Source organism: Poecilia mexicana, unplaced genomic scaffold (assembly GCF_051168715.1).
Source record: "Poecilia mexicana isolate PSO_F unplaced genomic scaffold, ASM5116871v1 scaffold_21, whole genome shotgun sequence".
Classification (NCBI taxonomy): domain Eukaryota; kingdom Metazoa; phylum Chordata; class Actinopteri; order Cyprinodontiformes; family Poeciliidae; genus Poecilia; species Poecilia mexicana.
Window position 1 is genome coordinate 15,114,507 of NW_028263390.1, and position 144,179 is coordinate 15,258,685.

The 144,179-nt window shown below is 39.6% G+C and overlaps 4 protein-coding genes across 6 annotated transcripts; 3 read left to right on the forward strand and 1 right to left on the reverse strand.

Moving 5' to 3' along the window:
* Positions 1 to 1,318: 1,318 nt before the first annotated feature.
* On the reverse strand, positions 1,319 to 65,382 carry LOC106920692 (pleckstrin homology domain-containing family G member 1). Of its 3 annotated transcripts, none has more exons than XM_014991857.2 (17): positions 65,180 to 65,382; positions 26,000 to 26,541; positions 20,788 to 20,888; positions 18,900 to 18,969; positions 13,475 to 13,521; positions 11,015 to 11,165; positions 10,527 to 10,658; positions 9,212 to 9,394; positions 9,014 to 9,109; positions 8,566 to 8,652; positions 7,764 to 7,797; positions 7,549 to 7,641; positions 7,401 to 7,462; positions 7,128 to 7,319; positions 6,914 to 7,033; positions 4,980 to 6,786; positions 1,319 to 3,949 (listed from the first exon to the last, which is right to left on the reverse strand). In XM_014991857.2, the coding sequence occupies exons 1-17, from the start codon at positions 65,262 to 65,264 to the stop codon at positions 2,970 to 2,972; spliced, it is 4,782 nt and encodes a 1,593-aa protein (XP_014847343.2). In that variant the 5' UTR covers positions 65,265 to 65,382; the 3' UTR covers positions 1,319 to 2,969. The 3 variants fall into 3 exon arrangements, with proteins under 3 accessions (XP_014847343.2, XP_014847345.2, XP_014847344.2); XM_014991859.2 differs by lacking the exon at positions 65,180 to 65,382 and adding an exon at positions 43,801 to 44,040; XM_014991858.2 differs by lacking the exon at positions 65,180 to 65,382 and adding an exon at positions 36,362 to 36,883.
* Positions 65,383 to 77,127: 11,745 nt separating this feature from the next.
* Positions 77,128 to 86,551, forward strand: paplnb (papilin b, proteoglycan-like sulfated glycoprotein). The gene is made up of 18 exons (XM_088001957.1): positions 77,128 to 78,367; positions 79,476 to 79,585; positions 79,714 to 79,774; positions 79,868 to 79,970; positions 80,254 to 80,384; positions 80,585 to 80,905; positions 81,612 to 81,788; positions 81,891 to 82,041; positions 82,121 to 82,198; positions 82,690 to 82,795; positions 82,902 to 82,980; positions 83,300 to 83,539; positions 83,885 to 84,061; positions 84,144 to 84,294; positions 84,370 to 84,447; positions 84,736 to 84,889; positions 84,976 to 85,054; positions 85,673 to 86,551. Exons 1-18 carry the CDS (start codon positions 78,314 to 78,316, stop codon positions 85,973 to 85,975), a joined length of 2,553 nt encoding a protein of 850 aa, XP_087858083.1. The 5' UTR covers positions 77,128 to 78,313; the 3' UTR covers positions 85,976 to 86,551.
* Positions 86,552 to 86,976: 425 nt separating this feature from the next.
* erh (ERH mRNA splicing and mitosis factor) lies at positions 86,977 to 89,489 on the forward strand. Its single transcript, XM_014991852.2, has 4 exons — positions 86,977 to 87,131; positions 87,577 to 87,664; positions 88,627 to 88,747; positions 88,841 to 89,489. Exons 1-4 carry the CDS (start codon positions 87,129 to 87,131, stop codon positions 88,941 to 88,943), a joined length of 315 nt encoding a protein of 104 aa, XP_014847338.1. The 5' UTR covers positions 86,977 to 87,128; the 3' UTR covers positions 88,944 to 89,489.
* Positions 89,490 to 89,862: 373 nt separating this feature from the next.
* Positions 89,863 to 103,785, forward strand: ppp4r3a (protein phosphatase 4 regulatory subunit 3A). The gene is made up of 15 exons (XM_014991851.2): positions 89,863 to 90,959; positions 91,236 to 91,291; positions 91,383 to 91,481; positions 92,282 to 92,899; positions 93,489 to 93,566; positions 93,674 to 93,790; positions 96,444 to 96,560; positions 96,656 to 96,787; positions 97,702 to 97,804; positions 97,898 to 98,056; positions 98,580 to 98,749; positions 99,826 to 99,968; positions 100,503 to 100,693; positions 101,976 to 102,187; positions 102,604 to 103,785. The coding sequence occupies exons 1-15, from the start codon at positions 90,818 to 90,820 to the stop codon at positions 102,721 to 102,723; spliced, it is 2,457 nt and encodes an 818-aa protein (XP_014847337.1). The 5' UTR covers positions 89,863 to 90,817; the 3' UTR covers positions 102,724 to 103,785.
* Positions 103,786 to 144,179: the final 40,394 nt, after the last annotated feature.

The following is a 144,179-nucleotide window of genomic DNA, read 5'->3' on the forward strand; positions in this document are numbered from 1 at the left end:
TGGGTTTTTAGCGCCCTCTGTTGCACAGGTCTAAATTTCTCTAAATTTTTCTAAAACTGTATTAGTTCTTAGAAAAATTTCGAAAACTTAAATAAAAAATCTTCAGTCCTACATTATAAAAATAAATATAAAATTTTGCTGTTTCTCTAAATTATTCTAAAAATATATTAGGGGTAAATTATAAAACATATAGTGCTATTAACATGAGTTTTGTTAGAGGTTTAGATTCGTACTGTTTCTTTGCAGTTGGGCAGGTTTTGCAGGTTTTACCCTGTGTTTAGACTGGAAAATTTCAAATCTGGCAACCCGCATGCTGGATAAAAATATGGCGTAGCTTCTAAGTGAGCGTTTTAAAAAAAACGCAGTCACATAGTTGATGTTACCATCATACAATAACTTGCAAGTAAGTATTGGCAAAGCTCAATGTAATTTTCACAGGTGGAGCATTATTGTCAACAGCTGCTGAAAGTAACTACAAAAGTTACTTTTAATGCAAATTAGTTACATTCCAAATCAAGTCATGAGTAATATGTCACTTTTTCAAGGCATAATCAGTAATCTGATTAAAGTTAATTTTTAAAGTAGCCATGCCATCACTGATATCTACATTAAGTGTAGGGTTAGGGTCAACATAGGGTCAGTGCGTTTAGGCCAGGCACTGCTGCAGAGAGCAGTCCAATACATGAAGATGGAGAAGATGCTGTTGCAAGCCAATCATCATGTCAACCTAAGGGTTGTTATTGGTGATGTCCGGGTCGACCCTCAGTTTCATGATGAAGCGTTAATGTGCTGGTCTGAAATTTATTAAAGTTTGTGGTTTGATATTTGAAAAAATAAATAAATAAAAGTCTTAAATGGTATGAAAACAATGACAAGGAACCATCATTTCCAGTTGTTTATATTTTATCAAAAATAAAATTAGTTCTGATTTGTCAGGTGATTTGTGTAGGTCTGGCTGCAAAGGATGTGTAAATAGTATGACAAATATTCAGTTCATTAAGATCTTCAGATTGATGTCTACTCTTATCTCTAGAAAACAAAATGATTTAATTGAATGTAAATGAGGCATCACTAGCTTGCAATGGCTGAAACGACTTTAGTGAGATTCATCTTGCGGCCTTCAGATGAGACAGAATCTCAATGGGATTCATATCTGGGCATTAAACAGGAAATTCCTGGACTTATTCTTTATGGGTGGATTTACCAGTATGTTTTGGGGTCGTCGTCATGTTGCAGTGTCCAGGTGTCCAGATTCTACTTTGTTTTTAAGTGATGGGTCTCACTTTTTATTTCACTCATCACAAAAAGACACAAAGAGTAGAATAATCTGAATTTATTATGTCAGATACATTGTCCTGTTGAGCAATGATGACTAGCCAGTTACAAAAATACAGTAAACTTAACTTAAACGTCAAAGCATTATAAAGCATATCTATGGCATACAAGAATAACTCCTAAAATGTACATCTTTACAAAGTGTTTACAAATAAGATGTAAAATAAAAAAGTGCAAAAAAAAATTACCACCAAAAAAAACAAGAAAAAAGCAATGTACAAACAAAAACATACTTCATTTTCCTACTTTGGATTTGATGTTTTTATTTAGCCTTTTCTCCATGTGCTTCTTTATTTTATCTGTGATTCAATAGTGCATTAAAATCTACAATTTTCCAAAAATATTCACAGTTTGTTTCAGATTTTTAGTCCTTAAATGAAAGCACAGCTGTTTTTTTTTAAAAATAAATATCTTTAAATCTAATTTACAGTTTGTGGCTCGCGGTACTGGTGAGACAGCAGGAACGCATTTGAACAAATAAGTCGTATATTGTGTTTCTCATCATTTTATCTGAAATCAAACAACTGTGGGGGTAAAACTCTTAAAACAACTGTGAACTTTAAAGTGTCTTTTATTGTAACGTGACTTTCCTTGCGAGTGAGGAAGTGAAATCAGTAGTGCGATAGTGTCCCATAAAGTAAACCGTTTAAATACATTTGCATTTGAATACAGAAGAAACAAAAGACACCAAATACAGTACTGTAGTCTTTAAAACCAATTCACCTGTTTACCCTTGTGGTCCGTCCTCAAACCAAAACTAAAATGAGCAGATTTAAGGAAAATAAAACAGCATCTACTTACATCATCTACTGCATGTAAGAACCATTTCTCACAGATGAGCTCAATTTTAAAAGAAATGTATACTCATTATTTATTAGAGAATATCTCAATTTTCTTTAAGCATGACTCCCTATTGGTGACCAAAGTCGGAGGAAGACTGACTCACTATTTTAAAAATAGACTAAATTTCCAAGTGTATGTACACTTAACCTACTGGATGTTATAATACCCCCAAATATTTGTCTTTATTTCCTGCTTGTTAAAAGATCCTAAAAGTGACTAGCTAGCCTGAGCAGCACATCTCGAGTTGCACAAATATTGTATTGTAAAAGCAGTTTGTTCACAACTGTTCGATATTATATAATAGCACAATTAAGAAGACGAGCGATAACTGTGCTTTCAGCTCTAGTAAAGATGTAAAGATGACGAGAGGTACAGTCATCCTTAAGAGCAAAATTAACAGATATCCTGAACTACTGCATGTGTACAGCACAATCGGTTGCAAATGTTTCTACAAGGCTCAGATGTAAAGCAGTTTAAAAGTTTTAAAATCATAACTCGTCACAATGAATTCCACCTCTCCAAATTTTTTGGAAGGAAGTTCATGTAAAAGCTAATGATGTACTGTTTTGACCTTTACTTGTGACCTATACTGTTTTAATATATCTGTAACAGTTTGCTAAAAATAAAGCTGCAATCCAAGGTTTGCTTTGATAGATGTATTATTTTTGTCTTAATATTTATTTTTCTCATCAGCGAAAGGTGTGGCATATTTGACGCAAAGCAGCACTGTCCCCTTTCAAACTATATGCGGTGTGTTGGTGCCGTTTTTGGTTTTTAGTTTCCGTGTAGCCTTATGCGAAGCTACTGGAGCTCAAACACTGGAACTTCTCCCTCAGAGACTGGACGATCTTGGGTTGGTTCTGCTGCGGCTCGCTCCACAGGTACTTCTCCAAGTGCTCACGCTCCAGCGGCCTCAGCGGGTGGCAGGAGTGGACCGGAGTGCACGGCAAACTCCGGGACTGGACAGCGCTCCGATTCGGAGTTGATCTTGTGGTTCCCTGGTTCAACTTGTCGCGCTCGGCTTCACTGTCATCCTCTGAGCGGATTTCAACGTAGTCATCGTCATCTTCCTCATTGTCCTTAAAGTTGGCCAAGTAGTTCTGAGTGGCGTTGAGGATGCCACTCAGAGCAGAAGCGCGGTTCAGGACCACCACCTGCTGGCCATCGTGTAAGGTGAGGTCCGACTGTCTGAGGGTGGTCTGGTCTGGGAGGCTGCTCTGCCGACCGGCACGCTTCAGACTGGGTCCACGAGGTCTGTCTGAGGAGGGATCCACATCAGGTCCATTACAACTGAGCCCAGACTGCCGGTGGTTGTCTTGCTGGGGGTTTGTCAGAGAACCAGCTGACTGAGATTGACCCGACAGGGAAGACTTCGAGGTGGGAGCATTAAAGGAAGGATTTCTCTTTATGGAACTGTACACATGCTCTTCTTCACTCGGCGCGGAAATGCACGAGCTCCACCTCTGTGACGTACTGGGCGGGGTGGTCTTGAGAGAAGGGACGGAGGTGGTGTGGGTGAGTCTGTGCTGAGACCTGGAGGACGTTTGAGCGTCTGTTCCCCCGCTGGATGAAGACATGAAGTTCACCAGCTCGCCGTTGCTGTAGATGGAGTGGAGCCAGTCATCATCCAGAGAAGTTTCCGGCATTGACGGAGAGGACGGCAGGCCTGGGTGGAAGTGATGCGAGGAGGCGGAGGTCTGACTGGTAGAAAGAGGAGTGTCCTTAAACATCACCTGGTCGTAGAGCTGAGAGTATTCCGCTATCCTTGCACCTGAGAGGGTAGCATAGAAGGGATAAAACATTAAAACCGAAAACTTTATTTTGTTTATATAGGCAAAAATGCAACGTTTTGCAACACTAGAGTCATAGAATAAATCCGATAACATTGACACTTTTATTTCCGTGAAATAAATTGACTAAAAATACAATTTCTCTGTAGAACTTGCTGAGTTAAGAAGCCATTGACACAGATACTGACCTCATTAGAATGTCTTCTCTACTAACCACATGTGACCTACCCCATTTTTGTTTCAATTTAAAAATAAAAGCTATAAAAATCTCCTTCCATCAACATGTTTTTAAGCAGGATGTAATGATGCACCAAGATATCAATCAACCTTCAGCTTTAGCCGTCCTGAATCAAATATGCAATCTATTTTCAATCAGTAGGTGCCGTGTGCCTGAACTCTACCCATTCACGCTAAGCGAGACAAGCTTTAGTAATTTAGTTGGAGTTGATGGATGAATCATGAAAGTTAGCCATTTTCAGCTTTAGTGTGATGAAGGATAATGCCGTAAGAAGCTATTTAAAAGGAAATATTTTCTACCAAATTCATACAGGCTCTTCATTCAGCCTCCTACAGCAAAGAGCTAGCTCATTTCTGCAAACTTGAGCAAATCCCAGGAAGACAGAACAAAATACGACAAAGTTGCTTTGATTTATTCTTTTTAAGCTGAATATGAAACATTTTGTCATATGCGGAAATCTAAAAGTGAGAGTAAGGGCCCATATCCTTAACTAGTGGGACTGTTTACAGTTAGTGACGCTAATCACCAACATAAGATGCTAAATACAGTTAAAAATGTCTCTTTCAAATGGGAAAAGCCCTATTTTGCCATGACAGTAATCTTCTAGTTTATATAATCTTTGACAAACTACTTGCTTATTTTTGAATTCTGCTAATCTGCTAAACAAGAGAAATTGTTTTTAGAACGCACTAGCAAAACTTGGTGTACATGTTTAGAACGATGCAAATTAAACAGAGAAAGCAGCCATTTTGTAGATAAATGTTTCTTCTTACCTATGGCTGCACCCCCTTGTTTTTTCTCCTCCAAGATGGCGGCAAGGTCTTTCTGTTTCCTTTCCACTCTGGCTCGACTGCAGGAATCTCCTGGGTCCATGCTCCTCATTCGCAGCAGCTGGTTGGCTTTCTTGATCTTCTGACTATATTGCCTCGCCATCAAGAACACACGGCTCTTTGTTTTGTCCATGAACTCCAGGGGAAAGTCCACAGACTCAGCCAGCAGGAAAGATGAGTTTGCCAGGGGGGAGTCCAGCCCTGCCAGCTCCCCTGGAAACAAACTTTGGAGGTCCTTCAGGGCGCCCTCTCTCGGAGCAGCGGTCCGTTGCGGCAGCTCCACCAGATCATCGTCTTCAAGGCGGAAGCTGCCGCTGCTGAGGCGCGCCAATCTGTTTCGGATGCTCTTCACTGTGCCTGGAGGGGGATCCGGGGTGGCAGGAAGGGGACGGGATGCAGGGGCAGGACTGTGGATTTCTTCTTCAGTGGTACTTTCATTTTGACAATCAGGAAGGTTGATGAGTGGGATGGTGAAAGATTGTGTGGAGGTGACAGGTGGGGGTTTGGGTTGGTGTGCTGGTTGGCTAGTGCGTGTAGGGCTGGCAGTTTGAACAGCAACCACAGGGCAGCTTTTTGTAGGGCTGGTTTTAGCAGACAAGATCTTCTTAGACGACTCATTGGAATTCACAGGGAATGCAGCAGGAAGTCGTTCAGCTTTCTTGGTGTTCTTCATGTAGTTTTCTAAGTCATTACAAAGCTCATAAACCTCCTCAGACATCCGATCAGCTCTCTTGGAGTCCCGAGGAGAGACTTTAGATGCAGAGGCAGGATAATTTGGCTCCGCAGAGCAGAGGACAGGATTAGATGTGTCAGATTCTTCATTCTTTCTCAAATGGAGGCTGTCCTCAGAAACAAACTCTGCAAGACTTCGAGTCAAATCTTGCTCTGATGATAAACTGCCCCTTTCTTCTTTTTCTTTACTTCCTTCATTGCTTCCCTTGAGCTCCACTGACGGTGGCTCTCTGAAACAGATGGTGTCATATATATTTTCTTCAACTATCTTAAGATCACAGCTCCCATACGGCTTCATGTCTTGTGTGGAGGACCGGTTGCTTTCTGATGAACTGTCTGGTTCAATGAGAGACTCTCTGACCTTTGCAGCACTTTGTTCTCTCGCCGACTCTTTCTGCACCTGGATTTCATCCGCATCCCTCCTGATGAGACCCATGCTCCTCAGGTCCTCGTAGCTGATGTTGTCATACACGTTTTCAATATCGTCCAATGTCAGCTGCTCGGCTGAGGAAGACCCAGATATGTCATTGCTGGACGATTCGGTGTGAATCACTTCCAAATTGCTGTGACAAGTCTCGTCATTCCCTGGTCTCTCTTGAGCCTCTGTGGCTTTCTCTCCTGCACTGCTTGCCCTTCTCAGGACTCTGCTGTTATCAGCGGGAGGGTCAACTTGAACTGTGGGCACCTGTTCAACATGCCAGCTGCAAGGCCGGGCTGTTCTGGGTGACGACGGAGCCTCCAGTCTCTCGGCGGGAAGTTCTGGCTCTGCTGCGCTTGGTTCTGTGGGAACAAACATTTGGTAGATGTCCTCCTCCTCGTCTGGCTGCATCGTTCTCTGTCGGGTGGGAAACATGGCCCTACGAGCCCGGTGATCAGCCCAAATGTTCCTCACTGAATGGTCCGTTTCTGTCACGACTACAGCGGGAATTGGAGAGTCTGGAGGTTCCTCTGTCACACGAGGGGTCCTGAGTAGTGGAGGATGGTGACTTCCATCCCTTACTAGGGATTCCCTGGCTCGCTAAGTTAAAAAAGTAAAGCAGAAGTATAAATGTATATGTGCCGAACTTCATCTGTGGACAAAATGACGTCCTAAGAAATGGATGCTGATGCCAAGTTAACATTTCAACCTTGAATTATTATCCCACCTGCAGGTCTGAGGCACTCATGTTAAAGGATTTCCACTGCTCTATGCTGTCAACAGACGCCTGAGGGTTCAGTCTCTTTCTGCTGCCTTTGCCGGGAACTTTCAGTCTCTTTCCACGACCCTAAACAAAGAAACATTGGGGCACAATAGTTATAATGAATAATTCTTGGGATACAAGCGTCTGCTCAATCTGATTTCATCCGACATAAACTCACAAGAATGCTGTCATCCTCATCGTCAGCATCCTGCTGATGCGACTCGTCCCCTTCCTCCCTGTCGCTGTGCTCGTAGTGATCTCCAGGGTCCAGGGACTCTTGTGATTGGTTGATCAAGCTGCGGCTGCGGCCGATAGTGCCCAGAGCCAGCTGGGACACGGGGGACAGCAGGGTAGCACCTAGACTGGTACGCTGGGGAGGAGAAGAAGCAGCAGCATGTTTAAATATGAGTAAACAATCACAACTGGTCTTAACTGTTTGAATGTAGCTCACCTTTTCACCATCATTGTTTGCAGCATTCTGCTTTGCGTTCTTCAGTAATTTGGAGAGGGGCTCTGGGAAGGTATATTAACTAACATTTAGAATTACCTCCTAAAGTTTCTTTGGATCAGTATCTTTATTCAATCTTTTAATTTATCACCTTTTCTCCGTCCTCGACGAGGAGTGGGGCCTTCCTTGGTTTGAAGAGAATCCTTCTTCTCACCATCAGGGCTGTAGTGAAACCCAGGGTGGTCTAAAAAAACAAAACAACAACAACAAAGATCACAATTAATATTTAAAAAATATGACCACAAGTGTATGGATAAGTACTACAATACAAAAACTGGACATGAATTCCATGGAGGCAGCACTTACGTTTTGCATCCATCTCCAAAATGGCTTGTTTGGCCTGGAATTTGACAACATGAATATAGAAAAAAGGTTACTTCATTATAAGATTAACAAAGGGCTTTCTTACACTAGGTGGCGCCACATTACAGTTTTAATTTGTTTTAGCTTCAGTGGTTAAAAAGCAGTTGGTACAATCAATTGCATAAAATTGTAATAGTATTACACATTCCACTTTTCCAATTATTTGTTAAAAATGGAAAAAAAAAATTATATAGTTTACCTTAAGCTTCCTAGTTATGAATTATGTAGTGTTATATTACATAAAATACATTGAGATTTGAAGATGTAATGTGATAAATGTGAAAATGTTCAAGGGGATTGAATATTTTTGTAAAGATTGCAAATTAACTGTGATAAAGTGCGATATCCAACTTTCTGCCTCTTACTACAACATAATTTCCGTATTTTATTAAGCATAATTGGACACACTGAGTAAGATCTAGATGAATAAGTTCACAGCAATATCAGTCATGCACAGTACAGTATGTTTTGTTATCTTGAAATACTTTTCTAATTGTACTTTGTTATTGTTTTTACTAGACATAAGTAGCATTGCACAACAGTAATGCTCAGTGATTGTAATCAAAGGACATAAATGCCCAATTTTTTTTATAGGCAGAGTATCAGCAAGACAAAAAGGTAATAAATCAATCAACAGAAAGCAAAGAACACAAGAAAATGTAAAGTAATATATGGACAGGATAAAGAGGACATATTGGTGATATTTCCAACAAATTCCACTCAGTCTGCAGTGAGCTCGTCTCACCTTGGCTGGAATTTTCGCTGGATGGTTTTCAAGTATGAGCCTTTTAAGGTGCAAGATCCACATACGCTTGTCTTGCTGGGATTTGGCCTGAGGTTAGAGCACAAAAACAGAGGTAAGAAGATTATGTCATACATGGGCTTCAAATGGGGCAACATGATTCCTTTAAAATACGACTCCTGCACATCACACGTTAGATGGTCCCCCCCTCCCAGATGAATGCCCAAAAAAGAGCGGTTAGGTAACAAATATCACAGCTTTTAGCCATCAGACACTCAACATGTCTGAGCAGCTCATTTTAATGAGTTTTAATGTGCAACAAAACGATAAAGCTGTAAACTATCCTCACTCTTTCTGGCTCTTGCACAATGCTGCCAGTAGCTGCAAAGGGTTTCCTAACATGTAATTACAACCAAAGCAACATTTGCATCTGGACACTGTGTTGCTGTACCTGAACTGTGTGCTGTAGTTTGGGATTCTTGTAGTGAAACACACTGAAACTCAGTGGTTCTTTAGGAATGACCTCCACCAGCATAAGGTTGCAGCACTGGAGGAGACGAGCAGAAAGCCGTCTTAGAATTGCTGCTACAGAGCAGAAAACGTCTGGTACTTGGAGTATCTGTGGGGCACTTCAAGTTACAGCACTGACCAGAATGTGAGCCTTATATGTGTAGGTTTCTTCTCGCTTCTTGGTGATCAGCAGCAGTTTGTCAAACAGGAAGAGGGTTCTTTCATTCTTGGCTCTCTGCAGGCGAAACGTTCCTTCGAGAACCAACTCCCCGTATCCGATCAGATCTGGGCCCTTCCAGTTGGTCAGGAGGCTTTGGATTTCCTGCAGTGAGGATACAGAGAGGAGTTAGACGATCATGTTTATTTTGACACAAAACAGGAAGAGCAATTATGTAATTGCAATGAGCATAGAACATTTCGGGACTGTCCCAGAAAAATAATCACACAATGGAAGTACAATGATTGAGGGTGAGACTTCTTCACTATACATGCTACAAGAAAAACCTTAACCAAAGTTTTTTTTTTTTTTTTTTTTTTTTTTTATCTAAAATGAGTAATTACATTTTCCATCTCACTTAAATGTAAAGGCTGATGTTTGTTTGCGAAATGTTTCAATTTGGATTTTCTGTAATTTCAGTCTTAAGTCATTTGATGCATTCTACTTTTATTGCCCATTTATTAATTTGCTGAAAATTAGCACTTATGGCTACATTAAGCACATTTACATAATGGACAAAAGGTAGAGAAAATAGATTAAATGTCATTAAAGCACAGAAGTCAACATAACATAAAAATTGAGTGGCAAAGAAAAATATATGATGGGGACATAAAAAGGGAGATACACAAGTTTTCTTTGAATAGCTCTGATTGGTAATCAGCATATCAAAAACCAAAAATCTTAATTCTTTACTATTTATTAAGTGTATAAAAAAGGTGACAACACTTTTGGTCTATGCACTTCTGTAAGCTTAAGGCAAAAGAATCCTAAAGTTAGAAAAAGATGCTTTGATACATAAATTCAAATACTCTTTGAAATTCCTTTGTTGGATTCATATCTCCTTCTGTTTTACAAGTAACTGTCCTTAAAATGATTTAAATCAGTCAAAACTTGAATTAGAAAGTCAAACCTCTAAAAAAGACTTAAAATTAGTTTCAGCCAGTGAAAGCCTGATTGATGAATCTCTTGTATAAAGCCCAACAAAAGCTGAAAATACATCTTGTGTCGATAATGTTTTTACACATTCCTGAATTCCTGCAGACCATCCCGTCTCCCGGCAGATAAAAGAAACAAGCATTGCCTTTTATGCCTTCCTTATGCAAGGCCATCATTAGGAGGGCATCTTGCGTAAGATATTAGGAATATCGGGGCTTTGGTGGTGAGTTCACATGACTGCTCAGCAGGATAGGAAAAGAACGGTCCTTTTTAAGCTAAAGAGTGGCCAGAAAGCTTTTACCTGCAGCCTGACAGCGTGTTCGTGTTTCCTCTTCATGTCGTTGATGTGCCAGGCCACTCTCTGCATGGTGTCGATGGCTTCCTGCACCACCTCGTAGGTCTCTGTGTCCTTTTCCATATGGTTGGCTATCTCCTGTACCATCACATAAAAATGAGCTTCAACTTAGCAAATGCACACACACGCGCACATACACACAGGAATGCTCACTTATTTTGTGTATATAAGAAAGGAAATACAACATGGGCATTCACAAGAACAGTCGTACTGAGCGCCATATGTTAGAACATTTGGCTTCTCCAACAGAGTCATGCTTGAAGCCAAGCCAACTTGACATTTGCAATGATATGGATAAAAAAAAAAATAAAATAAAAAAAAAAAATATTAGTTTGTGCTTGCAAGTATGTTCCTGCTCTGACAAAGGTAATTTTTTTTTTGCACGCCATTTTGTGTGTGTATGTGTGAAACTGACAGCTGGCAGACAGACTTACGTGCAGCAAGAGGTGGTACTTAAGGATCCGCTGCACTGGCTTGAGCAGGTAGGAGCCCAGGGGCAGGGAGTGCCTTAGAGATTCCTGGCGCTCGCGGAAGAACTTGGCCAACGCCTTGTTCCTCATGCACTCGGTTAGCACAGCCACTGACCTGTGGAGACAAATCTCAGGGAATAAGATGTCAGAGTTGAGGAAGCTGACGGCAAACTGGACGAAGGAAACTGTGACGTATTCTCTGAGTGACAATTCAGAAAATGACAACTTCTGATGTCTGAAAATAATTTCCTAAAAGCACAATACAAGGAAGATGAACTTAGGAAAATTTGACAAAAACCACAAGAGTTAAGATTTCAAACAATGGGTTAAGCATGGGTTACAATTTACATCATTTAATGATACGCATGGACCCCTAAAGCAACAAGATGATTTAAATTATTGAAATTATTCACATATTTCTATGTTACAACTACAAAACAATTTTGTGGTCGTAACAATGAAGTAGTATATTGTTGTAAAGTTGAAGAAAAGTGTTACATTGCTTTCTAAAAAAAAGTATTTCAGAAAGCATCTTCTGATTTTATTTAAGTGGATCAGTGTAATGAGCAGAAATACATACATACACCGCTTTATAGATGATTAATAGTAAAGAAAATATGAAAATCATTCACCATTGTTATTTCCACTTCATAATTACAAGCAACTTTGTGATGGTTTAGAATATAAATCCCAGTAAATCCATTGAGGTTGGTGGTTTTAATGGGAGAAAGTGGTTAAAAGTTCAAGTAGTGAATGTTTGCAAAACAATTTTAACCTGTCTTGTTTCATAGTACATTGAATCATACCATATATTTCTGTACTTCTCCACTGCATAAAAACTTATTGATCTTGCTGCCATACGTCAGTGTGGGATGTCAGTTTAACTGCGTGACACATGTTGAATGCTTTTAGACTTCACCAACCTAAAACAAATTTTGCAACTCATTCCCCTGAAACTGCAGCCCTTTACAACCTTGTAAGAAGCAGATTTACTGCCTGGCATAGCTTCGTTGCTGTGCAACCTACAGAAGAATAAAAAGCTTTTTCGGCACAGTGGAACAAGACAGAGAAAGACAGTTGTGAACTTGTCTTTTTTTTTTCTTTTTCGTCTCGTGTATGTGTGTGTGTGTGTGTGTGTGTGTGTGTGCATGTCTGCATGTCTAATTCCATTCCAGTGCGGCTCCAACACAGGCCTCACATTGTTCTGGAGGAAACCCGACCTTAGAGATCCCAATGGCCGTGATGCATCCACAGCCTTAGTGAGCGTGCGTTTATGTGCAAAGCGTCTCCTTGTGTGTGACCTCCGCTGGGGTCGCCAGCTGTGGTGTGGATGTGGGAGAAGGCCGACCATAAACAGCTGATGACGGCATACAAATCAGCATTTAATTAGTCAGTAACTTGCAGGCATTGTCCTCTCCTGTGCTTTTCTTGGTAAGAAGATTTGTAGCCTGAGGAGAAGGTGTGTCGGACGGAGCAGTTTGTCAGAGCACAAAAAATAAACTTACGTTTCAGGCCGATTTCATCACTCGCAACGTTCGCAACGACACAAAAATACCCCAGATTATTCCCCCCGGGTGTCCCAAGGCACCGCGGTGCTTGCACAAAGCGGAATAAAACATTAACGCCATTAGGTACGATAAGGTGACAACTTTAATACCCAGTCTGTCAGCATGTGATCTGTCACAATAAGAGAATGGAGGGAGAAAAAAAAAATAGTGAAAGGAGCAGGAAGGAAGGCGGAGAAACCCCGAGGCACATCTGATGGCAGACACTTTGACTCCTGCCGTAGGAGGCCTGCAGAAGAGTGTGTCAGCTTGTCAGAGAGGGGTAAAATGTACTTCACTGAATGGTGCTCACAATAAAGCATGTGTAGATGATGAGGGTGGGATAACATCCATACACAAATCTAAAGAGCAGGACAGATGACAACACTTCCAGGAGGGGAGCTGAAGTTCATAGAAAATAGCTTTACAAATAAGAAATGTAAAAACCCCTTTTGGATGAATAAAGGAGTCCGTTTAAATGGGTTAGGGTACAACTTTCAAAGATTACCGGTCTTTGAACACTTACTGTATAATGCTCACAACGACAACAAAGAAACTCAACTACTTATATTTGCTTAATCATTTTCATGAGAAAAAAAAATATCCTCAACAACAATTTTAAGCAATTTTGAATGGTAGTTACAAATGGCTACTTTTCCAACTTTCTGCAGCAGCCAGCTGTGCTGCATCCCAAACAGCATGCTTTTACCTAAGCAGCAGAAACATGAGATGATGTAGCTTCAGCTAAGATTTTAGGGATTTATTATTTTCTGAGTGTGCAATGATGATACCATTTCTGTTAGCGTCTCTACTTCTTTCTGTACCTGCAGCCGCGAAAGGACTAACGGACATGAACACTCAGAGAAAAGTAACTTCTTACCGTGGATAGTTAGTGCAGTACTGGGTATAAATGTGGAACTCTTCACTCTGTAAAATAAAACATAACAGGAAGAGATGAAGTTTAGGGAATCTGCAGCAAACAGAGTATAACCACAAAATATCCATAGGAAATGTGTTGGTTCAGAACAGAGTTTGTATCATTTGAGCTGGAGAGTCAGCTCATCAATAAACTAAATCTTGGACAAAGGGGAGTCTTGATCAATTTAGTCTCTGGACAAATCAAAGTTTTGACCAAAATAAGTTGCCGTATTGAACACAATACCAACTAACATCCTGAAACACTTGGGACACTTGACACCATGCTATGCTGTTGACCAAACTTAGTTGAAAGACTAATAGTAACCTCAGATATGAAGTCCAATTTGGGTAAATAATTCTAAAAACCTGAATTTTTCTTTATATTGGAGCAAACATCTTAATGCATCATTTGAATTACAAATACTCAGTAAAGTCAAGACTCCTTAGGCAATAAATGCATGCCATCTGGAAATAATGGAGGTCATCGAAAGCATGACTTTCTTCCTTTGAGAAATTCCACAAGCCTGTAGTGGATCAATCTTCATCTAGTAGTAGTTCCTTCCATATTAAATGTTCTCTTCAAAAAACAAAATGTTTCTCTCTTATAAAACAAGATTGATGGAACAGTCTGTTTATTTCTCAAAAAAACATGTTTGTATTTGCAGAATTGCTTTTCACTCCTGTAACCTGAAGATGCCTTATTTTTGTGTGCAGGAAACTCAAAAATGGCTTAAAGTCACTAAATGCCTTCTGAACTGACATTTTATACCTTTTCATATGTTATTTATTTAAAAATGGACTAAACTGTGCAGTCTCTCCAAATACCATTGTGCACGGATTTTACGATGATGATAAAAACTATTTTATTCCTTCTTATCTAGCTGAATAAGTCCTTCGCCATACTCTTGTTTGACTTTGCTGCTGCCATCACAACCTCCAGCACATTCCTCTATATTTTATGCTTCAGATCAGAAGTGTTGTCGAGTCTCTTCTATGCTTATTTTCTCATAGTTAAATTTCACATTCACAATCCTAAAGTTTCCCCAATGGTTTAGACCGTCCACTAAAGCAACTTCTAAATGTGGACACTCCAGATGTTTTTGCTTTCTCTTCTGGAAGTTTATCTTCTATTACAACTTAAGGTGAACTTAAGGCTAATGTATTTTTATAGGTGAAAGTCACAGCTTCAAAATATAAAATGAAATGCTCACAATGATCTCATTTTCTTATGACTGCAGTGACGATGTCTGCGAGTTTTAAGCCTGCAACAACAAACTGTTGAAATGGTGGGGTGAACAGAAGGTTGCATTACTCTGTATTGTTGCCTACTATGCGATATTTAATAGGAAACTGATTTAAGGAAATCGAATACCAGCAATGTTTCTCTGGCAGCATTTAATAGTAATTTAATGCTGTGGTAAGGAGAGAATAAATTACTAACGCATTTTCATACCAAAGACTCGGGTGGGCATAACAACAAACTTCTGAAATATAAGAAAAAAGTGCATCTAGAATAAACACAAGCTAATGGGTTTGCTTAGCTTACCATCTTTATTTAATAACTGTTTAATTTAATCTGTGCTTGGAAGCATTGCTTTTTTCTAGTTGTGTGGTCTGCAATTTTGCTGCCAGGTCTCCCTGACAATCTCTAAAGTTGGTTAAAAACTAGAGATCAGAAATTGGCCACAAGATTCCAATCAGCGTGTCAATTGTCATGTTAAAATGCTTGCCATTTTAAACACTTCTTCCCTATATTATATTAAAAAGTATAGTTATACATACAAGTACACATAGACATCAGCAACAATCCAAGTTATTTAGCTTCTGAACAACTCGTATCTATATAATTTTGTTCCGTTTATCACCAGTTTCACCTTATCTGCAGTTAATTTCAGCTTTGATGACTAGCTCTTTATTTCATGTTTACTGCCCTGCACAATCAGAGCCCACATACAAGGCCTCCACTCTCCTCTGCTCACTCATCCCAACTGAAACTCGTGCTTGTAGCTTATGATTAGCAGAGCTTCCAGCCTTTAATTCGCAGTTTATCCCAACAGCTCTGAGCGGGCGGATTAAATTGCCCCTCATTCCTCATCGCCGCCCCTTTAACTGATACATTTTCCCACCTTGCATACCTCTCTGAACATCAAAAGACATCAAAAGGGGCAGCGTGACTTTATCAAACCTGGAAACAAGGTCTCCTCTTCACATCAGTCAAGATTTCACTTTGTTTCTGTTTATGCAACATCTTTTCCTGAAAGGTCAGTTATGGACATTTTCAATTCTGTCTGTCCATGTTGTCCTTTTAAGTTTTGAGATGAACTCTTTTCTCTTGTGAAACCAGGACTCCCTGTTAACTCTGTTAGTTTTTCTGTGTGTGTGAGATGAGCAGAGGACCAAACAGAATGCAAGATTTCAGGAATAAACACAAACAGAGGGCAGATGACAGAAGCCTGTTCTATCCTTTGTACACATGCAAACATACAAAGCAAACAGACAGTTATGAGCATCTAATCCATAGTAAATTAACATTCTGCAGACACCACATTTATGCAAAAACAAACTTGAGCTTTATCTCCAATTTAATCCGATATATAAAGCAAAGTATATAAACAATGTATTCCACCAAAATATACCAATAGGAACTCAAACTCTTCTGAATTATTAGCCTGAGGTACTTCGTGGGAACCGTCCTAAATTGAAAAGCAAAGCTCCTTCTTCCTCCTCCTCATTGTCTGCAGCATGCTGCCGCCACAGACTGGTCCTAAACACAACCAGATGTGCCACCATCGATTTCTGATGACAAACACTCCCCAATGCACACTCTTAATATCCCTCTGCAGCTAAAACACACAAGACCGCAAAGTACATAAATGGCCCTATGGAAGCAAATTTTGCAACGTTTGCACACACTGAAATGAAAAAGTAGGCACATCTACAGAAACTCTTTGAATCTAACCAGTTCACCAGCAGACCTTGGAATAACTCACATCTGTAATACACTTCCCTTTTTTTAGAAATATATACAAGCCATGGTAAATCATATAATCACCACATGCTGATTCTTCATGTTAGAGTTCTGAACACTTATGTGCAGCTGGTACCCATGCGGAAAAGGAGACATCTTCCTCTGCAGTATAGAGACACAAATTATATGGAAAGAGTTTGACTTGTTGGAGCTGAAGCCAGTAATCACTACAGAGGGAAATAAAAAAAGGTTCATGCTGCTTCACAGCCCACTCATCACTTTAATAACAAAGTAATAAAGCCCAAGGTTTTGCTGCAGCGATGATTTCCCAAGAACAGACCGATCAAAGTGAGTCAGCAAGTAGGCATTGAACATTGTAAATCAAAAAAAAGAAAAAAAAAAGTTTTAGCTTCTTGTGTAATTGTTCTCTTTGTGCTTCAATCAGTACGTAGCAGCCCAGGCAAGACTTTGAAAGGCTTACTCATGGCAAGAAAGGTCAAACAGAAGAGAACATGAGGATAAAATGCCAATTATCTGAGACAGATTGACAATGGAATCCATATCTTCTTCAAAAACTGTGCAGGGTTGTGATTCTTGGTTGTTAAAACTTGAAGATAAATATGCTTATGAGTGGTTTTCTGGGTCTTAGCAATCATCATTAAGTAATAAAAAAAAAGCAAGCTCTGTTACAAGACATCAGTCTGGAAAAATATGAAGTCACACATGCAGAGAAAACAGCAGCTTTAATTACCACGCAAAGTAGGAGACAGTCAGGTGGTGACTAAACACTTGTAGAAGCTGAGACTCATTTCTCCAGACCATAATGACAAATCCATGCAACCAGAGTTAATCATTAGAAGACTAATATAATTTGGTGTTTGAGAATGTGCGTTGTAGCATAATGGTTTCGGCATAATTTTCAGGCATAAATTAAATACTTAAACAGGACATTTCCAGTTTAAATCCAAAAGTTTTTTGTGGCTTTGAAGAAACACCAACTTTAAATAAAACCTGCAAAAAACATCTTAAGAAACGATAGGATGGATAAAAATAAATTAAAGCATAGATAGAATGATACAATAATAAATGTACACATTTATGCTCTGTCCTGTCGCTTAAAAGTTCAGAATTATTTTACCATTCTCTATTTTGATTCTTCCCACTTATCCAGATTTGGAAAATACAAACAAATTCCAAACTTTTCCTGACTCGGCCAAAACACTAAACCATAAACTGCCTCTTCATCATACAATGAAAACAGAATTGGTATGAACCAAACCTTCATTAAAGGTTTATTTGTAGAGAACCTGACAAATAGATGTTAAGCCCCAGTAAAAGAGAAAAAATAAAATATCAGAAAGTTGTGAGGCAAGGAGTTGGTTTTATGCCATCTAAACGCGGTGCAGACATTTAATATGTTTTGTAATATTGTACTACTGCAAAATGGTGGAGGCATTCTTTTATCTCGCCATGATTCAACCTCACTCCTACATTAAGCAACTTTTAACACCGCAAAGATATTTCATTGCCTTAATGATCCACATAACAGCAATTACAAGAAAGAAAAAAAAACAGTCAACATCATATGACTCATATTAGGTCCAGTAAGTAGAGCATTTATCTGGAACCAAAAGATTACCACAGCATTTTCTTTCTCTGACAAAAATTTTGTTTTGAGAGTTCCTACAACATTAATCAGCAAGATACAGGATGTTTGTGTATTTCAACTAATTACCCAAAAAGTCGTGTGGGCTGCAATAAAACAAAACGACAACAAAAAAAAACAAGTGTTTCAACAACAGCTGCTGTATTTTGACAGTAAGTGATGCTGAATGGGTGTTTCTCGTTTTTGTATCTGGTCAGACAGTGGCTGTGTGGTTGTGGGAGTAATTGCAGTATGGCAGGGCGGGAATGTAATATGTTTAGTAGGAAGTGCTGGAATGCAATACATTATCACGGGACATGATCGTGCAATCACTTCTGTGGGACCTAAATGAAGAGTGGGTGTAGAAGATCAGCTGAACCACATGAACAGAGGAATTCTTGAAGTAGAGTTGCTTACAGAAGCACTGCTATTATTCCTACTGTTGAAAAACGATGACTGCATTTTAAATAATGGCTATAAATTCCTGTGAAGCCGTCAATGCCTTCCTGACCACCCCTGCTGCTAGTATCACCTATGAACACCTCGCCTCTTAATGCTTGTAATTTTCTGTGATTTGTATTTCTTAGAGAAGAACGTTGGCATAAAACTAAGGTTGCATGGCAAAAGTTGCCAATCAGACTGCAGAAGGCAGTTGCACAGTTACAGCTAAGTCCTTGAATAAATGAAAGTCATTAGCCTTCACAACTGAAAACTGAGATGTGAACAAAGATAAAAGAGAGAGAAGGGGAATAAAAGACGCAGGATCATATTTACCTTGGATACGAAGCACTCTGCAATGGCCACAGGGTCTGCGTTGCACTTCTCCAGCTCATGAAGAAGATCCCTAAAACAGACGACAGATGTCAGAAGCAAAGTTGGAACTGTGCATGCTGTCATTTTCCTGATTTTATAAACTTTAAACTCCAAAGCAATTCCTCTTAATTTCAGGAGTAGGAGGCAGGTCAAATGGCGACTCGCACTGAGCAAATGAACTTCCATGTATTCACACAACCAGCTCCCATGTGTAAAGTTATATGGGTATATTACTGCACGCTGAGGAAAACGGACTGCTGCTGAGGTTATTGTTCTGTGGCAAGAGCATGAGGTCATCATGACCGCTTGAAACTGCTTTAATTCCTCCTTTGACGGGCCAGCTTGTCTGTGTGCAACTGCCGAGAAATGAATAGGTGGGAGAAAATGGTCGTGTCTCCAGACCACCATGGGCGATGCTCCACTCGCCACATCTTCTGGATTTAGAACTCACAAGCGCACAAAAAGATATTGTAAACACACCTGACTGCTGATCGAAAGCTATACTTAGACATCAGCGAGCACCTCAACCCAAATTGTGGAGCCAGAAAGAGAACAGGGACTCGGGGTGTGTCTTTAAGCTGCAAAAGTCGTTTCCAAACAATATTTCTGTCAGTCTAAATTAGCTCTCTGAATACGTTTTAAAATTATTGTTTTCACACCATAAAGCTACTTCAAACACTGTCAAAATAATGTTACTTGCAGTTAGTTTTGACTGATTTAACATTTATGGTACACATTTTATAGTGAGGCACTTAAAATAGTTCCTCACACTGTGGGCCCAGTAAATATAAGAGTCTGAGGTCTGAAGCCACATGTTGACTAATTTGGCAGCATGCTTAAGTTTATTGTCCATCTGGAAAATATATTTGTGTCCAAGCTTCATCTACCCGGTTGATGTCCTGAGATATTCAAGTATCTTCACATATCGGACTTTTTTCATAGTGCCATCCATTTTCTGAGTGTACCAGTTCCTTCATCCACAAGATGATGCTCCTATACACACGTGTTTCATAGTGAGGATAGTTTTTCAGGCTTGCTTTTTATGTTGCTTTGGCTGGCATGCTTTTGTTTTCCCAAAGATTTCACGTAAGGAAGCAGCGGTTTGGAGGTGATGTCCTTAAATACATCCACAGATCTGTCTCCAATTAATTAAAACATTGTGAATTACAAAGCCATGACTTAATCATCTGGGCTTTTCCAAATTGTTTAAAGTCATTAACAATTGGACTTTGAAGAAAGCAACAAAAAATATAATTATCTCTCTTAATATTTTGACAGTTGGCAAAGAGAAATACATTTGGTAACCTTAAGTGACCTAAATCAGAAAATATGAATCTGTTAAGTAGACACCACACCAATATGACTTAGTAGTAATGAAAAGCACTTCACTGCAATCAGAAATAAAATGTCTGAAATAAAACCTAATGTGGCAATTTAAAGCTTAAAAAAAAAGTCTAAAGAAAATTTTATGAATAACCTTTTATAATGCTACATGAAAGCTTTTCTTTTTTTATCCTTTTTGGAATGCATTGTAATGTAGCTGATGATATTTCAGATCATTAGTTTTTTTTTTTTTTTTTTTTTTTTTGCCAGGTTTTCTTTATAAAAGGTAATCTAATTATTAATTTTTTTTTATTGAAATCCTCACTGCACACTGATATGGGTCCACTCTGGAGAGTTATCAGAAAACAGCCAAGGATGATTTTTTTCCCAGATATCAGAATCTAAAAATGCTGTAGACTTTGTCAACTAGGCTGCCAGGGACATCAACTGGTCTCTGCTGTTACAATTTAATGTCTGACTTATTTCTTGAGGTTGAATCCATTGGGCTCCTGTGTGTGTTCAGTACCTGTTAAAGTGGTAGATGTCCCGGATGTTGCCGAACAGCGAACTTTTATCCTCCGAGCTCAGGGCCAGTCGAGACTGGTTACTGATGCACTCCAAGTAGTCCTGTAGAGACAAAGGCAGAGCAGTCAGGAGAGGGACTATAAACACTAACGTTCACATCTTGATTCACTTAAACTCCGCTGACTTTGTTTCATGTTTTCAGCCTTTCCCTTCCCCCTGATTTTCACTACATCAATCAAAGATTAAAGAATCACATAAAAAATATTTTAAAATCTAAAGTTCTCTTAAAAGTGTGAACTTTAGAACGTCATGGCTATATTAAAGTTAATAAGTCCCCAGTCTGGTGTGAATCTCTTCATTTTTCCACTCATTTTATTTATCTAAAAACTCCCAACCATCTGAGATAGAGATTTGTCTATTCTCAGATTTAATTGTGCAGAAACACTTTAATCCAAAACAACCCTCAGAAAGCTTTCTGAATAGCGTTTTGGCTTCTTTTAAAGTTAAAAGCCTGCTCACTTTCCGTTTTCTGTAAACAGTTTGACGAATAGATGGTGCAGGCTATTATGTTGATACAAATTAGTTAAAGACAGGTTTAACAAGACTTCATTAAAAACAGGTACGTGTCAGCTTGGGAGGATTTCACTCGGCACATCTTATCACTGCCTCAATCGCATCCGTTACTGATGGGTGCTGATACGCGTGTGGATGGTGTTTAGACAAAAGCCTTCAACTTCTCTCTGCCCTACAAGCGGAAAGTGAGACGTGGAGAAACTAGGACGGGTGGAAAGGTTTCCATGCAAGTTGCATTTGGACTTTCTACAGGAGAAACTTGTTGCACAGCACTGACTGAATGTACATGTCACTTTGCACTAAGGTGGCAGTCAAAGAGAGATCACCAATGTAAAAACTTTGTGTAGCGATATCGGATAGGACAGATATATCCAGAGTAAACATCCATTATGAAGTGTCTGATATGTCGGTCTCAGTCGGAGCTCTGGTAGTATCTGTTCCTGCAGGTCTGAGTTCATTCCAAAAAACAAGCGTTGGCAACTGGCAACCACTCCCCACCAGTCAAAAACCTACGCACACTTTGGTAATACAAACGATGCGCTGGATGAACATGAGATACAAACTCAACACTATTTCTGTAACCAGACCCTGCAAAGATGTTACAACACTGAGAAAATAAGAAAAACAAGACTGTCCTGAACCTGCAGAAACACCCAGTAATCATTTCATCACATAAAGCTGCCTTTATAAGATACAAAGAAGAGGGAAGGTTTAGGGAGTTTCCCCATTCGTTTTCTTCAATTTGTTGACTGTTTTTTTTTTTTATTTCTATTCTGATGGTTAACTCAAGTTCCTGTTGTTGTTTTGTTTGTTCTTTAGTAATAAGAACAGCCGAACCCTGGACATCAGTCCTTTCATCTGCTTTTGTTGAGGTCAAAGGATGAAAAGCTACCTTGAATCAGTGTGTAGACCTTAAATGGGCTTCACAACTTTTTATTAGGTTGACGGTCTCCATTTTATTTTACATTGATGCACAGAAGATTTCATGCTTCACCACCGCAAACAAGGATTAATTAATTAAGTATGACTTTGATTTGCCTTGGAAATCTGAGATAACTAGTTGTGTCTAGTTCCAACTTGGAATAGACAAATTAGCTTAACAACAACTATGTTTATTGTTTTTAGAGTGTTATTTAGATTATTAAATTATCAGGTTGGCACAATGTGCTTTCGAGTGCTTCAGGAACCCAGGGTTACTCATGCAACTTCTTTGAAGAAATACTTCTTTAAAAATGTGGACACTGACATTAGCACTGGGGACGTTTGTACTTGCTGCAACATGTTTTGCACCGAGATGTTATTTTAGATTTGAATAGATTCAGTGGCAGGCTAACTCTTTTTTTGAACAACTTGCACACAACAATAGCCTTTTCCAACATCCCATCAGATTGTTTTTTGAAGCAAATCTTAACGCCCGGATGGGCGAAGTCGTCATTGATCCCCGTAGAAGAGTTTGCGTGTCAGATTTACGGGTGTATCAGAAACATGCATACAGAAGATTCTGGTTTGAAATCTTTGTGGGAAAAAAAAAAAAAAAAAGAAACGAGAAGCAATATATTGCATTAAAATTTTTTAGCACATTACAATCTATGTAATTAATCAAAAATAGTCTCAACCCTAATTCATTAACAAAATCATATAGATTGTGTCCATTATGGTTAATAACATACAAAATATTAAAAGTGCAAGACATTTTATTGCTGCAGCTCTGACTCCTTGTGGGAGCCATATTGGATATTGAGCTTAGGATGATAGGAGGGACATCCAATTTTCAGAGTTATATTACAACTTTGGCAGCCAATCTTTTATTTTATGACTTTTAATCTACAAGAGAAAAAAAAAAGTTGACATACAAGTTGAACTAAAAGGCATAATAAGAAATCGCTGATCATGGCTTAAGACAGGAAAAAGTTTGGTGGGAAAGCACAATCAACCTCTAATATTAATTGATAGATCCAAACATTTGAACAACTTACTAGACTTCAACCTACTGTCTTAAAGGTTCCAGAGCATCACAAGTTAAAGTCAGCTTGATTAGTTCTGCATTAATTAGGAGAATCGATCAATTGGATTGTGGGATGGAGATTCATCAAGTCTGTCCATCCTGACAAAATGGACACTGTCAGGATCAAAGGGTTTGAGGCATAGACTGGGATTTTGGAAATCCACTACGGACAGGCTGGTGGTTATGCTGAGGGCTGTGTTAGCAGGTCATGTTTAGGATTTGTTGACTTTCAGCAGCAATATGTAAGGTGATGCTTTATTAGCCACAGGGTTAGGGATCTGACCCGGCGTGACCTGCTCATATCAACATGCTCCGCCTCAGTGAGCTCAACAAAGGTTAGCGTTCAGACCAACACATGCACACACCTGAAGGTTGACTCCCTCCTCTGAGCATCAGACATAACAAGTACAAACCTGATTCTTTCATGTGTTAACCATTAACCTCGAGCAAGTCTTTCCCCAAACATAACCCTAACACTGCGCCACAGTAGGAAGTGATTACTCCACACAATGCAGAGTGCAAACATCTCAATCTTCACGCTCGAGTATTTTCATAGGCCAGGAAATGTCTGCAGACTATTTCGAAAGTGATGGACAACTTTAAATGCCCCAGGTCAGGAGGGAGTTTGGAAAAGTAGGAAGGGGGAAAAAAAGATCCAAACAATTTCTAAAACTTTAAACTTAGCCGACTGGTGATGGATTGGTCTGGTTGCACATATTAGTTGAGGGAAGAAATTACTGATCATGCACCAAATACACAGCATAGTTGGTTAAACCCCTGCCACAACTTCACAAAAGATGAAAAAATGCACACACAAATATTTAAAATCATTAGACACATCACTAAGAAGAAAAAAAAAAAAAGGAAAAACGGGCAAGAATAACTCGCAACGGCAGTCCTGCTGACAGATGATACACAGGTGAACGCAGGGGAGCCTGGGTAAATATTTGTGCTGAGGCTGTCACACCCTCTTCCTTTGCAGGAAGCATTTTGGGCAGAGGGATTTACTGCAACACAGACTGCGGGACAACTCACACTGGGCAGTTTGCTGTGTGTGTTGTGTGTGTCTTTGTTTTTCTTTTTTTTGCTACAAGAAAGAAGAAACCTCAGGTGCAGAATTTGCTGCCATTGGTCTGTGAATCGAAAGCAAGTTATTTTGTCACAAGTCAGCACTTTGAAGGAAAATAAGTAGAAGGAAAATAATAGATGGTTTTAGAAAAACTTAAACAAAAACTCTAAAAAGTGTGGAGTGTATAGACTTCACCTCACACACCAAAGTAAGATCCAATAGAACCAGCTATCGAATTGGAAAGTCTGCCTGTGTGTAATTTAATCCAGTAAAAGATAGCTGTTTAGTGTTGGAGAATATTAATAACTTAATGTCATGTGCTTCACAAATCTGGACTTTATGGAAGAGGAGCAAGGAGAACACTGACAACAAAGCTATGAGAACAATTAAAGATTTTGTCATTTTGGAGTAGAAATAACCACACAATGCTTAAAGCAGAAAAGCAGTGCATGTGTTTGAAGTCCACAACAAAGAAACTGAACATAAGCACAACATTCAGAAAGGAATGGGAGGTAATGGGAAAGAGTGCTAGCTTTGATGCAAGCCACTACACCCAGTCCTCAACAAAGCCAGTTGAGCTCAGTCTTCAGGCGATGTGTATTCTTGCAGTTCAAAGCCAACAACACTAAATGAGCCCATTTGCTTGAGTGTGTATGCATACAACCGATGTGTGCCAGCGAATGCAGGACAAAGGTACAGGGTGTCGTATGACTGGACCCATCCCCGCCCACACAGGTGACCTTACAGATTTCCTGCAGGCAACAAGCTGATGAGCTCAAGTGTGTGAAAACCCCCCCCATAAAATCGAAAGGATGGGTTAAACTTCAACACACTGCTTGACACACAAAAAAATATTAAAAGGTTTTTCTTTTAAGCGAATTTATTCTTACTATTTAAAGGAAACCTACCATATTTTATCTTGTAAACATTAAAAGTATAAAACGTGAATAAATCATCGGCCTTCTCATTTAGTTTCAAAGTAGATCATTTTAAAAACACCATATCTCTTACAATGCTGATGACATACAACTTTAGAGTTCTATGGCAACTTGAGCTTTATCTACTAAAATTACTGAAACCTGGATCATATTTCAACAGGCCACAAATCCCTCCCCTGGCTCCCTGTTTGTAAAAGGACAGATTCAAGGTCTTGTTGATGGTCTACAGCTCTGAATTGTGTTGGGTCTCGGTACGGAGTCAGAATTTCTAGCCATGTATGTACCATGTAGGCTCCTCAGAGAGGCATCATCTTTTTCTATGCTGATCGGGTCTGGTACCAGCTTCCTCAAATGCTTAAGAGTCCAGAAACGTTCAGTTTCATTAAATCAAAACTCAAAATGTGATATTTACTGTAATTTTTCTGGATAGATCAAAGATAACTTAATCATTTCCATCATGTCTTTAACTTGCATTTTAGGGTTCGTCTTTATGTGATGTCTATTTGTTTTTCCTTATTCTTCTGATGTATTTCATATTCTGAATGCGTCATATCTCTGTCCTTTTGTTTTTTCCATAAAGAACTTAGAATTAATTTGTGTATGATGTTACAAATAAACACTAGTTTACCTCTACGATGCTGCGCAGGTCCTGAACATAGGTTCTCTCTGTGTCCAGAATCTCCTGCACCACCCGGTCCACATACGTCCTGGGTCCCTGCACCTGGCTCATCTTCTCTTGTACTTCTGGACTCAACTTGGGCTGTAAATGTTCTGTAGCAGTCTGTCTGCTGCCGTCTCCATTGTTTCCCTCATATTCCTCTTCGCATCCCAGCTGCCTGGCCGGGACCAGTTCCAATCGAATCGCCCCGGAGTCCTGGTCAGGGGTGACGGGGTTACATTGAGGGGCCGCGACAAGGGTCGAACGGCTGCCCAAAGAGCAGTGACTGTCCCTGGAGGAGGCGGAGGAGGACGTGGAGCTGTAGCTGATGGGTCGTTCGGCGCTGTCAGGAGAGGAGTCCATGCTGATGGCAGAGAAATAACGCGAGGAGGCGTGGCGGAAGGCCGGGTTGCGGAGGCAGCGTGCTGGGATGTCAACGGAGCTCAGGTCTGAGCCAGAGTCCGGGACTTCGGGAAGAGGAGGCAGCACATCAGGCAGGTAGCTATAATCGTCTAAAGAGAAAAAACAGAGAGGAAAAAAAAAGAACATTAGATTTAAGTCCAAAGGCCAAGCATTTTTCTTATTTATCCAGTTGCAGGCTTTGGTGAAACCTTTGCGGACTGTGCAGACTGAAAAATGGCAACTGTGCAACATCACAGATCAATGTTGCTGTTCATATTATATGGATTAGGATAAATCTGGGAATTATCACAAAAGCAGCAGTTATATTCCTGTCACTGTTTTGAAGTTTAAGCCAGCTTAGCAACCAAGAGGATGTGATGTCACACAACCATGTGATATAGGACCAAATGTCTAGTTCAGGTTTTACAGAAAGAAACCTGTGTAAGTTGCATTGTTTAACTTTTTAGTTTTGAGGTTAGAATTTTGGTTTCATATATTTGCCCTTTAAACAGCAAAGCAAGAGGTAGGTTTTAGTTGTCAAGGACGACTAAAAACCCCTATTTTTTTTTCTTAATTCTAGGAATAGAACACCAGGATTAGAAAAAAATATATAAAACTATTGTTTTGATACAGAGGGTAGTGATCAGATTATTCTTTATGAAAATTTAGTTAACTCATTGTGAATTTACCAGTGGGGAGGCTCTATAAATACATTGGTTACAACATCAGAGCTCCTTCATGAGGAGGGTATTATTGCACGTTAAGTCTAAAATTTTATTGGACAAAAACCTCTCAAAAAAATCTAAAAAAACCAAATATTTAGGCCCAACAAACACATTTAATATTCAAATTAAACAAAAACCAGTACCAGTGCTAATATGAATCCCTCTCTGTAATTGCAAGTGCTACTTAAACATCATTACAGGGCCTCCCTTTAGTAGCATCCTCATTCCTGACCACAGTTAACAGACGTTTACACTGACCACCCACCATATGTGGGCCACTTGGAGATCTACCATAAATCTCTCCAAAAGTGTTTTTCTTTTACAAAAAACAAAAACAAAAAGCCCAACAGTCGTCACACCACCTAGAAAATAAACATGAAGGGGACCAAACATTTCTGAATTCTAATTTGTTTGACCAAACAAGTGTATGGGTGATGATTTGCTTGAACACTGCACGCTAAGAGCAACCCATGTTATGAATGAAAGCTCTATTTCAAAGTTATGTGCACCTACAGTACTCTCTCTGGCATCTAGCCTGTGTCAATCTGGTTCACAACAGAGTCCGTTTGCAGAAATTCGTTAAAATACTGTTTTACCAACCTCCAATGGCCATTACATTCGGTCTAACTGAAGTAAACTTTAACATCCAATGTTTCAAAGCAGAAATCACTTCTCAAAAAGGCCGTTACTGGTGTACCAGCAGCTGCTGTGTTGTGCCAACAGCGACATCCAGGAAGATCATCAATGCCAGCAGCAACAGCTCAACCTTTCTCACTTCAAAGCATTTGAGATCACAGGTTCAGGTTCAAAACATGAAACTGAGGACCAGCTCAAAGAATCCAGCTCCATATCCGCGCTCTCCCTTTTCAAAACAGCCCGTCATTTTGCCACAGCAATGCCTGTTTTCTACTTGGGCTGGTCTCTGATAAGCAGATCACGGACTGGACTCAACACGAATATTAAGAAGCTGAACCCAAATCCATTATGACGCTACGAGAGACTGTCTAGTAAAAACCTGAACTATTTTACAGATGATGATTAAGGCTGCGACAGACTGGCGACCTGTCCAGGGTGTACCCTGCTTCTCGACCGAAACGTTTGCTGGCGATGGGCACCAGCACCTCTCCCGACACCCCACTAAGGGACAAGGGTGTACAGAAAATGGATGGATGGATAATGATTCAGGATTCTTTATAGTTCTATTCCCCTGCCAAGAAAAGCAGGAAGGAACTCCAGTGTCTCAAGACTTAAGTGGGATGAAGTGTTAGTTTCCCTCTGACAAGTTTGGAAAGGATTTACTGCTTGTTTTTGTGTCCTCCAAATGTTTAAACCCCAGCCCTGACCCACTTTCTAACAATTAAAGATCAGAAAGAACAACAAATCTGTGGAGTGAATCAACAACGCACATAAACACAAACAGACGTGGCTTTTCAGTAAGCCACACTCTGCTTTCATGCACACAATGCACAAAGAGACAGATTAAGTTGCACTCTGTGACTTTAATGGGCAAATACCCATTTCCTTTGTCGTTTGACAAATCTTTCAGTGCACGTTTCACAAGAAATTATTTACTCCACAATCCATACCAAAGCTGATTATTTGATGGTTCCATCACCAATGGTTCTACGTTCAACTAGGTAGAGCGTACAAATCTGTGAATCCTGCACATGCAGACTGAAGTGTGAGCACACAAAAAACCCAAACACCACAGAGATGTTGCCCCATCTTATGTTTGCCCTGCTCCTCATTCCCACCTTTCAGCTTCATGTTTGGGGCACACCCTGTCCGTTTCCTGGGTGAACAGGCTATTTTCCCCTCTCACACATCAACCAGTCTGACCTCAACGCACACATACACAAGCACAGAATAAAGATGACCAGGATTTAGTTACCTGCTATCCAGATTATTTTCAACTTGATCCATGTAAATTATCTCTAATTATGGTCCTAAGTATGCAGGCTGGGACTGTTTCTGCTCTGTGCGTGTGTGTGTGTGTGCGCGCGTCGTTGGTCTCTGAATGTGCACGTGAGGATTAAAGATTGTGTGCGAGGTCGGCGTCTCCTGCCAAAGGAGGGAGTGAATACAGCGAGTGTCTGAGCAACCTGGCATCAATCTCTGGCTTTCATTGAACTCAAACAAAGAGCGAGGATTTCATATGTTCGACATTAGGCCCTTATGAAAGGCAAACACCGACAGCCAGAAAGAAACAGACGGAAGACTGGCAAACGGTAAACAGAGTACAAAAGGCGGAAGCATTTATTTTGATTATAATAATGTGTACAAATGGATTAAGAGAAATGTTTTATGAGAAGCCACGAGGAAATTATGTTGGTCAAGTATGTGGACTTTTCTCTAGAGTTTATTTAACTTAAATATAGTAAGTGACAGTGACAGAAGTAAATAATCTTTCCACTCCATATACTTAAAAAGGTTACTGCATTAAACAAACTGATTTAGAAGAAAGTTTGTGCATGAGAAGATAGAAGCCATATTTAGTATGAAAAAATATCAAATTTAGAAATGGCTTGTATAAGATGACGTCTTTAAACTATTTCTGTATTTTTAGTCAATCCATTTAACATTTTAGCACAATGCTGACATTACAGTTCTAATAAATGGCCATAGGCCTCTGTCAGATTGGAGTTTTGCTGTTATTTTTAGAATGTTAATCAAATATGAAAAATAATACAAACATCAGAAAACTGAAGGTCAGGGGTTGCTAAAAATAAGAAGTCTAACTCTCGTTGACAACTTTTAAATCTGGCATCATATTAAAACTGCATTTAACATTTCTTTGTTTTTTATGGTGTAGTGAGTCTGAGAAGCATACTGTAGTTTGTAGAGGACTATATTTATCCTGTTGGCAACCACCCAGCCAACCAACCTGGGGGAGAGACGATGTTACCAACACAACACAGCATGAGGAGGGATGTGGCCAGACTTGTTAAGCAGGGCTTGCACCCCTTTTTTTTAACTGCTTGCGATTCTAGTTTGTTTTTGTTATGCAAATAATTCAGTGTGACATCACTAAAAAACAAAACTATTACTTCTTCAACAGACATTAAGAGGGGCATGTAGAAACTGATTTTGATTATATCACATTAAGGAGTTTTGCTGAAAACAATTACATGCGTGACTGCAGCGGTGCTGAACGATGAAACAGTTTTACACAAAACAGTCTCAGTTTCTTGCCATCAATATCTGATGATCACGAGAAAACATGGTTTTCTCTGTATAAAAAGGCTGTCGCTTTGACTAAACATGAGACTGATGTCTCCAGATAAAGAGATAAACATCTTGGTTGTCGTTATATAACAGCAGGGTTAACTCTTGATCTTAAGGGAAACATCAGAGTTCACACCTGCAGGCGCCGTTACTGTTGACGTGTGCAAGTTCGCCCTGTTAAGCTGTAGTCATGAATTTTTAAAGCGTGCACCTAATTAAAGTTCAAAGCTCCCAAACAGTCAGTCTATTGACATTTCTATGATAGAAAATCTTCTTGCTTATAAAAGTCACTTTGTCATTTTCATCATCATTGTTAGCAATTCTCATCAAGACTGGTCAACGTATGCAACAAAAACACACAGACTCGCAAAACTAATCAGTTGTAGATCTGTGAACAGAGGTGCAGTGATTTCCCTTCCACTGGTGCAAGTCAGCCGGACAAGCCTCCCTACCAGTCCAGCTAAGTTTAATGACTCATGCCAAATTTAACTGGTTCACTTCAGTCATACTCTTTACAGCCACCTGAAGTGCTCTTTGTTGTGAAGTGGTAAGCAAACAGCTGAGAGCACTGCTCTCTGTTTACGGCCCCGGGGGCCTCACAAGTAGCTCAGAAAAGCTCTAAGAGTGCTTTGTAATACCCATCTCATGCAGTCTTTTAAACTGCGAAGTTGTTCCGCAAAAACATTACTTTATACACAAAATGTCACTGAGCAAAAACTGTTCCCAGTGCTTATTTGAAGTCAAGTGGCTTCCTTAATCACCGGGTTCCAGCAGGAAAAACACACCGACAATCTGTAGCATGGTGGCTCTAGCAACAAATCCAACACGTGATTCCCAGGGAGGATCCCTTGGCAAGAAAACACAGTCCATAGAATATCAAAGAAGGGAACTTCATCCTGTAAGGGTTGCCACTTGAGAAGATACCCACTTGGTTTGGCTACATCAGGAGACTCAAATGAAAGGGCAAGAGAGGAAACATTTTAGAGGCAGACAAATGCATTACAGAGACAGATGTGGAGCAAATGAAGTAACATGTCCTGAACTTGTATGCACAAAGGTCTGTGCTGAATTTGCATTGTAAATGCCCAAAGAACCATTGGGTTAGAAATGTATGGAAATGATCCACAGGAGACATTTAGGCACAAGATGAAACTGTGAGGAGCTTTATGATAACCTGCTTGTGCATTGTGCAGCTGAGAGCTCTCATCACTACTTTGGTCTGCAATTTAGGATTAAAATTACTATTGCACAAATCAGTGGCTAAGTGCTAGACGTATTAAAACAATGAATTCGCCTAATTTGTCAGAATAGAAAAAATGAATGCACCAGACCCTTGTTTTAAAGATAATCTGGATCGTTCAAAGATCAGCCATCTTTACTACATTTTATGTATCCACAGCCTGCATTAAAAATAAAACTAGTGGGTGCTTTTTAAACCCAGACTTTTTCCAATTCAAGTTTCAACTTCAGTGCACATCCTCAAAGCATCATAACTGTTATAAAAACAGAGAAATTTACAGAAATTATTTTGTGTCAAAGTCAAAAAATGACTAAAGATAAGCTTTTAATATAATTTAAGCTAAAAATGTCCATTCCACACACAACAGCATTTGGCACCTTTATGAGAACTAAATGCAGTAATTAGATCCCCATTTCTCTCTGGCTACACTGCAAGAAAACTAAGAGTGAAACTGATTTTCTATAAACAAAGGATAACAATATGGAAGAAAAACATTTCAGATGCAACAACCCTGATCTTCTCATGAACCTTCAAGCTGCTCACAATTTTCTTGCCATTTCAGGAAGCAAAACGCTAGAAGACACTCAATTCCTGATTTGAAATGCTGGGACTTTACCATTGTACAAGCGTTTTGATCTAGATTTTATTGCGAGAACATTTTAAATTATTTGGATTCTGATTTGAGCTTCTATGACAGTCATGGAAACGATCAAAAGCTTTATAGTGAAATTCTTGTAGCCGTTTTCAGATGTTGCAGCGACTTCAAACAACAATCACTTAAATGAAATTCTTCAAAGAAACAGGCAGTTTCCAAAAACCTTTCAGCTTGCAGGAAAATCCCAGTCACTACTTATAGATGGTGGTTTTTCTGAATGACTGAAAAATGTTCCTCTTTGCTGTAGTTGCATTCACAAAACAGAATAGAAACATATGACAAAACCTCTATTAGTCTAATTAAACATCTGACAGTCAAAGCTAGCCAAAGACTGAAGTAATCTAACAGCTTTTTATGAAGATTAATTTACACATGCAACCGAGTGTAATGCATCAGAGAAAACAAAACCATAGTTCTGAGCTGCATCTTAGTGGAGAGAGGTCAAGACATTAACCACACCAACAAACTAAATGACTTTCCCTCACAGTTATTTCCATAAATTATCCCGTTTTGCTCACTCACACCTTTATAATACGCTCACATACCACTCATAAACTGACTTCCGATCCTTTTCTCCCTCCCTTCCCGTCATTCTTTTTCTCCATCAACATATTTTGTTATGAAACTTAAAACACATCTGGCATTTCTCGACAGGAACCTTGCCAACTTCACAATTCAGCTTCCACCAGACATTCCTTTCAGTCAGACCATGCCTGTTCTTTTCTATTTAGGAAAATAACCATAGGCCAACCTGTACATAATGTGGGTACTGACCACCACGGCCCATGTTCACATTTAGGTGCAGTCATTTTATTTATTTTTTTTTCCTTTTTCTCTCCTCGGGCTCTTTTTGCTTTAGGGTTAGGTTATTCGGTAAATAATGACACTTTTAATGCAAAGTTGCTCTAAAAGTTCATTAAAAGTAACAACTTTGCATTAAATTATCATAATTTACAAAATCATGCAAAGTTGGCACTTTTAATGCAACTTTTAGAGCAACTTTGCCAAATGACACTTCATGACAACTGTCATAAACATTCATAAAGACTTCTTTATGTTCATGACAGATGTGTCATGTTTATGACACTGTCATGTCAGTCTTATGCACAACCCTTCAAATAAAGTCTTACCAAAGGAAGCAAACAATAAGATTTCCATTTTTATTTCTTCCAGTGATGGTTGCGACTTGGTTGCTTTTGCACACTGTGATTGGCCGAGCTTCCCATTATGAGCAGTTCCCGACAGCGACTTTCTGACAGCAGCTTAAACACCAAATGGATTTACTGTTAAGTACAGGAACATCCTTAAATTTCCAACCAGCCTTTGCAAGAAAAGGAGGGATCCCAACAAAAAAACGAAAAGTGTGAGCACGAGACAGGATTTTACTGACATTACTCAAAGTTGCTTGCAAGATTTTGTTTATTATACGGTATGCCTTCCAGATGGCAACTCAATCTTTGACAGTCCTGTGTACTTCTTGCTAGAAACTCAAGAACTTTGAACGGATAACCGAAACCAGTTGCAATGCCGTCGCCTTTGTTTTCACTTTGGCAGCGTCTTTAACCCCGGGGACATGAGTAGCTGTGAGTAAGAGAGAGGAATGAGGGGTAGATGTCCCATAGGAATGAAAGTAGGAAGAAAAGATGAGAAAGAAGGCCGAAGGTCAAACACCACCCACTCCCATATTTTTTCCTTTCCTCCATTTCCCACTCAACATTTTTTTTTCTGAATTCTGCCTTTTGCTTCAGCCCAACCAATCTACCCAGTCAAGCACTAACTTTATAACAGTACATCCTAAAAATTTTACTTAATAGCACAAGAATTTTACGCTTTGAAACCTTGTCAATCTTCAACTTCCCATTTTCCTCATATTCCACTTCAGATCTGTCCCCATTTCTAATAGAGACATAGCCTTGATCGCAACTGACGCTAAAGACCTTAAAGTGTCGCTCTGGATTTCACACTGCAGCCCAATTAATGCAGCGAGGAGAGGCAGACGAACGCAGGGCCCAGAGGTTAGACACATACAGACAGAGGGGGAAACATAGGAGGCGGGGTTTCCACTGAACTTACTGCTAGACCAACAAAGAAATGCGCGGGTTTGGGGAATATACTCAAATGCGAATGTTGCATGAATTGCTGGAGCAAAGCAAGAGGAGGTAGAAGAGAAAACATGCTTAAAAAGGCTCTAATATAAACCAAAGTAAACACAGTGGACACCTGGTGCACCAATTAACAACTGCATTTGTCTCCTGAAGTATAAACACTCATCATAACCACAAGATGTTTACAGTAAATATGCGCACGGGTTAAACGGATCGCTTGGGATGTTTAAAGCTAGTTTCTATTTATAAACAGTTTAATTATCTGCAGTGTATTGCTCTCCTTGCATTTTCATTTATTTTAAATCCAGATTAACTGCAGCAAAGGGCTAGTCCAAGAGGGGCTAAGACCAACTCAGACGCCTAATGTCTTAACTCCAATTTCAAAACTGCAAAGTTATGAAAACATCGCCTTGTGACCTTTTAAATCTTTATTTACACAGAAGTTGGTGATTATTTACACTGAGGTTGGAGGCGGTGTGCCACCAATGAGCGTCCTGCGTGAAACCGATTGAGATTGGAACATGTAAAGTATCACAGAAAATGTCCGATGTAAAAGGAAAAATTAAAATAAACAATGCTCAAGCATATTTTTTTATTTTTACACTTTACTATTTATGTCAAACTTGACACGTTATATGCATCATTCTCAGAACATGTTTTACACAGGAAGATTATTGGTGGCGTACCGCATCCCAACCATTTCCTGTGTAAATATTAGCTTGTTTTTAACTCGCCCTCCATTGCAAATCAAAGGTTTAATGGTTCATAGTGTTAGCATAAAATAATTGGATGTTTCTGAAATTCAGGGTTCTTTAAAATAATAGAAGTCCCCTTGGTCTTTGCAACTGAGACTACTTGTCAATTTCAGCTTTCTGATCCAAAGAATATGAATTTACATTAAAGTCATTATGAGAGTCATCCACTGTAGGTAAGATACTAACTGATTGTTACAGTTTAACACAACTCCATCTCACTGCGCTATCCCTTTAACATAAATCTGGGCTTTCATTGCCTCATAAAACCTAAGCAAACACATGCTTGCAGCTAGTGGACTAATTAACAACAACATTTTCACATAATAAAGAGAACACACTCAACAAAGCTGCAAAACATTTCAAATATAAACCCCCCCTATGAAAAATAAAGCGTCCAAAGATTTCTTTGCGTTTTTGACACCACAGAGACAACACTCAGGAATGTGCAGTGTAGTTATAGTCGAGTAGCTGTGGGAGAAGAATCCTCCCGCATGCTGTCCCTATTTTCAGACACCCACAGTCCTGTACTCGCCCATGAGACACCCATGTTCACACCCTTCAGTCTTGCTTGAGACTGTGGCATGCTAGCCTAAATTTCTGAATGGAAAAAAACAACAACAAAAAAGTCTTATACAGCTGGAGCTGCAGGGTGTCATCCGTGGCCCCTCAGGTGAGAGACTCTAAAAGTAGGAACTTTTAAGGGATCTCATCACCACCCGCCTCCCCCCCCCTCCCCCTGAGCCATGTGCACTTATGTGTTTTGGATGGGCACCCTTCCCTCCCCGCGGACATGCAGAGTGGGAGGAGAAATACGGAGTACTCCATTGTCTCCAGCACCTCGAAACCAAAGACTTTGCGCTAAAAAGTAATTATTCCCCCTCCTCTTCTTTTCTGCTTCATACCCATTTGCAGCCTGCTGCCAGCTGCTGCCCTTTGAGGCTCTAAATTAGGTCACAGGCTGCCGAATGGCATCTCAACATGCAGCAAGAGGGAAGCAACATGTTTAAGATTTGTTAAAAAAATAAACCAAGTAGTTCACAGAAATTATGCACTTAGGGCGATTTTGTGATAGCAAAATTTAATATAGTGTAGAAATTTACAACTAGTGTATAATGTTAAAGCAAACCGTCAGGCATAGAAATCAAGTCTCATCACAATAGAAACATGTTGATACCCATTTAAGAAAATAAATATATATTTTATAGCTGGACATTTCCGTTCTTACCAGTAGGCATTGTGGCTTGGCCCTTCTTCAGATGAAATGATGACAAAATGTTTCTCAAAAGTGATGGCGAGAAAGTTCAGAAGGAAACAGGATTTCCACAGAAGGTCACATATCCAGATTTTTACAAAAAAGTATTCCTAGCAGTTCCAGGGGGGAAAAAAATCCTTAGATTTTCTTAACTCTCCAAAGCATTGTGATTTTCTTTAATTTTCTTTTCTAGAAGTTAGAGTGCGGTCTGGTCCTAAATAGAAAAGTTTTCTTCTGAACTGACTCCTCCAGGTCTTTTCTTTCGCTCTCTTTAGCTTGCCAAGGATCTCCTCTGCCTGCTTCTGTCTCTAAAAGCTTCCCTCCCTTCCTCTCTCTCTCCTGCATCCACGGCGTGCATGTGTGTGTCTCAAAGTGTTCATGTGTTTGCATTGGAGTGCGTGCATGTGTGTGTCATAGTGAATGGCCTCTGCTCTCTCATGCTCCCCTCCCTGCTGTGTATTCCCCTCCCCCTTGCTCCTCCTCTCGCTCTCCAGCAGCAATTTACAAGAAGACGGGAGTCCCACAATTTGTGCGTTCTTCGCTCCTTATTTGAGTTCATTTGTCTTTTTGAGATTTTGCCGTTTCATTTGAAGTCAGATCAGGCTTAAGGTGAATTTTTAGATTTCTGCCTAAAAGTTTGTGCAGCAAGAAAAAGTTTTTAGGTGCATTTTTTGCACACTCGGAGAGCAGCTGAACCCTTGCTGCTGCTGCACAACTGCATGGGCTGCACACTGATCCACACTTCACAAAAAGGAGAGGGGGTTATGAGTGATCAATAGGCTGCGAGTCGGCTTGGACAAAAGCTCCTCATCCACTGAGAGAAACCGGACTGCTTTTTGTGTTGCAGATTAGAGAAACACCAGCACAGAATGATCACAAAACATTCCCAAAAAGAAGAAGGCCAAAGAAAAAAAGTTTTTTTTCTTTTTAAATGATTAAACTTAATAAAGCTGTAGCTCAAAAACCTTGTAGGATTTAAAGATGAGCTAATGTCGATATATTACTCAAAATGATGTTAATAAAGCATTAGCTGCTTTGATGAGAATGTCCTTTATGCGTTTCTTTAGCGTTGAGCCTTGCTTCAATTTTAGTCCAACTTACAAAACAACCAAAAGGTTACAGAAAGCAAAATGGAATTGCACTCGCATTGCAAGAATTCAGAAAAGGTAAAAGTTTACCGTTTGGAGAAATCGGGGTTTCCTCCAGTGTTTTATAAGTCTGGCGGGCCACCAGGCTTTACTTGTGCCCCCACCAGGAAAATCATTATTCAAGTATTTTTAAAATGTTTGCATTTTTTGAGATTTTATAGCTGGTGTTCAGGTATTAATCATCCAATCTTTCAATAGCATATGATTATCAAGTGATATTTTAAAATTTCCTGTCAACTTTAAACATTTCTTAACTCAAAAGCACAACGGGCTTGACTGACTGCCCTAGCCGGCCAACCACCGGGCTTAGCAAGTTTTCTAGGAGAAACCTTGAAAATAATAAAAAGTAATAACAGAAAACAGACTTATTCTTTGACATCATTCTAACACAGAAAAAAGGAGTTAATATAAAATATTTGCTGTGAAAAATAGTCTGACTATTTGTTTTATCTACATTCACCATTTTGATTTGTGCTGATGACTGATCCATCCTCTTAAATAGTCGCATAGTTAACAGGAAAAGGCTACAATAAATCAGGACAGACAGAGTGTCATCAAAATGACACATGCCAGACACCCAATCCTCAGTCTCGTACACCAAAGCAAATGTGTTGACTATTTGTTTATCCCACCCCATAAAGACGAGGACTGGTCACAGCAGGAAAGGGTCCTGACAGTCTTCTTTTTTTTCCTAACTAGTGCCATTACATAGATCCCCCCTGGACGACCATCACGACCTCCCTCTCAAACGGTCAGAGGATCCATTGACCCACGAAGGACCTCAGTCTGAATCCAAACGGTTCACCTGCAACCCCCTCTCTTCTGAAATACACACACACACACACACGCAGGCCTTCTATAATGAGTACCACAAGCTTAGCAAACACACACACGGATCTTCAAAACTCCTCAGCTCGCCCAAGCGTGAACTGTTGAGGACATAAGGCTACAGCAGAAACCCCTTATCTGATGACCTGTGGCTGCTCTCAAAGCCTCAACTCCTTGATTATTGAAATGATACTAAACTCATTTCATAGGAAGAAACTAAGAACTTTGATGCATTTTCTGGTGTAAAAAGGGAATTAATTCAGAGTGATAAATTTAAAAAAAAAGGTGAAAAAAAATGTAGAATTTGATAAATGTTTTCTTTATGTATAGCAAGGGTTGGGCATTTATTGTATCGTTTATCGTGATATATTTCTTGAATTGCCATGATAAATTCCAATTAATGACGTTTAACCTCCACATAACTGTATTGTTATGTACAATACAGGGACTGTTAATTTTACTATTTTCACCACTGTTTGTTCAATGAGAGCATCAGTAAATATCAATAAGTTTGAACATATGACTAAATAGGAATTACAAATAGGAATATTTTTCAAGAGCAGTCTTTGTGTTTGTAGGACTATGAAAGTCACAGTTTCTTCAAAAAAGTACAAAAGTTTGTATTATCATTGTTGTTATCTCAACATACCACAAAATACTGTGATAAAACCATATTAAACGGTTGACACCAAATTATTTCTACCTCTGGTACCTTATTTATTTCCCTAAACAATACTAACATTGCACCATTTTCTACAGCTCAACACCAGAGTTGCGTTCCTTCAGCTTCTCATCCTTCACCACTCGGTAATTTCCTCAACAGGATCTCAAACACTGCCAACAAGCGAAAACAAGGCAGTTGGATCCTTTGAAGGAGGCAAACATCCTTAAACTGGGTTTCCTCATCCAGAGGAAGAGCTGAGGTTTTTATAGTGTATAGAAATTTTAACTGCATGTTGTCAGATTGTCATGATTACAAAACAAAGACATTCACTTCCCCACTCACAAAATTTGTTTTTCCAAAAGTATTTCAGCCCCTTGTATGGTCAAAACCAACTCTGTTTCCTTTCCATTTTTACTTGTACACTGAACAGAGAAGGACTTTAAACCCACAGAGAGGCGGAGAGCTAATTTAAAGCTCATTACTGCAGTTGACAGTATGTGTGAGTGACCGTGTTTGCATTCGAGTGTGAAATCAGGACCCAACCGCAGCGCGCAGTCAGACAGCTTCTTCAAATTTTCAGTTTATAAAGGGAGGTTAAGTGTTTCTGTGGTAACAAGAGAAGTGTGAATATTAAGAAAAAAAGCATCCGGAAAGCGAGGGAGACTGTGACTAATGGCAGGGATTTGTGGGTGGAGGGGTCATTTATATATGGTTTCCCCCTCCCTCTGTGATGCTGTCATTACTAAGATGGATCATCTGAAAAAAAATACACAGTCCGTCTTTATCTTCACTGATTCTTTTAAGTGTTGCCATCACTCACAGCTTTTCTTTTTGCAACCTGACATCTGAATTAATCAACTGTTTAATCTGTTTGAGATTGAAAAAGCATTCCTTAGTTTGTATTACTGTAGACAACAAACCAAACACACAGTCAGTAAAGGTAAAAGATAAAGCAAAAATTAAAACAGAACCATAGGTACATTTTAATCACGTTTTATAGGCTTGTGTAAAATCACCAGAAAAGACATGTTATTTGTCTTAATGTGAGCAAACTTCCCCTTGCTGCTAAGTGCCAAGTCCACTAAATGTAAACAAACAGCATTTTGCAGAACTTAAGTTTTCAGCTGCTCAAAACAAACATGCAATTTCTTCTTTTAATTCTTATTTATTCAACATCACACCATGACAACCTGTCCAGGGTGTATCCTGCCTAACTGAGGAATGACTGCCGGAGATGGGCACCAACTCAACGACCATGCAACAATAAGCAAGCACCCATAAAGTAATACTTCCAAGTAGACCTTGAGATTTAGTCAAAACTGTTTCTTTTTTTTGTCAATGTATGTTTTCAAGTGCTTTAAATGGTTCAAATTTAATGAGAAAATGTACCAACACATCACCCCTGAATACATCAACATAAGCTCAGCAGACATGAAGTTCCAACAGGTGTTTGTTAACAGCATACCTGTCAAGTCTCCCATTTTGGCTGGGAAACTACCATATTTTACTCCTGCTTCCATATTAGTATTTTCCTGTAAATTTCCCATATTATGCAGATAACCTCTGAGCTTAGGCACCCCCTGAATGGTCGCCATGGTTTATCCAAAGATTTCTCAAGAATGCAATAAAGTTTTGGTGAGGGAATAACATTACAATATGAAATGAAGTTTAAAATATATATATATATGATTATGTAATAACACACATTTTCTCTTTTTTGTTCCTATTAGGGCCACCTCGGGATTTTAGCTTCATTATTTGCAGCTAACGTAACATGATGCTAACTAGCTTCTAATTATGTATTACTTAGAGCTGTGAAGTCAGAACCTGGATCTAGGATCATACCTGACCTAATTCTGACTTTACATTGTGTAAGTCATAAAACCAGTTTGATTTGACAATTCCTGTGCATAGTGACCAAGCCAACTATTAGCCATCCAAACTGATATGAATTCTCTTTTGTCATCTTTCTTTTCAATGCTTGCCAAAAGTGGTGGTCAGAAGAAGGATTCAGTTGATTATTTTTGTAAACGTGATTGATCACAGATCTGCGTCCACTAAAGTGCAGTTGCAAGACTTTTGCAAAACTGCCCAGCGTTGGAGTGGATGGATGAAGAGCAGGTTTAGCTCATACAAATTATATTTCTTATTTCTGTGAACTCTACATTTCACAACTTGCTTTAATACTAATTTCCTTTCATTTCCATATTTATGAGCATTCCAGACTCCTGGACGGCATTCATTCTGGCTTCAGCTGTCCACTTTCAATGCCAGGACAAGTCCAGGAATTTCTAAGTTCTACAGGCCAAAACAACCTGACTGCAGTTAAAGCTTATGTAAGAGGAGGAGTACCTCCAACTTTGCAGGACAAGCAGCCAGGAACACAAAAAAATTATTTCCCATTCTAGCAGACTAAACATCAATAGCGACAAAGACAAACACTTTAGCAGCTACGCCAACAAAGTAACAGGAGGAACAGCTGTAGCTAATGACAGAGCAGGGTGGTACCACGGCTAATGCAGAACCTGGGAAAAGTATTTAAGATACAAGTTAAAAGTCTACAGCAAGGTAGGTGTGAAGTGTGGAAGATAAATAATGAGCAATGGACAAAGAAGCAGAAACACATATGGGCTACCATTAGACCTGTTGCACAATACACAAATCATGTAATAAATTAAAATTAGCTTAATTTCATTTGTACAACTTGCAGTTTTTAGCTTCTCACTCTACTAAAAACAGGATGATAGTGCTAGCTCTTTTGCTGAAGGACAGTTTTGTTTACAGAGATTTCATAATTCATTTTATTTGTTGTTTCTGTCATTCATTTTGTGCATTTAAAATGTCTTCAAGTTCCAGTGTCAAATGTTAGAATTTAAAGTTTTTTGATATTTCAGGAAAATTTGTTATTGTAACAGGAGTATCTGCCATGTTTTCTGTAATTGTTTCATGAGGTTTAATGTCCTCTTCATTAAAAGAAGAGGGCATTAAAAAAAAAAACAAACAAAAAAAAAACAGCAAATTATTGCATTAAGCCACTAAAACAATAGTGTATTAGGGCGGAGGGTAACAACCTGCATGAGTATACACAGTCATTGTGTGCAGGAGCATGTGTGGCGGATATATGGAGGAAGCTGTGTTTGGCCTCAGATTAGAATACAGGACTGGGGTCCCACTCCAGGAAAAGAGACCAAAGAGGGGGAATTTTTTCTCCATTAGGGACATACACTCACTGGCCATCTTATTAGGTACAACTTTTCAAATACGAACAGAAAGTGAGCCAGTTGCATTTCAACAATTCAGTGCATTACTTGCTGAAGTTTTAGCACTGGATTTGCAAAGAGAAGGGATTTAAGTAATGTTGAACAAGGCACAGTTGTTGCCAGACAACATTCTTTTTTTTTTTTTCTAGAAACAGACAATCTAGTGGGATTTTCATGCATTACCACTGCAGAGAAAGGTTGGAAAATGAGAAAATATCTTGTGAAAGGCAAAAATACTTTGTTGGTATCTGAGATCAGAAGAGGATAGACAGAATGGTTCCAGAAAAGGCAACAGAAGCTTAAACAACTCGTTTCAAACAAGGCACCGCTAATATGATCAATGAATGCACTCCTGTCAGGTAACAACACACCCAATTAGAGTTCATTTTAGCTGGGACATTTAGACAGGGTCAGATGTAGAACAAACATGAAATCATAAATGTAGCCTGCCTTGTAGCAGTAACTGAGCACAATTAAAGATGCCACAACCTACCCAATTATTGTTGACGACCCTTTTATAAACAGTATTCCCACCAGTCAATGCACCGTGCTAGAAAGCTTGCATCGTCTTCAATCTGACACCATTTGGTTGCCCAAAAGTAGATGTAAACATGCATTTCTTAAATTGCTTGTGTTTTTAAGTGCAAGCCACACATTACGTTCAAAGAAAAAAAAAATCTAAATGCAGGTTAGATAAGAACAATGTTATCTCTTAAGAGCATCTCATCTCTTCAAGAATGAGTTTCCTTTTATTTATAAAGAACTTTTCAAAACCTGTCAAACAAGTAAGCATCATTGCACCACTGTGTTGGGGTGATAAAGCAGTCTCTACGATATTGTATCTAAATTTATGACCCTCAGAAAGCTGGGTGCTCCACTTAGGACTTTCTCAAATGAGGACACCCCACACAGGAGAACACACACATTTGTGCACTCCTACACAAAACACTGCAGGCAAGAGTATAGTGTCATTGCAGTAACCTTAAAAATGAAACGATTCATCAACCAGGTATATAATAATCTCACCTAATCAAACTTTACCTGTGTGGATAAGTCTTATTGGTTAATGCTGGGACTCATTGCACGTTCAAGTAATATCTTAAACGTTAATATATTTTTTACAACCAAAACATTTTAAGTTTGTTTAAATTAGAACTTCTACTACAAGACCAACATTGATCCAACATCATTTTAATTGCCTGGTCCTCAACTCTTCAAACACATTTTAACAAGTTTTCCAGGCTTAAAAACAGACTGCAGAAGTTGCCAAGTACGCAAAGGTGCCATTAGACTTTTGCAAAATTGAAACTTTAGGGTGTGTAATTGCTGGTCAGACTTGGTTTGGCAGGGACAACATCTGCAATTATGATTAAGTAAAGACCTGGGCTCTTTTAGCAAGGAAAAAGCTTGCATGTATGAGCTAATATCCCAGCGTACAACCTATTTTACAGTTTAACATTTACTGATGACTCTACAATTCCCTGCAAGACAGAGACACAACCTGCCACTCACCTCTGAGAGACCATTCTCACAGGTAGCCTTTTTTCAGTTGCTTGTATCCCAGTATCCTTTCGCATGTTAGATCCATGTCCGACAACCTGAAAAGTTTCAGTATAAGGCCAAATGATTTAAAGAGGTAGTAGTCGCTGTTGTCGTCCCAGACCTCTACAATATGAGGTCAGCTCAAAGAGAAAGAGACACTGAAAGGAAAGCAAAGGGGGGACAGATGGAAACAACGCAACAGAACTGACTGCCCACTGGGAGAGGAGGGGGAGTGAAGAGCTTGCACATCCAAGCAGCCCACTTCCTGACCAATTAGTGCTGCAAAACTAGTCTCTCCCTCTCCCTCTCTCCACTTTTCCAAATGGCCAGTTGCTCTATCCGTCCTCCCTCACTTTGCCGAGCGCAATCGCTTCAAGTACCTGGAGAGCTGCCAGCACTGCAGGTGACACAAGTGACACTGGAAAGCGCAAGAGGAGCTGTCACTGAAACTGTGACAACCTGCTGAGAGGCTAAACGGCAGATGAGCAGCGGTGACGAACTGTTAATGTGAAATAACAGTGATTAGCAGTAAAGAGGAGGGTGACGGGTGAGGGAAAAAAAGTGACATTTATGCAAAAGAGGACTACACACAGATGAGCTGTCTCGTCTAACCCCAAAAATACACCAACAAGTGGGTCGCACTGCCTGCAGTTGTCTAACCAACTTTCATATCCACATGCCTCCGATGCAGACATTTGTTTCTGGGGGAGAGGTTAACTTGACTACAAACAACAAAAGTACACATTTCATGAACCCATACGTAGCAAATGGCCATGAACGTATAACTTATTTGGTCATTGTTCTGCATCCTAGTGGGGCAGGAAAAAGGAAAGTCCCTTCTCCTGGAGCCAATGGCAGTTCCTGCCCTCTGGTAGCAAGGCTTCCTGAGATTGATAAAGCGACTCCTGGCCCTGTCAGCACAACTTTCTCACTTGAACGTTTTCACCGTCTTTTCCAGGGAAAACAAAACTGCAAGTGCCCCTGGAGCAAAAACAGATGGTGGGAAACACTGGCTTTGATAAGAAAACTACACAGCTTGCTCTAATGCCCTAATTACTTTTTGAGTGGTCAATCTTTTCGAGGGAACTCACTCAAATGAGGGGTGACTATGAAAACAAAATGTATGTGGGTTAGAAACTGACTGCAAATGTCATTCCCTGGAATATTTCCAATAGTAATGGATCTTTTAATGCAGGATTGTAGTCTGCCTGATATTGTGTTAACCATGAAGTCTGTGTGAATTATTAATTTTCATCATGGTCAGACAGACTGAAATTGAGCCCCAGCTATAGATTATATTTGTGCGAATAAAAGGCCAAACAGCTCCTACAGCACTTTGACAGGTCAATTTTGACAATGAAATAAAGTATTAATGGCTGACACCTTTCACAACTTGTATTTAGCTTTTATTCTGTGAAACTTAACCTAGCTAACTGGGCTAGTTTTCTAAAATATATATATTCTTCAAGAGGCTTGCTTTGATATACAGAATAATCATTACCTTTACAGCAACTTTATTTGGTTGGGTAAATATTTAGAATCAACTTATCTACAAAATGTTTAGGGTGAATATTTGTTTTTAGTCTGGGGATTTATCTTTGTTGTTAATGTACAACATTTTAATTAACTTTTAAGTAGCGAGCTGAATTCAGTAAAGTGCAGTTACAGTTTCGTGTCATTTTTCAATCCATGAAAGGGACAAAGTTTAATGATGTCTTTCCGGTGAAAGTTTAATCTGCATCCTTTTCAAATGCTTTAAGAACAAATATTAAGCACATGATGTCACATGGTAAATCTAACTGGGTGACTACTAAAGGAAACAAGTCATATCCTATTTAGCGAGGTGGTTCTGTCCATACCAGTGAACTAATCCACAAAACATTTGTATTTAGTCGAAAAGAATCGTTGATCTATTTTTTTTCTGTATTAGCTTTCGGACGCCAAGGTGTCATTGAAAGGATGACAGGTTTTATCCAAAAGGAGCAGAAAGCACAGAGAAAAAAAAAAAATAAAAATCCCAAAACAACAGGAAGGGTCCCTCCTCCTCCCATTTCCCGCCTATCTTCAGTGACTTGTTTACAAACGAGGACCAAACAGGACGTGACATAATTAAGCAGGTGAATCATGCTCACACGACGGCTTTTTCATTCTAACGTCACTAAAGGTTCTGACTGCATCTTCTCATCAGAGGAAATGCGACCGAGTCCATCATTTGTCCCCTTTGTTCAGAATCTTCACTACAGTGATCTCACTCTGACTGTTCCTAGCCGCTCCCGCCTCCACCCACACTTCACAGCTTTTAGATTTCATACGTGTCAACGAATGTGGTCAGTTTGTGCTCTGAATAATGATGAAGGTGGCAAAGAACATGGTAGTTTAATAGACACCAACTATAATCCAGGTGCAGTAGCAAAGTCTTCACATATTTTGAACATTTATACATGTCACATTACAACCACGAGCGTTAATTTTTAGGATTTAAAGTGTTGGTCCAAAACAAAGCAGTGCATAATTGTGAAGTGGAAGGAAAGGGAAACGCCCCGAGTCAATACTTTGTAGAACAGTCTTTTGCACATCACTCATCAGGACTTGATCCGTTTTTGAATGATAAAAGGATTTATGACAGTGTTCAATTTGCTCACCAAGTACATAACTTATGAAGAAAATTTTATTTTTTTATGGAATCAAAGTAAATGAGGCAGAATACACGTTTACAAATTTGTAAAATAAAATTGAAGACTGTATTATTTTCCGTCCATTTCACATATATATTTTCGACTTCATGCATATGTAATACCTTTTCTGTTATTATTGTATGCGCCACTAAAAATTAAGCTATCCGTTTAAGGTAATACCACTGAAGCAGGTGAATCGAGCAGGTGATGAGTAGTTTCCTAAATGCTGAAAATCATCCGTTTGTCTGAACACCATTTAAATGCTGCTTGAGCAGAGACGTGTGGATTTTATGTCAAAAGATGCATTCAGTTCTTTTCTGACATTTTGTGACACTTCTGTCTTCACTAAGTCAGTATTGCAACCATGTTGTAGTACACCAACTAGATTACAGTTGATGTGTTTTTTAAATGTAATAAAAAACAGTAGGTACAATGAAGTATCCAGAAGTTATCCGTATGAGGACTAGATGGTAACATGACTGGTCAAGCCCTCCAGGATTAAAGATGAAAAAGACATAACCTTCCTTTATTCATGAGAAATGTTTCTAGATCTGCAGTTGAAATAAATTAAATGAATGCAAGAACTTTGCTCTTTTGGAAAAGACTGGCAAGCAAAGAAATGTTAATGCACCCCATTGACTGTATGAGTCATACAATCTGGAAAAGATTATAGATTGTGCAGTTTCTGAAGACAAATACCAGAAGTTTAATGGCTGCTACTGTTTATGTGCAGCTTTAAAAGATTTTGTATTTAACTTTAATTTTACACTTCACATATTAATCCTATCAATTTTTCATGATATTAAATCAACTATAAAGAATTATGCACTCAATTTGTCAAATACAAACTGAAAGGTTGATTTGCACAACAGTGATTTTAGAAAAGAATCGTTACAACTTTGCATGTACAGTTTTGTGAGAAGCATTTAAAGACATCCTACAGTTTTAAAATATCAAATATATATTCATATTCCCATTATCTTAATGCTTAATATTAAATATTACTCTCGTATTTGTTTAGAATTATAAACAAAGAAGATATAAAAATATATATAAAAGGGAAGAAACTCAACCAGTTAGTGAAGTAGGAGCCTAAAAACACATCATTACTCAGACTGTGATAAAGTACGGAAGAGAAAACTTGTCTGTATTTTAACCACAGTCGGGGAATTGTTCCATTGCATTCAGGCGCCACTTTGTGGATAGTGGTGTCTGTGTGTGTGGTGATGTGGGTTTGAGAAGGATAAAGAGCCAGGAGTGCATACTGGCAGGTTCCCTTTGACCTGTGGGGGCTTTATATTCTCCCATATTCATATGGGGCTAATACTCTGCCTTTCCCATGCCAGCGCAAAACCCTGGAGGCCGAGCCCTCTCCATCCCTCTTCTCTCTTTGGGAACCTAAGATGTCAGCACACACAAAAGGGGCAATGAAAGCTGTCCAACTCAAGCAGGGGCCATTATATACAGTACCAAAAGAAAATTGCTCTTCTCCCAAATACTAAACCCTCTCTAAGAATCACCGATCTGTCATCCTCAACTGCATCTCCTTTTCCAGTCCTTCTCTTTGATTCAGTCTTGAAATTTCTTCTCCTCCTTCACTTTCTTTCTATCATGTCTTTCACCCCCTTTCAACTCCACCCCCATCCCCATAATAAAGTAAATTGTAGGTTTTGAAACCACCAAGTCCTAGATTAATTGTAAACCTTAGAGTGAACAACGCCAAATCTCCAGTGAGCCATCCAAAAACCAGACACGAAGATCCATGTAGGTCACGCGATTATAGCTAAAACATGAAACCCTGATCCTCTACAATTAGTGGAAAACAATGAAAGCTTCTAGAAAAGGCTTCTAATGTTTGTGTTAAGGCATGTTAAAGAGCACAGGATAAAAATACACACATTAAACCTACAATAATCTAGATTGGAGTCAACTTAATCTCTGGTATGCATCTATTTGTTTTATTTTTATTTTTTTTTAAAGAAAGTGTCTAAGATGACAAGTCAAAGGCTGTCTGAAGAAGGCTCGACTTATCTGGTCTCAACTAAAGCAAATATTTTCAAGTGCACTGGCAATGAAGGATTTTCTTATTTAAAACATAATTAATTTGTCCACAAATCAAGTAAACCTGTACTTGCATACTTGGAAAGTACATAAAAGTAAGGTTTATAGGGTTAAAAAAAAACATATGCATACTTAGAGTATTATCTTAATAAATTCATGCTCCAGTGTTTTGAAAGGAAGCTTCTGTCTGACCAATCTCTGGTGAATATGATGGCCTTGTGATACTGGTTTTGATGACAGAGAGAAAATATGAGGCGTTACTGTGAGAGCATTGAGACACCCAGGCTACAAATATCACACAGTTTAACTAAATGATGTCTGAACAGCTTTAGAGAAAGTAAAAGTAAGGGCAGATGATTCTGACATGTCAAAAGTTGACCCCCATATCACCAAATGGAAGATGGACCCCTTAAACAACACTGGAGGATCAACTCTACACCTGAATTGGCTTTAACCTAAATTTGAATAAGTCTGCAACATTTCATCTGGGCTAAAAACAAACATGCTTGGAGAACTTTATTATTTGGGTTTTCTGCATTCATTAATAAAAAGTCAAAGAAATAAACATTAAAACGAACTAAACTAATGATTGTGACGATAAAGGAAAATGCATAAACTGCAGAGAAGCACATCCAGTCCATTATGTTATAGTTTATGATTAAATGCTATTCATAACAAAATGGGTACTGGGTGAAACTGGAAAAAATATGCTTTTTATACGTGTTTACAGGGGACAAACTGCAGTAAAAATCTACAAAGCTCTCCAAAGAAAAAAAACTAAGACCCAGACTCAAAATTGATGACACCCTTCTCCTTCGTTCTTCACCAGAACTCTACCTTTAATAATCTCCAGGTCTCTCAGTGCTGATCTGCCTTTAGGTTCACTGCAGTGTCCATCAACTGTGCCATGTTTCCTGTGAAGTGTGCAGCTAATGTAGGCCATCAGTGACTTCAGTAACATCAAGCAACTGCCCAAATCCAGACCAGAGACTAAATCTGCAACACACACAAACATACACGCACACATATATCCCTGTGGAGCTGTAACAGAACTCAGGATCTGGGACACCAGAGATAAATGTGAAGAGAGGCATGAGGAAATGGCTTGTAACTGAAAATATCAGAGAGAGAGCAAATATTTACATTCTGATATCAATCATTTAATTAACAGCAATTCAACTTCAATGATCAAAGATGAACATGCTTAATGTTCAGCCATTTTAAATAACTTAAACAACTTTTTAAAAGAAGGCAAACATGAACAATGTCTAAACCACAACAAAAACATATCAAAATAGTTGTAAAAATTTAAAAAATGCCTTTTGTACACAATATTGTTAAACATCTACTGCAAAATCAGAAAAAGGCTAATTTTCAATTTGTTCGGCTCTGACCAAAATTTAAAAATCCTGTCGTTTCCTGATCGAGGAGTGCAGAATATTAGCAAGTTTGTATCGACAACACCCCTCAATCAATGTGGGCGCCGTTACTGAGGAAAGACTGAAATTTTGTGATTTTTATATCAGACAGCAGTTTATTCAATTCATAAATGCTAATCGGTTTTACTTTGAGCCTTGTTTGTTCAGCAACAGTATCCAGAGTGTTTTTATTTTTGGGTCGGCTAGTAACTAACTGGAAAACCAATCAGATTTTTAGTTTCTAACAAGCCAGTTACTTGCCAGAACTATTCACCGGAAGATTTTCCATGCATGTTCATTAATATACTTAAAATGTGTGGATAGTGCATGTAAATGGTTAGTCTGTCAAAATGAAAACAATAAGTATGGATGCACTGGTTCATGTTTTTCACAATACCAATACAGATCTCTCAGGTTTAGTATTGGCCTATATTGAACCAATACAGAAAATTAGTGTTGAATTGACTTGTTTTTTTTTATGCAGTCGTAAATGTACTAAATTACAAATGTAATTGATAACTCTGCTCTAGTACAGCACACTTAAATACCCCAATAGCTTTACAAACTTGGTGAAACGTAAAAATACAAACTTCATTTGTTCAGTCAGTGCAAAAAGGAATATAACAGTCAATGTAAAATAAGAAATTACCTTGGAGAACTTTCAAGCACATTGCAATTATGTCCTCAACAAAGACTGTGACTAAGGAGTAGTAATCAAGTAATGCTGAGCAAGATTCAAAGGCTGATACATTCTTGTGTGATGCAACATGAAATGCATCAGGACACTGATCTATATGTGGCCTAGATACAAGAAAGCCAAGGAGAGAGTTGGAGTGAGGAGGTTGCTTTATTTTTAGTCTTGTTCCGCATTCACTTTTCACTAGGATGATTTAGAGAAGTGTTGAAGTTCACAGCTCAACAAAATCTGCATGCAAAGTATAGGTGACAATGAAGGACAACATATTGCTAAAAAAAACGACAAATCAAAGAACAATGGTGAACAATTCTTTGGAATAGCTGATAAGATCAAAGCCACGTTATGTACAAAACTGATGGGAAGTCTACATTACTGACAGTTTAGCAAACACCACCTGTGGAGCATTCAGTTCAGCAACTTCCTAAAATACAATTCATTCATATCAAACGGGATCGTTCTTTTTCCACATACACACACGTGAAGTCCACTCCCTCAGACGTAAGAGGCTATTTATACGCCACTTCCTTTTATTTACCCAGCTCATTGTTCAGACCACATCTGCTGAGGGTCAATTCCACAATGGCTGGTCTACATATGTAGCTGACCACACACACACACAGCTCAGAAAGCCTGCAGTACAAGGAATTTCAGCCAGCAACCAGACACAAGACAGCATTCAGGAAAATCCACTGCTTTTGTTCTGCGCCTGAGTGACAAAGTCTACAAATTGATGCCACCTGTTGCCCAGACATTCTTGTAAACTAATTCACACAACGTCATATCAAAAACTGTATCAATTTTCAAACCCCTATGCACAAAGCAAAAAAATTGAGAGTGGTAATGTTGGAGACTTGGAAAGGGGGCTGAGCAACTCGTTATAATCTTAAACCACTTCATGTCAGCTGTAATGCATAAAAAAAAAAAAAACAGCCAGATCCTTCAAAAAGCCAACAGATGCTCATAATATTAAAAGTAAGGCTATCAGCTGAACTTGTAAATGTTTGAGCAGAAACTCACAGGCAACAGTCACATTAAACTTTCAGTTTATTGTGTTTAAGCTTTTAGGTCCGTTTTCGCTCATCTCCTAGCTCTCCTACAGAAGAATGTTGCCTAAATCCATTTTACAGTAAAGGATAATGCCACTGGGATGAAGTCTAGTGCCTTTGTTGCAGCTGAGTTCTGTCTTCAAGTGAGTTTTAACAAGCTAGACTTTGGTGCAAAATCAGTTAAGCTCACATTAGCTATAGTTTGTCAATAAAAAAAGTCCAACAACAAACTGATCTCCCAAATCTCTTTACGTCTTTCTGAGATCTTGTGCATTTGTGCCAATCAAGCAGATTACTGTCGAGTAAAACTGTTTTTCTCCATAATTAAATCAAATTGGTGTTTATATGTATTCTGCAGACCTAACCGGAGCAACCGGGACAAGATTAATTTTGTTATCAAAAATCTAAAACAATGTTTCAAAGGGCTTAAAAACCTTCTACAGTTTCTAAACAGTAAGTAAGTGTTTGCCAAATGGGCAATACATAGATTCCTGTAATTTATCAATCTCTACAGACCATTCCAGAGAGTTATTGCCTTTGGGGACAAGAGCAGCCCAAAATGGTTTCTACAGGGTAAACGGCTCACATCATTATATTTCCAACCCAGCTGGCCCCAGGAGTGAAGCAATGGGGCAGAGCAGGGGTACAGGAAACCAGTATGGTTTTGTTTTCAAACCACTGACCAACTGCTTTAACCACAAAGATCTGCGACGCTGATCCAGGTATTACGAAATGTAGCACAGGCTTCACATCTGATCTTCACAGCTTCTGTACAATTAATTCAAACAAAAGCAGTTTTGACAATACCTCTCATTTTTGCTTTTCATTTTTTGTGTATTTTACTGAGAATGTTAGTATAAACATGCAGCCTTTGCTGAAAACGCAAAGGCAAAGTGAGCAAAGGACTGCACAAAAGATGAAGAGAAAGGGACTCTAAATGATGGAGAAAACAAATCCTGTTTGTTAAAAGTTAAATAGAAAAAGAAAAACAATAAAAAAAGAGAGAGAGAGAAAAAAAAAAGTGGGTTTACCGCTCAGCGAGGCAGTTAGTCAAGAGGTTTTTGTTGGGCACTGCAGTAATAAAATACTGATTTTATTGTCCCACTACATTTTTTTCTCGTCTGTGGAGGAAAACAGCCTTTTGTCAACACAAATAAATGCCCTCTCTTTCCTGTCCTTGACAAGGGATTTTTTATTTTGCCCGTGTGGAGATAACCTGGAATACAGTGCGGATATGACACGTGATCCAAGTTTTTTTTTTTTTTTTTTTTTTTGCCAAGCATGACAAAGGATCTGGGATAGAGCGTAGTAAATGTGAAAGCCAATGACTAAATTAGGGGGGATGTCCATTCTGTTTTTGCCAGAACATTCTGGGTTGGGTAAAAAGATATGTGGAAAACGCACAATTTTAAATTATTTAGAAAAAATACATTGTTGGCAAAATAATAAAAAGCAAAGCATAAAAACAAGTAGAAACTCTCCAGTAGCTAAAACAAACGCAAAGTCACATGTCCAGAAAAATTACCTCACATCTCCAACAGGTGTTTAAAAAAAAGCAGCTCTCTGTAGAAAGAGCCAAAGCTAACAGCTTAGAAAAAAATAATCGCGCTAATGTAGAAACCAAATGTCCAACAGCCGCCACTAATCCTCTGCTCTCCTTATCTGCTCACCCTCCCTACATCCAACCATTCAGGACAAGCCGGACCCCTGTCCCTCTGCAGACGGGGGTTTCCCCTGCCAAATGCTGCACTACAATAAAACAAAGCCATCATGCTGAGCTTGCTGGAGGAAGGTGGGGGGAGACTTTAGGAGGGTACGCTGGGGTGGATGGAGGGCAGAAAGTGAGAGGAACAGCTGCCGAGTAGCAGCGTCGGATGAAGGGGGAGCACAAGGAGAAAAAAGAAACCTGGAAGAACGGGGGCTTTTCTCTTGTCTGTGTCGGTGAAATAAATTACTTTTATGTCTGTAGCTTGCTATCGTTGGAGTGCGCTTCATCCCAAATCTGTGCTCCCTCCCGCCTCTGTACTCTACACATGGTGGCAAGTACACAAAGACACAGCTAATAGCTTCATTGTTCGGTACTGAATATCTTATGAGCGTTGGAAGTTTAAAGAAAGTTTAACTGCGCAGAGGGAGATGGGGATGAGTTAGAATGTTCTTGAACTTGCTTAGTGCCGAGAGCGGCCAATGTGCGTTAACATGACATGGTTTAAAGCCAGGTTTTAACAGATATATCAAAAGTTTCATATTCTGAACAGAGTTACAAAAAGGTGATGAGAGGGATCACAAACAGGGTGATGAAGCAGTGTGGTGATAAGCTGGGTTCTCATCCTAGTTTGTCACCTGGAATAAACAGCTGTTGACAGCAATGCACCATTAAAGCAGTGCAATGTGTCAGTGGTATTGCAAACAACAAAACATGATTACTGAAGTGCTTCCAACCGGTTTATCACACCTGTAGATATAACATTTCTGGAAACAATGCAAGAATTTGAATACCTTAGAATAATTTGAAACTGTATAAAGACTGAGAAGGACCAGGGAAATATGGATTCAAGAAATTACTCTCCATTAGGCCACTTTTCATGTTTTTCCACAATAGTCAATAAGAATGTTACTTCAATGACATCCAAATTTATGCCCAAAACATTGCTATTAACAGCTTTGGAGTAAATAAATAGAAAACCATTACGTCAAAAGGCATAGACTGTACTGCAATAGCATTGTCTTAACCCTACACAGCAGATACAAAAAGCCTACACAGCACTGTTAAAAGACCTGGTTTTTGTGACCTATGAAATAACTTATTACAGGTCATTTAATAAAAAGTTCCTCTTGAAATTCTGAACAGCTAAATATCCTGCTGTCAAATAAGTTTGTCTGACGGCAAAAGAGTTTAATACCAACCAATAACCCAACTTAAACTGTTCGCTCTTATATTTGCACTTTAGCTCCACATGGTACTCCTAGTGCTTTGTGAGATAGATGATTGGTTTAACCTTCTAATGAAATCACTCGTTTATGATACAGCCCTTGGCAATCTCCAAATACAGCTGCTCACTCCACCCAGCAGACTGGGAAAACACAAATCAGCCAATTAGATGGATGCATATTTGACCGGGGGACTCTAGAATAAAATTCAGATATTTTAGCCAAAACAGGAACTATGATTAGACTATAACTTACTTAAACAATTTTTTAAAACATAGGTTTTACATTTCTTACCGTCAAATACATTATGAAACAAACTGCTCATTATATTTTTTTAAGCTTGCATGTATGTTAAAATGAATGGATGCCAGAAATAGTCCAGAGTATTTGGAGAGACTGCAGACATAACAAAAATCAGAGGGCAAAGAAGCAAGCCATAGAGAGGAGACCCTGGGGACAACACTGGTGATGAGGAAAGGAGAAGCCAACAATGGCACACATTCACATACTAACTCAACCTAAACGTTTCTGGTGGCCTCATTATGTGGCAACACAAGTAGAACACAACAAAATGTAGGAATTTAAATTAGGTGTTTAAGCTGTAAAACAAACTGTACATACTAATGTAATATCCAGACCTACAAACTTTAGATCTCTGCTCTAGGAGACCAATTTCTCTCCTAGTCAGGCTTTCACTATCACACATAAAAAAACTTACTTTCCAAAAATCACTGCAAAACAATAAGCTCGCTTTAAGTTGCTTTAAGTTTGAGCAGCTGATATGTCCAGATAATATGTCCAATAACATCAAAGAAGCGGGCATCTGGCAATCAGTGACATCAGTGCTATTGGTTATAATTGAGCATTTGAACTCGGTTCTCTGAGTAGCTCAGAAGCATAAACAACAGTGGGCTGACTTGCACCCATCATCTGCTTTGACTGTTACATGAAACTGTGGCCAGGCTTAAAAACACAAGAGAGTAGCCAAATGTATAACATCAAGACTATTTTACATAAAACAGATTACAGCTACAAGAATGTGTTGTATCCACAGCATATTGAAACTGCTGCAAAAACAAAATTAAAATGGCTAATTCATCTGCTTTTTGGCCAACATCATTGTGTAATGACACTCAAAGGCAGTTGGGAAATGGGATCCGGATCTTATAAATTAAAGCGTTACTATAAGGCATCTTTGGAACCACTTTCATTTAAATGGCCTGCATAATAATCCCATATTATTCCCATTGAAATAAGGTTTTATGAAGTGAGAATAACAATCCAACCAACCAAAGTAAAATATGTTACTGTAGAAAATAACAGATTCTCACCAAAACTGGACAATAAGTATAGAGCTATTCTTGTACATATAAATATTTCAGGCTGCTGGTGGTGATGTAATTGTGTGGGGAACGTTGTTTTGGTACACTTTAGATCACTTAGTAACCACTGTGCCAGTCATACGGACTTTTCAAGCCCGTCCTTTTATGGTCGCAGTACACCCATTCTCTGACTGCTACTGCTAGCAGGATAATGCTAGCACAATTTCACATAGATCAAATAAACTGGTTTCCTGAGTTTAATGTACTGCATTGGACTACATAGACGCCAAATCTCAATCCAACGCGTCACCAGAATTAAGGCAGTTCTAAAGGTAAAAGCGTGTTGGATCCTATGCACCCATTATTGATTTTCTGCATATATAATATTGGGTATTAAAAAGTCTCTTTAGAGCCCAATTCCCAGCTAATTACCGCTGAAAAGTAAAAGTTTAGCATGTATGTAAATAAAACCAGAGGAGTTCTTTTTTTGTCTCACCTTAGAGTCGCCAAACTGATAATTATAGCTAAGAATTTGCCCCACAGATATAAAAATGTCAATGGTTGTCAAGGGACATTCTTTGGGTATGGCAAGTTGGTGACCCCTGACCCACTTGGCCATTTTTCTTCTTCTCCATCTCTCCGTCCCTTAATAGTTCTGCAGATCACCACCAGTCATTTATACTGATAAACATGATGTCATAAACGGGAACCACAGAGAAGCAAAAATGCCACTTTAATGTTCAATCGCTTTATTGTTTATTAATGTCCTCCCATTACAAATTCTACAAAACTGTCATTAAAATGTTAGGTTAAAGAATATTACATTTAATATAATTAAAGCATTATTCATCATTATGAACAGTGGCGTTCCCTTACAAAGCAATGTATGGTTTATTTTATACATTATAGTAAACATACAGCAACTTTAAATTAGGCAAGAAAATCTGTCAGTTGCACTATAGCCCCATAAATACTTTGACTGCTCCCATAATATGTAAATGCCCTCCAGCTGCAAATACACTAAATTACACACACCAATACACAAAGAGAATACTTATTAAGCACACATGACTAGACACTAAACTGAAAGTCAAGATCTCAGCCTTTAAAAAAGATTTATAGATCATGTTACTAGAGATTATATACTTTGCTAAATTCCAGCCATTTTTGTGGACCAGAAACTGACCACAAAATTCAAATAGATGCAACTCTGATGATATATATTTTTTGTTGTCTTGGGGTTCTATCTTCAAATCTTTCCAATGAAAGACAAACATGTGTTGTTCATTTCATAAGTGTGCTGCATAATGGGAAAAAGATTGACTTTTAGCATTCAAGAAATATTGCTTTTCCAAAGACATGCAATTAAAAGTTGCAAAAGTACAAGAAATATATATTTCTTTCCTATGAGTAATACTGTTGAAGCAAGTAATGACTTTTTTTTTTAAATGCCAACACACATTTGTTCATAAGTCAGAAAATTGTTAAAAAGCTGCTTGGGCAGAGATTTATGCTTTTTCTGCTTGATATTTTAAAGGCCACAGTAAAAAAAAAAAAAAGTGTACTGTAAGACGCAAAGATGATTGTGGCTTTTTAATATAAAGTAGGTCCAATGAATCATGATAACGTCATAAGAGCAACCAGCCCAAATGTCTTGAGGGTTCATTGGTTGGTCTAACACAGAAAGAAAATATATTGTTTCTATAAAAACAGATGCAATATGCAGCTGAAATTGAGTGTGAAACTAATGTCATGGTACAGGTTTCTTTTTAGAAAGTCAGGCAATCAAACGTATGCTAATGTTCTTTAACTATTTGACATACTGAACATAGCGGTGAGATGTTTAAGCTGTAGTGAAAAGAAGCACAAACAGTTGAAAGAAGCCATTTAAAAATAAACTGGCATTTTATATGGAGACATGTTAGTTGTTTACACTGGCTGCTACAGAAAGCTAGCCTTTGCCTGGAACACACACAAAGGCTGCTGTTTACAGAAACTAATAGCCACTCTATTCATGCAACTCGTTCCAAGGAATAAACTACCAACCTGCATGATTATACTGGAAAATGACGCATCAAAAAGTTGACAAAAATACAAGGAATCCTACAGAGAAACCACTCAAAGTGATGAATGTCTGCACAAATTTAATTGTAGTCCATCCATCAGAAATTTCAGAGCAATAATGAATCAAAATTACAAACCAGGAATGCCACCCTTTACTCTGATGCATCACGTACAAAAACCCCACACAGAGAAAATAACATTTGTCAACACGTTATTTCAACCTAACGCGCAGAAAACCATCCTGGTATGGATATACACCTCTGCCACCCCTCTAATTTCAGGCTCATTTTAACCAGACAGGTGAAGCTAGTCTGAGGCAACATATTGCAGAATTTTACAAGGTTAACATTTATACATTACACAAAAGACGAGACAGCAGGCTAGACTTTCTCTGTAAATGTAACAAACCATGTAATTAGGCACAACATGTTGTTACAGCCCATCTCTAAAGTAAAGGCTCAAGCAGACATGAATACTTAAATAACAGCCTATAGGTATGACTCCTGGAATGTCTCTCAGCTGAACAAATTTAAAAAAAAAAGAAACCAGCAGTTATCAGATGCACAGAATCTCTTGCAACCTTTAGAATAATACAAAGGCAAATAAGCCTATACATGCTTCACTGAACAACTGGAGCAGATGCATCGAGTTATACATGGGTGTGCCAGTTATATTGTAAGCCTAGCTGTTCCTTTGACAGCTCCCATTTACTGCGGCTTTAGTGATTAAAGTCTTTTAAACCAGACGCACACTTACTGCAGCCTCACGCATAGACCAGCTCAGGAAAAACGCTGAATAAGGAAAAAGAAAACAACGATCACCTGGTATTTCTAAAGAAAGAAAAAAATACATTAAAGTAAGTTAATGGTAAAAAGTATGAGTTTCCTTCAAGGTTTGAGATGAGCTGAGAAAATCGGCTGGATCCATCTGATAAACGTGATATTTTCTTCACTTCCTGAACGCATTTATCACAAGTATTACCAGGTCAAGGTGGCAATACCACTCATACTTGTGGACATTTTTTACAAAAGGGACAAACACTTAAGATTAGTTTTTATCGTCAATGAAGAAAATTGTATTTTCGGCGCTCTCACACAAGAAAGCTGCAAAGACATATTTGGATGAGATGTTTTATATTGCCTTATGTTATTAAAAATAGAAAAAAAAATTTTTAAAAAACCCTTTCAGCAGGTCAAAGTACAACTCAAATCTCTGGTTCAGTTCTAATCATTAACTATTATATAACAATTTTAATGGGTTAAATATTCAAGGTGGTAGTTACAATTTTTTTCTTGCACCATTTTACTTTTAATAAAGCATAAAAGACTCATCTGGACGACAAAGAATTTTAAAAGTTTTCTTCATTGATTTATTATTAGTGTGCAGTGTAGATGAGTTCATTTCTTCTGTGGTTTATGTGCCTAAATTTATTTGAAGCTGGGTCACTTACATACAGAGCACACCCAGGACAATCATCTTTAATGCATCTTCTATCCCTTTAATGCAAAAGTTTCTTGTACCCACTCAAGTTTTTATTTTATCGAGACTTAATGGTAATTCCACACTAAAGCAAAAAGAGAAAGTTACTGCTAAACAACCAAGTAACCAAGACTTTATAGGGAAAGAGGGAAAAAAAAAAATCCAAATTGGTCTTTTAAGGAGAGTTCCTTGGCAGCCTGTGTCATAGCAACACAACAATCCAAAAATATCCCAGTTCAGCACAAAGCAGGTCCCAGCATGTTCGTCTTCTGCTCCCGTCTGGGCCAGTGAAACGCTGGCTGGACATGAGGATACACGATCAGCCATGAACGTACATGCACGCTGATGCACATCAACAGGAAACACACGGTGATATGCATCAGGTTTTTGTGCTTTGGAGTGCATCTGTACACACACACACACACACACACACAACAGTGACAGACAATCTGGAAATTATAACAGGAAGCAGCCATTTGAACTGCTTGAGCTCACCCATCAAGGCAACAGGATGACACTTTTTAAAAACACACAAGATAATTAGAACAAACCCAAATAAGTCGAAATGAACACTGATCACATCAAGTCAGGATAAACTTTTAATGAAATCATGTGACCTTTTCTTCACACTGACATTCATGTCTATTCCAGGCTGCACAGTGTGCAGCTACCACCCAGCTTTGCATGAGAAAAGGCCACGCTTTGCATGACAGTTGAGGCCAGCACCATTTTTTTTGCATCTCGGCTCACGACAGGTAGGGACAAATCTCCCACAGTTATCATCCTTATGCTGCTCAAACTACTCTATGACCTGTCCTGTTCAGCACTCACATCATTAACAACCGTATAAAATCACAAAGACAATATATTTTGAATTTGAAACATCTTGCGCTTACACTGCAACAGTTGGATCACGATGTAAAGATGTCAGTTGAAAGACTGTGATCCAGAAGAGAGAAGAGACTTGAGGAGCCGTTTCCCCCCCCCCCTCTGGCAAACCAACAATCTGATTGGACTTGTTCACTAAATCTGTTTTACAAGTAGAAATAATACACTAAGATAATAGCATTATGTTGCATTGTAATACTATAACCACACCAGAGTAGCAGTGCCCACAATTGGGGCCTGACTCCACTTGGAGTCTTGAAATGATGTTCAGTAATAAAACTAAACTAATAAAATAATTAGAGTAGATTAAAAAAAACTGTACTTTCTCACTAAGCACTTAGTGCAAGCTACAATAAACACAATTTGATTTAAAAAAAAATTGGCCAAGAGGTTAGTAGACAGGCAAAAAAAAAATTGTATATTTTATTTGCAGAATATGAATTTAGTCTATATTGGACTCCAGTGACCTAGTTAGCAACAATAAACTTACATAAATAATGAGCAGTGATAGTCCTAAGGACTCACATGTTGCTCAGTACATTACTAAATATATAATCAACATTTAAAAACAAACAGCTTTACAGACTAAGTATGCATTATAAAATCTGATCGCCTCGAGCAGAAAGGACTTGCTGTAGCTTAAAATATCAATATTTTCTGGAAGAGGTAAATTTACCTTACATGAAAGGAAGATGACGCTGAGAATTCACACATGCTCCTCTTCAGGTCAACAACATTTCCTGATTTTTAACTTGACAGGACAATTTTGTGAAGCAGCGTTGTCTAAAAGCAGAAGCTAATTTTAAATCGGCTTGTTAGCACAGCTTGCTTCCTTTTTCCTGCATGACAAGAAGGAAAGCTCACTCAGCTGTGCAGCTGAAGCCCTGCTAGTCTGACTGAGACAAATGTTGGTGTTGATAGAAGCTGGGAGCCTCTCGTGGCCCTTCTGCTTGCCTGCCCTTGCTTTTATTTTTATCTTCATCTGTTTCAACAGTTTTAGTCCAATGCAAGCATTCATCTCTCTCCCCAAACAATCCTTCAAGGTATTAAGTGAGAAAAATATATTCCCCCTATGACCTTTCCTGGTCTACTCTCCTGTCCTCCATTGCCTGTTCCATCTTGTCAGCGTCTTCACGCCTCAGCTCCTGCATGTGACCTTGCGCCATGGATGGAAGCCAGCAACAGGTGAAAGATCATGACCCCTAAAGACAAAGACCTTCTGTCCTCCTCCCAACCTCTGAGGCAATGCAGAGATTAAAAAAAAACAAAACACCTAACTACCAGTGATGATTTGCCTTAAAACAAAAACTGGAGGTAATACAGAAGTCCTTTTGACAGACAAGAAGCAGAAACATGGAACTAATAAACCTTTCATTTACTTCCTAAAAAAACAGAAAAAAACCTGTTGATTTTTAGGTCAGTTCCAAATGTGGGTTTTTTTTGCACTACAAGTTCCTCAAAAACTAATTAATCTGGTCCAAAATAGTCCACACATGTGCCAAACCTCCCATGGAAACACAGTTGGGTTTCTTCCGCTTGCAGTATGTTTGAACTCCACATGCTTTCTGGAAATGCATCAGGCAGAACAGAGATAAAAGTCTCTGGATGGAGCGAAAAAGACATCAAAACAATCATTGCATGCAGACACAAACGTTTAAAACGTCACCGTTCAAAAGAAATGAAGATGCATTTTGCACACACATACACAACCTTAACATGGATATCGCAGGTTGTTGAGTGATTTCAGCTAATCTTCAGGGACAGAAACCTGATACAGCGTGGGACCAAATGCATCCTATGGAGCCTTCCGTCTAAAAGCCCACCAGTAAAAATATCCATCCGTGGACATGGGAGAAGGCTGCTGGACAGGTGCAACTCATCACAAAATGAGCCAACCCTTTGGTTTTGTTTCCATCCAGCAGAGATGAATACATCCACCATAACCTATTTTGGGAAATAAATACTCCTTCCAATCATTCTGCTGGAAAAAGAAAACATTCTTTGAGATTTTCCTTCTGCATCTCTGACAATAATATCACTACTACTTGCTACAGGATTCCAAGCTGTCCAAATCTCCAGACATAACCTAATGCCTTTAAAAGAAAGGTCTTGAAGCCGGCATTATACAATCCCAAGGACATAGTCCATCAGACGATGAGTGGAGACATTAAATCATAAAAAACAAACTACTGAAAGGCCACAACAGTTGAGGGTGTCTGGGATTATTTTACAATGAGGGTCATACTGCAAGAGGAAAAATATTTAAGGACTTAGAAATCCTTGAGACCAAGTCTTTTGAGTGAATCCTTCATTTAATTTAGAGAATTAAATGGGATCATCAGTTGTCCAAGCAAAATACTTGGACCTTCCATCAGAGCTGGAAGAAAGCACTAAGCACTAAGTTGCAGTTTTCATGACAACGCTATAGGACAGTAAAACACAAATGTTTAGTTGCGCTTTGGCCTCTTGTTTACATGGTAACAGTGTTTGGGCTGGACAAACACATAAGGGGGTTCAGAGTGAAACCATTTCGAAATACAATCCAAATCATGTTGCATAAACACAAACTGAAAACATTTTGAAACAATTTATAGAGAGTGAGAATACTATTAAATTTGAATTGATGGTCTCAGCATGAATCGATTCAAAGTTTGTTAATTTAAGGAAACTGGCAGGTTTATTTTGTGCAAGTGCAAATAATAATTCTCATTGATTGATGGATGTTGTAATACATTTGCAATGATGCTACATTGTGATTGAGCTCAGTTTGTTGACAAATAAGTTTCAGCCAATGTGTACAAAAATGCTGTTAATGGTGGTGGTGTTTTCTTTTTTTTTTTTTTTTTTTTTCCCCACAAAGCGGCGCCCCAAATCAAATTCTGTTTAAGTCCCCATACAACTTTGGGCCAACCCTCTGTTCCAACATCACAACGCTCCAAAACACAAGGCCAAGTGGACCAGTCACTGACAACAGCACAAACAAGTGAAGGTTCTGGAGCGGCTATTTCAGTCATCTGACCTCAATATCTTTGATCCACTTTGAGGAGAAGTCAAATATGCAGTTCAAGTAAAATTATTAAAAAGAAATGGAACTGAAGCCATTTTGCCAAGAAGAACAGAAAGCTTTTCCATTGGAGAAAATAAAAAAATCCACAACTACTGCAGAAGACTTCAGGTTGTTGTAAGTGAGAAAGGAAAAGACAAAGTATTAAAAACTGGGCTATAAGTACAGTTTCATCATTTGTGGAGTTTCTGTTGTATTGGAAAACACAACAGTTTGATAATAAATGACTCGACTAAAAAGCAGATCAAAAAAACCGAAAGCAATTTTTTTCACATTATCTAAAAATAAGGTCTAAAAATGGAAACAAATTATTGAATGCGTTTTAAAAAGAGAGAAATAAGGCTGCTTGAGGACAGACTAACCACTTTCTTCTTCTACTACTCTCCAATTTGCATTATTTGTGGTTATTTCAACTGTCGACTTCATGTCTTATTTTAGCTTTTTTTTTTTCACTCCCTTTCCATAACTACATCTGGTCTGGCTTTCTGTTTGGCTGTGGTGCCTTTCTCAACATAGAACGTCCTCTTATATCAGTTATTCTGTTTCTTTTTTGCATAGGGTCAAATGTGTTTTTGCGAATAAACTAGGACTGAGCCAGGTTCTTCTGGAGTTTTTTTTCCTCACTTAAGGAGACTTTTCTCTCCTCATACACAGTAAGACGGACTGCTGTAACTCAACGACACAATGCAAGTGATTGTCTATTCTCGCAACGAGCTTGTCCAGTGAGGGAATGCTGCAAGTCAATAACTCGATGCAATCTGCCAGATTTGCTTAGATTGAAATCGTTGAAAACTAATTTTGAATAATGATTAACTGGGATCTTTGGACAAAGAAGTGGCTTCTTTTTCCACCTGGTCTTAGTCAGCTTGCATTAAGGAGGCCTCAGTCACGCCTATTTTAAACAAGTAGACAATACTACTTTCTTAACATCTATTTGGTAAATGGTCATATTAGGCACTACTATTAATTAACATAAATCAGATTATTTAATTTTAAAGTGCGTGTTCCATCCGATTTCCCTCCATCCGAGTGACTTTTTCTCTTCATGCTGATTTTTTTATCACAGATACACACATTTCCATGCGATATGAGGTGACCTCAGTATTTTATTTATTTATTTTAAGAAGACTGAAGTTATTCAGTGTGGAAATCTTCAGCAGGTGCCAAAACAAACTGTGCTTTTCCTTCATCCATCTGCTGCTGTTTTATCACCAGCCTGAAGTCCAACCAGGAGTAAAAAGTGGAAATACTTATAATATAATAGTCGGTGTCATTAGCTCAACACCATCTTCAGTGAGACAGTGCTTTTGAAAACTGCTATCTTGGTTACATAAGATAAATTTTCATAAAGGGTGAGTTTATCAAGTCTCACCACTGTCCCTCATTAAATTTGAACTCCTCGTTCTTTCCATTCATCTCACACCACTTAGCAGTCACTCTCTCCTGGAGAGAGGCTGTCACCGCCCCGCAGGGTCACCCTGCAACCTGTTTCACCATAAATCCCCCCCATTATCTTTTATCAGCGTTCATCTGTCAGCTTTTATCTCCGTTATCCTGGGCTCTACCTGCCCTGCACACCTGTTTTAAGGATCAGATAACACGAGACTCTTGTTCTCGCTTGTGCCCCGGAGTAATTCATTAAACGCTCCACTCGAAAATGGTTTCTGCTCCTTATAGGAAAAGAACTGGTATGTTATCACTCACGTGTTTTTTCTGAATATCTCTTCGGAGGGAGTTCGCGTCCCCGACTCCCTGCAGCCGCTGGAGACATGACGTCCTTCATTAACATTAAAAATAGGAGGTCCGAAGTCCGTCTTAATAGTTCACTTCCCTGTTTCACTCCTGAAGTCCAGCTGGCAACTTTTACAACGATACGTCATTGCTTTTTCAATATAATTGGCGTTATGGCCTGCGCATGCGTAACAACTTCGACAGTCAAAAAGAAGCTTCGAGCTAAATAGTTAACACCTGCTAATCGCATTCAGTACCATTATTTTAAAAATGAATTAAGATGTTACCAAAATGAATTAAATTTACACACACACACATATATATAAAACTAAACTATATATATATATATATATATATATATATATATATATATATATATATATATATATATATATATATATATATATATATATATATATATATATATATATATATATATATATATATATATATATATATATATATATATATATATATATATATATATATGGAAACAAATTATTGAATACGTTTTAAAGTTTTAATATGACAATCTTATCATGAAGGGACACATTGTGCAGTTATGTGGTTTTTATTTTCCACTGTAAACCATTTTCTTTTGTCTGGACTGCTTTGTTAATAAACATAATCCTACCCTCACTGTGGATGAGATCTCACCCTGAATGACTATGCCACAGAGAATTTGCTTCACAGTGAAGTCCATGTTTGTTCTCAATAAAATATCACCTTTCTCACATCAAGATGACTTCACTGCCAACCGAAACTATTCAAAACCTCAACATTATAAAGGATTTACCCCCTCAGGCAGCTTCTCGAAAGGCAAACGAGAGCAAAGCTGTCTGTTAACATTACTGTCCTCCCAACTTGTCAGTGTCTTGTTCTCAAGAAAAAAAAATCTTGTTGGATAACTGTTTTTCTACATGCTTGTTGAAGCATGCCCAACCAGTTTCAGTTATATGGAAGTGCCATGTAGAGCAGATGCTCTGCTAAGAGAACTGTATTAAACTCTGTGTGGCAGGAAAAAAATGTTTTCTGTTTGTATATCCTGCAGATCTTTAACTCATTAATACGTGTCTAACTGGGTTTGCTGGTTTTATTGCAGCTTTAAACATCTTCCAATGAAATTTTCAAGTTTACAAGTTTTGAAATTGCAGAACTATCATGTGACATTCAGCAACACAAGGAAATGACTGTTGTAAACAGCCATTTATCTAAAATGACTTGAACTGTGGGACTCACAAAATGACTTCCTGCCCTCCAGATAAAGATTTTCCACATTTAACAATGTCTGATTAGTGCACACAAAACAGCAGAAAGGGTTGTCTGCCATTATCTACCGCCTTTTGGGGATATGCTTTTACTACTATATGTTAAAAATAAATATCTTGCAGCAAACTTTAGCTAATTGTGCGGGTTGTGAATATAGCCCCTGTGGTATTTTAAATGTGAAGGGGGAAAAAAGTAAACAAAGCTACTTGCAGGAACAGCTACTTTATTGGTATCATCCAGGAATGAAACAGAGTTGCACATTTCAATATTACTTTCTATGGTAAGAAAACAAGGTACTCAAAGGTACTGTCAGCAGTGGCAGCAAGTGCAAATATGATAACTGCACAATAAACAAAAAGGATAAGTACTTCCTCCAGCAGCCAAATCCAAAGCGCCGTAAAGGTCAGAAATATCTAGGTCATACCAACTTTGAGGTTTATCCAAAAGAAAGTTTTCAAGTCTGAACTTAGTCTGATTCCACAGTTTTTCTCGCGTGGTGACTCCGCTGACTTGCATGATGATATATGCCGTGAGAATGTTTTTTGAGAGATCTTGTCTGTGGCAGTCGATGGGGAACAGTGTTGATCTGTGTCAGGCTGCATGAGATAAATGATGTCTGGTGTTTATTGTGTCAAAGGGCAATTTGACAGATGAAATGCTAAAAATAGGAGCAGTGATTTAGCTCTCCTGCAGGCAGGGTGTAATTGACAGAAAAATGAGGACAGCCACAACAAAACGTATTATGGATTAGACAGTCTTTTTGTGCCAGCAATCATTTTATGACACATGTGTCATTTTATGAGCATGTATTCAAATCTTACAGACAAGATAGAGACAGAAGAAATGGCAATGCCAGTTACAAAGTTTGTAACATTTTTTCTCATATTATCAACCTTTCTTGTACCTCAATTAAATCAGATATTTGCAAATGGATTTAACATTAGCTCAAGAATGTTAAATCCATTTCTCTGCCCCCAAAGTTCAATCTCATCACCTGTGAATAACTGGAAGCTCCACTCTGTTCTTTTCAGTCCAGAGTGTGAACACTAAGAGAAAGAGAGAGAGAGAGAGAGAGAAAGAGAGAAAGCCTTTGTTGTGCTGGAGGCTGGCAAAAAACTGCTAAGTTTGGCAGGATTAATTGATATTAGCTCATGAAGTCGTGGAGAAAGCAGGAAACGCCACAGGAAATGCCTAAGATGGTGTGTAATGCCATCTCAGATCACTGCCCATTTGCACCCACTCTGTCAATGCTTATCTGGTGGGAAAATATTGGGGGCAGGGTGGGGGGCTTTGGTGCTTTTGGCACATGACTGGGATGTTAAATATACAGAGAATCCTATAATGGTGCTGGGGGGAAAAAAAGGTTAATTTTGTCATTTCAATAAATAAAGGTTATTTCCTTGAGTAAGCAAATCAGAAATATTAACCAGATTTTGTTACTGTGATTGTTTTATTTGAAGTTGCAAAACTTTAACTGAAAAATTAAGTGGAAAAGGGTTTATTTAGCAGTGTCATGAAAAAAAAAGTATTTGTAGGTTAAAAAAGATGGCAAAAAATAAATAAGTAAAATAAAAAAAAAAGACTGGAATGCTTGCAAATCAACAACACTGGCTCCAACAAGAGCCAGTATCCACGAATGGAGAAACCATGGAACATTGGTAAACCTTCCAAACACAGGCTGCTCTTCTAAAATTGCCCCTAGAGACTGTTAACAACACATCCAGGACATCCCAAGAGAACCAAGCGATCTAAAATACTTATTTCTGTTAAGCTCAGTGTTTATGATTCGAGAGAAAGAAATTGGCCTCCTTGGGGGAGTTCGAAAGCCAAAACCACTGCTGACCAAAAAGAACACAAAGGCCCGATTTGCATCTGCCAAAAAGGATCTTGATGATCCCCAACACTTTTAGGAAAATATTTCTTGGACTGATTTGACAAAAGTTGAACTTTTTCCAAGTACACTTGGGTTATGTAGCAAAAATAATAATTCAACGCACCCCAGCAATTCCACCTTTGAATGTTGGGGAATGATCTTAAACAGACTGTGCAGGTTCAACAATTTCTTCTCAAACAGAGCCAGGTTAGCTTGGATAGCCTTCATGAAGGAAACCCAATTCAAAGATGCACTGTTGCTTTCACACAGGTTATCTTTGCATAAGATAAAAGTTTGTTTGAGGATCTATAACAATTTGGAAAAAAGACAGAAATTTCCAAGGGGACAAACTCGTTTTCACAGCATAAGAGATTTCTGAATCTCCTGAACGTCTGCTCACAGCCTCGCCCTCATAGGTATTCACATTCTGTGAAACAGAAAGGCAGATAGAGATTATCTGATCGGCACAGGAAGACTCCACTGTAAGTCTGTCATCATGCCCTCACAGAATCTGTTGGAAACATACATGTATCGAGACAAACTCAGCATTATGAGAATGAGCAGGTGGTTGAAAGGTGCTGCCGGCAGATCAAGCAGAAGTCATGATACACATCAAGAAAAAAAATCAGATAATATTCAGAACATGCTTTATCAGTATTTAACATTCAGATTTCCTCCCAGATCCCATTCAATAGAAAGGAGGTAATGGAAAAGATTTCTGCCTTTCGGTGTGATGTAATAAGGTGTTAGCGTGGTAGGAGCACAGACAAACCTGCAGGCACTTAATCCATTAGCATCTGACCTTCTGGAGTGAACATTTTGACAAATCGCTTTGTTCGCAGAAGAAAAATGCACCAAGTACTAATGATTTTCTTCAGTTTTTTTTTCTTTAAAGCTTTTTGGGTTACATAACTAACCTGTGTAAAAGTTGTCCAGACCTGATGAGAATCCACTGAAAGAATCATCCTGAAAACTTCCAGCTGTCAAGGGAATGTAAAAATAGATCCACACTTCTATTTATTCAGTTCCATTTATTCACTCACCTCTTCTCACTGACACCGAGTCAGAAGCCTGGTTGCCCGTTGGGATCATGCCATCGCCAACACTTTTGGCAGTAGTGCTGATTTTTTTTAAAGTGAGCATTTCCACTGACCCCCAAATCCACATATGGGCTGCAATATTTAAACCCCACAGGTACTGTGGCACCCAGAGAAATTTCTCTCTTCCTCCAGGCAATTTGTTAAAAACAAGCAAAAAAAATATCAACATAATACATGTAAAAATAAAATAAAATAAAATAAAATAAAAATTGATAGCAGTAGCAGGATTTTTGGACCACTGTTTAAGTTTCTTTTGCTGTGAAGTGATACCAGTTAGTCGAATGGATCCGGATCAATCATTTTCTAAGACAGTGAGCCCCACATTAACCATGGTGTGCTTACTGGTGAGTGAGTGTCAGAGATACACCAAAACATAAGACAGAATTTGATTTCAAGAGTTTCACTATCCTGGTTTTAAATGTATGAGAGTGAACGGTCGTGGTAATTTCTTTTCCCACAAAAACTTAGAATCAGGCATCTGTCAAGATTATATTTAAGGCAGAATACACACATATATTAGTAACCTAGTGGTCCTAATGTGCTCCATGTTTTCTCCAGCTGTTACTTGTGTGTGACCTGCGAGTCAGTTTCTCAGAAACCTGATCCATAGCTTCCTACAGTCTCCGTCTTTATCCATACGTCTTCCTCTTACTTCACAAGCACATGAGTCAGAGAAGAAAACAGCCCCATTCACCCACTTAACCTCAGCGCACATGCATTACAGGAGACAAGACCTTTGAAGCAATTCAAAGACAAGATAGGGGCAGTTGTGGGGTCAGCTGCAAGTTAGAAGCTGTTAGTTTCTCATCCTGAACTTAAAATGATCTGTGAATGTCTGGCTCAATTTTGTCAAACTTTTTCTGTTTTTTTTTTCCATCTCCCACAAAGACGGCACCGTTCATACAATTAATATTTCAAAAGTGCTGCATGTCTTGATCAGTCAGGGTTTTAGGGGATTTCTTGATTTCATTCACCAGAATAAAATAGGAATAGGAATAAACAAAACACTAACTCTAAGTCTGGATCTGGATACAGGCTTCCCAGATGGAAGTTGCTGCTGAAATATTGTTGAATGAGCTCGGACATCACCAGCAGGCTCCTGTCCGTCCCCACCTCCGTGCTCTGTAGATAGCGGGTGGATGGAACTAGGCTGTCCCTTTGCTAAAGTTAGCCATCCAATTAGTTCACACTCTAATTAGCTGTGAGAGCAGCAGAGGCATACCAGATTTCCCCGGTGTCCAAAACCCATTTCCCAGCCTGATTTGGGTAAATGAGGTCCTGGCAGAGACATTGCAGTATTTCCAAAAATTGTATCAAAAGAAAACATAGGAGTTTATATCAAACAAAATGCTGTGCAGAAAAGCACATTACAGGTTCATTTTTGTGGTTAGAACAAATATGTGATAGATCTTTTGAATCACATTGTTGTTCAGAGCATGAAAAATTTGATTCTTTTTAAGGAAAATGTGGTCAACAGGAACAGGAGAAATCACTTTCGTAAGGTTTTCAAGTCTTTGCTCATAGGAATTACCACTCCCTGGCATATGACGCAATGATTTATTGAGCAAATATAGCATAAAGTCTGTATTACACATGGATTAGAAGAGCACTGAAGATTTTCAAGGAAATGAAACATTCCCCATTTTTATTCCTTCACTTTTGGGCGGCCAGTTCCTGAGAAATCCGCATGACTGTACTTGTTCAACATCCCGTTACCACTTTTTGAGAAAGGCAAAAAAAAAGAAGATTTGCGGTGAACGTTACTGCAATGTGCGACTGCATATGTGCTGAAGTGTACACAAAGGACAGGATACGGGCCCAAGAATGTGGAAAGGAATATGAAACAATCAAAGCTCTGTGAAGGGAGTCCAGTTCTGGAAAACTGTTCAGATCAGGTGCAGCAGGGGACCCAAACAATGAAGCGCTCTGGGCTGGTGAGCAGATCAGTGTCAGATGTATCACTTATCATGAGCAGGCCCGAATGCCTCACTCGACAGACACTCTGGACACATTAGACATTTATAAAAAGCACGAGTCATTAGAGGGTCAGCTTAATGCATTCCACTCAGGAGTGGGACAAGGAAACTTCTGCTATCATCCAAGGTTTTTCGATCTGGATCAGCTCTCCTGTCTCTGGTTCCCCTCTCACATGGTCCGCCGACCAGGTCGCCTTGTTAGAAAGAGTTTAAAAGACTGCATTCATAGCCAAGAAACCAAGTGGCACAAGTGATAGCATACCGGTAAAATGAGTCAACTTATTTTGTTTTTGGCAGCTGCCAAAATTGCATGCCATAAATCACACATTTTCCCCAATCTGGTTCTGTTCTGGAAGTAAATATTTAAAGTCCTCCGCCTCAAGCAACATTTTGTAAGAATCTGGTTTCAGAGCAAAGCGCAGGAAAAAAAAAAGAAAAAAAGTACATTGTTATTTCTCTCTCAGCGGTGAGGAAGTGCTCTGGCTTTAAATCAAAGCATGGGAGGTCTGAGTGAGGCATTAGAAATTCATGCACTCCTACTTCCCTGAAGGGACGAGACCAAGGATCCCACCCATTTACTGGAAACGGCAACGTCTTAACACCAGTTCACATGTAAAGGTTGAAACTTTGCATCATTCTTTTTAAACAATTACCTTAGACATATTACTATGGCAAATCATTTTTAATGAATTTCATCCACTTTGTGCCAGTACCAGTATAATCCTACATCCTGGATACTGCCACCACAGCTCTTGACAGTTAGTGTGGAGTTCTTTGAAAGCCCCTCTTGGATCCTTCAAATATTCTTTCAACACTGTGACCAAATAGCTAAGTCGTTGTGTCCTTTGACCATTTAAATGTTTCTTTTTTTTTTTTCAAAAAGACATTTGAGTCATCCATGTGGGCAGCTGCAATGAGCTAAAAGACTATGGTTTTGCAGAACTGATGTTAGCGAGGACCATGCTCAAGCATTCAGGTTTTGTATGTTTATATACATACATACACATTTTGTTGTGCAAACTTGCAATCCCGAGCCCTCGTCCCTATTAAAATGACCTACTTCAGTGAAATGCCAGTCCTTGCTCTTTTTACCCCTGATTACCCCTTTAGGAAGGACCCCATCAATAACTTCATGTCTCAAATATCGACCACAATCCCCTCAACAACAACAAGTGGACAAGCATAAATCTTGGGCACATGTTTTCCCAGTTGACACCAGAAATAGTCATGAGGAGAAAGGAACTGCAGTAACTCCCTCATCGACTTAAGACTCCAGAGGAGAGCTGATGAGCTTCTGGGTGATAATTCATTCAGTATTTTTTTATGGTTACATTTTGAGTTTAAATCCAGAAGCAGAAACCAAGTAATCTTGTCAAACAAGCTTTGGCCTATTTTGACACCTACTTGCATAACTAACACGAAGCGCATATAAATTCAAACCGCAAGTGAATTGATACATACATTCACAGTGCTACAAAGCAAAGTCATGAGTTGAAAGGGTCGGGCAGTTGTTGGAAGCGTGTTCCTGTTGAGACTCTGTGATTGAATCTATTTTCTGAGGCCACAACAATGCCTCCTTTCTCCTCTGTGCCTCACGCTTGATTGGCCGCTCTGAATAAGACTCCAAGCGAAATAATCCATACCCCTGAACCCCCACACAGCATTCTCAATACACAGAAGCACACAGGAATCCACATGTTGACACTTAAATAGTTACACATGTTGAGGCTCATGAAGCTTGGGCACGGCCTCTTGGAGAGTTTGCTGCTGCCAGCCTATCTTTACTTTGTTTTAAATGTTCATATTCACACTCACACGGTTAGGTAAATAAAATACACACAAGCAAGAAAATAAAATAAATAAATAAAAACAGCAGGTAGTGCGTTTTATTCAAGTGGAAACGCCTCCGTACAGAAATCTCCTTTAACAGTTTGGAGAAACATTGAAAGTTAGAAGTCCTTAGGGCGCCCCCACGTGGAAACTTTGAAGAACTGCAAAACAGTTAGGCTGAAATACAGATAAGATGCTCACGATATGATGCATTTTATTGCCTCACAGTGGCTTCAAATCAATGAATACTGTATAAAAATATTTAGTATTTATCACTTGGTTTGTTGTAAAATGAATCACGTCTCTTCAGGATGGGACCCATGACTTCAAAAAACTACCTGTGTTAAATAGCAGGAGTTTTTCAGAAAGCATTCACGTCCCATATTGCTTTCCACATTTTATCAACCTATATATAAAGCAATTTAAGTATAAATATTTGTGTGATTTTTATTGCCCACAATAAAGTGAAAACATATTTTTAAACATTTATGTAAGTTTATAAAAATGTAAACATTTGAAGATAACTAATATCTACAGTATAAGGATTTTTTTGGGGGGGAGGACAAATGTTGGGGTTCATTTTAAGATAAAAGAGAAAAAGTACGAGAGATAGAGAGAGAGAGAAAGAGAGAGAGAGGGAGAGAGAGAGAGCGTCAGCTGTTTCATTCACTAACAACAGTTTCATTCTGAGGGTTGACCTTGGTTGCTCATCATTGGCATCGGAAACCAGTAAGAGGTGATTGACTTCATTTTGGTTTATCTGAAAATATATTTTATAATTCTATATTTTTCAGTATAACACAAAGAAACATTCAAAAGCATAGTGGAGGTCTTTTGGTAGCATTTTTTGTTACTGGTGTTCAGTCATAGGACAACCAATAATTGGTAGTGTTTGATGTTTTGTTGAAGTTTGATCATGTCAGGTAAACCTGTCAATTTGTGAGTATCTAGGCCGTCACTGTCTTAATACTAAAACTATTCCCTGGTAAAAAAAAAAATAAAAAATGTTCTTGCTTCTGGATTGCATTATAAAACCGTAATATTTAAAATGGACTCAACTATTTTTTTAAAATCTTATACAAACATTGTTCCTTTTCTTTTCAGTAAATAATATTAAGTGGAACCAAATCTGTTATGACAAATCAATTATTCCTTTTGATATAGCTAAAACTTAAACGTCCGTATTTTGAGCCACTTGGAGATTAAGAAGAGTTTCCCCTGGCGTTGGCCTCCTCAGAGCAAGTTGTTTTGTTTTGATAAGAGCTTTGGGGAGGCGAGCTCATCATGTAAACTCGTTATCTTTACAGCCATTTAAAGAGTAGTTTCTTCTGCTGGCTCTTTAACGTGTTCTAGGACATGTGAACTTTAAATATCGCCGCAGTTTGTTTGTTTTTCTTGTTGGACAGATTCGTGCTTTGAACAAGGAAAGTACTTGTACAACCTAAAAAGTAAGTTAATATAATTCTATTTTGCACAAAAAAATATATTTGAAAACTTCTAACTTGTGTGTACTAAGCTCTGTTTAATGGAAGGAACCATGTGCTCCATTGTTTCTGTTTTAAAAACAAACAAACAAAAAAACAGAACATATAAAATATTCATTTGTAATTTTTCAGGATTTAAAAATATGTAAGAGGTCTTGGAATGCTCTTTAACTACTGAGCTATTTTTTTCCCCACTGTTTTGTTATTTGGCATTAAAATTTCAAACTGCAAGGTATTCTATTAGGATTCATAATTATGCTATGCATAACTATGACATGGGGAAAAAATAGGAAATAGGCTACCAAGTACAATACATTGAAGTTTGTGATGGCAGTGTGGCAAAAGGTGAAAATATTACAGGAGAATGCTTTTGGACGCTCAAAGCACCTGTAACAAAACCTTAAAGTAATGTGACTGTAATTCCTCCACAGTTCACAGGAATTATCCTCACCGTAGAGCAGAGGTCTCTGCACGTTATGTGTGTGTGTGTGTGTGTGTGTGTGTGCGTGTGTGTGTATGTGTGTGTGCGTGTGTGTGTGTGTGTGTGTGCGTGTGTGTGGGGGTGTGTGTGCATGTGTGTGTGTGTGTTCTAAGACCAGCCGCAGGTAGCTCTAAGAGGACGGGGTTAATCTTTCCCCTCAGACAGTAAAAGCGGTCAGCCGAGAAGGAGGTGCTACATAATCTCACGTACAGCCTGCTGCTCATCGGAGCCCCAGTAGGGGCATTGCTTGGGCCAGCTGCCCTAAACTGGATTATGGTTCTTTTGCACGGCAGTGAACGAGCACTTGGACAGAAATACACCTGTGCACAAATGCACTGAACACGCAGGTGCACAAGAGAATGAGATTACACCGAATGGCCTCTTTACCCCACTGTGTAAGGGGATAAACTCCTCACGATTTAATAGAATCCAAGCGAGCAGAAGCAGTCCTCCTACTTTACATTCCTTTCCAATATTTATTTCACTGCTTTTCTTTGAAGCTAAATGATTAATTTTATTTACAGATATCTGTTTTGGTGAAATCACTCTTGGTTGATTGAGAGTTTCTGCATCAGGAGGATCATGGAGAAAGTGTCGAAAGCAGAGGAGAGTGAGAAGGAGGAGATGGAAGAGACAACGGAGGATTCAGGGCCTGAGATCAAGCTGGAGTCACTGGACAACTCCAACTTTGACACCCTCTTCCAGGACACGGCAGAGTTCGAGTCGGCCGCAGACCGTCTGGAGCAGGTGCTGAAGAGCATGGAGACGCTGCTGACGGACGTGGAGGACCTCCGGAGCCAGTGCAGCTTTCAGGCCTCGGAGCTGATGCAGGCGGCGGCCGATCTGAGGCAGCAGCAGGAGGAGCTGAAGGAGAGCTACGCCGAAATGGCCCGGGAAATGCAGGATATAGTGGACTCGGTGGAGGAACTGTTCAGCACCAAGAGCGCCTTTGAAGCCAAGGAGAAGGAAACGCAGAAGCTGAGCCGGCAGTTTTGAGACAGCGGAAGGGATGGACCCTGTTTTCAGTTGTGGGATGAATGCACTGTGTGGGGTGGCGGTTTGGACTCTGACTGTGTGAGACGCAATTTTTAAGCTGTTGACATGTGAAATAAGGCTTGTTTGAAGTGAAAATTGTTTTTAGTTTATATCTGACAACCGCAATGTGAAAGTCTTTAAAAAAAAAGTTATCTATAGAAAGCTGCAATAGTAATAAATCATATATTTGTTGTAAACGCCATCGTCCAAACTTTTGTGTTATTGCAAATGCTTTGTACTCAGATATACATTTCAAGTTCAGACTCCACTTTGGCCCAGTTCGTGTCACATAGTCATAATTTGCTTCAGTAAGTAATATGTCTTGCTAGTTTTGGAGATTTAAAAATGTGCATTCAATGTTTTTAAGCAAGAAAGACACAAAAATGTTGCTGTCTTCTGGCTTCCCTTGATATATGTTTCAGACTGCGTCCCTGCGGTTTTCAACTAAAATAAACTAACCGAAGTATAAAAGCAATGTTTTCCTCCCCCAGCTCCACTGCTGTGACTTAATGGGCTGTGTTTAGTGGTTATGAGATGTGCAAAAGGGACAATCAGTGGTCAGAACGAGCTGTAAAAAACAGTAAGGAATAAATCAATGAGAAGCAATGGAAAGTTACGGCTATATTTTACTTTATTTTTTTTTTTAGATGGGTTTTATGGTATATCCAGTGATTACTGTTGAATTTGCAACATGTATATGCGCAACCAATAAATGTTAGGTGTCAGAAGTCATTTGGTGTGTATAACATTGTTGGATTAAACGCCTGCATTCATGCAAATAGCAGCATTATGAAAAAGTACTCCCCTTCCATCCCCCCACACAGTTTTTTTTCTTCTTTTTTTTGGTTACACTTACAATAAATGTTTTAGTTATCATCTCAATAAATAGGAAATTTAGTTTTCAAATGATAATTTTAGTTATTAAGAGAAAAAGGCAATTCAAACCAGCCTGACCATGTTTGGAAAAAGTAATTTTCCCCTTTAACCTCATAATAGACAGTTTCAGACCATCATCTTTCTGTTTAACCCAAGTGGGCGGAAGCTTAAAGTCATGGATTATGATCCAACATTCATCTTTAGATCTTTATCTGCTAGATTAGGAATAATTCATGGCATCATCAATTAAGGCAGGTCATCCAGGCTTTGAAGAGGAAAAGTAGCTCTCATTCATAATACTACCACTGCCATGCTCCAGGACATCCTTGGAAATAGGTTCGCAGTATGATTTGGAGGGCAACTATTTCCACTTTTTTAAATGCCAATGACTTCCTTTCTTATCTGCTTTTACATTTCTGAAGATCGCTGCATGATGTGTTTGTTTTCAAAATCTTTTAGCCCACAGCACGTCATCTGGTCAGAGTATTTAGGTGTTTTCTACAGTTGTCAGGCCCGGGTGTAGCTAATGTTATTAAACTAAAGAATACAACTAATCTCAGGTGATTTGTGATTTAGCAAGAGATGCAATTATGTTTTCAGATTGGGTAAAATTGGTTTGCTAAATCCATTTGCATATTAAATTATTTGAAAACTGCATTTTATGTTTTTTTTTCATGTTACATTCAATTTAAAAATGAAACTCTAAAGGTGCATGCAATTCAGCATATAACGGGGCAAATCCTTTTTTTTATGGGGACGTATATAAATAGTGCTAAAAACAGGGGCTAAAAAAAGCTTTTTTTTCTGGAAAAAGAAAGTCTTCTTGAATGGTTGTAACTTGACACTTTCTGGGCTGCGGTTTTGGCAAGCAGGCCAGATGAGAAGATAGAAATCAGTGTGTCTGTGCCGTCTTTCATCTTGTAGATCCACGTTCCTCTGAGGTGCTGATCTACCAGCTGAGGATTTCCTTAAACAAGGTAAGGCAGCATTACCTTAAAACACGTTTTCACCTCTCTCTTGTGTAAATGACATTCATTCAGCATCACCAAAAAAGAAAAAAAAAATCCAGATGTGGATGAAAATGATGGTGAATCAGTTACGACAAAAGTTGCACGTCTTTGCATTGAGATTTGAGTTATTTAGCAGCTTTTCTCATTGATAGTTTGAGATACTTTTGGTGAACATGAACATCCTGCAAGTCCTTGGCATCCTGCAGCTGGTTGTTCCTGCTTTTACAGTGAGTCTCATTTTTTAACATGTTTTATTAAATACATCTAACTGCATGTTTGAGTCAATAATAATTCTTCATACAGTTCATAGTAAACTGAAAAAAAAAATAAACCTAGCACTTATGGACTACTTAAAAAAAAAAATTAAAATAAAGCAGTATGAGTAGTGTTTTTTTCATGTGAAGTTTTAAATTGCAGAATAAAAATTATGATTTGATTTGTTGTATTTTTGTACTTACAACCAGGTACTGCTAGTTATCTCCACACTAAGACAAAAGGTATTGTGCGGCTTAAAGAAAAAAACAATGTCTGATCACTGCTAATGTCAGTGACATGCTACCTTCCATCCATCCATCCATCCATCCATCCATCCATCCATCCATCCATCCATCCATCCATCCATCCATCCATCCATCCATCCATCCATCCATCCATCCATCCATCCATCCATCCATCCATCCATCCATCCATCCATCCATCCATCTGCAGATAAAAGCCACATTGACACGGGGAGAACGTCTTCTACCCGTCAATAAGACCAAATTTGGGTAGCATTCAGCTGCTACAAACCAAAGCATCACCATTCAATATTACTAGTCAGCTAGTCTACATTTTGTGAATCTTTTAAGCTTAAGTTCCCTTTTATTCAGACCTGTTCAGATTCAGGGTTACTTCTACAAACAGTATTAATTTGTCTAGACAAGGTTTTGTTTTCCCTCAAACCTTCGCAGTCTAAAATATCCTGGAGAATAAGACAGTTTCACAAAGGAAAACAAAAGGGACAATTTTACTCAAATATTTTACTTGTACTTTAAGTTTTTAGAGTAAAGTGTGCTTTTGCTGTCATCACAAAAAATGATTGTGATTATATGCCAAGGAGCGAGTTTGTATATTCATTATGCAACACACAGGGGTTGGTTTGTGGTTTCAAGTTCCAGCATCTATTTTAGTCTCATTGTGCTCTCACACTTTGGCCTGTTGGTTTGCGGCGGCTTGGATTTGGTGCGAGGAAAGCAGCATGTGGCCCAGAGGCGGCACGAAAACCCTATTTTTTTTTTGTTTTTTTTCGAAATGTAACTGCATTTCCATTTTTTATTTATGCATTCATTTTGGCAGGTGACACAGCCGGTAAATGACTACTGGGGAGAGTTTGGGCCCTATGGCCCTTGCAGCCGAACCTGCGGCACCGGAGTGGCAATGAGAACCAGGAGATGTATTACTTCAAGGTAGGATATTTAAACGCTCATAGTGAGACTAATATAATATAATATAATATAATATAATATAATATAATATAATATAATATAATATAATATAATATAATATAATATAATATAATTTTTTTCTCCTGCAGGACAGATGGAGGACACAACTGTGTAGGATCCTCCAAATCGTTCCTTGCCTGTAATACTCATGTAATTACATAACTCCCTTAAAAACAAACTCAGTGCGTACAGGAACACAATGTGGAATATTTAGATATACAGTGCTTGTTTTTGTTGTGACAGGCCTGCCCCGTTGGATCAAAAGACTTCAGGGAGGAACAATGTTCAGAGTTTGACAGAATGGACTTTCAAGGAAAACGACACACATGGGTGCCTTATTATGGAGGTACAGTCTCCAGTAGGGTCTCTTAAAATCTGTCGCCACCACCAAGAAGAAAGAAAAGGTTTCACGGAAACTTTTCTGCTTTAAAGTTTTAATTTTTAACATAGGGTTGGATTAATATTTCATAAATATTCTACTATGTAAAAGTTTAATTAAAAATGTTGATGACAAACATAGTGGGGATTACAGTGAGCAATGCTTTGTTTCAAATTACACAGTATTCCAGGAATAAAGTGTATAAAGCTCCTGATTCAGCGTGTTGCTGATTACTCCTTTAATATTCCAGCTTCTAATCCATGTGAGCTGAACTGTGTGCCAAGGGGACAAAACTTCTTCTACCGCCACAGGCCAACAGTGGTGGATGGGACCCCATGCTATGTGGGGCGCACTGACATCTGTGTGGACGGAGTTTGTCGGGTAAGATTTGAAGCCCACTTTTTTTAAAAAGTAACCATTTTCTGTATCTCCACAAACAAAAATTATTTTGAAGAATCCACACGCTAAAATTTGACATCTGGTGGTTCAATCTAGGGGTGGCAAACTTATGTAGCTTTCCATTTCAGAGACTTCACACCTAAACTTATTTGTCACACTGCTGATGTGTTGTCTCTGTCCAGCTGTTGGACCACAGAGAGTTTATGGGTTTGGACAACGACACAGTCTCTGTCCACTCCTCTACTCCTGTTGCTGTTTCCCCCCATCCAAGAGACACACGCACGTACATCTACAGGGCCGGGGTCTACGGAGAGTGCTCTGCCACCTGCGACGGAGGCATGCAGTACCGCAGCGTGGAGTGCTGGGTCCAGGGCCCGTCAAACCCCCATGTGGTCGATGAGTCGTACTGCATCACACAGCGCCTGCAGAGGCCACAGAGTCAGCAGGCGTGCAACATGCATCCATGTGCTGCTGCAGAGTTCAGCGTCTCCAGCTTCAGTGTGGTTTGTATCTCACAGTGTGGAACCTTTGATAGGTGTCATAGAAGCTAGAATAAGGTTAATGCTGTCTTTTCTTTGTCAGTCTTGGACTTTTGCTTACAGTGCCTTGAAAAAAAAAAGCCATTTAATAAATGAAAACTTGAAAAGTGTGGAGTGCATTTGCATTAAGTCCCCATTTGAGGACTTTTAGAACTTTTTCTCTATAAAAACACAGCTCTGCAGAGCTTCTTTTGAGACTCTGGCAGTATGTTCTGCTTGCTAACTCCACTCTGGTTTTATCTTTAGATTTCCCTGTTCTGACTAGCTTCTCTGTCCCCACTGAAAAAAAAACAAAAAAACAAACAAACCTCTACTGCATTTATAAACTAGCTGAATTTACACTGATATTTGCTTACTCATAGGTCACATATGGACTATTTTATAATTTGGCAAATTGTGAATTGATCAAAGTTATCACAGTAAAGTGGACTGAAAAGGTTTTTAACTGAAGAAAAGTATGAAAATCATTTCTTCAATGTTCTATAATTGTTTTCCTTCACAAATGTGCATTTATTTATATAAATCATTTATGCTAATGTACCAATAAAATAAATGAAAGTTTGTGTTTTTAACATAAGAATATGACAAATTAAAGCACTAATGTAGCGAATACATTTGCTTATAACATAACTACATAGACAGCCAGTTTGAAACTGTATTTGGTTGTCAGTGCTCAGTGACCTGTGGTGAAGGGCAGCAGACGAGGGAGGTGGTCTGTGTGGGAGCGAGAGGGGAACACCTGCCTGACCACGCCTGCAGAGGACTGGCCAGACCTGCTTCTGTCCAGACCTGCCGCCGACCTGCCTGTCACACGCACATTTCCTGGCATGTGACCGAGTTTGGACTTGTAAGTTTAAGAGGAAAGTCTCTGCGAAAGCATTTAAAAAAAAAAAAAAATAATTAATCCGCATGAGTACGTCAGCATTAACAACTCATCTTAAATCCGCAGTGCTCCAGAAGCTGTGGAGGTGGCGTGAGGGAGAGGAAGGTTGGGTGTTTTGATGCAGATCTGAATCCCTTCTCTGAAGATCAATGTGGATTTGAAAGCAGACCCACATCTGTCGAAACATGCAATGCGCAGCCCTGTAACAGACCACAAAGTGAGCCAAACGTTGACTGCGGCGTGTTTTGGTTGGAATATTTGTGCTTTTCAGCCATTACAACCTTATTTCCCTCCAGCGGTTCCAAGCATCCAGGACTCAGGGGCTGGTAGAGGCACCATAAGGTTTGTGCCCCATGTTCCAGGGGAACATTCAGGTTTGTTTCTGGTATTTTCTTTTACTTTTTAACTGAATAATTTTCAGTCACAGATGGTTGCAGGTGAAATTATGATGTTAAAATAAGATTTTTCCTTCTTATGAATAAACATTTGTTTATTGAAGATGTTTAAATTTTGCAACTTTTCTTTTATTCGTGGACCTACAAAGAAGTATCAAGGTCATCTCTATACATTTTAAGTTTTCAAAATAGTTATTCTGAGAGGTCAAATATTCCTCAGGGCCACTTGCTGGCCAGGGGCCCCTAAAAAACAACTTTTTCTGGTAATTTGCATATTCTAAAAGCTATGGTTAGTATCTGATTTTTAAGTAGCTTTCAGAAAAAAATTAAACTTTTATTTTCCACTAAATGATCCCAGTAACTCTACTCGATATTGGTAGATTTAATGGTTATTCCCAATGCAGATTATGGATTATGGATTTAAGAACAGCAACATTCAGTGAAATTGTTACCCTACCCTCTCGTGTTAGGTCTGCCTTGTGTGCAGTCACTGTATGGATGCTGTCCTGATGGCCACACAACTGCAACTGGACCCAGGAACCAGGGCTGCACACAAGATGACTGTGTTCGTAGCAGGTAATGTGCTCTCTGGATTCTGTCATTTAAACCAATATTTGACTAAAGTAAGTTGCTTTGTACCCGTTAAATGTTTTCTTTAACAGAAAGACCTTCTCATCCTCAGATATGGCTGTTGTTTGGATGGAGTGACCCCAGCTGCAGGGTTTGGAATGGCTGGATGTCCTGAGTACCAAACACCTGGGGTAGGACTCAAATTCGGTTGATTTGGTTCGACCTTCACATTTTAACTTTGCCATATTTTTGTGTAAATTTGTGTAAAAGTCACTTCATTGGACTTCAGGCCATACAGTGCCACCTACACGGCAACCAGTGTAAATACCCAAAGACATCATAAAACAACAGTCACCTATATTATCTAATCTATATAGGTAATAGTTCAAAGAGAAGAAAAAAGAAACTAAATTTGGAAATGAAATGCAAATTGTTCAGCTTCCAATGCCAAAGCCTGCTCCATTGAAGTGTTATATTCAAATCACCTGACTTTATTTGATGTGATGACAGGGTCCAAGAGAGACGCTTACGTACATCTACAGGGCTGGAGTCTACAGCGAGTGCTCTGCCTCCTGCAATGGAGGCGTGCAGTACCGCAGCGTGGAGTGTTTGGTTCAGGACCCATCAAACCCCAGAGTGGTGGACGAGTCCTACTGCATCGCCCTCCGTCTGCAGAGGCCACAGAGTCAGCAGCCTTGCAACAGACACGCTTGTGCTGCTGCAGAGTACAGCGTCTCCAGCTTCAGTGTGGTTAGTATCTCACTCCCAATTATGGTCTATCACAACTATCACATCGTTTGGTGAACCATCACCCTAAGCTAGACTGTTGTAAAACCGACGTACGAAGCAAAGGCTTTTTTTTTTCCCAAGGCTATATGGCCTAAGTGACTGAGTTCCTACAAGAATGCTGTTTGCTCATATCCTCTTGACAGTTTTACATTTTCTTTCAGCTGAGAGAGTTTTCTGTTTCTCAGTAAGTGTCAACAGTCATTCGTAGATGTTTTTACAGGGTCTACACTGTAACCATCTTGACTAATTTGACGACAAAAGATAAATGGATTTATTTCAGCGGAATGTGGTTGTGCCTTCTGTCAGTGCTCAGTGACCTGTGGTGAAGGGCAGCAGACGAGGGAGGTGGTCTGTGTGGGAGCGAGAGGGGAACACCTGCCTGACCACGCCTGCAGAGGACTGGCCAGACCTGCTTCTGTCCAGACCTGCCGCCGACCTGCCTGTCACACGCACATTTCCTGGCATGTGACCGAGTTTGGACTTGTAAGTTTAAGCGAAAACATCCTCGCCACCTTATTGCTGCCGTTATCTCTACCTTGTTATCCTCTGTCTTTTGTCCTTGCAGTGCACCAGAAGCTGTGGCGGTGGCGTGAGAGAGAGGAAGGTCGGCTGCTTTGATACAGATCTCAATCCCTACCCAGAGGAACGATGTGGAGCAGCTAGCAGACCTCTTTCTGTAGAGTCATGCAACACACAACACTGTACAGGAGTACAAAGTGAGGAAAAACCTCTTTTGAAACCTTCGGTTTTGTATTTATTTCGTGTGCTAATTTTTTTCAAATATTTTTTAGCGGTTCCAAGTGTTCAAAATCCAGAGGCTGGAGAAAGTCCAAGAAGATTTGTGCCACATGTTCCAGGAGATCATTCAGGTTTGTAAAAATGTCACTCCGCATCTTAGCATCCAGGCTGGTAGATCTACCAGAAAAACAAGATGTGGACATGGTTTTCTATTTGATTCTGTTGCAATCTAAACTTTCGAACAAAAACGCAAAACCACTGACATTTCTGATCTAATCTATTGTGAAAATTCTAATAAATAGTATGTTGAACAAATATGCAAATGCAGACGACCACAAAACAAGATTAAATCAAAACGTCTATGGCATTTTGGGTGGTAATGAGTACGCTGTGTTTGATGTCATGTTTTCTTGCTTTAGTTCCAAGGCCAGACACGTACAGTGAGCGGGGTCCCTACCCTCCTGTGTACGGTCCCCACTGTGCTCAGTCGTTGTATGGCTGCTGTCCTGATGGTCACACCTCTGCAACTGGACCTAGGAGCCAGGGCTGCCCACATGACTGTGCTCAGAGCAGGTAACCTAGTGTCTTCATCTGAGCTTTGAAACCAGTTAATAACATCCAGAAAAATTATCAATTTCTAACAGAGAAATTGTTTATAGATATGGCTGTTGTTTGGATGGAGTGACTCCAGCTCCAGGAGTCGGAAGGGCCGGATGTCCTGAGTTTCAAACGACTGAGGTAGGAAGGAAATTTGTGGCCTACATTAACACACCGAGGTGAAATTCATAAAGCGTAGCCGTCTCCATCATTCTCCACAGATGCTTTGCTCTTATGTGTTTCTGCACTGGATTTGCAAAGCAAATTGCTCTAAATCAATGGTCTCAACCTCCAGTTCGCAAAGGACAAAGTCCTGTAACATTCAGATGTTTCTCTGCTTCAGCACACCTGGCTTCAATATTAGCTCATTAGCAGAGCTCTATAAGGCTTGAATGTATGTTAGCCCTGCGGTGGACTGGCGATCTGTCCGCCTCTTACTCGTTGACAGCTGGAGATAGGCACCAACACCTCTCCCGACCCCAGTGGTATAAGGGTGTAAGAAGATGGATGGATGAATGAATGTTAACGAGGTGTTCTTGGCAGCTATAGCAGATGATGTTATTGTTTTGTACTCAAAAATGACATCCTTTCATTCGAGTCTGGTCCATACAGATAGAAAACAAATGTGAAAACCCATATAATTATATCAGAATTTTTTAAAAATGATGTATTTAATGTTAATTTACATACACCACTTACTGCATTCTAACTTTAACCTCAACCATCATTAGTTTTTTTGTTTTGTTTCTTTCCTAACAGCTGTATCCATCTCGCCCTGCTGATCCATCCGGAGGGAACATTTGCCTCCTGCCCCGTGATGAAGGTCCTTGTGACAACTGGATGGTTCGGTTTACATATGACTACAGCTCTGGCAAATGCAAGGAGTTCTGGTACGGAGGCTGCCATGGCAATGCCAACAACTTCAGGTCAATGGAAGCTTGCAGGACAGAGTGCGAGGGCGTTTCAAGAAGGCCTGCACCTGTCAGGGGGGCGCCGGGAAGAGGGTCACTTGGAAGCATTGCAAGGGCAAGGGCTCAGCGCTCACGTATTCAGCGTGCATAATAAAAAAAGAATTGTAAGATACAAAATATATACTGTCATGTAGAGATTATTTTAAACTAATTTGAAGAGACTGTAAATCATTACAATATTTTTCAAAGCAGTACCGTACAATTTTACTCTTCCGATCAATATTTTCAAATGAAAATGTTTCTTGAAGTCTTTAGAACTGTTTCTGGGAATAATAAAAGTAAAGTGAAATAAAACTGTTCATTCAAAATAGTAACCGAAAAGCTCTCTATTCTATAAACCCAGTTATTGGCTTGTTTGCTTTATGCTCTTTATATTTTAGGTTCTGTTCTTCCCATCAGTTTTAAATATGTCTTTACTATCTAAAACTGGAATATGTGGATGGACAGGATTTTGTTCATATGCCACTTGAAGAAAATTGCCTTATTCTATATGTCAAGTCAACATGACATTTTATCATAATAAATTATATACTTACAAATCTTTGTCCTGATTTTACATTTTATTTGTTTTCTTCTGCAAATGTCTTTGTGATGTTGATTGATCATTGACATACCGTAAAACTGTGAGTAGGCCCAATCAATAAAGTGTTATTTGATCCTCCTGCAATTGGTGTTATCTGTGATAGTGTGGTCATGCAATATCTGCAGATGGGAAATTGTAAAAAAAGGGGTCAAACACTTGCCTTAAAAACTGCAAACCATAATTTAAATAGTTGTTTCATACTTTGGTAAAAGTAAGTTTTCTGCATTCAGTCTTTAGATCTATTGTAATTAAAAATAATATAAAAATATGAGTAGTTTATTATAGGTCAGTATTAATATTAACAGTCTCCTCTGAAGAAAATGATTAAACATTGTAAGGTTCCAACTTACAACCTTAGTGCATTAGCCTTAACTTTTCATTTTACATCATAACTTATTTAGCTTAACTAGTTTCCAGTTGCTACAAAAATAAGTATTTTACCAGTTCATTTGACTTCAGTTTTTTCTTTTATTTTGAAACCAAATTTTTATTTTGAAGCCGTAATGTTTTACAACCGGAAACACTTTTGCGTCAGTTCCTTCAAGTGTTTTTTCTAGAATCCTTGCTTTGCTCGGGCAACCTGAAAGTAGATTAAGCGATTCATTTTCCCTGCTTTGTTTGCTTCCACTGTAAACTTGGAGGACCTGTAGTGAGAGCAGATATGGTAAGTGCTGCTTGCATTGAGGTTTGAAATATAAGAAACACTGACAATAAGCGACGCTGCTGGTTATTCTGTTTTTGCTAAGCTAGCAAGCTGCGACGCTAATAGTTGCTACTAATTTTAATCTGTCAAATGTCTTTTTTTTGCTGTTACAAGATTGATTTAAATTTGAAATTAACCCCTGGCTTGGATACTTGTTATATAATTCTGCTTCTGTTGGATTGGTGTCTGTTGTATTTTTAATGTTTTATGCACTTATTCAGAGTCGTGGCGTTTTGTCTTTAACCAAAAATGGTCTACACTCGTAATGTTTGGAAATGACTGTCAGAAGCCCTCCTTATTTATCTTTGGCATTAGAGTCAATAATGAAATCCAGTTTTAGACTATATCATTTGTGGCATATTGCTATGCTATTATGTTTTATTAAATTTAAACTTGTGTTTTTCAGTCGCACACAATTTTGCTTGTCCAGCCGACCAAGAGACCAGAGGGCCGCACATATGCGGACTACGAGTCGGTAAACGAATGCATGGAAGGTATATTTTTTCCTGTCTTTTTAAGTTTAACTATAACATTTATAAAAATGTTATGAAATTTAATGCCGAAACGGTATACTATAAAGTGATAGAAGGGAACTGTAGCAACACAGTTTTCACCCACGTTTTTAACCAAGCATCTGTAGGGCGAAAGACAAGACAAGAGAAGATTTGATGAAACATTATACAGATTAGTGTTTGGTTCCGTGAGACCAAATTATGAAAATCTATTGTTGTATAATGCAAATAAGAGATGAAAACCTGTATCAAATTTTATAGAAGAATCTGAATGCACGGACCGAGACTCTCTTTTTGAGTAAGTCTCAGTCCGGTTTCACACGAACTCTTGTATAGTTAACTTCTGTTTGGAAGTAGACCAGCCTCCATTGAACTTACTACTGGAAGTGTATGTTCTTAGGCTTTATGAGCCTTAAAAGGAGTCCTCCAGTGTTGCTAACGCCACTGCTGTATGTACTGAAATCGTACGCGATTCGTTGTTTTTCGCTCAGCAATACTGATAGTTTATGGTACAGAATCATACAAAAAAATTTACAAACTCACTTTTCTTTTCAGACAAAAAATTACTCTCAATATTTCTAAATATTGCAACATTTTAAAATAACAATACATGTATTTTTAAATAACTACAAATATTTCCTGTGGCCCGGATTTAATACTTTTTGGTATGCAAAGAGGATAAAATATACCGGATTAAATTTAAATAAACCAAAAAATATGTTTGTAGTGCTCAGTGTTTTCAGTACTACAGTAACCAAGTTCACTGTGGCTGTAGAGGTTTTTCCACAACACATTTTTATCAACATCTTCAAAGAAAATTTTAATTTACTCAATATCAATAGACATCAGGACACTGTTACCTTTTTCCTTTAATCTTCATTGGCACGCTATTATATTTTCCTTCCATATCTTGCTGTTCAAAACTATCGTGTCTTCTCTTCCAGGTGTTTGCAAAATGTATGAAGAGCATCTGAAAAGGATGAATCCAAACAGTCCATCCATTACTTACGACATTAGTCAGCTGTTTGACTTCATCGATGACCTGGCAGATCTGAGCTGTCTTGTGTAAGGATGGATTACTAGAAGAACAGGCTGTACGTTTTTTGTGGGATGTTGATTGCTCTCTATAAAAATAAAATCATTTTGCTTTTAATACAGGTACAGAGCTGACACGCAGACATACCAACCTTACAACAAAGACTGGATTAAAGAGAAGATATATGTCCTGCTGCGGCGCCAGGCTCAGCAAGCGGCAAAGTAAAAGCATGTTTGACATGTTGTCCTTCTACATGCACCTGAAAAACCCCTGTACTGCAGAGTGCTTCAGATATGTGTACAAGGACAACACCCTCGTGCTGGCAAGGGTTTCATTGTAAATTGTGTATACATTGGAAAATGTGGTGGGGGGTGATAAAAACATTTCAGGGCTGTATATTGACAATTTGCTATGCCTAGGATCTTTTTTGTCATTCCATTACATGCATTTCCAATTTGTTACACATTGAGAATTGGGGTAATGGCTGGAGGGATAACTTCTCTCTTCAGTACCTGCCTTTGGAAATGTTTTACATTATGGCTAGATGGTTTGTTTCTGGATTCACTGCTGGCTTTACATGCAGGTGATTTATGTCTGAATTAGAGTAAAGTGAAAACATTCATAAGGTTATTATTTCTCATTTCATTTTTTTATTGCCATTATGGTAGAAATAGTTTTTTTTTTTAAATCTTTTGTTTTATGTAAATGTTGGACTTTTTAAACTCTTGTCTGTTATCTTTGAGTTAAACAAAATAAACAGTTGTTTTCTGACTTCTGTCTATTTAATCTGCAATTATTGTACCTCAACTCATCTTCTACAAAATTGTCTTGTCATGGTAGATGAATGAAAGAATTATGATTAAATTGATATTATAGCTTGATACTGTACGACCCATATAACCTGTCACAGTAAGTACATTTCTGTTGCTGCTTTTACATTTGTAAAAGATCTTTTTCTAAAAGATAAAATTTGAGTATTGTGACTTATACAGAATTATAAGTGTTCCAAAGCAAGTGAAGATATGACTCAAATGGTCATACTAAGCATTTTCATGGGAAACAAAATCGATGGTAGAAAATGTTTTTTCTTTTCTTTTTTTGTCTTGCTACTGTCTCTTTAAGTGTGGCGGGCTGCCCTGTTGTTGCAGTGTCGGAAACCCCGTACTGCCTGTGAAGGGACCCAAGATGGCTGAAAACTCAAGGGGGGCACTTAGCAATTATCTGAGCAAGACGTCTGAAATGAATGGGAAATAACAGTATAATGTAAAGCGCTATCTTGGATTAATTATTATTCTCCACTTTGTTAGTCTGCACAATTTTGGGGGATGTCTGAGTATTAGAAATGAGAGAGAGGTCTCTCCGCGGCCCCGAGCCAGAACATGGCGGAATACTTGGGGAAGAGACACCAGCTAATGCTAGTTAGCTGGCGTAATATTTAAAGAAGAGCGGAGACGCTGTTTTTGATTTAAGCAGTGCTTGTTGTTCACGAGTAAAAAATAATGTTATCGGTGTTGAACAGCGGTGAGTTTGCTTTAGACAGTAGCTCTATAGTGAATATGTAGAGCGTAGGCAGCGAGCGTACTAGTTAGCTAACGTTACCTGCAAGCGTACAAACTGTACTGAGAAGAAACCAGTGCCGTTTTGTTGAGCTGGATTTACTTTGAATGTGTCTGTCTCAGCTGTAGGCGTACAGTTTGTTATGTCTTTCCATTGTTTTTTGTAGAAAACAGACAAAGACGTCAGTTGTCCTTCGTTCAGTTCATTATACTGTCGTTACCTTGCCACAATGGTTTCTGTGCTGTTTCTGCCAGGCGCACTGCCTGTATCCCTGGTGAGATAAGTTTCCACTCGGCTTGGCAAAACTAAAAAAAAAACAAAACTTGTAAATGCACAATCCTTCAGAGAAGGCTACGAAAACCCTGCTTATCTTTGACGATTTTCAAAGTAAAGATCAAGCCCTTTTAAATAAGACTTTTAACACGTCAGAAGTGGACAGGTGTTAGGGGTAAAACTGCAGTTGTGTTACTAGGTGAGGAAGCCCCCCTGTGAGACCCAAAGAAGTTCGGAGAAGGGAACACCGGTTACAATCACCTGCCAAGATGACGGACACTCGTAGGAGAGTCAAAGTCTATACCCTCAACGAGGACAGACAGTGGGACGACCGTGGGACCGGGCATGTCTCCTCATGCTATGTGGAGCGTTTAAAAGGCACTTCTCTCCTGGTCCGAGCAGAGAGTGATGGTAAGTGAACAACTGAAGGGTGAATTAAAATGAACAAAAAACTCCCAGATTCTATGTAGCCCCCTGTACAAATGTTTACCTTTTTGGTAATTATCTTTTTATGTTAATTGTACAGTGTGGTCTTGATTGTGATTTTACAACTTTGAGATTTCCCATTCTGGGATTAATAAAATACTTTGTTTCTATACAGTAACAGCATTTTTTAAAAGTAGCTTCTTTTTTTTAAGCTTTGTTGCACATTTTCAACTCATATGTGTCACCTTTTTAATCTGGTAGGCTCACTACTATTGGAGTCCAAAATCAACCCAAATACAGCGTACCAGAAACAGCAGGTCAGTACATGACACAGTACTCGGTTGAAAAAGAAATGTTCTTTTCTGATGTGTCCAGGTTGTAAATTTGGGTTGTTTTTCTTTTAAAAAGGACACATTGATAGTATGGTCAGAAGCTGAGAACTATGATCTAGCACTCAGCTTTCAGGAGAAGGCTGGCTGTGATGAAATCTGGGAGAAAATATGTCAGGTAACTATTTTTTGTGCGTGTTTGTCTTTTCTGTCATTGCGTGTAGTGGATATAAACTAATAAATCAAGCTGAAATTAAAATCAGCCAGTTTTTGGTTTGCTTTCATTGATGTTTGGCAGGGCAATTAAAAAAAAATAATAATAATAAAAAAAATATATATATATATATATATATATATATATATATATATATAAAATGCTGCTCAATTTATCACAAATATATCATCATCGCATGTGTAATATGCATATCTCAAAGGACAGTTTGAAGTGCAAAAATTGTTGGCTAGTATTTTGTAAGTCTTATGAACTTGCTTTTATATTGTTAGCATAATATTTAGCCAGTTTGACAGTCTCATGCAGACGATGTTCAAAACAAACATAAATGACATTGCCTAAAGCGGTAAAGGTCACAGATTGGAGGAGAAAGAGAGGTAAGCAGAAAACAGGCAGATGTTGCGGCTGATATTGCCATTGCATATCGCCACCGCAAGATTTCTTTGTATCATTCAGTCTTCATTTTTCTTCCTATTCAAAAAAATGCATCAGGAGTAAAGATTTCAACCATTCGTCTACAAACAAAGAGCATGTAGTTTAATGTCCAGTAAAACAAAAATATGAAAAGTTAGCGATACACAATTGAATGTGCATAATCATTTTCTTTTCTATTTTACTTCCTAGTTAAAAACTACCAATTTTATCAAAGGGCCTAGTGAATGTATTTCTTTTGAATGTCTTGACATTCTTTGCAACTGGTATGTAGCTCTAATATCTGTTGCTCATCTGCTTGCCTCATCGTCAAGGTGCAAGGAAAGGACCCCTCAGTGGACATCACGCAAGAAGTCGTGGACGAGTCTGAGGAGGAGCGCTTCGATGACATGTCTTCCCCGGGTTTGGAGCTGCCGCCGTGTGAACTAAACCGCCTGGAGGACCTCGCTGAGCTGGTGGCCTCCTCGCTCCCGTCGCCGCTGCGGCGCGAGAAACTGGCTTTGGCAGTGGAGAACGAAGGCTACATTCGCAAGCTTCTGGAACTGTTTCGTGTGTGTGAGGACTTGGAGAACCGAGAAGGACTGCACCAACTTTACGAAATAATTAAAGGCATCTTCCTGCTAAATCGCACCGCACTCTTCGAGGTGATGTTTTCTGACGAGTGCATCATGGACGTCATCGGATGCCTGGAATTCGACCCAGCGCTGCCGCAGCCACGGCGGCATCGAGAGTTTCTGACTAAGACGGCGCGGTTTAAGGAGGTGATCCCCATCTCCGATCCTGAACTGCGTCAGAAAATACACCAGACATATCGCGTGCAGTACATTCAGGACATGGTGCTGCCCACGCCCTCTGTATTTGAGGAAAACATGCTGTCCACCCTGCACTCCTTCATCTTCTTCAATAAGGTGGAGATCGTGGGCATGCTACAGGTGAGAAACAAACGTTTAAACACACGTAGAACACACACAAGCTTGTTATGCTTTCCTCAGCATGAAGTCGTCTGAGTTTTTATGATCAAATGACCTTTGTGTTTTTGCACCATGTCAACTCACCAGTGTTTATGTATTGCTGTCTCCATAGAGATGGAGAGGTGTTGTGTAAATCAGTGTGGCTGTGCTAGAGGCAAACTAAAACGCATATAAACATTCACTGTTCACTCAGGGACACTGTGCATATGACGTTTTAGCATAAAGCTAAATTAAAGTTTTACTGTTTAAACAGGGTGAATACTATGGTTAATATCACTTTGTTTTTGGCCTACACTGTCGTTTAAACATTTTAAACCTCACATTATCTTCTGGTAAATTACACATGACCAAAAAGTTAAAAAAAAAGTAATAACCAACCTTTACATGTACTTTAATCTGTAAGATGTTTTGTTTCTTTTAGCGACATCTCACAATTGCGATTAATCAGCTGCTGTGTTGCATGTTGGACTGTCTTAGGAGAAAGTGATGTTGTGATCATATTATCTACTTGCTACTCACCACTTGATAACCTCTGCCCTGTTAATGTCAGGATGATGAGAAGTTCCTGACAGACCTCTTTGCACAGCTAACAGATGAGGCTACAGATGATGACAAAAGACAAGAACTGGTATGCCAAAAAAATAAATTAGTGATTATTAACTTGTAATGCAAATCAGACAGATGTTGTTTTTTTTCTTCATGGTTCAAGTAATTATGTGTTTGTATTTCTTTCAGGTAAACTTTTTAAAGGAGTTCTGTGCGTTTTCACAAACATTACAACCTCAAAACAGAGACGCTTTTTTCAAGACTTTGTCAAACATGGGCATTTTACCTGCACTAGAGGTTATACTGGTGAGTAAAATGACATTTATTGATGTTTAGATTTTATAGTAACATCACAGTCATTAATTTATCACATTTTCCTAATGTAAAAACAAAGCACGTGAAAAATATGAAATAAAGTATTTAGACCAATAAAACCTGTAGAACAGATTTGAATCAGTGTTTACAGTTGCTTCGCAACATGAAGTTTATAAAGCTCAAAGAGAAAAGATGAAAGTGGAATATTTTTTATTATGTTAAAGCATGGAGCAGAAATGGACTGGATGTCATGAGCTTTCTGTTTTGGGACTAGGGCTGTTGTAAACGAATATTTTAGTAATCGAGTAATCTATCGATTATTCTTACGATTAATCGAGTAATCGGATAAAAAAAATTATAAAATGAAATATTGGTAAATCTGGCATAATACCGGTCGGTGTTACTATCAGATATCAATATCAGTCCAATTTTTCATATTTGAGCATCCCTAACAGTTGCTTTTTTGTAGTTTAGAAAACTAACCTGTAACAATAATAGCTCACTTTCTAAGTTAACCAGAAGAAAAGTTATAGAAAAATCTGAAATTATATTGAATGTAATAACAAAGAGGCAGGCTCACAAATATGCTTATAAAAAATGTCTACAATCCAGCTTTTAGTTTATGTATTCATCTTCAGTGAGTTTAATAGATTAATTAAACTCACCTTGCCACCTAACCTGTCACGCTTTGGGTTTGAAAATACGGGAAATGCCGCCTGGAGTGGGAGGAGAGGGCGAATGAACGAAAGTAAGATGGGGTGGAGGGGAGGAAATAGACCAGCGGACTGACGAACCGTTAGACCGGGGGACGAACACGGGGGGAAGCAATACGGGATATTTACGACACCTTCACTGGTCACACTCAGAAACTCATCTACCAGCCATGTACCATGCGCTCCGCCACCCGTTTCTTCAGACCGGGATATGAAATTTATTGTGTGGTTCGTCGGTAAAGCTACATTTACACGGTAAGCATCAGCTACTCAGCCGCCCGCCCTGTTCAGGCTATCCGCTCACCTCAGCGCTCTTCCCGCCGTTCGCTTTCAACCAGCAGCCCCGGAGGAGAAATGCTGCCGTACTCCAGGCATTCCCCCAGTCATTTTAAGGATGCTTATTGGTTCCCCAAAAACGATAAAAAGTCGGGCATTATCATCAATCAATAAAATCCCCACGGGCCAATCTTGAAGATTGGACTTTATGCCGCTGAGACTTAGCTTTTGTCAACAACTCAGAGGCGGAAGTGAGAGCTCCGCGCAACGCAAATGAAGTCCCGGCCGGAACACGGTGCGCTAACTAATAAAACATAAATTAATGAAGCTTCGAGGCAGGTAAATTTTCCTCGAGGAATTTTAGTAATCGAGGTACTCGAATCATTCGAGGAATCGTTTCAGCCCTATTTGGGACATTCACATGCTCTAATTCTTCAAAATTTAGCATTTTTCAATCTTCCACCTCAGATGTTTTCAACCTTAAACCTCGCAGTCATGTTGCTCTGTAATGTTGCTGCTGTAGCTAAGAGGGAATACACAAAACATCAACAGTGACATTCGAACCGTCACTTATACATTACTCCATTGTTGAGTGAGGGAATACTGTTTCACTCTGTAAAAATGGTTGCTGCAGCAAAAGTATAGTTTGCCTGTATAAGTTTGTATTTTTTCATCTTTAGTAGCTTTTCTCCAATTGGTGTAAACAGTTTCTTTAAGGATCAGAGGCACAAATGGAAATCTGGCATTCCTGATGTACGTCTTAATGTTTGTTTCTTTAATGAATCTAATTTTTTTAGTGTCAGTGATAGCTGAAGGTAGCTGCAACATGTTACTCCTAAAGATAAAAAGCTTTAGGAGTAACATCTTTATTTGAATTCAGCTGGTATTGTGTTATTGTCGAGGACTGCAGTACAGCAAGATAATTGATATTCTCAAAATGAAGAGTTTGTCTCATATTTTTCTATGAACGCATTTCACCAGTGAAGTTTCTAAATCCTGTTTTAAACAACGGACAGCGGCATGTTTTAGTTGTTCTGTATGGTGAAGTAAATGCTACGCTGGGTCCGTCTTTCTAAACATAACCGTCACAACATTTTGGTTTTGTTGATCCTCATGACTAATCCCTAGCTGCAATGTTTTGGCTCTACTGTGGCACCACTTCTTTTGGGGCTCACATCGTATTTTTCATTGTAAACGTTAAGACAGAAAGGGGAGGAATGTGAATCTTTGGCTCAAAGCTCCAACGATGTTTGACCTATTTGAATTACATTTTTCTAAAAATGAGATCAAGTTGTGCATACAAGCAAAATCAAATATCTAGTGCGCCTAAAGCATAAAAACGCACTTTGAAGTTCATGTATTTATTTTGGCCAATATCGAAATAAGTCGTGAAACAGGCAACATGAAAAAATTTATTGTAGATCAGATTTTTATTTTTTATTTTTTGGAACTGAATTTGAAAGATATAAGCATGATTAATTGCATAACCCTGATCACCTGCTGAGATTAGATCAGAAATTTACTTAAAGCAGTTTGAAATTCTAATTCCACGTGTTGTATTTTTTTTTCTCGTTTTCTATTTTAATCTTTAGAATAGTATTTTATTTGTTGAAATAATGAAGCGGATGACTAACAGACCCTTCTTTGCCCAACAGGGAATGGATGATGTTCAGGTTCGTGGGGCAGCCACAGATATTTTCTCTTATCTAGTGGAGTATAACCCCTCCATGGTACGAGAGTTTGTCATGCAGGAGTCTCAGCAAAATGATGACGTGAGTCTATATGAAAAATACTCTGAAATTAAATGAAAGTTATAGCACGTTCCCACAAGTGGTTTTAAACTCAACCCTTTTGTTTTGTTCTCCAGGATATTCTTCTCATCAACCTGATCATAGAACACATGATCTGTGATACCGACCCAGAACTTGGCGGCGCTGTCCAGTTAATGGGTTTGCTGCGGACTTTATTGGATCCAGAGAACATGCTGGCAACCGCAAATGTGAGTTTTCACAGCTTTCACTTTAAGGGCTGGCTAATATGTCCTCTATCACTATCAAATGTGTTGAAACTGTTAAGAAAGGAGTGTGACGGATTTAAAAAAATGTGGTATCTATCGCATTATTGCGATAGATACCACAAAGTATTCTGATTGAAATATTTTGTCCACATCGCCCATCCCGACATCAGCTTTTAGACAACTGTGATTTTACTCAAAGCAGAGGCAAGAACTGTTTTATAAAACAATGTTTTAGTAGAAGCACAATTTTTGTCGTGGTGAGAAGCTTTTGATGGATGCGAAAATGAGAAATTAAGTAAATTTTGTTGTGGAGGTTATGTCCAGAAACAAACTTTTATTAATTTGAAGGAAAATATAGCATGAGTTAATTCATAGCAGACTCTGTGACCATTTAAAGAATGTAATAACATACTGTTGCATTTTCCTTAAATTGAAGTTACTTTTGCTAATTGAATGAGTTCAGCTTTCCCAACCTGATCACTAGGGCCACTATGCCTGCCATTTTGGATACATTTTTACATACCAGACACATTCTGGATTCTTTCTGGATTCTTGTATAATTTGCTGGATTCTCGTATAATTTGCTGGATTCTCGTATAATTGCTTTCCACAAATAATATTCACGTTTTACAGTCATTTCCAAGACTGACATGACAATGTTATTCCTGCTGACCAACAAACTGTGGGTTATTAAGCTAAATGTTTTGCTTAGTCTGTAATTGTGGCATAAATATAGAAGTCAATAAATAGATTTACAAGCAGAAATTGTTTCTCACAACCAGAATTGAATTTACCAAACCTACTTATTTTAAGCTGTTGGAAGTGATCTGAAGTAGACAGACAGGACATTTGAAATTAGTGAAATAATGCTAAAACTTTTCTTTTTTTCTCCCCAGAAAACAGAAAAGACAGAGTTCCTGAGCTTTTTCTACAAGCATTGTATGCATGTCCTCTCTGCTCCACTATTAGCCAACACAACAGAAGAAAAACCAAGCAAAGGTACTGAATATTTTTAAGATCTGGCAAATGTACATTTTTATTTCAAATGTTGCGTTTTCTTATTTAGTTGTCTGCATTTTCTGTTGTCTGTAGATGATTTTCAAACAGCCCAGTTGCTTGCCTTGATTTTGGAGCTGCTAACGTTTTGTGTTGAGCATCACACGTATCACATCAAGAACTACATCATCAACAAAGATATCCTGAGGAGGGTACTGGTTCTCACTGCCTCTCAACATGCCTTTTTGGCACTATGTAAGTCTCAACATGTATATTTTAGTCATTGCCTGGTAACCTACGTACAATGAGTTGTGATTATTCCTAACGTTGTAGTGATGCAGATGTTTGACTCACGTGTTGGTAAAGGAGCCATTGCTAGATGCAGTTTCTGGAAGAAACATAAATGATCAGGTTAAAAATGTACCTGTAGAATTTGACCTGTGTAATGACATGTGTCTGTTCTTTAAGACATGCCATGTGAGTTTGAGTTAAAATGTGCCAAGAAAACAGATTTTTGTGCCTCTGCTGTGTGTAGTTTCTCTGTTAATTTAGTTTTGCTGGACATTTGAATGTTTCCTGAAAGGATTTCTTGCTGCTCCTGCTGTGGTTTGCTGTTATTGAAATTTAAGAGATGTATTTATGGATGCATCAAATATTTGTGTTTTCCCCTTAATTCATTTCCCCTAAACTTACTCCATGCCAGTGAGATTTAACGCTATTTGTATCTAAGCTGTGCAAGTTTGGAGCTCTGCATGAAAGTATCTTCCTTCATTTTCAGGTGCCCTGCGCTTCATGAGGAGGATTGTAGGCCTGAAGGATGAGTTCTACAATCGGTACATCATGAGAAACTTCCTGTTTGAGCCCGTCGTTAAAGCCTTCCGCAACAACGGATCGCGCTACAACCTATTAAACTCAGCTATGATTGAGATGTTTGAATATGTCCGTGTGGTAAGTATTTTTCCCACGCGAAATATTTTCCACAAAATTGCCTCTGCTGGTAACACTTTATTTGAAGGGGGGTGAATAAGACTGTCATGACACTGTCATAAACATGACATAACATGTCATGAACATGAATAAGCCTTCATGAATATTTATGACTGTTGTCACAAAGCGTCATTCGGTAAATTATCACACTTTTAATACAAAGTTGACATTATTCAAAATGTCTTTGTTATGACAACTTGACATTAACCAGGAAATCATTACTGATATAAATTTGTTATAAAAGTATTACTGATTGCACTTTAAAAATTAGGTAACTTTATGTTATTAAAGGTAAAGTTTAAACAGTAATGATTTCTTGGTTAATGTCAAGTTGTTATAACAAAGACATTTTGAATAATGTCAACTGTATTAAAAGTGTCATAATTTACCGAATGACGCTTTATGACAACAGTCATAAATATTCATGAAGGCTTATTCATGTTCATGACAGGTTTTTATGACAGTGTCATGTCAGTCTTATTCAGCCCCCTTCAAATAAAGTGTTACCCTTCTGCTCAACTTGGAAATTCTAATCATTAAAAAAATATTAATTGAATTTTTGGGAATTTTATGAAAATGCGGTCGTACAAGTGAAAATAATTTCATTGATTTAAAAGTTTGTTTCTTTTACCATATTTATGAATTATCATCTGTTTCTTTGTTCTCTTCTGTGTTAGTCTGTTTTGTTTTTTAATGTTCATATGGACAACTTTAAAATATACATTTCTAATGTTAAATTGAAAGAAAAGTCTTCTCTTGGGTTTAAATAGCCCAAAAAAAGTAACAATTTCTCATGGTGGATTGCCCACCTCAGAAACCAAAATAAATTGTTTTTTTATGGCAATAGAAGTTCCAATAATATCTAATTACTCATGTAATGCTAAAGTTAGTTCAACAAATATGATGTATAAGTTTATCACCAGTCATAGTTTTGCAGACTGTCTGCTCTTTGTGCTTAAACCTAATTTATTTTCTCCTTCTATACTTTTCTTTTCATCTGTGATTTAATAACAGATTTATTTTGCCTCCCATTCTAGGAGGACATAAAGTCTCTGACAGCTCACATTGTGGAGAACTACTGGAAGTCTCTGGAGGATGTAGACTACGTCCAGACATTCAAAGGCCTAAAGCTGCGATACGAACAGCAGCGAGAGAGACAAGACAACCCCAAACTGGATAGGTGAGAAAATCAAGGCGTGGCAGTGTTATTACTGCTACTCCAGCCTGAATTGTTAGGAAAGCCTGTTTCTGTCTTGAAAGTTAATGTTTTTGTGATTTCTCTTTCTTCGTTCAGAGGTTAAAAAGTCCAGCATGAATATGTACAATGCTTTGCTTTTTTAGATGCTTTGCTTTAGATTGCTTATTTTCTTCCTCACAATTTGCTGTTGACTTTTTTTAGCTCAATACTTTGGGTCCATTGATGACTAAGATTGTTAATTGTTTCAATGGAAACACAAACTTGAAGCATTGCTTTTCATTTTGAAGATGGAAAATGAAAAGCAATGCTGCAAATTGTTGCTCATTCATAATTACCGGCTGTAAGAGTCTGTTCAAACAGAACATAGATGATTTCTTATTTCCTTTTTATACAGTTTATATGTTTTTTCTTTGTGGTAGGCATGGCAACTAAAATGTGCCTGGTCATAAAAAAAAAGGACTTGCTAAAAACTTTTTATTCCTGAGCTAATTTTTCCCCCCATCTGAATCTCAACAGCATGCGCTCCATCCTGCGGAACCACCGCTTCCGTCGCGACGCACGGACGTTAGAGGATGAGGAGGAGATGTGGTTCAACACGGATGAAGACGACCTTGAGGATGGCGAGGCCGTTGTTCCTCCCTCTGACAAGATGAAGAGCGAAGAAGACCTCATGGAACCTATTAGCAAATTCATGGAGAGAAAGAAATGTAAGTTTCAGAAAATGGCTCTGCAGTACGCCTGAAGATTATTGTACGCAGTAGAAATTAGAGGACGAGCTACAATAAATGTGTACTGCAGGTTAGCCATTTTAATGGTATATTAAAGGTCATGGCGAATGATAAAGGCTTCTAAAACAGGAGTACATTTAGTTTTGGTCAGTTCAATTTAAAATCTAAATTCCTAAGTCAAACCTAAAATAAATTATTGTTTGCAAAGTCTTTAAACTACAACTCAAACTCTATATTTTTGGGGAAATAAAGCAAAATCTTTGCTTTGACTCTGCATGCAGCATGTTGGGGTTAATCCTGATTATTCTATACAGTAAAAACAGAGAAATATCCCTTTACACAAGAGCTGAATCAGATGGCAACCCTGGCGTTATTAACCATTTCTCCCACCACAAAAGAGAAACAAAATGAAAAATCACATCAGTAATGAGCCACCCTTGTCAAAAATGACCGCTTCATTATACCAATGCAACACTTAATAGATTATTAGAAGACAGTGGTCCTGGCAGACGATGGAGATGATGCAGTCCCCACAACTTCTTACAGTGTGTAGTTCTTAAGTAAACGACACTAAAGTGGTTCTAAATGATGTGTCAACAATTTTTTATAGCTAACTTTGTTTATTGCGCTGACTAATTTGTTGCAGGTCTAGTATGTGTGGTCATAGTGTGTATTTAAACGAAAGAAAACTAAATAAAAACAGCCTTAATAAATTAAATCAGACTTTGATCTCATTGTAAAGACCTTTTGTTAATATTTTAAAATGCCTTTAAGTGTATTTACCAAACAGTTGTACATGCATTCTCTTTAGTTTGGTGTATATATTTGTTTGCCATTAATCAAAAGAAAAAAAAATCTTTGAGCACAAATAGAATCCATGAGCTCAAAATATTTTCATCCATTTTTAAAGTGGACCAAAATAGGCTTAGTTTGAAGAAACATCTCTAGTTGTTAGTAGACATGTGAGATTCTCTGAGGTGCAATTTCACTGTATTACAAAATTGTATTTTTAGTAGTGTTTTGGGGTTTTATCTCTATTCAAACTAATTTTAGCAATTTTGAAACCTTGACTTTTGAAACCGTTGAATATTTTCATACTGGTAACCCAGCCGATGTCTAGATGTTAATGTGCAAACTGCTGGTCTATAATTCCTGCGTTTTCCTCGTTTAGAGTAAAACACATCTTAATCTCTTCCTCATCCTAAAAATGTAAGTAGTTTGGTGAGAATAACTTTTCTCACGTTGTCATGTTTGCCCACAGTGAAAGACACGGAGGATAAAGAAGTATTGGGCAAGTCGAGTTTGTCAGGCAGGCAGAATCCCAGCTTCAAGCTTTCCTTCTCTGGATCCACTAAGACCAGCCTGGCCAGTCCTCCTTCATCAGCCTCACTGAACCCAGGTTCTCCAGGATCACCAGGGTCTCCCGGCTCAGGGGCACGGAGTTCACCCCCCATGACAGCTGTAACCACAAAGGTATTTGTTAAACCTTAACAGGAAAACTTGAGAAATTAAACACTTCAAAAACTAATTAGCACAGCTTTTGAACACCCTCTAGATAAGAGAGTGAAGAAAACTTATAAAATCTATGAAGCTTCACACCTAAGCTGTTAGTTTTCACACAGAACCTGCTTTTAATTGCAAACACGAGCAGTGTCATTGGACGACTTTACAGGTTTTTTTTTTGTTTTTTTTAACAGACAATACACACATGAAAAACAATAATGCCTAAATCACATGCCGTTTAGACAAACATGTTACTAAAATAAAAGTTCTGTTAGCGGCAGCCTTTTGAGGAAACACTGTTTAAAGCCAGCAGCGACTGCTGAACTCCATCATAAACTCCTCATGTACTGCCCTTTGATTTATGGCATTTTGCTTGTCTGCTGCAGGGAGGTTTAGTGGGCCTGGTAGACTATCCGGATGATGATGAAGAGGAGGAAGAAGAGGAGGACGGAGAAAGTAAAGAGGATTCTCTGCCGCCCACAAAAAAATCCAAACTGAGCTCGTAAAGAGTTACTGTTGCAGCTGTTGCTCCGCTCAGACAGTCTCGGAACATTGACTCTTCACAGGAATGATCAAACTTGCAGACAAATTGAATGAATGAAAGCCGCCCCTCCTTGTGAGAGGGCGGCCCAACGAGGAGCAGACTGCTGATGGCTATAAAGCCTCCTCAGATTCTCCCAGTTCATAGAAGTGCCAATCAGGAGAGCAGGAGTGGACAAACACCGTCTGAGAAGTGGAGCGGACGTCAAACACTTTGGTGGGTGATGGAGCTCCCACGATAGAGCCTAGCTGTTGTTTGGTGAATTCTCAACTGGAGGAAAAAGACCACATACTAATACAAATGTACACACAGAGCATATGTGCTCGGACCATAACCCACTGCCCCCGCCCTCGACCCCCCCCCCCCACTCAGGGAAGGACATCACAGCAACCCAGATGGGTCAGCCAATTCAGACCCACACCCACCTATTGCACCCCATTCCCTCCCTAGAGTTCACTTCCTCACTGTTCCTTTCTGCTTCCTTTTCTTCTGCTCTCGTTTCCTTCCCTTCCCTTCGTCGGTTGCTTTTTGTTCCCTTTTAAGTTAGTTTCTAGGACCAGATGGGAGGCAGCACGAGGCAAACGGCTGCCCTTGTTGTCATTCGATGTCATCATTGTTGTTGCTCCTCAGTGGACGTTCTTTCTCTGGAGAGGAAAAAAAAAAAAAAAAGCCAGCAGTTTTTTTTCATGATTTTCCTTTTGTTCTCTATTTGTCTCTTCCACCTGTTTTTTGTAAATGACAAAGAAAAAGAAAAAAAAAAGACCTGCCTTTAAATGTTCAGGACGTTTTCAGTCACACTTGAACAGGTTTTTAAAGACCTCAGTAGGTGAGCTAGTTTTACCCTTTTTTGCCCTTTGAAACTGCAGATTTTTTGGAGAATTTGTAATCCCATCTTGATTAAAGATTGAGTGGAATTCTAGATGTGATGATTTTTTTTTTGTCATATCTTCTCATTTATTTTCCTTTCAAGAGTGTACACTTAGTTGTTCGGAAAATTTGGGACCATTAAAAATGATCTTTCCTGGAAGATGTCCCCTATCTTTGTCCTGAGAAGTCGGTGTTTCTTTGTATCCAAGATTTGATCTTTTGCTGATGTTTTCCCAGAATGATGCCAAGGCAGAGCAGAAAAGAACAGTGCAGGGAAAATGGAAGATTTGTTTTGACACATTAACATTTCAATTGTTATTCTGTTTCAAACTGCTTGTTCTGCAAGTTGAACAGTGTCAAGTCGTCCTCTGAGCCCTCTCAGCTTTAAAGAAACCAGTTTTGTGAGATTTTTGGATGCTGAATCCTTTATGATCCACCAGGTGGCGCCTTAGATGCATAGAAAAGCTGGAATATGATTTCCACCCAGTGAATGTGTGTATATTTGTAGTGTAAATGCAGCTGCTTTGTCACCGTCATTGGTTAGACTTACACATTATAATAACCCAGAAAAGACTACAAACATTTTCTATTCAACGTCAGATTATTGTACCTATTACAATATAAAAAAGCAAGTAGGTAACTCCACACAATAAGCAGTTAAAACTACGTCTGAATTTACAAAGTTTTTATATTTTGTACTGAACTTCCTGCCTCACCTATAAATAAGACTTCTAATATTGTTTTAAATATTCTAAGTAGAAAGAGACTGGCATTTTTGCATAAAATTATCGAAAGGGAACAGACCTTCATTGATGTCACAGCAGCTTTTAGTTGAAAAAGAACACAAGCAAACAGCCAATAGAAGTCGATGTGTGTGTGAGGGGGTGGGGAGGGGGGAAACTGCAAGAACTGATGCACTAAATAAAAGTATAAAAAAAATATCCAATTTAGTCACATGCAATATTTTGGTAAATATAATTGCATAAATAACACATTTATTTATGCGATTGTGCATAAATAAATTTGCACAATCGCACCATCAGTCTCATACCGATTCGTAGTTAAACTTCCTGTCATAGTTTACATCAGTAGTGTCCTAACCTCTTGCCACACGGTACAAACTCATCAAGCTGAAAATGTTTGTGGGCAACAAAAGAGTTTTATTTTTTTAATTACAGGTGCATGAAAAAATATGTGAATCTATGTTCACGTGCTCAGCAATAAACTAAGCTATGAATATTTCAGTGAAATATTTATTTTTGTGGAAAGTGAATCTGAATTTAACTAAACTTAACTACAAAAAACTGTTTTTGTATCTAATGGGATCAACTGATTTTTATTTTAGTAAAAAAAAAAGTGTCTTATCAGCAATAACAATGGAATTTGGGTCATGCTTTCCTTTCAAAACATATGCATAGAAATTCAACTTCATAATTGTTTATAATTATGTCCACAAGGGTGTGGATATTTGGTTTAACCTTGACATTTAACAATTGTCGCGTGGGGTACAGTAACTGACGATATTTAGTAATGCAACTGCGCTGTGCTGAACCAAAATACCCCCTTCTACTGGATAAGGGAACATAGTTAAAAAAAAAATGTCTTCACCTCCCAGTGTATGTGGTAAACTCAGTTGGAGCCAGACTACAAGTCCAAAACAAACAGCACCAGGGCCACCAAGAAGTCACTGTGTTGTCTCTCCAAGTGCATTGTGGCCTTCAAACATTGTTTTTTAATTAAAACCCAACAGAAGAGGTTCACTGGGTGCCCAGTGTGCGACGAGAGCCATCACACAACGCCTATTAAGGCTCCCATTCACATGAAAGGCATCTCCAGACAACAGCAGCTTTTGAAGAGCAGCCCTCCCTGCCAGCCTCTGTTTGCTCCTCTGCAGGAGTGTGGCAGAGTCTCCGTGTTTGTTTCTGCCTTGCATCTCTGCCAGAGGAGAGGCCAGCCTGCTCCTGGTGCCAGCTCCTGTTCCACCAGAAAGCCAGCTGCACGACCAGTGCCAAGTGGCTCACCCGACTGGACCCGCCTGTATGTCTGCCAGGCTGAAGAGTCTCCATCAGGGACACTGCTGTCCATCTTCCTGCTGGGTTCATGAAAAACATCTTTGACAGCTCTCTTGATTGGCTCTGCCCCCAAACACAATTGGTTCGCTAGTTCTTGCCGTCTGTACATAGATCGCAATCGGGGAAATTTCTATTTAACTTTTGACATCGACACAATGGGAAGGACTAACATGCACCATCAGATTGTTTTGGTGTTAATCTGTTAGCATATTATCATGAGACAAAAGTAATGCAAGCAAAAGTGTATGCCATTATTATTCATATTTACAGTTACTTTAGAAAATGACGGTCCTGTTAAGAAAGCGTAAAGAAAGAAAGGAAGAATGACATCTAAATGATACTTATTTTGAGATGTTGACAAGCTTCCAGTTTCCATTGCAAACTCTGTATCTTCTACTCAGCTGAGGAGGCATATATAGTATTCATTTATGCCTGTTGATGCATATCTTACACATACAAAAGGTGGTACTGAAAGAACTTTGCCCCCATCCAGAGGTCAGAGGTCAGTGTTATCACCAATTATGCTTATACACTGTAGCTCATTTGCACACTATATGCCTTTAGCTATATTTGTAGGTGATATATTTAAATAAACAATCTAAATTAGAATCTGCATTACAACAAAAACACATTTATTTATATATATATATATATATATATATATATATATATATATATATATATATATATATATATATATATATATATATAATTGGAAACATCTCCACACAGTAAGTAGTTAAGTCAGTATACAGGAAAAAGAACAGCTAAGCTAATTATCAAGTGAGCTTTCGTGTAATAATAGGGATACATGACACTCCTTTAAATTACACCTCTAGATGTCAGTGTTATATAGACCATGTTTCTTACAATCATAAATTTTACAGCAGATTTTCTGTAGGTTCTTTCAGACAGCTGACCTTCAATGCACAGCAAAGCAAAGCAAAGGAAACAGACACAATGTGCTACTTGCAGCCGGGGAGAACCTGTTCCCTCCGGTGTTGTGTCTGGGACGTCTATACTGAGTTATTTTGAAACAAAATCTTTTTTAAATTGAGGCATGCTTTTCTAACACGAACAATGCCATATAGTCATAAATATTATGCCTTAAACTCAACATTACATTTTGTTGATATTCAAATAAATAGCTAAAAAAGCCCCTCATATAATAGAATAAACTGTCCAGATCTGTAGATTGTCGCAATATTGGAGTAATTACCAGGGAATATAATACAATTCAATACAGGATGTGTAAGAGATTCTTAACTTTATGATTCTGAGGGTGTTGCAAGACAGAACTGAACAAAAACCGAATGGCGATTTTCTCCATTTATAACTTTTATGATTTAAAAACTCTATACTCTGTGCTATAAAGCCAGCCATAAGCATATAAATAGATGTATGTATGCACATTTCAGGTGTTTGATACCCAAGAAAACACACCGATGTCTGATTGGGGTGGTTTTATTACAAAGCTGATAAATTTCAGCCTGATGATTTGAATTGTCTTCATAATGTATGGATGATTAGTTTAGCACGACAGTTTCTTCCTTAATCACTAGAGGGCAATAGACACCATTCAGGTATTGAGTTTAGGTATAATTTAAATAATCAATTTCTTTAACAAAAAAAAAAAAAAGAAAAAAAAAAGAAAATTGGTGGGATCGCTTTAATTGATCAAAGGAAGACTAAATAGAGATGAAAAAGTAATATGTTACTGTAATCCCGTCTAATCCTGCTAACCAAACCAGGATATATAACATGGGAAATGCGCCTCCTCTCATGCGGGTTTTCGGAAACCTAACCGAGGTTGTGAAAACAAGCGCACAAAGCCCGGCTTCATGTCTCCCCACCGGTCCGGGCGTCGCAGCAGACAATGACCCGTGTATCCCGACACAAAGTGCTCTCTGTGTCCACCGGAGCTCCCCCGCTCTAATGGAGGTGATTGGCCGTGTTCGGCACTGCACGTCTGCCGCCGTGTGCGTGATTAATCACCGGGTTAAACGCTGGAGCTGCTGAGCGTCCCCAAGGCGGAGAGAGAGAGATGGAGGAAGGTGGGCCCGGTGCTGCCGTGACGCCCCACCCCGTCCCCTCACCTCCCCCCTCAGCCTCCCCTGGTCAGCATCCGTCGGTAGCGAACGAAAGAGTGGAGACAATTCATCTCCCGACACATCTGGTTCACATTAAGCCAGAGGTGAGAGCCTGTCACGAACAGAAGTCCGGCAAGCTTTCCATGAGATTTCCTTTTAGGAAACGGAATTACTGGGTGACAGATAAATTAAGTCAAAAGGTTCCCAGAATGACATGATTACAACATAAAAGGAGCAAAATGGGCCTCATAGCGAGTTTAGCGAAGGCTGCTCTGGTTTGAAAGTCATTATATTGATGCTGACCAGTCGCCGCGACAGCTATTTTACTTTAAACACCTCCCCGCCAAAAGGCTTGAGTTTCCTAACGCAAATCGTACGCAGAAATGATAAATTACCAAACAGGCGGGATTTGATCAAAGAAGATATCCTTTTAAGAAAACGACCAAATTGATCTGACTTCATTATAGATCCTAATTGGTATGAAACATGTTTAAAGGCGTGACTAGATATATCACACATCTCTTGGGACTAAGTAAAGAAAACCTCTTCACAAAGGAAGAGGGTCTGATCTTCAGACTGAAAACGTCTCTTCTACCTCTTGGATTTTTGGTATGACTTGAAACCAATCACAGTTGATCAATAAATGAGTCTCCTAGTCAAATTCAGAAAAAAAAATTATACAATTGTGTAACTTATAAATATAAAGAATGGAAAATGTTGATTTGTTATAAGTTCATCTAGACCATATGTGTCAAACTCAAGGCCCGCGGGCCACATGTGGCCCGCCATGTCATTTTATGTGGCCCGCCCCAGCATTTTATGATTGACTTAAAATAGGTTTTGAGCACGATTTGACTACAAACTACATCTCCCATAATGCATTCCGATTGTTACCAGCCAACATTACGGCTTCTCGCCACTAGAGAGCAGCAGAGTCACCTCAAGCTGCTTATTGATTTTCCCAGCGAATAAAACTGAGACATGGACAAGCTAACATCAAAACGTCCAAGAAAAGAAAAATTGATTTACAAGTAAGACTGTGAATGAAGATGTGTGTGAGTTGGTGTCAGGGTGGCAGGTCGCGCTAGACTTTTTTTGTTATCCGTTATCTTGACCGACAACGGGTCTGAACAACTTCCTCCTGGTCCCCATCTGCAGAAAAATCTGCGCTAATTCATCAGTCAGTTGGATCTGTCTGATCCAAACAGATCAACTGAATTCTGAGTGTTTTACCCTGTGAGGTCCGGTGTGCGCTTTTACCAGGATTTTTATTTTATTTTATTTATTTATTTATTTATTTAAATAATTCCCCTCTCACCCTCCGTGGGTGGTCTCTTTCATCCTCTGAGCTCGGGTCCTCTACCAGAGGCCTGGGAGCTTGAGGGTTCTGCGCAGTATCTTGGCTGTGCCTAGAACTGCACATTTCTGGACTGAGATGTCTGATGTTGTTCCTGGGATCTGTTTGAGCCACTGCTCCAATTTGGGGGTGACTGCCCCGAGGGCCCCGATGACCACAGGCACCACTGTGGTCTTCACCTTCCAGGCCTTCTCCAGTTCCTCTCTGAGGCCCTGGTATTTCTCCAGTTTCTCATGCTCCTTCTTCCTGATGTTGTGGTCACTTGGTATTGCTACATCCACCACAACGGCTTTCCTCTGTTCTTTGTCCACCACCACAATGTCCGGTTGGTTCGCCATTACCATCTTGTCTGTCTGGATCTGGAAGTCCCACAGGATCTTAGCTCGGTCATTCTCCACCACCTTTGGGGGTGTCCCCCATTTTGACCTCGGGGCTTCCAGTCCATATTCTGCACAGATGTTCCTGTACACTATGCCCGCCACTTGGTTATGTCGTTCCATGTACGCTTTCCCTGCCAGCATCTTGCACCCTGCTGTTATGTGCTGGACTGTCTCAGAGGCCTCCTTGCACAACCTACACCTTGGGTCTTGTCTGGTGTGGTAGATCTGAGCTTCTATTGCTCTGGTGTTTAGGGCCTGTTCCTGGGCGGCCAGGATGAGGGCCTCCGTGCTGTCCTTGAGTCCAGCTTTCTCCAGCCATTGGTAGGATTTCCTGATATCAGCCACTTCAGTTATTTGTTGGTGGTACATCCCATGTAGGGGCTTGCCTTCCCATGATGGTTCCTCCAGCACCTCGTCCTCTGTTCCCCATTGCCTGAGACATTCGCTGAGCACATCGTCCGTTGAGGCTTTGTCCTGGATGTATTTATGGATCTTGGATGTTTCATCCTGGACAGTGGCTCTCACACTCACTAGTCCTCTGCCTCCTTCCTTACGGCTCGTGTACAGTCTCAGGGTGCTGGATTTGGGGTGGAACCCTCCATGCATGGTTAGTAGCTTCCGAGTCTTAACATCCGTGGCCTTTATCTCTTCCATTGGCCAGCTAATTATTCCGGCAGGGTATCTGATTACTGGCAAGGCATAGCTGTTTATTGCACGGATCTTGTTCTTGCCATTGAGCTGGCTTCTCAGGACTTGCCTTATTCGTTGGAGGTATTTGGCTGTGGCTCCTTTCCTTGTGACCTCATCGAGGTTGCCATTTGCTTGCTGTATTCCCAGGTACTTGTAGCTGTGCTCTATGTCTGCTATTGTTCCTTCTGGGAGTGAGACCCCTTCTGTGTGGACGACCTTCCCTCTCTTTGTAACCATCCGGCCACACTTCTCTAGTCCGAATGACATCCCAATGTCAGTGCTGTAGATCCTGGTGGTGTGGATCAGTGAGTCGATGTCTCGCTCGCTCTTGGCGTACAGCTTGATGTCATCCATGTAGAGGAGGTGACTGATTGTGGCCCCATTCTTAAGTCGGTATCCGTAGCCAGTCTTGTTGATGATTTGGCTGAGGGGGTTCAGGCCTATGCAGAACAGCAGTGGGGACAGAGCATCTCCTTGGTATATGCCACATTTGATGGACACTTGTGCAAGTGGTTTGCAGTTGGCTTCAAGGGTGGTTTTCCACAGCCCCATTGAGTTTGCAATGAAGGCTCTTAGAGTCCTATTGATGTTGTACATCTCTAAGTATTCAATGATCATTCAATATATATATATATATATATATATATATATATATATATATATATATATATATATATATATATATATATATATATATATTTTTTTTTTTTTTTTTTTTTTTTTTTTTTTTGCGTGGTTTCGCTTCTCCGAAACGGACAGATGTTACGTCTGCAGCTCCTCCAGAGCGCCGCTCTCCTGGGTAACGTGAACCCAGAAGGCTCCATTTGTTAAAACCGCTGGATGAGTTACTTCCAGCGGTTTCTAATTCTTCGCAGTGGCGGAGCCGCGTCCGCAGTGGTTGAGCAGCGGACTGCGCATGTTACAGTCTAATTAACTTTTGCGTCGTCATTTATTTCCTCAAGATAAACTACCGGCTCCTCAAATGGATTAACACAGTGTTGTAATCTCTTTAGTTTTCTCTGGTCTGTAATGGAGACTTGAATTTAACTCGCCATTTCAACCAAAGGTTTGTAATGCGCTTCCTAACCAGACGCTCCAAAGCGTCCGGTCCATAACTCTTCAACACGCCGTCAGCTCCTGGTCTGAAAGAGGCATTTAGTTCAGAGACCATGAGATAATATTCAGAAAGGATTTTTTTAATTAATTGATTTCAGTTGCCTCTGAGACTAAATCTGTGACTTGTTTTTATTATTTGCTTGCTTACCGTTAAACACTGATTTAAATATTGTAATTTTTAAACTGAGCAGTAATTTTACATCCATGGAAACTCAAATGTAATATTTAAAACTTCAATACATAAAATCAGTTATTTAACAATATGAGGTGGTGTTTAATTTATTTTTAACATTGTATTTTCATACATTTATGCTAGGGGTGCCCAAGTCTAGTTTTCCAGAGCTACCATTCTACAACTTTAGATGGATTCCTTCTCTAACACACCTGGACCATTGACTCATTATAAGCCTCTTCAGACCTGAATGAGGGAAGTCAACCTTTTGTCTGGGGTGTGTTTTAGCAGGGATGCCCTCCTGATTTGTACCGTCAATGTGGCCCATTGAGGGGGGCCAATATGCTGCAGTGGCCCTCGGTGAAATTGAGTTTGACACCCCTGCTCTAGAAGGATGAATAGAAGCTTTCACAATTTGCCAACTGTATCTTACGGCATCAGTGAAGGCTAATTTTGTCAAAGTTTGACCAGTGAATAGAAGAATGCTGTTAATGCCACAATTCTAAACTATTCTTGGGTAATTACAGAACAGTCTCCTTAAAGACACAGAAAAAACAAAACAAAAAAACCCCCTTGATTTTACATCAAATCATAACCTAAAATATTTTTCAGGAGGCACAACTAGCAGAAAACATTCTCTTTTTCATATCTAGTTGACCCCCCCCCCCCACCCCACCAAGCCAGTACCTCCCTGGGGACAAAGCCACATCACACTTAACAATAATTGCCTCTGATTGTATCTAGTGAAGCTCAAACTGGAAACGTCTTTGGTTACTCCGGTGACCAAAGACTTACCATTCCATATCAAAGCAACTGCAGAAAACAGAAAATTTGCAGAATGAAATGCTTGAGTCAAATAAGATATGTGCAAAACGCTATGTGTTTTGGAAAACAAACACAGTATTGATTCACATGATCGTGACTGCATCATGCTGTGGGAAACTTTTTCTTTCAACTGAGACAGGAAAGCTGGTCAGAGTTAATGGGGAGATGGATGTAAGTAAACACACAGTCCAATAACCTGTTAGATGCTAAAGACAAGACTGAGAAAGAGGTTTTCCTTCCCCTCTGTGTTGTTCTATCTAAAAAAAAATCCTCATGAAATACATTGGAGTTTGTGTTCTATGTATAAAAACTCCCCCCCAAAAAAAAGTTCAAAGGGGAATGAATAATGTTGTCTTTTACTAGAAGCAGTATTGCGTTTAATAGTGCTTTTGTAATGTGAACTCCCACATTGGAAAATCAATCAGATTAAGTCTCCATGCACATGAAACCTCTGCTACTATTAAAATTGCATAAAACTCACACTGAATAAAATAAAACCGACTTCACCAGCCCTCTGGGCACTTATAACTGGAGGTGTTGCTGATAAACTGCCGAGCAGCGCAGCGCTGGGAAACAGAGTGTCTTCTGTGAGGGGAAAACAGCTCACAAAGACATCCAACATAAAAAAAAAAAAAAAAAAAAAAAAACTCATGGTAAGAAAGTATATGAGCCAACCATAATGCCTGAGCTATTGAATTTACCTCTTGTAATGTAGCATGAATAAAGTCCTTAAAGGTATCAGTTTCTAGTCAATAAACAAGGGCGATTCGGACATGTGGTTCAATGAGAGTTGAACACGTGAGACCGGTCAGACACATGCATAGAAGCCCACTCTCTCACGGATACTTCTGTGCACATTACTTCGCCCTCTGACTTAACATATCGGCACCCGGTAACAGAAAACTGCTTTAAACAGGACAATTCCCAAATTACAGTAGCGCTCGAGACTGTGCTTGACATTCACAATTTGTGTCCACTTTTGTTTCTCGGGAGTGAAAAGCCTGTGTGCAGTCAAATTTATTTCGGGTTTTTCTTTTTGCCACGCAGCCAGGCGTGATGCCTCCCACTGCTGGAGTGTCTGGGGCTTTGATGGTGACTCTGTGTCGTGTGGCGTTGGTGTCAGAGCCGTGCCAGGCGGCGTGTGTGGTCAACGGGGGGACTGAGATGCCGTGGGGGATCATGGCAGAAGCTCCCACAGCTCAAGCTGGTATCCTCATTCTGTTATTGCCTATTCATCTTCTTCCTCTGGTTACCTAAAGGAACTCTTTATTAAAAATGTGCCTTTTTTACATAATGCCTGGGCCACCCCTAACTTTTTCTACCTCAACTTTCTATCCACACGCCCTTCTTTTCTGGGCCAAAGGGGCATATGGTTTGGCTGGGCAAGAGATAAGAGAGACTTGTCAGCGTTGCGGTGCTGAACAAACACATCTTTCATTTCTTCCTCAACTCCTCTTCCCCGACCTACTCCTCTCTACGCCTGTCTATGCTTTATTTTCCATCCCCCCCACCTCCTTTGCTCCTCTCCTCTCCTGAGCTGCTCACCTCCTTCGTCTCTGTGACAGCTGGGCACAATTAGGAGCAAGAAGTCTTTTGTCTTGTCCGGGGAGAGACAGAGAGAGAGAGAGAGAGAGAGATTTTGTTGTATTTGCGGGTGATGGAGAGGAGATGCGAGGGAGAGAATGGGCTTCAGATGCTCTGTGAGGAGCAAAGACGATGGGGGTGAATGAAAGGCTGGGGTAAAAGAGGCAGATCTCCTCACGCCGAATGAAAGGCTCACTATTTCCATGCGCTCGCTCGCTTTATGGAGACAAAAAGTGGTTTCCACCAAGCTCTGCTTCCATTTATGTTTGGCTCCCTGGGCTCTCACACATACACATTCCCCATGCGTTGACATTTGTTCTGCACATGCACACTCCTACTGTACGCGTGGAGGATTTGCTTTGATTCCTGATTGCTTCGGTTTCTGCGGTGGCTTGATCAGGTTACCGTTGAAGCTCTGTGCCAAGCCGGTGTGTCTGCATGTGTGTGTGTGTGTGTGTGTGTCTAGAAGTGTGTTGGGAGTAGCGCACTTTCGTCTGCTATTATTAGTCCTCTTCTACGGACTTGACTCTTTTCCCCTCTCCCCGTCTCCTCACTGGCACCAAGCGCTTCATTATCATCCAGCTCCCGTGCAGCAGGTTTATGCTATCACTTCCAGCGACAACAATGACAACCCTGCTCCCATTCCAGCTGGGCTTTTTATAGGCTGCCCTACTCCTGTGTACATTGTACTAATTAGTCAGTGTGTCAAAGGCATGGGGTGTAATAGCTTCCCAGAATCAGGTGACACACTTACACTCTACTGTGTGCTCAAAAACTCAAACCAGCCCACTGTTAACAGTCATATCCTTGACCAGCGTGGCATTTTGAAGGGCATGAGATCCTCGCTAAGTACACTTCAGTCATGTGAGCGCAGCGACTGTCTCCATATGTAAAGACAAATACATAACACCCTGTTTACAGCATCCCATAAGACAGGCAGGAGGCCTGTGGAAAACTGCCAGGGTTGCTTTTGGAGTTGAAAACTTTAACATGTAGCAAAAGCAGAAGCCCAAAATAAGTCAAATATGAACAATTTATGGAAAGCCAAAAGTGCTTAAAAGGCCTAAAACTGATATTTATGAATGTGAAAATTGCTACAACTGGAGCTGTATGGGTCAAATAAATATGTTTATCTTTAACTTAGATAGATAAATGTAGAAATTCATTTTCTATTTTATTTTTTTTATCACAAATTACAAATCACAATCAGTCTGTGGGACTAAGTGCTATATGAAAAGTGATTGGTCTGCAGTTGTTGTGCAGGTTAACTAATCAAATGTTAAGCACAGAAAGCAAATAAAATTGACAATAGTCAATAGTCAATGGTTTTAATCAAATCATATTATTTTTTTATAATGATTTAGTCATAAGTCCAGATCAAAATCTTTGGTCTGGACTTAACTTGAGAATCTATGGCGATTATTTGAGACGTTGTCCAGCCAGTCTGACTGAGCTTGAACTGTTTTGCAAATAAAAGTAAACAATTGTTACAGTCTCTAGATATGCAAATAGAAGTAAATGCAGTGACGGGTAATTCTGCACAATGTTTGACTCTGGGAGGCTCAATACAAAATAAATGTTTATATTTAGCAAAATACACACACACACAAAAAACAAAAACATAAATTTTCTTCCCGTTCGCAGTTTTTTTTTTTTTTTTTTTTTTTTTGCAACTTTGAACTGGTCCATCACATACAGAGCCATGTGTGCGATTTCTCTAATAAGTAGTACTGTTGCAGTACAGTTGTGTTAATTCATAACATTGTTGGAAAAATAGAAACGTCCTCTTTATTCACTAATGCCTGTGTTTACTTTTGAATGTGTGCTCATCTAGTTCTGCACGTGGATGTTTTGATTGTGCCTGAGTCGTGTGGCTCCAAATGAAAATAAACCGCCAGTAAAAAGCGTCTGCTCCGGACTGAAGTCACGCTGTGGCTGCTCTTTTCTCTTGTGTTTATTTTCTGACCCGAGTCAGTAAGATGTTAGTTTAGCAGAGCTGAAGATGTGACCCCTGGGTTCTGAAGTCTGTGGTACAAGTGGCCTGCGGATTTAGGGTACACGTGTGATGAGTCCTTTGTGGGGTTTTTTTTGTTTTTTTTCCTTCCTTTGGATCTGTCTGAGTTCAGAAGTTCAGTCTGTGCCGCTGTTGGGCAGCACTTCTTTGAAAACGTCTCCAGGATGCAGTGAAGTTACGAAGAACAACTGATATGATTTCTTGCCATTTTTGAACCTCGGAGCAAACTTAGCCGTCCTTAAATTATTTCAAGAGAGATTGGCTTTGTTTTTCTTTGACACAGAATGTTGTTGAAGATATACACTGTTAAGATTACACTTAAAAGTGTAATTTCCTCATGCTTCATCTTTTTGAATGTACTTTCATGGAAGAAAAGAAGCACAAAGTAGAATAATCATAAAAAGTCCCAAAGAGCCATAGTTCTTCTTCCTTTTATAACACAGAGTTTTTATTGTTCCTGCGAACGGAGGGGAGATGGGGAATGGAAGTTGCCATTCAGTTAAATCCAGGACCTGCTGGTCATGTTGATCATGAGGTTCTGGAGCTTGAGAATCGGATGCTGACTAATAGTCTGAAACTGCTTACTGGAAATGCCAGCACTTGGCTGGGTGGGTGGTCATGCTTGTCAGGGAAGTATAAACCCAACTGGTGCTGAAAGTATTTGGAGACAGGTCCAGAAGCTCTTAACTGGACGCTATGCTTCTCCTGGAAACACACGACAAGACTGGACATAACTTATCGTACCTAAGTGACAGACTTGATTGAACAAACATACCTTAATGATCACTTTAACTGAATTTAAAGTAGTGGTTTCTTTATCAACTGACATTCAGACAGACCCATCCAACAGTTGTTCTTCCATAAAACAACCTGTTCTTTTAAATAGGGGTTGGAGTGAGTACTCATGAGTAATCATTATCTTAACTGCATTAGGTAGTAATCAGGTTGGAACAACTAAAGCCCCCTTTTCCTCCAAAATGTAAAGGTGCTCATTATGGACAGTCTGCCTTACCAGGTTTAATCAGCGGACTCTTTTGCTTTTGTTCTGTGATCAGTTTTACACTCAGACCAAAACATATTCACAGAATCCGTCTCCGTGAGCGGCATGATGGTTGGACATTCCCATCATATCTATACTTGCTTGAACTTGTTTGAACAGATGAATGACGCACCTTACAGCATCTGGAAATTGTTCCCGATGGTGAACCAGACTTGTAGAGCTCCTGATGTCTTGGTTGATTTTTTTGTGACTTTCCTCCAATTAACTCTAATGTGTCAGTTAAAGTATCAGAGGTTTTCAAACCCATGACATCGTCTTTTTGAGCTTTCCCTTTTTAATAAAGAGATAGCAATCATTCTGTGTGTCAACTTCTGATTTTGATGAGAATAATAAATACATCTCTCACATATTCTCTCTCTCATCACTGTTGCATTTACCAAAGAGAAATCATTTTATTAATTCTGTCTGACCTAAAACAAGAGAAGTTTGTTCTGATTTAACTCCAGACAGTGAGAACAAAAAGGAGTATGTAAAATTCTGGGTAGTGCAAATTCAGACTTCACAGAGTTGGTGTGTATGCTGTCTATATCACATTACCTGAGTTATCCGTTTGGAATTAGGTTATCAAGAGACAATTGCATGATGAAAGTTGGAGTATTTTATCTTCTTTGTGCGGCCTTTTTTCATGGATGTTCCCGTCGTTAATGTTGCATCACTCTTATCTCTCATCTGTCCACACGTCTCAATCTTATCAGAGTCTCTACACACCATATCCAAATACCAGCTCCCAGGACCCGCACTGGAGAGTCAAAGTTCACCTGTTTGCTATGTGACCTCTGGGCGCCCTTTCCTGATGTGACGGACTATGGGCACAAAGGAGTCCCAGTGGTCAGTGGTTGCTGAGGTTGCAGGCCAACCCTTAGCCACAGCAGGGGCAGATAGGGGAAGGTTTGGCGGGTCACGGGGTCAAGAAGATGCCACATGTTCGGTCGTCTGTCACACGGTTCGGCCCTCTTAGGTGACAGTGGAGGCCTTTGAGAGCCAAGTCCAGTCCCCATTTTCAGCTTGCCACTTTTGCCGATGCAACTCATTCAGGCTATCGGTTTCCTCTGGTGAGGTTGGCATGCGCCTCCAGATTTAATAAACTATTTGGATGCCATTGAGTTGCACACCAGTGGAATAAATACGAACTTCCGGTTACGACCGGACAAGCCGTGCATGTTTTCTTCAGCTGATTTTAATGCATGTTGAGATTCTTAGAACACACTGTCAACCTTAAATTATCACTACATATTTCATATGCAAGCACGGAAAGAAAAATATTCCTCCAAACATTGCCCTATCTCTTCCAGACACACCATGAAAGCCACACGCACGCACGCACGCACGCACGCACGCACGCACGCACACACACACACACACACACACACACACACACACAAAGACAGACACAGAAAGACAGACCAGAAAGACAGATGCATACAGGGTGGAGGTGACCCTGCCCAGACGGGATGCAGGGCTCAATTCCATGGCAGAGAGCTGGTGTTATTGCTGAGGATGTGAAATGTGAGCCAGCTTGCTGTCCTGGATCGATAAACTTGTCTCTTCTGCTGTCCCAAGAGTCCTCTTGTTCTCTATCACTGTCACCACTCTCCGTCTCCATCTCATCCTCCCCCCACCCACTTCTATGCTCTAGCATTCTCGTCTTTATTCATATAAATCTCCAGTTCCTGTTCAGGATTTTCTTTTTTAATCTTCCGTTATTCCTGAAAAAAAAAAGAAAAACGAAAAAAAGAATGAATAACTCAGAATATTTCGCATTATAATTGTAAAATACCTCACAGGAACATATTTTACTGCTTCCATCTTCCCTTCCTCCCTATTCTTATTGATTTTATCTCATTCCGTCTTCAGTGCTTCTTTAATATCACGGTTTTTTTGTCCTATTGATTTTCTACACAAGCAACTGGTCTGTCATGCTGCTGCTGAGGAGGAATGTGGCAGACTGGCTTTTTCAGTCATATGGATTCAACTAACGTGTGCGTATACAACTGGTACGCTAGAACATATCCTGAATGAGGCACTCTGTAACATGTTTGTAAAAAGCCTTTTTTTTTGCCCGTCTGTGTATATTTTGTGGTCAAAAACTGAAGGTCTTTGTGGGAATGAGCGTAGAAAATGTACATATATGTTCAGGCAGCACTTTAACATGTCTCTTTGTGGGCAGTCAAAGCTGATTGTAGGAGTTTCGTGGTCCTTAGAGCTGGAGTGGGCTTCAGAGAGTTGGACCATCATCCCTTTCCCCCCCCAGAGTTAAGTGCAGGATAAGGATGGTTCATGTACTTTTTTTTTAGTAATGGCAGAGTTGGAAGAACAAATTAAAAGAAAACATTATTGAAATCAGAAGTCAAAACGCCCTCTTCTCTCCCACTTGTGGATGTGACATCTTCCAGTGCTATTGAACCAAATCATAAACAGCGGAAACCAAAATGTTGGCGTAGAATCTGTATATGTCTGAGGTCAATTCTGACTAAACTGTTCTTGTTTAAAGTCATCTAATAAAATGATCCCTCTTTTTTTAAATGTGTTAAATTCTTAATTTAACACATTTTTAAAAGAGGTATTTCTAATTTGACATTTTCATTGCATTTTTGACTGTTCAGAAACCGAGGGCGAGCCAATTCACAATATTTGCCTGAACTCAAGGAACGCTTTCGGATATAATTACAGGCTGATTCCATGTTTGACATCAAGAAAATTGCAAAGAAATCAACCAGAGAATTGGGGACCTCCAGAAGTCAGGTGCATCCTTGGGTTCAACCACCCAGCTGACTGAAAGTGTCAAGTTCATTTGTTCAAACAAATGTCTACAAGTTTAAACAGCGTGGTAACGTCTAGTCATCAACACCATTTAGGTGGCAGAGAACTCCTTCTGTGTCCCAGTGATTAACATGTTTTGGTGCAAAATATGGACACTTATAAAATGTTAAGAAAGTTTGTGAAAAAAGTGATCTTTCATTATCTTGTGAAGATTAATAGTTTAGATAATCTTACCTGCTCTGAAACATGAAAAACGTAGGTTGAGGTAATGTCAAAAAGAAGGTCATTTGTTTAGTTTTTTCATAAAGTGTATGTAAATATTTGGTTTTAGTTACTCATGTTTGCTTATTTCAAGACGTTTTCGCGGACTAAGATTTAGTGACTTACAAATTATTATTTTTTTAAACAAAATAAAAGATTCCCACATGGTTGTAGCATTTAATTGTGGAATAAGGTCATCAATCAACCCAATTTCAAAATAAACACAAATTAAAAACGTGTAGCTAAGCTTGCATGGCTCATTTATTGTTGTCTTAATGGTCAGTCCATCAGCGTTAGGTTGCAGCTTAATTATTTATCTTTTGTTTTTAAAAAGATTAATAATTAATGGGCTGTCATTCTCTGTGTAATGGTACTGTCCATATAGAATGATGACCTCATAATGTTATTAGCCAGTATGGATGTATTCCCAAGTTGGGAATTCATCCATCCACTCAGTGCATGCAAGAAACATGCACTGAGTGGATAACTGTTTTGGACTAAAAAAAAAAAAAGAAAAAAGAGAAAACAGTTTAAAGCAAAAAAACAAAACAAAAAAACAAACAAACAATAATAAACTTTTATGGGCCCAATACCTTTACACACCAACATATCAGGTGAACAAATTATTTTCCCCATTAAAATGAAACATGTACAACATTGATTTCCAAAGAGCTGTTAGCTGAATACTTAGCTTACAGTTGATGATCAGCTGAAGCTTGACACACATCCTGCCTCAGGTCTACTGAATTTTTGTCCTTTTTTCCCAAAAGCTACGCATGTCAGATCATGCCAATCTTCTGTACGTCTGATCTCAGCATGAAAGTTTTCCTTTGTTCACTTTTTTCAACATAATCTGTGCAATATCCTGTTATGGTCAGGTTGTAAACCAGACAGAAAAAAATAAAATAAAAACAGCAAATGTCCAAATAAAAGACATCCAATGAGTAAAAAGAAAACATAGACTTCTTGGAAACAATATATAACGTCTAAAAAAGAGTGAAATTACTCAACAGATTTGTTCTACCCTACTTTGGTTAAGGAGCCTTTAAACTGACAAAGTTGCATGCTTGTTCATAAACCTTGTTTGTTGGATAAAATCAATAGTAACGTCAAAGATCATTTTTCATTTCCAGCAAAACCAGAATACTGATGCATTGTTTCTTGTTGTAATAGCCTCAAACTATTTTGTCAATTTTGTCCTTTGGTCATTGTTTTAGGCATAAAATTGGAGCCGCAAAGGTTTAAGAGACGCGTGACATACGCAGCTACATTCCCCTCATCATCACTTTGGGAGTACTTTGCCCTCTCGCTCACCATGACTGCGACCCTGCGTTTTTGAATCCGGCATGAGAAGAAGAAGAAGAAGAATTCCAGCATGGCGGATTTTCCTGTAAAAAACCCCCCTCTGGGTGAGAGCCATCAATCTGCTTCTGGCAGCGTTTTACCCGGAAACAAGGATCACATCCAGTCAAAACAGGCCCGTGTTTGGTTTCCACCGCCGAACGCTGCTGGACGCCAGCAGCAAGACTCACTGTGAATGTGTGTGTGGGAGACGAAGTCAGAACTTCTGGCTGTTTCCAAGAAAAGCGGAACCCAGGTGAACCCCCCATGAATCCAATTTGTTAAGTTTGCCTGGAAGCAAAAAAAACAAACAAACAAACAAACAAAAAAAAACTTGACAGTCTCTCTCTCTAAGAAGACTTGTCTTTCATCTCTCGGTGGCGTGATAATAGCGTAACGGTGCCAGCTCCTGAGCTGTGCGAACTCGGGAGGATGCTTGGTCTTCTCAACACATGTTGCTGTGCTTCGTAATGAGTTGAGAACTCCCATCTGTAGCTCACTCTCTGCTCTCCTTTCTTCTCTGGGTCAGAGAATATAAGCCATTAATCATCACCTGGGCATGTGACAGCCAGTGTTGTATTGGAGGTTTGATCCTTACTTTCTGACAGCCTTTTCTCTTTGGCTACTATTGCTCCAGGGGTAAAGGTGGGGTAGTGGGTATTTGTGAGTGTGGGTGAGGAGGGTGTGTATGCGTGTGTGTATGTGTGTGTGTTTGTGTGGAACACACATCACAGGAGGCATAATTGGCCATGAGTGAGCGCTTAGTGGATCAGCAGCGAGCTCCCTGACTGAGTGGTCTGTGTCAGCCGCCCTTGGACCCCCTCCAAGCAGCCAGGGATATTTTTAATTTACCTCCTACATCAGGCCTAAGGAATGCCGCCCCCCCAACCCCTCACCCCGCCCTTCCTCAGCTATAGATACCATTCTCCACCCCCTCGCCCTTTCTCTCCCTTTCATTCACTCTTGCTCTGCTTCCCATTATCTTTATTTGAAATGCAGATCTATATTGACTCATCAGAAACACATGTGAGCGAACATACTACTTGCATATGTGAGGACTGTGGAAAAGCAGTCATGTGCGCGGAATCCTAAATTCACTTACTCTCAATTTGAAAGCCGATACGCGACTTCAAGGTGCGCTCCGGAAATACCTGAGAGTAAAGGCAGGATGCGTTTTGTTTTAAGCGGCACTGCCAGGTCATTAGAGTTCAGACTTCCTTCGGAGGCATGCCTTTCTGATTGATCAGAACCAAAGAGTGGTCCTGTCTAAGATCCACTGTGGCTAATGTATAACTCTGGCCAGGCTCCTACTGATAGGCCCGTTCAGTTGATGGGAGCAACTGCACCATATTATTGTGGTTTCTTGACACATTTCATTTTGGACTCCCAGATGAAAACAGAAGCTGAACTATTCTATTTCACAATTCTCATTTATCGTTTTGAACACCTCAGTGCCTTGAAAGCATCCTCGTCTCAACTGACCGTTTGGCGTTTTGTTGTATAACTACTACAACCTTGGTTTGTTTTTGTGTATCGGAAGGAAACGCCCAATAAAGCACAGTTCTTTACAGGAAAATCTTAAAACCTTAAAAGTTTGGCATTCGTATGTGTTCAACCCCTTAACTCTGGTACCTGTAAATAAAATCTAGCGTAACCGAACCGACTCCCTTCTGAAGTCAGCCAATTAGAGATTTCATGTGTACAATTTTATCTGCGTATAAATCTAGATATTCTATGAAAGCCGTAGAAGTTTTTCAGAGAACATTAAGGAACGAGGTAGGTCAGGGATAAAATCCTTCATTAACGTTTAAATTATAAAATAATATTTGAAGCGTTTAACGACCCTCTGGAAACTGTTCAGGTGTGACTTGGCTCTCTTCCTAAATCTTTCTCAATAATCTAATTTATAAGAGAAGAAACCAAGAGGCACACAGCCAGCAAGTGAAAGAAGGTGCTCTTCTAACAGTAGGCTAAGTCGAACTTTCTAATCTACATGCAAAACACCATGCTGTGTGGAAGTCTAACAGTGCACATCGCCCACAGTGAAACATGGTGGTGACAGCATCATGGCATGGTGGTCCTCTTTCGCAGGGGCTTTTCTTCAGTTGCACGAGTGGGCATGTCACTCCCAAAATGACAACCATGAAAAAAATGAGTTTCTGGAACCCAACAACTTGCACACTTTCAGACACATAACATATTGCGACAGATTCCTTCTTTGGACACCAAAAATTTCCGGTTTTAAAATAAGTGCACGTGTCAACTCTTTGGAGAAATGCCTGCGTTAATCTCGCTGTGGGCTGACAAGGTGGCCCCCCCCACACAGGCGGGCTGTGAACACTTTGAACATCAAAAGGTGACAAAAGGTTTACATTCTACTGAATCCCACCTTCAAGGTTACGGGGAGGAAAGCTTCAGCACGGTTCACTGCTAAGGTCTGCATGTGTGTTTGTTCTGGCTCTGTCTGTGAACCTCCACCTGAGGCTGTTTCCTCTGTCACGGTAAATTCCTGCACAGCTTTCACAGTGTCAGCACCAGCAGCAGGCGTATCTTTGGGATGGTCACCTTTAGGAGGCCCCACTGTTTCGAAGTTCTCCGGGTCATCTCCCGCCTGGGCTGCTTATAATAAAGAGCTTCTGTGTCGTTGCACTGTGGAGATGTTAGCCATATACCACAGACAAGCGTCTTGTGTTTCAGCTGCAGTCGGTGATCAGAAGCAGCAGGCGAAGGATGTTGCTGATATCGTTTTGTTCGGGTTTCTAGCGTAAGAATGCGGGAGTTTAACTGCATGGAGTTCAAGTAAAGACTTAAAACCAAACTTTGCTCAGACAATTTGTACAAAAAAAAAATTCAGTTCTTTTATGTTTTGTATTTAACTTTTATCAACTTCTTAATTTTTTTTCTCTTTTTTTTTGTTCTCAGCTAAAGCCTGTATTTGTATTGTGCTTTATTTTGTCCTATAACTCCAAAGCACTTTACATTGCAGTCAGTCATGGTTGTAAACTACATTGTAGATTTTATTGGGGCAAATCTGGGGAAGTGTCTAGCTCAAGGACCCCGTGGCACAGTGGCAGAGATGGGGTTCCAGCAACCCAATGGATGCTGGATGAACCCCAACCTTTTGATCTACCACCACTCCTGGAGCTAAGGGGCCGATGTAAATCTGCTAACACTAAATAAACTTGTGCCATGCCACTAAATTCACAAACTTCTGTGAAACAGGCACTTCAACAGTTTGACATGGGAAAAGAAGGTTTTTTTTTTGTTGTTTGTTTTGGGGAGGTTTCAGGACATCACTGAGAATGAAAAGTAAAAGGTTAATTCTTAGGAGTAAACTGACAAAAGACAGGAGGAAATTGGAGGTTTCCTATAAGGAGGTGGGTCTGTCTGCAGAGGCTAGGGTTGGTTGGTGGTGGAGTGTTGATGTTAATGTTGTCCCTTGTTTTCCTCTCCATCATATAGATGTGGAACCAACGGAGGAATGCTGGAGGTTGGACAGGCAGGTGAGTGGGGAGGTTGCAGAGGAAGAATTTGAACAGCACCAAAAATGGTGATCTGTCAGAGGAACACAGAAGTGATGCATGAAAGTAGCTGAAGGTGATTGCTAGAGTGGGCTTGGAGGACAGAGACACAGAACCAGGAGTGAATGAGGACTCAGATTGGTTTCCTAGGAGGACAATGATAAGGAAGGTAAGTGAGGAGTGCAATGAGAGGAGGCCTTATTACCAACACTGTTGTGGAAGTATCTGGAGTCTACCTCTTATGCTTCTGCCTGACTGCACCAGATGCACGTCAGCTGCAGGAGCACACCTGGAGGGGAGGTAGGAAAAACAACACCTCAACCAGCGCTCAGCTCTGTTGATACGACAAACTGGCTAATTTGCATGTGTGATACTTTGACTTTCTCAAAAACTCCCTCTTCAACTGCAAATGTCCATTGGGCCCACTCCCAAGTGTCGTTGCATCATACGCATGTTGGAGAACTGCCTTGTCTATAAAAGCGTTACGTAGAATCAATCAGTAAAACTGCTTTCTTTGAGATTCTGCAAAGTCATATTCAATTATCTACACTACCGGGTAAAATCCCTGATCCTCCCATTGGTTTTATCATTTTTATTTTATTCATGATTGAATAAAATCTACTGTTCATTTTTGTGTTTTCATTAATACACATCAAAAAACATGTGACTTCAGTAAAATAGAGTAAAATTTCATTTAAAAGTATAAAGTTTTGTTTTTTTTACCCCATTCTTCAACGAATGTCATCGTTGGGACGACAAGACGACCTTAATAAGGACAATGAGACTAGAAATTTTACTTTATCTCATATGCTTCTTCTGTGTTTGACATATTTCTATTTTGCAATATTGAATAATATTTAGCTTTTTGTTATTATATTTAGATGGTTGTTTTTAGAGGTGCCCTTAAAAAAAAAAGCATTTAACCACCAGCTGTTCAGAGTGGCTCAGTGGACACTCTTTTGTTTTTTTTTTTGTTCACATGTCCCAGTTTCCAGTGAATATAGAATTGTAGGACTGTCTACTAACGGTGCTCATAAATCTTCCACATATTACCTCAAGACGTTCCAGGACTGCCACATTATTCAGTCACCCTATTTAATAAATGCATGCTGTAATCTGTGACTTGTGCTCCAGTCTAGAAGTGGCAGTGTGTGTACATCAGCGAGCAAAAGCTAACCGGCATTCAGTTAGGATTGCAAAATCTGATAATTGACTCTCTCATTTTGTCACAGCTTTCATTAGCCTAATGAGTGTGTGTGAATGTAGTTTTTGTGAACTGGAGTGGAGTGTTTTGTACAGAGTGGGTTTGTAAAGTGGGAGGATGAAGGAAGTGGGCAAAGACATCTTATTTTCCCACCTGCAGACTCAACAAAGCAGACAAATCAGATGAGAGAGGAGCCTGCGTAAATTAATTTTCCCACTGGGGGTTTCTTTGTCTCCAGGCCTGTTCAGTGCTTCTCATTTTTATGTGCTGCGCTTCTTCTTGTCATCCAGGCCCCTCCTTTCCCTTTGGGGCTCCTTCCCACTCTTTGTCCTATACATCAGCACGTGCCGCACACGCATTACATCACATATGCGGTTGCTCTCATTACAGTAATAGCTGCTCTACTCAGGGAGATTTTGCTGCTGCAGTAAACTGTCCTCAACTTCAGCTCTCTTTCTCTTTGTTAACTTTCCTTTACTGCCCTATTTCTTGCTGCATTTCTATTTCTTTTTATTTTCTGCACTTATCAATCTACTTCTTTGGTATAGATGCTGGAGCTTGCTTTTTTTTTTTTTTTCGTGCAAAGCACTAGCTCATCTTCTGAACAGGATGCATTCCGCTTGTTACGACCCCTCCGGGAGGTCTGTGATGGGCTGTTTGTATTCACATGTGGACCCGCATTCATGCGCATTTCACTGTTAATGCAATGCAAATATCAATCACGGCAGAGAGAAAAGTGGAAGATCAAAGTTGAGCGGATGCCGCAGACACGGCAGATGAGTCTAAATGCGCTCAGGGTTCAATATCAGAGATGACCTCGAAGAGCTTTGAAACAGAATAAAAGCCCCCATGGCCCCCAGTTCCTGAAAAGTGTTACTGATAGATGTGGATGAGGAGAACAACGGGAGTGTTTGCCGCACGAGAGACAGCGCTCTTTTGATACTGTCAGCACGACAACGCCGATCCGCGTGAACCCCAAAGAAAAATGAGCCGAGCCCCTTATTTCTTAATGGGGCAATGAGAAATGATGGGTGGTTACAAAGTCCCCTTCATCAAAATATGTACCTCCTCTCTGCCCTGGGCCTTTCCCTCTTGTTCACACAGGCCCCCTCACAGCTGTCTGTGTTGCTCTGGCTTGAGAACCTTTGGAGGGCTCTTTGAACCCAGCTGCCCTTCATAAACTGGGCTGCTTTATCCTGAGCCCCACGTCGTGGGGTGGGGGGGCTTCTGACCAGCAGCCGCGGGAAAGCAGAAGGGAAATTATAGAAGTCTCTTCATATGATGTGGGCTGTTGAACAGTTTTGATATGAACCGAATGTGACAAGAGCAAATTACCTCCAACGAAGGGCACAGAGGCCTCAGGGAAGCTATCACACGGCACACCACACAATGACTAGTACAAAGCCACTGTCCGGCTACATTAGCTGTGTCTAATTTTTACTTTGCTTGCTCTCTCCCTATCTCTTCCTCTCCCCTTCTTCAGTCAGACTGAATGAAGATGGTGGATATCAGTCAGCGGGACACATACGGACAGGTTTTCAGTTACGGATCTCATGGGAAATTTTTCATTGCGCTTAAGTTCTTTCAAACTGAATGCCAGACTAAAGTTGTGCTATGTTAAAAACCGAACTGATCAACAGCTATTGATATCACACTCCTCTTGCTCTTCTCTTGTTTGAGTTGTTCATCTGTCTTGTTGCAGATATTATAAATTAATGTTGTTTCATGGGAATCAAAGAATTCATGTCCGAAATATTTTCTAATATTTGCACAAAAGGTTTGAGGCTTATAGAAATTTAGTAATTTGTCTGTTTGTCAAATATTTATTTTATAATTAATTTGAATGATCATCAAGTTTCAAAAGCTTGTCTTGAGGAATGCATCACGTTTTTCAAAGCATACATATTTACAGTGTCAACCTTTCTTTTCTAGGCTTTTGCAAATCGACTGGGTATCGACTTCTTGACCAAACACTGACGTTTGAAGGCCTAATCTTGCTTTATCAGTGCTCTGAGTTTGCCAGAATGTTCTTTTCTTTCCCCACCTTCTTTTTGACATTTGGCCACAGGTTCTTGATGGGATTAACTAGAAAGCTTCCTGACCAGAAACTCAAAATTTCAGTGTCTTTTAGTCACTTAGTAATAACTGTTACCACCTAACATGGTGCTCAGACCATGTTAAAAAGCACTGTTCATCACTAAAACAGTAAGATAATGGTTAATGCATATCAACCTGCACTCCATGCAAAATGCCTTAAAAATGTGACTGTCACACTGTTGCATGTGTGCCTTTCGTTTCAAGGAAGGAAGACATGATGACTTTGGAAAAAGAAATTGCTTTTACATGTCAGAAAAATGTTGCCGTTCCCATGTGCCATGTGTGCTGCACATGTGCACTACTGCGACATAACCGATGCAGCTACTACGCAATGATCACAATACAGAATGTCACACAGTGAAGAATCTTTACTCACTTCAACATGCTGGATGCTTGAAACTGACAGCATTGCCTACTTTCTGATAGTGGTCAAATATTTATCTGACCACTAGAAATGGATGCAGTACATTTATAAAATGCGAAAAAATTAATGAGCCAAGCACAGTGCATTCATTCATGCTGCCTACAGCTACATAAAGTTAAAAGTTTGAACCAGATTTTTTGCCTGCTTTTCCAGCATTTTTGTTGCGTTCCAGTAACTGAATAGGATTATTTATGTCTGCATATGCCTAGTGAAATTTCTTTTAGATCTTGAGACTTTCATGTAAAATGCCAGTTGCTTTTGATGTAAACAACTTGGCAAAGGGACAGACCAACCCTGGGTGGTCGCTCCCGGTCTGTAAGGGGTTATGTAATCTCCGCCGAAGGAGTTGTGATTGGCGACTGATAAGAGCATGTGATCCCCCGCTGAGAAATTAAAACATGCCTCGCTTCATCCCTAATCCCACTTCCACCCAACATAAAGCAAATTACTGCTAACAATCTGCAAGCAGGCAGGCTGTAGTGGCAGCTCAAGCTTCCAGTGCAACAGGGGACAATACCATTGTTCTGCATCCCCTTCCCTCTTTTAGTCCCCAAACAAATTATAAGTACTCCCACTGGGCTCAGAGAAGCCTGTCGACCCCAATTCCATGAAATTTTGCACATCTAAACCGTCTTCTCAGAGGGCCTTGAAAAGAAAAATGTTTCTTCTTTTTCTGTCTTCTTTCCTTTTGTCCCCAAAGTCCTTGATTGTATTGCAACTGATTGCTCTTTGTGGCTCTTATTTTTTGGCTCATTTTCCCATGCTACTCACAGACTATGTGTTGATTGGACAGACAGGGCTCTGGGAAAGTTCGGACTCCTCGAACGAATGTAAAGCTAACCTGACACCAATTTACGGAGGAACACAGTATATACGCGGAGGCCTTCAAATGCATTCATACTTTTTAATTGGGATTTCATAAGATGGACAAATACAAAGCAGATCAGTTACCAAGTTTTTGGTTCAGCTTCAGCAAGGTCTTAAATAAAAAAAAGTATAGGAATCTTTTATTCTCTTTCCTCCAATACCTCTTAAGTGAAATCAGGTGCAGCCAGCAGGAAACATAGAAGACATAGAAATTTGTTGTTAAGCAAACAGCATATAGATCCCTGGTATAGATTTTCTTTTCTTAGTTCAAAGCTATTGCTTTGTAAAGCTTTCTAGCTTTTTTGCATTTTTCCAGTTCTGTTTTGATTATCTTAATTAAAATGTGCTTAAAATAGTGTCTGACCTTTGTTTCTCTTTGTAGAAAAATACATGAATATATGCATTTTTGCTATTTTTTTTTTCTTCCTGAAGGTCACTTTTGTGTGCCTGAGCAGGTGTGTTGACAGGAGGGGGTGGTGGCTGTGGAGCAAAGAGTGGAGGGTCATAGAAATGAGGTGTAAGCACAAATAAAGGAGACAGCTCTGGTCAGGGTGAATACATTTTCTATGCTTCCATCTTAAAAATTGAAATTGCGTTTCCCTGGATGATGAATGCCTTTTTCTTTTAGAAATGTGAAGAACCTTTTTGACCTGTAGTTGGTGTTTTGGAAAAAAAAAACAATAAAAAAACACTTTCACCCTGGAATCCGTGCCTTCCTGAGGGTTCTGTTATACCATCCTAACTGTGCTGGCTTGCCCTTGGCTGCCACTCTTATCGCCTCCATCATGCATTAAAAAATATATAAAGACGGGAAACTCCAATAAGGAAGCAATGCAACTAAAGCCCTTCTGCACACTCTTGAATAAAGGGAGAGCTGCGTCTGAGTCACGGTCTAAGTGTTGCTTTACGTGTGTGAAGTTGTCCTCCTTTGAACCCAACTGAAGAAATCATGCAAATTTGCATAAATTTGCCTTGCAGTTGAGTATTTGCATGTCTTTTTAACCTAATTTGTTTTTTGTCGTATTTCATCGGTTAAGATATCTGGAAGCTATGTTCAAACAGATTAATTAAAGACATTTATCTGCCTGCTTCACCCAGGGACATCGCCATTCGTCATTGTGATGACTGCTGTTTTTTGGCAAGAGGGACGCTCCCGGCTCCCTCATCTTCACAGTAATGCCACCTGAAAGAAAAAGGGGTCCCCACTTCGAGAGACAAAAGGGGCTGTGAAAAATCAAGTGTGTGCATGTGTTTGGGGGGGATTTATGGCGCCGACACTGATGACATTCTGTGCATCATCCCGCCGGGTGCTCCACCCTTACTGAGCCTCTTGTTGTTCACATCTCTCCCTTCCTTTCTCTTGCATAATAGCTTCTGTGAGCTCACAGCTGCACGCTCCACCCACCGGGATCTCGCTCGGCTCTGCCATTACTGAAAAGCCATCAGTATTTCATCATCCTCTTTCGTCTCCCCCTCGATGACCCCCAGCCGCAGCAATACCAGCAGTCACCGCCGGATGGCAGCCCAATCATACATTTTTTTTTTCCCCAGTTTTTTCTCAACCCAGACACATTGTCCTCTTTGACTCCGTAGGAGAGAGAGAGAGTGTGTGTGTCTAACGGCTGGCGGGAACATCAACCGCCTGCAGTCTTTATGTACAACAGTCTGGCACCAGCTAACACCAACACACACAAGGGAGGAAAAGAAGGAGAGTGAACAAGAGAGGGAGGGAGGGTAAGGAGAGAGACTGCAAGGAAGGGGGAAAAAATGAAGAGAACAAAGAAAGATAGAGGATTTAACAAAGACAGGAGGAGGTGGAGGAAGTAATGTATAGAATGATGAAGTAAGTGAGAAGGATGACAACACAATGGGACGTTCTGGGACCTTGAGGGGTTTAGGAAAATGAGTTTTTTAAAAAAAGGAAATGGACAGGGAAAAGGAAAAGACACAGGAAAAAATACAAATATAGTGAAAAAAAACAACAAAAAAATGAATAAAAAATCGAGAAGGTGAATGTCTAAAGTGACATTGAGGACAATAGCACTATCCTGACAAGAGCTCTTTCTGATGAACAGGTGTGGGTGTGTTGTTGTGTTGTGCCAAATCAGGCTTAATTGTCAAACTAGAGCTTTGCCATTTAAATCAGGCAGAAATTGGAATGAGCCAGTGTTTCTTCAGTCTGCTCTGTGGGTGACTGACATGGCAAATATTCACAAATGTGATTTTTATTCTCAAGAAACTCATAACATTCTTTTTTAAACAAAGACATCAGGTGGGTGAGGCAAAGATACATGAAAAACATCTTGTATTCAAATGGCTTAGATATACTGCATATTATGCTTTAATATTTCAAACATTTTGAAAATAAACTTTTTTTGGTTTATGGTGGGCGAAGTAAGAAAAACCAAATATTTAGAAAATAATTGTATGACTGCTGCTTGGTATAGAGGAGGATCTATGATGCCACAGCAAGGTTGGTTTTTCAAATGTGGGTTTTGCAGTAAAATGCGTTAAACAGGGTAAAAATGTATCATGTGGGTTTAGGATGAGAGAAATCCTGTGGAAAAGCATCTCAAACCTCTGAGCAGCATTAACTTTGATTCATTTTATTTTAATAAAGTCTTATGAATCATAAGGGCATCGACTGTAAAGCTTAGGGATAATTGATTAACAAATATTCCAGTTTGAAGTGTTATTGTTCTTGGAACAACAAAATATCAAAACTAATCAAAATCAGACTCAGCGAGAAACACTTGTGTGCAGAGAGAAGCCCAACAAAACTGCATAGAGAGGTAATTATTATGCTGGAAAGAAGTTACTTGCAACTGGGCTGGCCAGAGGTGAATGTGTCACACAAGAGGTAGGGGATGTATGTGACGGAGTGAGAGGGACTCTTAAGTCACCACCTGTCGTGGGTTTGTGTGTGTGTGTGTGTGTGTTTGTGTGTGTGTGTGTCTATGCCTGGCTGAGAGAAAGTATGGAGAAAAAAAAAGGACTGGAATGCAGCCCGAACTCTTGAGGTTATCCCTCACACACACATGCCTACACGTGCGCGCACACACACACACACACAGACATACATTATTCCCAAAACGATGTGATTCTTCATCTCTGTGATATAACCCTGTGATCTCTGCACTTGCAGGAGCAAGAGGAAGACATAAACATAGCTGAATAAGATGCTGAAGGCTGAGTACACAGCATGATAGAAGTCGCTGGATGATGTCCAGCAGAGGATTATATCACTTCCCCTTTCCTTTTGTGTTTCAATGTAGGGAAATTTAGCAGACCCCCAACTGTGCCAGCACTTCCCTTTCCTCCTTCTTACTACCTCTGTGTCGGCATCTGCACATCAACTGTGAATGGTGACGGTTTAGCAGTTTGCACACTCTTAATCCAAAGCTAAATCCAATATGCAACGTTATGACCTTATGTTCTGTTTCGTATTTTAGACGCAGCTCAGTGCCTTACAGAAGTACTCATGACTATTTAACATTTTCATATTTAGTCGTATTATGATTACAGTATGTAAGGACACAGCCTGTGTCCTCATATACTTGAGGACCAACCTCTCCAAGGTCTTCATCAGATCTTAGGTCAGGACTAGCTGCTGAGGTCCTTTGGATATTTATCCATTGGCACAGGTACCACACAGGAGGTCTTCCACAGTTGTAGTACTTTCCCCAGCTTCGGGTTGAACATGTATCCTGTGATGCCACTCAGTCAATCAGCAGTTGGAGCTGCTGATGCCATCCAAACCTGCAGCCTTTCGCACCTTGATCTTTCACAGCTCGTTTCTCACCTGATGTGTTAAAGGAGTCAAGATGGAGGTGGGGGAGGAGTCTGTGGGACGGAGACCTCTGAAGTGAATGGGGCGGATGATAGCGGAGAGCTCAGAGGTGTGAGGTCCTGAGAAGAAAAGCTGGCAGTCATCATAGAAAGCGGAGGCAACAGCGGGGGGGGGGGGGGGGGGGGGGGGACTGGGCAGGGGGCCAGCTGGGTGACTGGTAAAACCTGCTAAAGAACTGGTTCAGGTCGTCCGCCCACCCTGAGGCCACGTTTACACGAGACAACTGTCTGGGAACTGTCAGTATTTTCAGATGTTGATTTAAAAAAAAAAAAAAAAAAAGAAAACTTTTGAAAACTATGAAACCTTTTCCTTTCACTACAGTTTTGGGCTACTGTGTGTTGGTCAATTACCTACAACTCAAATGAAATAGATTTAAGTTTGTAGTTATATTGTGACAAAATGTGAAAAGCACAGCAGAGTCAGTATACTTTAACAAGACAGCATACATGCTCTTTTTTTTTGAAAATGCCACCAATCCTTTCATCTCTTTGACACTTTTTATTGTTGTAGTTTTCACTTGCTTTTGTTTAACTCTCATTATCAACGGTACCTAATTTTTATGTCCCGGAAGTGTGCTACACTGTATTATTTTTTTACTGCTTTTGATGACAGTAAAACCATTTGATCCCCAACAAAGATATGTATCCTTTACATGCACGAGCCCCCATAAAGGCTCAATCACCCCCAATATAAAGGCATTAAAACTGAGCTGTCTGGACACTTTCATTGCGTTGTGACCTCCTGTTGGGACCTTTGACCTGTAAAGTATATACACTATGAGAAACAATGAAACACCAGGAAAAACAAAATGAACACGTAAGCGGAACTCTCAGATGTTTATATCTTTATGAGAGGCATGAAGAAGGAACTGCAAAGACACCAACATAGTGCAAAGAACACAGCAATGGTCCTATTAATTCACATATTAGCCTACTTTTCTACCCCACTGACCAAAGTGGCAAATTTCAGGTCCCCAAAGTAATTATGTAGCTAAATTAGAATTCCTTTGGGAATAATATGGAAATGAGCTTCCATGTTTCTGTGCCATTAGAAAAAGGGCAATAAGGAGGCAGAGTGAAAAAAAAAAAAAAGCCTGCCGAGACATTCAGGGATGTCATGACATCTGACTGCGTTGACAATGAGCATGTGATGAAAACAGCCTTCCTCCTCTGTAGCAATAACTTGCACCTTCACCTTGTGACTCACGCTCACTCATAAATCTGCCCGTCCAAGAGCATTTGATCCAAGTGGACATAGAATCAGAACAGAGAGTGCGGTATATAAATTTCAGTCTGACTGGTTGGGAATTGCTGGCAGAATTTACTTCTTCTCGGGTCAGAAACATAAAAAACAAAAACAAAACAAACACCCAGGCGCATGTAGAGTCAACAATCCATTTATCCTCCCTGGAAAACACACAGGTGTGCAGCCAGCAAAACAATCCAATCACATCTCGGAGCCATGAAAAGCGGTCAGATGCCATAACAATATACGGCATCAAAGCCCATACTGTTGTTAAGCTCTGAGGGGTTGAATAACCTCTCAGATTATGGCTGTAAATCAATACGGCCAACGTCATAAAGGTACCCAGACAGCCAGAGTCAGTGTTGGGCTTGACCTTTCTGACCCTGGCTGGGTCAATTTTTGGAGTCGCCCAGCTTCTGAGGTTAGTCTTTGTTTGTGTCACATTGAGTGTTTAAGAGATGTCAGTGCTTTGTATTAGGTGGTAATTTCTGGTTACCAGACCTGAGAAGAGTGTGTGAAAGGGAACAGCTGTCCTTCTTTCATGGGGTTGGTTGGATGTGTGAACGTACTGGTGGGTCAACCTAATCAAGAAGTTCTTGGATCTTAAGAGAGACACTCTTGACCACCACTAATGTAGGACAGCTAAGTGGTGAATTTTCCCAACTGACTCATGCTAATTTAAGGCTCCTGTAAACGCTTTTTACTGCTACAGTCTCCCAGAAGATATATTCGGTAACGAGAATGGAGCTAGGGGGAAATTGATAAGAAAAAAAAAAGAAGAAAAATCTGAAATGTGTGATGTGCATATTCATTCAACCCCTTTGTGTTCATATAAAAAAAACAAAAAACAAAAAAAAAACTTTTGCTGCATTTACAGGCATACGGCTCCTTGGGGTCCTGTAGACTGAAATTGTCCTTGTCCATCACTCAGGTGCTTTTGCAAGGCACTGCAAAAATGTAGTAAGGAGAGGAAATAAAATTATGTTAATCTAAGTTGTTTCACCCATCCACCCGTCTCTTCTTCTGATTGTCTTCCGCTAATCAAAGGTAAATATTCTAATTCAAGATAACTAATACTAAATAAATAAATCTTACAGACAGTCACATTACTGAAGACTCGGAGCAAAGTGCAAGTTAGAAAGTGGAAATTGTGAACTCGGCAGGTTTACACGAAAGAGGTGCTTTTGACATCACTGAGGCTCTGCTGGCTGCCTCCAATGGGGTTCAGTGCCAATGGGGCAGATGCTGAGGTCTTGGCCACCTAATCTTGAAGGTGAAGTATGAAAGGCAAAAGAAGAGGAAGAGAAAAGAAATAAAGAGGGGAGAAGACAATGAAGGATGGGGGAGTGACAAAAGCCGACAGTGTGGAGACAAGATGTGTGAAGGAACCATCAAGTAGACGAGGCTTTGGGGCCTCTTTTCATCCCGGTCCAAACATTTTCTTTGCCATTTTATTACACACACCACACGCGGTCACACGTGTTACATTTATCTATCTCCATACGGACTTCCATTCATTTCTACAGCCTAACCCAGAGTCGTACCCTAAACCTAACCAAAACTTAATTCACATCCTAACCCGTAACCCAAAAAGAGCTGTTCTCAGAGGGACTCAGCAACATAGTATGTGTCAGGAAAATGGTCCTTACAATGTATCAAAAACAAGGCCACACACACACACACACACATGCAATTTTACACACACATACGCACACACACAAATTGGCTTATATTTGCATAATCCCACCCATGGGCATTAGAGTCATGGTTATGATCCCAGGGAGGCGATGACTTATGTTGTGTGCATCTAATCATACCACAGTGAACCATAAGCTGATGTTCTTGGCATGCTTCCTGCTGATATGAAGCATCGGATTGTCTGTGCTCTGCAATGGAATGATGTTAACAGAATCGTGATGAAATAATATCTTTTTTTTACAAATCTACCAGTCACAGTTTTGACAAGATTTTCTTTTCTTTATTTATAAAAACGTAGCTGTTCATGATGCTTTATTGTTCTGCGTTAACTCAGGTCAGCTGCTTCTTTTCAGTGTACCACGAAGTCACTAGTTTCTAACACTTGTATCTGATGCCCTGCATTGTGCAGCATCTTGATGTATGGTGTAAAAGCAAGCTGAAAAAATGTTCCATAATTGTTTTTGACAGCATTCTGGCGTAGTCTATAGTAGCTTTATAGTAAATTGTAATGAGGCGTTAGTGTTAGTGCCAACTAGGATTGTTACTGTAAGTTCAATAAAAGCTCAGTGAGTAAGATGCCAGTAAGAAATCTTTATCACCTCAATTCCGCAACAAGCTTAAGCAAGTTGAAAACATTTACATTTGTTTTTACACAACTGCCTCACATGAGAGTGTATTAAGGATTATGACATGACAACCCAGGCCTTATGACTCATAAATACCTCGCTTGATGTATTGTGGTGTTTGAAGTATGTAGAAATCCTATATATGTCCTGCAAATGTTTTTATATGCCTTCCCACATTGCATTAGCAGGACAATAGTGACAAAACTTAACTAGTACTTTAAAGCTATATGTTGTCGTGTGTATATGTTGGAACACGTCATAACTATTAGTTTCATTGTACAACATCCTTCAGATTTACAGGATCGTCTGGTTGAGATGGATTTTGAAAACTTTACATCAAATTCACACACTATCATTTCAAATCTAAAGAATTTGGAAAAACCCAGTTTATTCAAAAGATTAATTGAGCAAAAATAAACATGTGGCACAGAAACCAATTTCTCCACTCGTCAAATATTTATTTTGCAAAATGTTTAATAAAATGTTTTGAACCAAACTGCTGATTCCTCACATATTTCTAACAAAACCGACCAAAAATATAAAAAGATAAATCTGTTCAAAGGATTTTTATGATATATACTTTACTTTTTTTTTAATGAATCAGTATGTCTTACATACATCAGTATGTATGTAAGCTTTTATTTAGTAACCAATCCCTTTGTATTCATTCAATATGGATATGGTGTGGCACAGAAGCCCATTTCTCATAGCAACTCTTCAAAATGGGAGGACATACCATTTAAGTAACAAAGATATGTGATGATATTCCTAAAGTGGCAAAGCATCAAGCTGCAATAAATCAAAAAACAAAGTATTTACGCCTACCTTGACAGAGTACACCAATGAGGTGTCATGAAGTCGTCTGCTTCCAGTGGCTTTTAAGTGACTGCGTGGCTCGTTCATGGCTAACCAGCGTTTGCCACAGGACTTCTTCTCCACATAAGCGTTTGCGCATCAAAAAATTATCACCATGTGCTCATCATACCCACCACGGTAGGTTTATTATGCAAGTAGTGCACGTATCACAAAGGAGCCGGAATAGAGAGCAGGATGAATAAACTACAAACACATATTGTAATCACATCTGAAGAGTAAAGGGGGGAAGGCCTGTGTTGACTTAGCAGCACATAGACATCCCCGTGTTTGCTGGCCCTTCAGTGAAGTGGAACATGCTAGTTAAACTCTATCAGATGGCCTGAGTGTTTTATAATGCTCAGCATAAGGCTCTCATCTGTTTTCATACCCCACACAGTTGCATAGGCACATATGAATGCAGACAATGCTATCAATATTACGGCTCAACCTACACATCCTCTTTGATGGGCTGCTGGCTTCCTGTTTGTGATCCTCTGAGGGAGGGGCAGGAGATGCTTGTCACAAAGACCCTGCGAGCGGTTGTGGCCTCTCAGCCTGGGTGATTTAACTCCCGGTCACCACGCAGGAGATATCAATCATTGCCATCTTCCTCACCACCTGACAAAGAGGCAGGAAGTCAGCTGGGCTGTGAACGGATGCAGCCTTCATTTGAACCACGCACATTTGCTCAACATGTGCGCCAGGCTACCGGTACCGGTAGCCCGGGCCCCTGCTTCTCGCCCCTCCACGACATCGCAAAGCCATATAGGAGCTTGAGTGACAGGGGGGTCTGTTTGCTTTTCAATTCAAGACAGAGTCCATTTCCTGTGCTCCCTTTGTTTAAGAGCTAATATAAAAAAATTCTTCCTTTAAAACACTTTGTTTACATTGTGCAAGCACTCGGAGGGAAAGCACAAAGCCGCCACACAGTGGGTGGATTATAAACTTGGAACGGGTTTCAAACAGACTGACTTTATAAACACAGAATTCCCCCACACTCAACTCACGGGTCTCAGCCTGCGAGCGCAGCACAGTGGATCAAACACAGACGGGACCGATCTTTTCACTTTGATGCATTTGTGTGCCTGTGCTTGCAGTGCTTTTGCACTTACTTGCGGCAGGAGTTGTGAGGAGTATTTTTCTTTTCCTTTGAGGCGGGAATTTACCTGATGCCATCAATCCCACTCTCTCTGATTGGCACCATTGGCAAGACGGGAACACATCGGCGGAGGGATGTGTGGTCACCATGTTATGCTCAGGCACGTGAGGGGGCGACAACCCGGTATATTCATCTCCTATTTGAAGGACTAAAGTGCCCGAATACCCATTATGTGCCAGCTGTTCCGAATGTGGAGTAATTGCACTGCTGGCAAAGTGCCACGAGGGGCCCCTGTGCTGTGCCCTGTTCAACTCCCCCTACCTTGGGCGCCTTGCCAAGGCCTCCCGCATAACGTCTCCCTGATCCACCTCGACACCACCAACGAGCGGCACCCTATCCCACAGCCTGGCCCACTCCTAAGCCTCGCTCCCGATCTACATCATCCCCCAAAACGCTTCCTCCCATTACCAGCAGTACTATGTTCTGCATTCCAAGGGGAGTAGAGGTGCACTGCTTAAATTTAATTCTATAATAAGACACTCAGCTGTCCAGATAAAAAAAAAAAGCTTTCCTCTGGTAAATTCTCGACTTCCTTTTTTCTTCCCTCCCTTCCGTCGCCCCAAGCAGAGGCGAGATGACATTTAGGGCCGAGGGGGCCCCGAGTGTCATCGCTCGTCTTTGTCTTCCCTCCGCTCTGATTTATCCTTTCTTCCTTTTGTTTCTCTTTGATTTTTCCTCTTTTGTGTCAGTGGTGTAAGATTGCCTCTATAAAAAGACACAGTGTAGAGCCACATGGGCAGATATCCTCAGTCATTTTTTATATTTACCACATGCCAAGTGAACAGCAGCCAAGACACATTCTTATGTCCTGGCTGCGATTTACTTGGCAAATGGCATCGCTGGGGCATGACTGACTTGAGCTGTGGGACAGAATATATTTTCTACGTATCTTAAACTTTTACCCAAATTACATCTGCCTAAAATAAAACATATGCTTCTAACACACTCATAGTAAACCGCAGTCCCCACATAACAGAACACAATACATTCTGCGCTGTAGATAAATATGCTATCTGTTGTATGTGCTGTTTCTGTGTGAGCGATGTTTTCACTTTCACACAGTAAACAGTGCGAATGTGTGTGCATGGCAGTCCATCCCATGTGTCTAAATGTTATCCAAATGTATACCAATTATCTGGTTCCTCTGTCTGATTAAACTGTAAATTAAAAGCAAAAATAAAAAATGTGGAAGATACGATACGTTACATAGGTGACACGTTTAAATGTGGACAAACTTCATCCATATAAATTCTAAAATATTTTTGCTATTAGAATCAAATATTCCTTTGTGTGTAGTATGAGAATTAGAAGTATGTGTGCAATATATAGTGTGGGTAAATAGATGTTTAAAGTTATTCCTTAAAACTTACCTTTCTCTAGATTTGAAAAAAAAAAAAGTTAGAATAAAGTTTCTTTTGAAAAATAGTAAAAGTGCCTAGACACAGAAACAAGGATTTCCGTATCGCATAACATTTCTGCAAAACCTCCAAATGGTGCAGCTGGATCTCTATCCATATGAACTCATTTTATTTTTTAAATTCTGTCTTGCCCTGTTAATGGCAGACTCTACCCGTTTTCGATAAATAACTAGACAACAAAAATGCTTCTTGAACACCCAGTAAGACTTTGCCAAAGGTCATAGAGACTAAACAATATGGTTCCTGTACTTATCCAAAAGGAAAGAATAACTAGATCTGATTAATCTTCTACCAAATATGAAACAAACCAAAAGGAAAGATTAGTGCAAATCTCCAGGAATGTGAATGAAAACATTTATCTCATAATTAAGGATTGAAATGATAAAGCTAAGTCTTTCATAGGAAACCGGGTAATGCTTTCATCCTTGGATTTCCCCCATTTTGTGTATAATTTGGATCGCTTTTAATAGATCGATCGGATTGTCTGATCTGATGTGACTTGCAAAGTTGTTGTTGATGGTTGCCGCTCTGCGCACATGGAGTCCTCTGTGACCTTTCCGCAGCATGCGTAAATTCAGCGCGCCGGGAGTTACGTGACATTCCGACACGCTTGCAGTGACAGCCATCTGAATGTGTTAATGAGATATGGTTTTATCTTCCTTGTTGTTCACGTAATTAGTTTGTTCATGTAAACAAAGTGCTGCCAGCAAAAACATTATTGTGCGTCAATTTATCTCCAGTGTCTTTTCTACTCATCTTCAGGATAAAGAAACTGAAAAAAGGTGGAGAAGTAAGGAGGAATTTTTGAAAAAAAAGTTTTTTTCCCTTTAACATTGTTTATTTGTTTATTTTATGTTTTTGCAATGAATGAGATAAAATTAAAAACCATACCAGAGTTTGAAAATCACATTTCCCTTCTATCGCAAAGACATGACAACATGCTTCTTTCTCTCCATTCACTGTCTCTGTTGTTGTTTTTAAACTGGCTGCTTATTCTGCAGGAATGAAGAATCACTAAAAGCGGGGGAGGTGGCGTCGCATGTGGTCATTGTGGAGGGAAAAAAAGCAAAACAACAGATGGAGTGTGTAGTGTCCCTAACCCAGATACTAATGCTCTAATCCTGCCCTCATCACTGCAAGAATGTCCACATCGCACGGTGGACCCGGCTTGCCAAAAGCCCATTCAGATTTGAACCTAACTGAGAGCCGGGAGGGGATAACAAGAAGGATTTAAAAAAAAAAAAAAAAGCCTTTTGTCTCTGATCACCTCCTTCAAACATTTGGGCCTTACTCACGGATCACTTTGTGTGATGTCTTTTGGCCATACCCTGCATCCGTGTGAAGACGGATGCTGCTGAATTACGTATAAAACTCCCAGTTTGATGAAATCGCTTGAATCGTTTTCAGGTGGACTGCTGAGACGTGGGGAGGGTAGAGGGCGTGTTCTGCGGAGGGTGAGGGATCCGGTCAGCAGTCTGAAGCCTGCATCCATCAGCTGATTCAATATATGGGGGAGGGGGTCGCGGCAATCAGCTGACAGCGGTTAGGAAAGGCCGTAGCTGAGGGGGTTGCTTGCATCCTGGCTGAGTCAGTCAGATCCCCTGACAACATTATTTAACCTTATAAAACCAGGTCAGGATTACTGAACAAAGCCTTTTACTCCTTTCTTATGCCGACTGCAAGTTAGGTGGTAGTAATTATGCACCTCTTTCTTTAAGGTTAAAAGTCCACACGGAGAAGTTGTTCTTGAAATTGATGTTAGTCTCAATATCAGATTTTTTTTCATTCTATTCACAGTAGGGCGATTTAAAAATAATAATAAAAAATTAAAAATAAGATAGATCCAGTGGACTACTGAAGGAGCTGAATAAAACACAATTACAAGATTGTGTTTGTGATTTGTTTTGTGTTTTTGAATAATTTGGCCATTTGAAACAGATGAGTTGTACCAAGGAGACGTCTATCAGGGCATCCCTTGCAGACCGAAGCTTGGTGTGCCTGATCTAAACCACGTCACTGGGCCTTTGACTGCATCTTTAGTGTTGTTGTCCTGTTAGACGGTGAATATCCGCCACATTATTTTTCAGGGACTTGCAAGTTTTCTTTCAAGATTGCTTTGAAATTAGTTTTATCAGTCTTCTCATCTACTCTTATCCACCTACCTACTGAATAAATAATAATAATAATAAAAAAATCATGTCCATAGCATGATGCAGCCACCACCGTGGCTTTAATGTGAAGCTAGTCTGTTCAGGGTGACGATTGTTGCACTGGATTTTATGACGGTGTCTGAGTAAAGGGGGCAAAACGTTTGGATAATTTAAAAAAAACAAAAAAACAACAACTATGTGCTGCTTTGTGTTTGTCTAATAAGTAAAATCAGAAAAAAATATATATATTTAAGTTTGAAAAGCATTGTGTGACGTATGCAACAAGACATCTAACATCATCATCTTCCCCTGAATTACAAAAAAAGCCTTTAGTACACCCATATCTCTCCTTCGAATGCACAAAACTTATTGAGGGAAGGCCAAGTGGAAGTGCGGATTGGATGAATTAGCTTTTGGCCTTAATCCCCACTGTGTCCTAATATTACCCAAAAGCACATCCACTGCCACACCCCGCCCACTCCATGACCACCACAATTAGGAGTCCTTGCAGTCCAGGGTTTAAAGGAGCATATCAGAGCTCTTTGGGTCAGGTCAGAGGTCCTGCCGTGTGCAGGGGATTGCGCTGTAAATAAGTTGATGAGGAATCCCTAATTACATGCCTCTAATCTGTTTCAGGGTGCCAGCCTCTAACTTTGCTGTCACACCACATGCCTTCAGCTCCAAAGAGAGGGAGACAAGCATGAGCCGAATCGGAGGCGTTTTAGAGGATTGGCTGGATTTCAGATTTGATTTCTTGATGAGTTTTCATTCAAAAGGATTACGATTGTTTGGTGTGACGTAATCAAACAGGATGTTTCTCATTTATACCTGCGTGTGAAAGTCGGTGTTAAACATTTATTCACCTTGTTTCAGACAGAGATTGCGAACTGCATTATTAACTCCCTTTTAATGCTCTAATTACATCATTAATGTTACATTGCTCTCAGGAGTGTGAAATTGCATTTTGGTAATGGGTTTTTCTCAGCCTCGCTGCAGCCTGGCACCGAATCTGATCTATCTAAAGCCTCGATGTCGGCCTGGTTTTTCTAAATAATCAGAGTTGAATTTATGCAATTCCAGGCCTGATGCTGCAGAGCAGGAACCAAAACAGGATCCATTCGCTTGGAATGGAGTCAGTAACAGCTGCTGGATCTTTCAGGTTGACAGTTTTTAAGCTGAAGAATTAACTTACCAAATTGGGAGATGAACACGATTTTGTATCATGCGTGGCAGCATCGTACAAACAGCATCCATGTATTGTCGATATTAGAAGATTAGGCTTTACAAAGAACTCAAACGCAATGCATGTGTAAGCAGCAGTCCAACGGGGAGCCCATGTATGTGCATGGCTTTGGAACTGAGCCACGACAAAGGTCATGGCCAAATGAAATAGTGGCCCAGCCGAAGATAACAGCTGAATCGGTGGGAGGGGGGTTTGACCAGCAGGGCTTAAGGTCAAGGATCGAGGCCTTGTACAGTTTCTCTTCCATCTACAAACAGCCATAAGTCACGTCTGTTGTTAGCAGGATGACCAGCAGACTGTCCTGTTAGGGCAATGAAACAGGATATGACAAGAGTAAAGGGGCGGTCACTGCCATTATGACATTTTTTGACAGGTGTTAAAGGACTCCGATGTTCAGTCCAGAGCCATAAAGATTCCTATAAATATATTTGAATAATAATAAAAAAAAAATCCTTTCTGTGTATTAAGCCTTTCA

What these genes read in the sequence shown, in the direction of transcription:
- paplnb (XM_088001957.1), top strand. Translation starts at nt 78,314, where the DNA reads ATGAACATCCTGCAAGTCCTTGGCATCCTGCAGCTGGTTGTTCCTGCT. An exon ending in TCCTTGCCTGTAATACTCAT is followed by an intron (nt 79,775 to 79,867) that starts GTAATTACATAA and finishes TTGTTGTGACAG; the next exon opens with GCCTGCCCCGTTGGATCAAA. An exon ending in ATGTGACCGAGTTTGGACTT is followed by an intron (nt 81,789 to 81,890) that starts GTAAGTTTAAGA and finishes TTAAATCCGCAG; the next exon opens with TGCTCCAGAAGCTGTGGAGG.
- LOC106920692 (XM_014991857.2), bottom strand. Translation starts at nt 65,264, where the DNA reads ATGTTAATGAAGGACGTCATGTCTCCAGCGGCTGCAGGGAGTCGGGGA. An exon ending in CAGCGAAAATTCCAGCCAAG is followed by an intron (nt 7,798 to 8,565) that starts GTGAGACGAGCT and finishes GTCAAATTCCAG; the next exon opens with GCCAAACAAGCCATTTTGGA. An exon ending in TTTGGAGATGGATGCAAAAC is followed by an intron (nt 7,642 to 7,763) that starts GTAAGTGCTGCC and finishes TTGTTTTTTTAG; the next exon opens with ACCACCCTGGGTTTCACTAC.
- erh (XM_014991852.2), top strand. An exon ending in GGTAAACGAATGCATGGAAG is followed by an intron (nt 87,665 to 88,626) that starts GTATATTTTTTC and finishes CTTCTCTTCCAG; the next exon opens with GTGTTTGCAAAATGTATGAA. An exon ending in GCAGATCTGAGCTGTCTTGT is followed by an intron (nt 88,748 to 88,840) that starts GTAAGGATGGAT and finishes CTTTTAATACAG; the next exon opens with GTACAGAGCTGACACGCAGA.
- ppp4r3a (XM_014991851.2), top strand. Translation starts at nt 90,818, where the DNA reads ATGACGGACACTCGTAGGAGAGTCAAAGTCTATACCCTCAACGAGGAC. An exon ending in TGTTTGAATATGTCCGTGTG is followed by an intron (nt 98,750 to 99,825) that starts GTAAGTATTTTT and finishes CTCCCATTCTAG; the next exon opens with GAGGACATAAAGTCTCTGAC. An exon ending in GACAACCCCAAACTGGATAG is followed by an intron (nt 99,969 to 100,502) that starts GTGAGAAAATCA and finishes GAATCTCAACAG; the next exon opens with CATGCGCTCCATCCTGCGGA.